The 144,179-nt window shown below is 38.5% G+C and overlaps 6 protein-coding genes, 1 long non-coding RNA gene and 2 pseudogenes across 13 annotated transcripts; 7 read left to right on the top strand and 2 right to left on the bottom strand.

Annotated features, from left to right (window-relative positions):
* The first annotated feature begins 7,411 nt into the window (after window positions 1–7,411).
* On the top strand, window positions 7,412–10,869 carry LOC143589952 (heavy metal-associated isoprenylated plant protein 16-like). Of its 3 annotated transcripts, none has more exons than XM_077070562.1 (3): window positions 7,412–7,500; window positions 7,580–7,658; window positions 7,751–8,087. In XM_077070562.1, exons 1-3 carry the CDS (start codon window positions 7,492–7,494, stop codon window positions 8,005–8,007), a joined length of 345 nt encoding a protein of 114 aa, XP_076926677.1. In that variant the 5' UTR covers window positions 7,412–7,491; the 3' UTR covers window positions 8,008–8,087. The 3 variants fall into 3 exon arrangements, with proteins under 3 accessions (XP_076926677.1, XP_076926678.1, XP_076926679.1); XM_077070563.1 differs by lacking the exons at window positions 7,580–7,658; window positions 7,751–8,087 and adding exons at window positions 10,353–10,431; window positions 10,523–10,869 and having other exon boundaries at window positions 7,414–7,500; XM_077070564.1 differs by lacking the exons at window positions 7,412–7,500; window positions 7,580–7,658; window positions 7,751–8,087 and adding exons at window positions 10,184–10,233; window positions 10,353–10,431; window positions 10,523–10,869.
* A 23,273-nt stretch (window positions 10,870–34,142) lies between these two features.
* Window positions 34,143–115,824, top strand: LOC143589953 (heavy metal-associated isoprenylated plant protein 16-like). 3 transcript variants are annotated; one of them, XM_077070568.1, is made up of 3 exons: window positions 34,143–34,243; window positions 34,394–34,472; window positions 34,575–34,948. In XM_077070568.1, exons 1-3 carry the CDS (start codon window positions 34,235–34,237, stop codon window positions 34,811–34,813), a joined length of 327 nt encoding a protein of 108 aa, XP_076926683.1. In that variant the 5' UTR covers window positions 34,143–34,234; the 3' UTR covers window positions 34,814–34,948. The 3 variants fall into 3 exon arrangements, with proteins under 3 accessions (XP_076926683.1, XP_076926680.1, XP_076926682.1); XM_077070565.1 differs by lacking the exons at window positions 34,394–34,472; window positions 34,575–34,948 and adding exons at window positions 115,251–115,329; window positions 115,422–115,824 and having other exon boundaries at window positions 34,169–34,243; XM_077070567.1 differs by lacking the exons at window positions 34,394–34,472; window positions 34,575–34,948 and adding exons at window positions 51,809–51,887; window positions 52,104–52,568 and having other exon boundaries at window positions 34,218–34,243.
* Window positions 46,731–47,417, top strand: LOC143589954 (heavy metal-associated isoprenylated plant protein 16-like). Its single transcript, XM_077070569.1, has 3 exons — window positions 46,731–46,739; window positions 46,845–46,914; window positions 47,093–47,417. Exons 1-3 carry the CDS (start codon window positions 46,731–46,733, stop codon window positions 47,341–47,343), a joined length of 330 nt encoding a protein of 109 aa, XP_076926684.1. The 3' UTR covers window positions 47,344–47,417.
* LOC143589959 (ras-related protein RABB1c) lies at window positions 55,067–57,832 on the top strand. Its single transcript, XM_077070571.1, has 6 exons — window positions 55,067–55,229; window positions 56,044–56,183; window positions 56,375–56,457; window positions 56,528–56,732; window positions 57,371–57,439; window positions 57,561–57,832. Exons 1-6 carry the CDS (start codon window positions 55,184–55,186, stop codon window positions 57,651–57,653), a joined length of 636 nt encoding a protein of 211 aa, XP_076926686.1. The 5' UTR covers window positions 55,067–55,183; the 3' UTR covers window positions 57,654–57,832.
* On the top strand, window positions 67,434–68,827 carry LOC143589958 (uncharacterized). Its single transcript, XR_013145383.1, has 3 exons — window positions 67,434–67,758; window positions 67,817–68,388; window positions 68,613–68,827. It is a non-coding gene; the product is annotated as an uncharacterized LOC143589958 (long non-coding RNA).
* Window positions 74,097–76,121, top strand: LOC143589955 (E3 ubiquitin-protein ligase CCNB1IP1 homolog; annotated as a pseudogene). The gene is made up of 5 exons (XR_013145381.1): window positions 74,097–74,991; window positions 75,059–75,101; window positions 75,222–75,267; window positions 75,736–75,766; window positions 75,856–76,121. The product of XR_013145381.1 is annotated as an E3 ubiquitin-protein ligase CCNB1IP1 homolog (transcript).
* LOC143589957 (trans-resveratrol di-O-methyltransferase-like) lies at window positions 76,166–77,744 on the bottom strand (annotated as a pseudogene). Its single transcript, XR_013145382.1, has 2 exons — window positions 76,961–77,744; window positions 76,166–76,586 (listed from the first exon to the last, which is right to left on the bottom strand). The product of XR_013145382.1 is annotated as a trans-resveratrol di-O-methyltransferase-like (transcript).
* A 6,296-nt stretch (window positions 115,825–122,120) lies between the features above and the next one.
* Window positions 122,121–125,637, bottom strand: LOC143589956 (receptor-like protein 7). Its single transcript, XM_077070570.1, has one exon. The coding sequence runs from the start codon at window positions 125,050–125,052 to the stop codon at window positions 122,155–122,157; it is 2,898 nt and encodes a 965-aa protein (XP_076926685.1). The 5' UTR covers window positions 125,053–125,637; the 3' UTR covers window positions 122,121–122,154.
* Window positions 125,638–141,785: 16,148 nt separating this feature from the next.
* LOC143589949 (F-box protein At5g07610-like) lies at window positions 141,786–142,454 on the top strand. The gene has a single exon (XM_077070560.1). It carries the CDS (start codon window positions 141,786–141,788, stop codon window positions 142,452–142,454), a length of 669 nt encoding a protein of 222 aa, XP_076926675.1.
* The last annotated feature ends 1,725 nt before the right edge of the window (window positions 142,455–144,179 follow it).

The raw sequence follows: 144,179 nt of genomic DNA, 5'->3' as shown, positions 1-144,179 counted from the left end.
CGAACTTAAGAAGAAAGCGAAGTTAAGAGTTTCAGCGAAGTTAAGAGTTTCACCTAATTGCTAATTGCCCTCTTAATCAGAGATTCAGAGGTATGAGGCCTCCGAAAACTGAGAATAAAACAAATAGTAATTACTATAATGGTAAGAATGTTAACTCTCCAAAATTCAGACATTGGACTAATCCAAGATTTCAAATAAATCGATCTCAGTTTTTCCCAGTAAACAACCGAACCAACAATTATAATTCAGTTAATTCACTAAGGTTTGGATGGCCTCATAGTCAATTCTCAAGAAGGTATCCTTATAGAACTTACAGAAATTATTCTCAAACTGACTATGAACAGCCAAAGTACGGGATGCCGTTTAACAGATTTAATCGACCCAAGACCTATAAGTCTTGGGTCCCAGATTTTAATCCTTTGCTTTAATCGTGCAGGAACAGTTGAACAGGACTGTAAACAATCAGTGGGTTGTGGATAGTGGCTGTTCCCGGCACATGAATGGTAACAAGAATTTGTTACATGAATGGAAACCTGTTCAAGGAGGAAGAGTAAGTTTCGCTGGAGAGAACGGTGGTTCAGTACATGTAATTGTGATCGGTGAATCACGTGTTAAGGTTGCAATACAACGTGTCTTTTGAGTATTGTAACGTGTGTTTGTGCTTGGTATTAACGTATATCGCGTCTAACACTCGTATCGTCTTACGTAGGGATTCCGTACCTACGTAATACGAGATATTTCCGTGTAGATCCGGCTGGGAACCTACAGTAATAATCAAACCGTCGTGATGAGGATCCTGAATGTTCATTTTGTCTTCCTCATCGAAGAAGATTCTCTTGTCTGTTGTTAAGGTGGTTGATGCTATTGGTCGATCTCCGCTATCCATCTTTATCTCTTTAGCGAGTCTTTTTGCTGCAGAGAAAGAAGTTTCACATATGTCAGAACCTCCGGAGATGAAATTGATCGTCTGCATATCCAGCTTGTCCTGATGAGGATCCTGGATCCTTGAATTGAAAAAGATTCTCTGATCAATCACTCGAGTAGTGGGGATGAGCTGTCTTCTCTCGACGTCCAGTTCGAATTCTACTACGGGATCTTCTCTTATGGCACAAGAATCTTGAAATAATTCGTAGTCTTTGGAGACAAAGTTGATCACATGAGCATCTGGTGGTGGTGTTGCTTTTTGTGGAAAGTCTTCAGGATCCTGGATCTTGGATTTCTTTCTTCCCAAGAGTTCTTTAAAGTGGCCCTTGCTCAGGAGGTAACCAATTTCCTTCCTTAAGCCGATGCACTCGTCTGTCGCATGGCCAAAGTCTTCGTGGAAGGCGCACCACTTAGATTTGTCCTTGAAACCGACAACCTTTTCATTCTTTCGTGACCACCTCGCTTTTTCTCCCAAATCCTTCATGGCACAGATCAAGCCATGAGTGTCCACAGAGAATCAATAATCGGAGATGCAAGGATAGTCTTCATCGTCATCTCCCTCTTCAACTGCCCGTACGTTCTGATTGTTGAATTTGGCATACGGCTTCGAACTGTTATTCCTGTTCCAGGATCTTTTATTCTTCTCGGGGGTTTCTTGTTTTGCTTGTCCCCCAAGACGATCCTGGATCCTTTTGTCTTCTTCCAACCGGATGTATCTTAATGCCATGTTTCTGACTTCGTCTAATGTCCTGCATGGAGTCATAACTAAATCATCATAAAAGGGGAGCTCTTCTGAATTCCCATCTTGAATGCTTCAACAGCAGTAGTCATGTCAAGATTTGGGATTTCTAGAGCTTCTTTGCCGAACCTGGTAACGAAATCCCTATGGGATTCATCACTAGGTGGGACAACACGATATAAATCACTGGTTAACCTCTCAAATTTCCGACTACAGGAAAATTGAGTGTTAAATAAGTTAACTAAGTGAGAGAAAGAAGTAATTGAAAAAGGAGGAAGACTTAGCAGCCATTTCAGCTCGGCTCCCGTTAGTGTGGATCCAAAGCCTTTGCATAGGCAAGCTTCTTTGAGTCTCCCCGGAATAGGATTGATCTCCATCCTTTCCCTATATTGTGTTACATGTTCTTCAGGATCAGTGGTCCCATCGTAATGTAAGGCCCCGTTACCGGTAGCCCTACTTTCGTGTTGGATTTACTCATAAACGCAGTTCTAAATATCAGAGTTAATTAAAACATTCGCGGAATATAAAAGCTTTCATAAAACATTTCATAACAAAACACCTCTTGTCTTAAAACAACATCTTGTCTTTCAAAATAAACAAAACATTAAACTTAAACGTCTTGCGTCTTCCGATGCCAGCCCCCTATTCAGTGCCACGTGTCTCCTCACACAAGCTGCCTCATCCTACTCACCTGCGTGCATACTAAAAGTCAGCTACGCTGAGTGAGTTCTAGTTAATCACATAATCATACAATACCGTCTTACATTTCATACTTAACCTCTTACTTTCTTACATAAACACGTAAGTGCATATACTTTCATTCTTACCTTCATACTTCCTTTACATACATAATCATACGTTCTAAAGAGCCTTTCGCCCTATAACCTCACAGATATTATAAGGGTCTGGTCCCTAACATCACAGATATTATAAGGGTATGGTCCCTAACCTCACAGATATTATAAGGGTCTGGTCCCTAACATCACAGATATTATAAGGGTCTGGTCCCTAACATCACAGATATTATAAGGGTCTGGTCCCTAACATCACAGATATTATAAGGGTCTGGTCCCTAACATCACAAATATTATAAGGGTCTGGTCCCTTTGTTTCGTGTAACCGCACCATACCTGTTCATACATGCTTTCCTTGACAATACGTGTAATCTCCGAAGAGCGTTCACGTACCATCATCATAACATACATACATTATGCATACATCATATATTCATACATACATCATATCTCTCATCATACTTATCAATCATGTCTTAACTACCACCTGACGATTCATGCAATATCCGAAGATCGTTCACGCACCGTCAAGCAATCATCATACGTAAATCATACAAGGCATACACTTATCACTTAAGATAAGTGTATTCACCATCACATCGAGTATGCACACAGCCCCGAAAACATAACAAGGAAGTGGGGCTAGAAACTCACCTCAAGGCGGTTGCGTTCACCGTTTACGGTTATCCCCTTCTTTAGTTGTGCGCGACTAACTGTATAATAATTATACGTATCAATAACTATCACTACACATATCGTCTTTCTAGTTTAATTATTACCCTCAACGAACGGGGGTCCGGGGGCAGCGCCCCTGGCAACGGGGTTCTAGGGACGGCAGCCCCTAGCGGGGTCCAAGAGGCAGAGCCCCTGGCTGGGGTTAAGCTGCCAGGTCAGCTAGGAAAAATTTTATTTTCATTAACTGTCTTAACACATTTTCCATTAGCATTTTGAATCATTTAATAATATGCTACTTAAAAGTTCAAGGGCTTATTTGTAATTAAATCATTCTTTTCTAAGTCCAGGGACCATTCTGTCATTCTGTTAAACTTCTAATTCGTCCCAGCCCTTTAGCGAATGGGGTTCATAACGAATGAACCCATTCGTTACCTTATAACGAATCAGGCCTTATTCGTTTGGTCTGTTTAGCGAATCGTACCCTAGGACGAATTGAACTCTTAACGAATCAGTCCACGTAACGAATTAGTCCATATAACGAATTAGACCTTCTAATTCCTTATTTCTTTAACGAACTAATCATAACGAATCAAGGGTAATTCGTTACCCTTTTCCTTTAACGAATCAGAGGCGAATCATAGGCGAACTAGAGCTAGTTCGCTGTGCCTCCTTATGCGAATCAACTAGCGAATCACCCTCAGTTCGTTAAGTCCCCATAGCGAACTAGGGTTAGGTCAGAGAATGTCAGAACATTCCCTGACATTCCTTATTCTCGTACTACTATTCCGGGGCCGCCTTTCCGGCGCCGCCTTTGCCGGAAAGCCGCCGGAAAACCGCGAACACGTCGGAAAAACGAGTTTTAGCTCGTTTTTTCACCGTTTTTTGTCCCGTTCGATCCGGATCTGAGCTAGGGTGACCCCTAAGCTCATCATAGGTTTGGTTTATACCCGATTCCACCCGGATCTCATGACTTAAACGATTTAACGGTGTCGGCTCGTCGTTTCATGATTATATCTAACGGATTTAAGCTCCTACAACAAAATACTATCATACCTTGGGTCAGGATCCGTTTCTTCTTCTATATTTCTGCTAGAGTGAGAGAGAAACTAGAGAGAGAATCTTAAGTGTGTGTTTTGGATGGTGTAAGGGATATGTGTAAATGAATTAAATGGAGGATTAAGGGTATATATATTTTTGATCATGGGCTTAAGCCCATGGTCTTTCCTTCATTCCTCCATAACCCAAGTCCATAACCCATATCCATTTACCCAACACAAGTCCATCTCGTATTCTATTCAACTAAACCGATAACGACCCGCTATAAAATAAACGAACTTTATTTTATTAATATAACCGAAAGTAGGATGTTACATTTTATAAAGGTATATATTTAAAGTTTAAGAAAATATTTTTTTTTAATATTTAAGAGCCCAACGGCTCTTTTTCTAAAACCAATGCAACTTTCTCTCTCTCTTCTCCCGCTAACCAGCTCACGCCTCTCTTTTTTTTCCCGCTAGCGCCCCGTTCGCGCCCCTGGTGGTGTGGTGTTAGCGCCTGGGGGCGCGAGCGGAGGGGCTCTAGCGCCCCCGTTGAAGCCCCACACCCCTCAGTCTAATACAAGGACAAGCTACGTAGTTCACTAGTTTGTTCTTAAATATTGTAGTACATGTCCCACATGAGTCACATGTCACATACTGTATATGTAAACATCAAACGACTTAAGTCCATGGATAGCAAGTTTAGAAGTGGGAGCCTCCTAGCGACGATTACAGCTAAAGGTGTTTATACGGTCAACTAGATCGGGTTTCGAGTTAGTCGGGTCGGGTTAGTCGGGTTTTGCTAAAAAAATATCTAACCCGCAACCCTACCCTATTAAGGTTCGGGTTAATCGGGTTCAGGTTATCCGGGTTTCGGGTTAATCGGGTTAACCATGTTTCTTTATAGTTTTAAATTATTTTTTGTGTTTGTAACTTGTAGTTTGCAAAATTTATCATTCCACTCAATTTTCAATTTCTTTTACAAGTAATTATTTTATAATTATATAATCGGACTGTAAACCAACCAAACATACATGAATAAAGGCATGTCCGTGTTCGTTCATTTAACTTTTAACGAACACAAACACTTAATCGAACAAATATTCATGTTCATGTTTGTTAGTTAAAAACTAAAAATGTTCGTGTTCAGTTATGTTCGTTCATTTAAAATCTAAACGAACAATTCACGAATATAATTGGACATAATTAAACAAAGATAAACGAACATGAAGGAACATATATGTACATGAATGAATGTAAACAAACTTAAATGAACGATCATAAACGAATGTTCACGAACATAGATGAATGAGTGAAACATGTGTTCATGTTCGTTTGTTTAGTTAAATAAACACGACATAAATAAATTTTCTGCCGAATAACTTCTTTATAAAGTTCTTTTTAGTTCTTATTTAACCTTTTCATCATTATATTTGAAGTTAAGTATCACCACTAATCGGGTTATTCGGGTTAACCCGAAACCCGACTTTTTTTCAAAAATGAACCCGAACCCGACCCTATTAATAATTCGACTTATTCGGGTTAACCCGAATAAGCCGCTTAATACTTTTTGACCCTATTTAACCAGACCCTAATTAGCTTATTTAGGTTCAGGTGGGGTAATCGGGTTCGGGTATTTTAGACACCCCTAATTATAGCATCAAATATGCAAGAGAAAAAAATCTCAAAATAGGCCAAAGTAGGAAAGAGAATCTCAAATTAATTCAATTTTTTAAAATTTTCTGATAATAGTTCAAGCAAAACTCACGGAGCCGATGCATTTGGTTTCTAGCTGATAGTTTTGGTTAGCCACTAATAAGCTAACACATGTAAAAAGTCTGACCCCACCCGCGAATTTTCTAACCAAATCCATCGGTCTCGTGAGATTTTGTAGCAAAATCATCTCCCATGTGATCTCCTCCATTAGTTTTCCAAAAATGTCAAAAATCATTTTTTTTAATTTATCTAACCAGACAATTTCATGTGAATTCCGTCTTTTAACATAAAACCCACAATATGATTTCATTTTCTTCATCATCCTCATATTCATCTTATTCATCTTCATCTTCTTCCCATAATCTACCAACAACCCCATACATCCTCCCTCCGCCGCCGCCGCCCATCTCCTTTCTTGACGAACTAAGACCTCACCATTTTTCAACGATCCACCATCACCGCGTGAAATTCAAGATATTTTCTTTGTGCAAAATTAAATAATATATAAAAAAAGGAACAATATAAATTATTTATTATTAAGATTGGTTAAGTATTAAAACATAAAACTTGTTATGGTTCTTTATTGTTTACATTATATTTAATTTAAGTTTACTTATCATCTTTTCAATTTATTAAATTATATGCATCCGTTCTTACTTTTGTACAAAAAATCCTTAAAGCGAATACTAAGCAGTCTAGCATAGATTTAACACCTTAAAATCAGTCTATTGGTTATATATCAACCAGAAAAATATATTTTATATATCCAAGTAGGAATTATATTTATATGACTCAACACGACTAGAACAACTGAACCGGGCCAAAGAGAATTATATATCAGTTTAACCTGATCGAACGGCCGATCCGAAAACATTTTTTTATATATAATTGAGAACTGACCTAAAAGAATTCCAACCCATGTGAGAATTTTATGAGCCCGCCACAAGGTTTAAGCCATAAAGAATATCATCAACCATCATCCCGTGTCATCAACTCCAGTTTCAAGGGTGTTTTTTTATTAATTTAAATTATTACATGTTTGATTCTTACCTCCATCATTTAGTTTCAGAGACATCATATGATGATAAAATAGTAGGCGAGTAGGTGTCATTTACAAGTTGATCATTCAACTGAACGCGTTTTATCATACCGCATTGTCATGCCTTCGAGCGAGTATTCACAGGCGTTGGTCTTAGGTGAAGGTTTCCCACGAATCAAAAGATGTGTATATCTCGATATACTAAATTTAGCCAAAAGCTCATTTGGAAAATTCGTAAAGTAGTATTTAAATATCATAGAGCGTTTAATATAACATATATTTTTCTTAAACATACGTGAAAAACAAATATTGTGTTTTATATTTAGGGTCCCTTATATTTATTAGGCAATAATATATGAAGCTTCCTTCGGACTACTTGACTTGGTCGTTTCTTCACAACTTCACAAGCAACACAACAGTACAACACCCATCCCCCCCAACTTCTTTCTATAAATACCTCTCAAACATTCTCACTCATCTCCTTTCAAGCTTCTCTTTCTTTTCTAAATAGAGAAAACCTCACATAAACACAAAAATCTTCAGATCATCATCATACAACTTATAGCAATGGAAAACGTACACATCTTTTTAATAATCCAAATCCTTATTATTGAATCAGTTTACTGAAATTTATGTAATTAAAATGTTTTTGCAGCAAAAGATTGTGGTGAAGGTGAGCATGAACAGCGACAAGAAAACCCGTAAAGCTCTTAAGATCGCCGTCAGTATCTCCGGTAAGATTACGTTCTAAGTATTTACCTAATGGTTTTCAATTTTGAATATTAACAAATAAACTAAATGATAATTTTATAAATTTGTCCAACAGGAGTCGAATCAGCGGGTTTTGTGGGATCAGATAAAGAGCAGATAGAGGTGAAGGGTTCGGGTATTGACTCGGTGGAACTCACAACCTTACTAAGAAAGAAGGTTGGATACACGGAGCTAATCAGCGTTGGTCCGGCTGATGCAAAGAAGCCCGAAACGAAGGAATCGAAGCCCACGGAGCCGGTAGTTCAAGTGGATCCTTATCAGTACTTCTACTATAATAACTATGTCGTGCCATACCATTATCCCGTGTATTAGTATTCACATTTCATAAGCTGAAAACAGAGTTGCAGAATAACGAAACAGAGGACCGAAATTTGGTTTCAGTTTCATGTAAATAGTATTTTTAAGTTTATACCGATTTCATCTTTTTGTTTTGTTGTGACACTAGATACTGAACTACTGACATCATGTACCAACAGACTCCCCCTAGCAGTAGCTTCATATCTCTAACTTCAATCACGTGTCGTGTAATCCCAAAACTCGAGTCACCCGTCTTCAAGCATGAACTCCCTGTCTTATACAGACAGAGACAACTCTCTGGTATTTCTTGGCTTCTTCTTTCCAAGCAGGAATATAGAATATCTTTTTCTCGTTCAGCACCTGCAAGTCAGCTTGAGACAAATTCACCAAATGCATTGGATCATACACTCTCAGCAACTCTTGTTCATCTTCATCCTCCATCACCGCTTCAGCTGTTTCACTATCGACATACCACCATTTCAGATTCTTTAAGACATCCTTGGGCATTTGTTTCATCGGCACTTCTTTTAAACACCGGATCGGCTTATACTTCATTACCATCCAAGGTTTGCCATCAGCTCTCATACCTATGTCTTTATCCTCAACAAGCTTCCCTCTCCGCGGCTTTAACAACTCGAACTTTTTCTCTTTTATGCTTTCTTTCCACACGATCTTCCCAATAATCCTAGCCATATTATCATCACTTCTGTTTATCAACCCCAACTTGGCCAAATCCTTCACCTCACACTCAGGCAAGGTATTCAACGATCTCAACAACCTCTTGAAATACTGAACTCCGTCAAAACGTTTGATCACAAACAGCCTCAACTGCTCATCATACAACCAGCATATAATCCCCTTTTTCGATTCAGCATACCCTTTGATGTTGTAACTCTTCTTAAACATAGTAGGAACCGCCGGTTTCTTTGTCTTTACGAACCATTGAGCGTAGCCTTCTTTCCATCTCGGCTGCTCTTCCCATTCAGTCTCATCGCTTCCCATATCATAACCCACGTTTGACTTATCAACTTCTGGAATTTCATGCTCAACATTATCCTCCACAATCTCTCCTTCTTCAATCTCACTATCAATTACAATGTCAGCTCCTATCTTCTCAATATCTTCAACCGGTAACACATCGTCGTCACCTACAATATCATCATCCAACACCTCCTCATCATCCACTACCACCACATCATCACCCCCTGATCCACCAGTTGTACCCCTTGACTCCCCCTGAGATGTGGAAGTCCTAAGACTTTGTTCAGTTCTTGGCAACTCACCACCTGCATCTTTCGATGCATTGGGATCATCGTCTCTATCATTATTCTTCTTCGTCCTCAACTCATCGCCCTTGCAGCTCGTCTCCTCCTGAGATGCTAAGAACTGTTTCAAGGCATCAAAAAGTTTACCGTGCTCAACCAGGAGGGACGACTGAATCTGATTCTCTGCAACAAGGTGCTGAATAGCGTGAGTCAATAAATATAAATATACCAATATTTTCTTATTATATTGTAAGATATATTATATGTAATACATATGTTAAATTTTAGGATCAAAATTTAATTACCTTTTAGGTTATTCACTATGAAGGGGTCCCATACACGTTATAATCACGTAAGAAAACAGGGCTTTGAAGCTTTTCTCCATGATATTCCGATGTAGTGTAAACTCCTTTATTGTCTCATTTTATATACACGCACACATACATAAAATATATGTATGTGTGTATGAGAAAGTGAGAGAGTGAAAAGTAAAGAGGGCCACAAATAAACCCCTTGAGGCTTGAGCGCCGGTCTTCGTGAGCCCCCCTCCCCCCTCTTCCTTGAACGCCAGGCACCCTCAGCGGTGTTCCTCCTTTAGCGCCCCACCGTACATAGCAATGGGTCTTAGTAAACTATAAAGTCAGTGGTTCTTTAATTCACATTAAACAGTAACTGATTTTTCATAAGTTGAATTTGTAATATCTAAACTATGAAGTAGTTTAATAGATTTTACATAATAAATATTGTGTGTATAATTTATTACGCAATAATATGTGAAGCTTCCTTGGTACTGCTTGACTTGGTCGTTTCTTCACAACTTCACTAAATTCTTTCTATAAATACCTCTCAAACATTCTCACTCTTCATTCATCTTCTTCTTACATTAATCCTTTTAAGCTTCTCTTTCTATAGACACAAAACACATCAACACAACATCTTCGATCAGACCATCATACAACTTGTAGCAATGGAGAAGGTACACATCTTTTTACTAATTCAAATCCACTAATCTTATTATTCTTCTTATTAGTGTTATTATTATTATTATTATTGAACCAGTTAACCTCAATTTATATATATGGAATGTTTTTGCAGCAAAAGATTGTGGTGAAGGTGAGCATGAACAGCGACAAGAAAACCCGTAAAGCTCTTAAGATCGCCGTCAGTATCTCCGGTAAGATTACGTTCTAAGTATTTACCTAATGGTTTTCAATTTTGAATATTAACAAAAACACTAAATGATAATTTTATAAATTTTCTAACAGGAGTCGAATCAGCTGGTTTTGTGGGATCAGATAAAGAGCAGATAGAGGTGAAGGGTTCGGGTATTGACTCGGTGGAACTCACAACCTTACTAAGAAAGAAGGTTGGATACACGGAGCTAATCAGCGTTGGTCCGGCTGATGCAAAGAAGCCCGAAACGAAGGAATCGAAGCCCACGGAGCCGGTAGTTCAAGTGGATCCTTATCAGTACTTCTACTATAATAACTATGGCGTGCCATACTATTATCCTGTGTATTAGTATTCACATCTCATAAGTTGAAAACAGAGTTGCAGAATAACGAAACGGAGGAACGAAATTTGGTTTCGGTTTCATACTTTCATGTAAATAGTGGTTTTATATCGATTTCGACTTTATCTGGTCAGTTTTGTTGTCACAAAATCCTATGTTTTGATGGGAGAAAATTTAATAAAAGTAATTCAAGTTTGTTGAAATCCCATGTGTTTGCAACGTACCATTTCTTTTTATAGTAATACTAATTTAACTTCATATGCTTTAAAGAAATTGTTCTAAAGAGGTGTTTGAGTGAGTTTCTTAAAATTGTTTATTTGTTTTTTAAAATGTAAAGACTTTTAGTTAAACAATAATTGATGTGTGTTGAAAAATTTCAAAATGAAGCTTTTCTAAACTGTTTTTGTTTTTCATAAAGTAAATAAACAATTTTCGAAAACTCATCAAAACACCCCTATAATGAAAAAATAGAAAGAAAATTTTAGAACATAATTTATGGCAACGAGTTTAGATTCAAAACTATGGTGAAATTGAAATCAAAGCACTACACAAGAAACTTGATGGGTTCAAATATACAATAGGGAGCGGAAGCTTATCCAAAAGTGGTTTGATTCGGTCACGAAACTCTTCTAATAAATCTTCTCATTCATATATAAACTCTTCTAATATACACCCACTGTTTTGCTTTGCTTTTGTTGATTTTCTATCCCCATAAGGTTTCAGAGCTCTATAAATTTATCAAGAAAATCATAAATTATGATTTAAGAATTTGAGGACTAGTTTATTAGGCTATATGTAGTGGAGGAGCTACAAAATGAGACATTTTGTGTCATGTGGTGCCAAATCACCAAATTGTGGGTTTTTGTTTTTGGGGTGTAATGGTGATATACAGTGGCGGATCTAGAAAAAAATCTCAAGGGTAAAAAAAATTTTGTTTTCAACCGAGGGGCGGTAGCGGATCCATAATTTTTTTCATAAGGATTAGATATTTACGCCATATGCATGTCTAATAAACTAATTGGTTTGGGTCGGGTTGAATCATATTTTCATTTGTATCATTGAGGGCCCACAAACCAACCGATCAAATTTTATTTTCGAACGGCTAGTTGAATCAATGACATAACGTGAGCTGATCAAATCATATTCATATCTCATATAATCATCTCTTCATTTAGCTTTTTATTTCATAGGAAGATCGATTTATGTATTATAAACATTATTTCTATACATAGTAAGCATTAAGAAAACATCATTAAATATTCATAAATAATCAACTAAAAACATCAACTAATAAACAATAATTAGTAAAGTAAAATAATAATAGATTTAACCCAAAAAGCAGCCAAATATGATTTATCAATCTATATCTAATTTGACTAGTCAATTATCTCTAGTCTATGTGATTACGTCGAGTCATTCAAATACTTTGATTTCTTACTATGGGTGGGTTTCCTTCTAAAAATAAAACGAAAATGATCTGGTGGATTAGTGATCCAAATTAGTTGTTGAAAGAAAAATATTTTAACTAATACTTAAAAAGAAAATGTTAAATAATAAAAAAAGTAGAAAGTTAACTATTGATAATATCTTACTGCTCTAATAAATAACTACTATCATTTGCCACTTGTCACACTCTCATCAATTCTCATACTTTTTAACTCATTTTCTAAAATATGAAGAATCGATTTATGTATTCTAAACATTATTTCTATACATAGTAAGCATTAGGAAAACATCATTAAATATTCATAAATAATCAACTAAAAACATCAACTAATAAACGATAATTAGTAAAGTAAAATAATAATAGATTTAACCCAAAAAGCAGCCAAATATGATTTATCAATCTGTATCTAATTTGACTAGTCAATTATCTCTAGTCTATGTGATTACGTCGAGTCATCCAAATACTTTGATTTCTTACTATGGGTGGGTTTCCTTCTAAAAATAAAACGAAAATGATCTGGTGGATTAGTAGTGACCCAAATTAGTTGTTGAAAGAAAAATATTTTAACTAATACTTAAAAAGAAAATGTTAAATAATAAAAAAAAGTAGAAAGTTAACTATTGATAATATCTTATTACTCTAATAAATAACTACTATCATTTGCCACTTGTCACACTCTCATCCATTCTCATACTTTTTAACTCATTTTCTAAAATATGAATCCTACATCGGTCATTACCCACCCACTTTATTGTTATTCCTACTATCTTTTATTCCAATCAAACCCTAGATCCCAAATTTTTCCCAACTCCATCACGAACTATCGGTCGTCTCCATGGTCTCCACTACTACCAGTGCCGGCTACGAAATAGCCCCTCTCCACGGCCGCCACCACCACCACCACCACCACATCCTCTAGATATCGATAAATGCTTTTGAGGTACTGATAATATGATGACGGGGGTTTAGGGTTTACAGTTTACTTTCAGTTATTCTAGAAGTTATTTTGATTTGATTGATGGCGAATCCACCGTGTTATTTGGATATTAGTATCGGCGAATCCACGGTGTTATTTGAAATCCGGTATTCATATTGTGAGATACCTTAATGTTGTTCTGTTGGTTTTATGGTTAGTTTTGTGATTCTTTTATTGTTTCTATCATCAGTGTATTTCTTCTCCTGTAAGTGTGTAAAACCATCAAGAAAAATTAAACATTGTTTTGAGCTCAGAATTATTGCAAATTATATCTATTGAGTGAAGCTAATGTACAATATAATAACCTAAAGCCATAATTTTGGATGATTGTTGAAAGCGATATAAAGCCGATTTTTCGGGTTGTCAACTGGCTAAGTCGGTCAGCTGACAGAAATATGTCGTTAATAACCGGTACTTTGTTCTCCATTAGCTCGTATCTGAATTGCTGGTGTTAGTGCTTTCAGTTTAGTCGTTTTGTCGGTCCGGTTTTCAAAATTATTGTATAAAACATCATGTTTAGTTTGATGATCCAAATATTGATTGATTAAAAATGTTAATTCATGCTTTTAACAAGTATTAATAACAGCTCAATTGCTAAAACGTAATCTCTACTTTACAATTTTCGTCATCACTCAGTATCAAAAGATTCATTTTCTTTTATTTCATTAACTATTCCAGTTATTGTTCTTATTATTAAAATTAGTATTATTATGGTGGTGGTTGTTGAAACAATATTTGCTTCAAATGCATGTAATTTTAATTATTGTTATTGTTGTTGTTATTATTATTATTATTATTAAATTGGGGTTGTTATTGTTGTTGCAGAAGAAAGGTTTAATGATATAGTTGGAAGTGCGTATTATGTTGCACCGAAAGTGCTGGATAGATACTCCTATAGTCCAACCCTACTTCTCTAGCAATAATTATGATTGTGTTTTCGTTAAAATGGTTAAATCTTCGTATATAGCTTTACACACCATTAATTTTATGGATCATTTGGTTTACTTTAAAGGTACAGAGAATACTTTATATGTATATTTATAAAAATTTGAATTATTTTTATATTTTTAATTTAATAACAATATACATATGGTAATTTAGACCTAAAACAAAATTTGCAACTGATCAACTGTAATTTGATATAATTAGAGTCCTATAGTCTCAATTAAATTCACTAGCATATTTTTGTTATATAATGTGGACAACTGATTGTTATATAATCTACGATTTGATATTTAAAGTAGAAGTCTCAATAGTTATTTAGGTATATTAAAATTTAAAACAAAAATATAATTTTTAATACGTTGGATTGAAAAAAGAAATAACTTTGAGTTAACTATTTTAGAACTCTTCAATACTAATTTTATAAAGCGTTCATATAACATTAATCATTACATTTTAAATTTAAATACTAACAGTTTAGAATAATATTAAAATGGCTAAACAAGCGCCTGAAATAATTTGATTAAGAATTCATGTGATTTTACAACAAAATAATTGTGAAATATCCTATTTTGTTAGACAATAAGTCAGTATTTTTTTTGTCATTTTCCATTAATATGAAATGAAAAAAAATAATTTTGTTATATTTTAATTTCCGATTTTATATGTTGTTTGATTATACAATTATTAATTGTAAAATATAAATCAAGTAAAAATCTGTCATACACATAATATTAATGACACCAAATTTATCATGAACAATCAGTTTCAAATTATAAAGTTTATAAGGATGACTATATCATCAAAGTTCAAGTAATCTGGTTTTTTTGGATATCATGTTTTTGGAATAAACATGAGTAGATGATCTCAAATGACATTATGTTAATTGATTAAAATGTATGATATTTTATGTGTATTAATATTTTTTTTTAGTTTCATGGATATTTTATCATTTATCTAGGGTTGTATGTACTTGAAGAATCTTATTTGTCACACTCACAACTATACGTGGCTATTGTAACATCTGCCCCGATCCGACCCGACCCAGGTACCCGTTTCTCTGACCCGATCTCTTTCTTTTATGATTTAATATTTATACTTATATTTTACTTTTAATAATAATATATATTTTCCTTCCCGCCTCTTTCTCTCTCTTTCTTTCCGCCGTCCTGTCCCTCTCCTCTCTTTCCGCCTTCTTTTCCCTCTTGTTGCCGTCCCGCCCTTACGCCTTGTTTCCCTCTTTTTCTTCTAACTCTTTGCTTGTCCTTTGTTCCTTCCCGCCTAAGGTTGTCTGCGCAGCTCCACGCGCCAGACCCCTTACAAGGAATCCTGCGTGAAGACCACCTGTTTCAGCGTTACGCGAGACGAACTCTTCTCGCAGCGCGCTAAGAATTGTAATTCTTCTCGCAGCGCGCTAAGAACGGTAGTTCTTCCCGCGACGCGCTAAGGATTTGTAGTTCTTCTCGCAGCGCGCTAAGAATCGTAGTTCATCCCTCGACGCGCGAAGAATTATAGTTCTTCCCGCGGCGCGCTAGGAATTTTAGTTCCTCCCGAGGCGCGCTAAGAAATGTGATTCTTCCCGCGGCGCGCTTAGAAATGTAGTTCTTTCCGCGACGCGTTAAGGTTGGTTCCGTCTGCCTTCGCGCTCGCGCTCTCTTGACCTTCTGTGTCTGCCTTCGCGCTCGAGCCTTCTCGCGCTGAACCCTTTGAGTTTTCTTCTGTTTAATCTAGCCGTTTGCTTTTGTGTTGTCTTATCTTTTGTGCTGTTGACCTAATCTGCTTTATGTCTGAAAAGTTACTTTCGGCGCAGCATGCGCACCAACCCCATTGGTTGACAGAAAAAGTGACTGACATTATCTTTTGAGATCTGCTTTTTCCATGCCTGACCAGTACCTTTATCTGACCGCCCATGCCTTTTTACTGTTCCCTGTCAGCTTTTTCTCTTTTGCCATATCTTTTGATATCTTTTGCTTTTGGAATCTTTTACTTTTTGAGATCTTTTCCCCTTTTTCTAGGGATTGTGTTCCCTAGGGTTTCTCTATAAATAATAGTATTATTTTTCCTAACACTACACACACAAAACACTTAATCTCTCCTGTTCTCCTTGCTCTCTCTGCCGCCTTCCTCTCTGCCTCCGTCTTCCTCCCTGTTCTGCCCTGCTTTTCCGGTAATATATATATTATATATATAATAATTTACTTATTAATTATGCTAACTTATAATCAAGACTTAAAACAGATCGTTAAAACAATAATCTTTAATTATAGGTTAACTTGTGCTTGTTTAAAGTTGGTTCTTGCTTTATCTTACACCGCATCGTTTATCAAGTGAGTAATCTCGTACCTAATCCCTTTTTGCTTTTAATGTTTTGGGATGTTCATGTGTTCATACAAACTTAGAGTCTTAAACTTATTTATGAACTTTAGTCGCGCAGTATCCCATGTGTTGAGGACGTTTACTTGGCTGTTTATTTGTATGTGTGTATCATTAACCGCTTTGTTCGGCCTATTCCGCAGTTTTCATGGATCCATTAGATGAACACGGGAGACCTATCGTTTACGGTTTTCTTTGTTTACACTTGCACAGATGTTTTCTCGTTTTTGTGCTCAATTGGGAGCACGGATTGAACTATGAACTATGAGCTATGATCTATCTAGGCTTGATCACAATCTGATTGCACCCTTGTTAAACACCAGACATACACGTGTTGCGCGCAGATTTATTGTTATCTATGTATTGTATTAAACTTGATTTCTCACCAACACGCAAGTGTTTGACGTTTATTTTAACACATGTTCAGGTTTGCAGTAGCTGTTTTGGAGCTTGTGGACACGTAGGAAGTTTTCTTTATTTTGGACCTAGATTAAAATGTATCAAGACAAGTTATTTGTTGTTCGAATATTTCGTCTTATAATATATTGATTTATGTTATCTTGTGTTTACCTTGCGCGTGCGCGAATGAATGTATTTATTAAATATTGACACCCAATAGTGTCACGAGTAATGAAACAATATGTGGCGCCCCGATGTATAATCCGCCTTTGGTCGGGGTGTTACAGCTATATCAAGAGTTATAATCATACCTATATGTTACCTTATCAAGAGTTACAAGTATGCATGAACTAAAGATTTTGATATGTGATAGACAATGTATATCAACCAATACAATCATAAATATAGTGTACAAAGGAGGTTTTACTTATTTGTAATATATTTGTGTAATCTTAGTTATATAAATTCTGTAATTTTAATGTAAATTGTAACTGTATAAAATATATGATCATATTGTTAACTATATTTCATTTAATAGTTAAAGTATAAAACTTTTAATAATTACCCGTGTAAGACACGGGCCTCAAACTAGTGGGCCTATATATGACTTTATTTTTACACCTACACTCACTAGACCTACCTTTTACGCATTTTCTATATTTAATTCACATTTATCTTTTTCAATATCTAGTCCTCCACTTTAAGCTCCTAGCATCTTTTAAATTACACCGAAAAATTTCAGAGCCCAAGTTCACTTTAGGTCTGCTTTGTCTCTAAGGGTATCGTAATACTTACTCAAGGGTAACCTATACATAAAACGGAGAAAAAAGGAAAAAAAATACATTAATTTTACACTTCACCGACAAAGTTGAGGGGTAACCCGGGCTACCCCTAAGCCTTATATAGATCCGCCCTGGTGTTATAGCCCAATATATATACATATATATATACCACAAACAATCAATTATAGTAATAATAAAATCAAAAGGGAAGCAGCCGAGAAATAGTTCCCCCCCCCCCTTTATCGCCCCACAAATCGCCGGGGGTGGTGTTTGTGCCCATCTTCGCCTGAAATCGCCCCTAATTGTTGCCCAGTACATATGGCCTTAGTCGATATAGTTCTAGAAGGAATTGTATATTTAATATAATCTATATATTTAGAAGATTGAGTTTGATTGTATTACGTATGTTACATAATCCCTATATATCGAGTTGGTTTAATTAACAAGAATTCATTCACTTTGTACAAACCTTGATACACCGTCATCATACATGCATAACATACTCAAAATTAAAATATATGTAGCAATTTATAATAAGCATACTATATTCTACACGCACATACATACATATACCACACTTATACACACATATTTAACATAAATGTATCATATGCTACATACACATCCATATATCATAATCTTAATTGAATTCAATATTTATTGTTTTAAAGTGTGATTTTTTTAATTTAAACTAGATGTTAAATCCTCTGTGTTGTGACGGACTTTCAAGTATTTTCACATTGTGAGAATTCGACCTGTAAGTAGCAATTCAGTTTGTTATGATATCGATATGATACCAACATAAGTTATTGTAATTGATAACGCAAATCCAAAAAGGTACATATTGCACATAGATCGTTTGGTTATGACGGTGACTCGACTTTGCACATTAAAGACAACTGAGTTACGTTGTAATTTAAAAAAAAATCGTGATTTAAACCATGCAGAGCGTTTATAACTAAATCATGTTTCCTTTTTAATCAGATAGTAAAAAATCATATATAAATAAAATAAAATCTCAGAATAAAAAAAGCCAAAAAGTTATGCTTTTAGAAAGTTATTTCTTATTCATCTTGTTAGTTATTATTGGTTAAAATAGAGTCTTCCTAACCACACCCTACACCGCCTTATATGCCAGGGTTAGGGCTAACCGTGGCGTATAAGGATAGTTTTCTAAAAAGACGTTTTTTGTCATTTTGTGTTAATTTTATATTACTTTTAGTTACTGTTTTTTTTGTATTTTGTTGTTTTAATAAAAATAGATTTTTTTTTATTTTCTTTATCAACAATTATAAAAATTATAACGAATTCTCGCTGTCGTGCCGTTTGGCGGGCGTGGGGTCGGGTTTTATCCGGTGAATCCCTCAACAGGTGGACCGCTAGGGGCTCCGTCCGTCTGGACTAGTGGCCAGCTCGGGCTACCTTTAGCCAATGGGGGTCGCGTACAGAGTAATAGTGGTGATTTTTGTGTTTTTTTATTGTACAACGTCGTCGTTGTCCTCACGACCAAGCCTAATGCTCGATGTGCTCACTTCACGGTCAGAACGTGGTGGTGGTTTTGTGTTTTCATCGTCATATAATCCTACGATTTAAGCATCGCCCGTTATCACGCTAGTGACGCTGCCATTTAGATAGATTTCTACATTTTGTTATTATTTGTACAAATTTGTTGTAATGGTTGTGTGTGTGTGTATATATATATATCATTTATTTACGTTGCTTCGTTATAATTGTTATAATTCTTGATAAAAAAATCAATAAAAAAATATTTTTAATAAGATAAAAAAATAAAAAACAATAATCAAAATAAATAAAATTAAATTAAAACTAAAATATACATTAAACATAAAAAGACAAAAAAACACGTTTTTTAAAAAACACCTACATGCCATGGTTAGAGCTATACGCGGCGGTTAGACAAAAGACAAAAAAACACTTCTTTTTAAAAAACATCTATATGCGACGGTTTGAGCTATACGCGGCGGTTTGTGCGGTTTTCTAACCACACCAGCCCTTAAAATATTTATTTTTCAAAAATTTTGGACTACGTAATCATTGTTTCCAAGAGTATCACGAATGATGTCATATAAATTGTCGTTTTCTACTTTATAGCAATTGATATGTTATTACCCTACATTTTCCTAGAAATTTTCAAAGTTTATATTTCAACCATGTAAACGCGTTAGGTGGTGAGGTGAGTTCTCAAAAAAAATAAAATCCATCTCTTCTTTGTTTCCTTTTGTCTATTCGATTCATTGTAAAGACTTCAATATACTTGCTTATAACTTTAAGTGACAAACTAAGTAGGATAACAAAATAACCTTTAAGAAATCTGAAATCTAGAGAACTTATGACTGATGATGGGAGAAAATTCGGGCAATCGGGCATGAAACCAATTGAGATCACCATTTTAAAAACATATTGTGTTCGGTGAATATAGAACTTAAAAAAAGTAAAAGATATATTTTGATGAATTACAAAATACTCTTTTAATATGAATTAATAAATATGGTTATACTTTCTGACTGATCCGAGAGAGGGAAGATCTATACTGCGTCCTGCGAATGTTCTTGTGTTTGGCTGGGCAGGGGTAAGCATGCGGATGTCGACCTCACTGGGGTGTCCCCATTGGTGGGGCTGAGAGATAGTGGCTTCGTTCTGAGACAGGCGGTTTTGAGTGCGGAATCTAGGAAGGTTGCTAAGCGTGAGGCAACATGTTTGGAGAATCAGCACGTGTTCATTCCATTTGCCTTCGACACATTTGGATCCCTAGCTCCCGAGGCGGTTCGCTTTTTGAAGCGGGTGCAGAAGGTGGTCCACAGTGACTCGCAGAGCCCGAGGAACCAATGATTGATATTTAGTAGAATAGGCTTTGCGATCCAAAAGGAGATAGCAGCGCAGCTTGTTGCTCGCTTACCCATTATCCAGATGTAGTTTAGTTTGTGTTAAATGAAAACGAGATTGTTTATAAAAAAAATACGGGTTTATATTTATTTTTAAATAGCAAAATTCAGTTTTTATCCACATGTGCAAGAAGTTGAACGCAACCTCACATTTATGATGACTGATTAGAAGTTGCATATTAACCTTCATATTATCATCTTCTATCTTTCCTTTTTTCCCACTTGTTTCTTCCTTTTTTTGGTTCTATTTATCTTTTGATCTATGCCTAATTCTAAAAAGTTAAAAAGAAAATTAAACTTTAAACTTTAAATGTTTAGTTTTTTTCTAATTAGACTAATGACTCAATACTTTATGCGGGAATCTTATCCTAAATCTTATTCTTAAATTAGCGATGAATTACTAACCAATCCTCCATCATCAAAGTGTTACTACAAAAACAATAAGATTCATGCTTACCCCTTCGGGATTCCATCAACAAAAAAATATATATTTTTGGGTTATAGTATTCGCCAGTAATCGCTCAGTAACAAACAACATACGTTTCTAGTGTTTTTTTTTTCTTCTTTTGGCTTTTGTTGGTTTCTGTCGACGATATATCTGAATTATCGTCACTATTCATATATTAGTAATTCACTGTCTAAAACATACTTACAAAGGTTTAGCTAGGCAAAAGGTATACACCACTTGTCTTATTTTCCCTCACTCGTCACGTATGCGTCACGTCAATTTTCCTCCATCATTAAACACCACTCTTAACACCCTTCAACATAGGAGTATACATCATTTCCCAATTCTCCATTTTCTATTTTTTTAGTACAAAAAAGGAGAGAGAGAGAGATTGCGTGACAAGAATGACCATGGTCACCATCCTCACGTCACGCGTGACCAACAAAGGGGAGGGGCGGTGTTCTAAAGGTGTCACGTGGGTGACCCTCTGTCACATTGGATGCCATATTTGACGTACGACTCCTTAGCCAACTTATCTCACGCGTGAGGAAAAAAGAGGTATACCCCCAACCTTAGCATGAGTTGTTTTTAAATCGGCAATATCAAAACTTTTAATATTAAAATTTCTTTTCTATGGCTACCTATGTTACCACATATCTGTGAACAAAGTTAAGAGTAAAAAACTGATTTTTATGACCGGAGTCCGAAGCCTTATAATGAAATATTAGTCTTAAAACATTCAGATGAAAGTTATTTCTTGTGGTAAAAAAATGTATCAAGTCAAATGATCGACAAACAATTTTGTTAAAATCCTGAGGTGCAAAAGTGAGGAACTTAAATAGTACTGGTACAAGTTACGTATATAATTTGTTCTTAAATATTATAATCCCACATGACACATAAATGCAATTATGCAAACATCAAACAACGACTTAACTAATATCCATAGATAATTAATTACATAGCCGTGTCTCCCAAGTTCGGGAGTGGGGCCTTCTAGACTTCTAGTGATCGACGTTGACAGCATTCTTAACTTAATTGATCGGCTTGTCATCAAACAACGACTTAAGTCCATAGATAGGGTGTTGGTTAAATCGATTATCGATTTTAAAGGATACTGTTTCGTTTTTTGTTAATTTGAATTGGTTAACCAAATTTTAAAGTAGTCAATTTTGTATTCTGTTTTTAATTTGATTTTTCCAACTTAAATAGTGACCAACTGACCTTGGTCATAAAGATTATAGTTAAGGCTATTTAGTTAATTATAATTAGTTAAAAGAAAATTATATTTATATTTATAGAAAAATATCACGGTAGTATGAGTACACCAAGTACTGTTGATTACTGATATAAAATACTTTTATTTTTCGAAAACCACTCTTAAAACACACATTAAAAAATAGGCTAATATAGCTGTTTAAAAAAAACAAACATTAATCTATCTTCTATCTATTCTAATAAATAACTACCCATTTTTGCCACTTTTATAGCCCTCTTCATCCTTTTTTCAACATTTCAACATATAATCCTTGTATTTTAAGTTATTTCAATATATAAATTCAAGTTTATTTTTATTAAATGTAAATCATATTAGATTCATTCATTAATATTAATGGTGAAAGGTAAGAAAACAATAAAATATCAAAGTTGAAGTTACAAATCTATTAGAATAAATTTTAGAATCATAGGTAATTAAAATCATAATAAACTATAACTTGCTTTTAACCTGGGATTGGAACAGTGCATAATTTTTTACATAAGATTAGTTTCAAATTTGAATTTAAAATTTTCTCATATGTATTGAACTCAAGAAAATGTTATTTTCTTAATTTCTCGAAACATTTTATATAAATATTGCAAACATGAAGAATACATATTATATATATCTTGATGTTTAGCATTAAATCATTGAAGTTGAATATTATAATTATAATTCATATGAGTTACGATTTACTATATGAACTATCTATCATTTATTTATATAACTTTTTTGTGTAGTATAAATGGTTAGCAACAAAAAGATCAATATTTAGTTTTCAAAATTTTTATTTCAGAACTCAGACAGAAATGTTCCAGAAACATATATTTTATGATTTGATTTATACTTTTATTATGCATTTAAATATATTTAATTTAATATGTCTAATAAGACGAATTACTTAATTAAAAGCGTTCAAATTTTTTAGCCAGAAAATATGTTTCAATCTTTTCTACTATTTTAGCTTTCCAAAATTCATTTAGGATATGGAAACCTAGAATATCGTTTTCATCAGTTATTTACATCAGTTTAATATTATATTAACTTAGTAATTTTATTTGTATACAAACACAACGATTTGATGTTATGTTAGTGTTACATGTTGGATAATACATAATTAAAGTGTCTATTAAAGTTTATATTCAAAATAATAAAGCTATAGACAATTTGTTTTTTTTTTTTTAAAGTTACTTTTAGTTGAACATGACTTTAAGGTTATTACTTCTTTGTCATTTTCCGCTCATACGAAAGGAAACAAATCATTTTGTTATATTTAAATTTTGAAATTGTTAATTTTAATATATAAAATAAAGTAAAATTTGTCATATGCAGTATATTAATAACAACAAATAATTTTTCATGATTAGTCAATTTCAAATTCTAAAGACTCTATGGATGATTATATCATCAAAGTTCAGGTAATTTGTTTTTTTGGAATAATCATGTTTTTTAGGATAAACATGACCGGATGATCTCAAATGACATTATATATATTAATTGATCAAAAGGTATGGCATTTTATGTGTATGGATATTTTTTTGCTAGTATCATGGATATATATTATCATTTATCTAGGGTCGCGTTATGTACCTGAATAACATTATTTGACACATAGATAACTATACATGGCTATATCAAGAGTTAAAAACAGACATATATGTTACCTTAACAAGAGTTACAAGCATACATGGACTAAATATTTTGATTTTTGATAAACAATGTATATCAACCAATACAATCATAAATGTAATGTACAAGAAAAGTTTTGCTTATTGTAACATATTTGTGTAATCTTATTTATGTAATTTCTGTAAATTTTAAATAAATTTATTAACAATAAATGATGATTTTGTTGACTGTAATTCACTTTATAATTAAAGTTTTAAATTCATCAATTACCCGTGTAATACACGGACCTCAAACTAGTATATTGATAAAGACAACGAAGGAAAGTGTCAAAACTATTTGATTAGTTACTGGCGATAAAAGGATTGGGTTCACACGGCATAATGTAGGAATCAGTAAAGGCTAAATAATACGGTGACTTGATATATTAAATGGATAATCAATCCACACATGACGAAGCATTCACGTCGCTTTCTTTCAAAGGAATTTAGAACGTAAAAAAAACTAAAATGGAACAAAAGAAATATATAATATTTATAATTGGATATCATTTTGGTGTAGTGGCCCCAGAAGTGGGTGGATGATATATTGCCATATAAGTATATAACAGTATATTGTATATACAAGGAAACCTAAGTTACAGTGATTTAAGTAGAGTTTTAATCACATGACAGCCATTAAGCTTTTATTTTATTACGTTGAAAGCTTTTTAGTGTTACTCATCTGAATGTAACAAATGTAACAAAATAGAAAGTTGTGGTGGTATTGCTATATGGTTCCAGCTAGAAGGTCTTGAGTTCGATCTTTGTTTAAGTGGTTTTTTTAAATAGAAATCGTTTTTGTATTTATAGATTTCATACTAAATCAGACGATGAGAAAGTAAGGTGGTATGGTCTTTTGTTTTTAAATACGTTAGTTTGATTAATTATTATTTGGGTTTAGTTTTGGTACCGTAAAGAACGTAACCGATAGCAACCGAATTTGTCCCAACTTACGGAAACAACGTCCGGGTGTTACTAACACAAAATAGCCCCGGCGGAACGCGCACGTTGACAACCTAGTTTTTTAAGGTTGAATCAATACGGAATGGTTTAAAATGAACATTATTTATAAATAATGTAAACCAATTTAGTTGATGATTTATTGGTAAAAACAAAACCTTTAAACATCTTACATTAACAGGGTTTGGGAAATTTTGGTTTAGGTCTCATAGACAATAAAAACAATAGAAATTCGATGTTAAAAAATTATAAATACCGTATCTTAATAAATATTATAGAAAACAATTAATGTGAAAAATAGCGTAAATAAATAAAAAATAAAATAAAATTGTGTCATATTGATTACAAAATAATGCGAAACTTCGTTGGCACTGCTTGACTTGGTCGTGGCCCCTCGCCTTGTTCATTACGGTTTCCAGTCTCCTATAAATACCCACTTGAAGAGGTAGGTCCCAGCAGAGCCCAGTTGGACCCGTAAGACTCACCTCAAAGAGAGACGTCTGCGCAGTTGGACCCGCAAGACTCACCTCAAAGAGGGACGTCTGCGCAAAGACCAAACTCGCAAGACTCACCTCAAAGAGAGACGTCTGCGCAGAAACCAACTGGATCGGCAAGACCCACCACGCTCAGAGACGTGACGTCCTTACGCGCAGTACGCTAGCTGTTCCCGCAGGAAACGCCTCCCAATGGTTTCCAAGTACTCCTCCTGTTCCCGCAGTTACGGATACCAGCCATCAGAGAAGGCTACCCGCGCAGCAAGGCTACACGCACAAGGCTTAACACTCATAATAATTCAGTTGTCACCTGAAGGAATGAGCAAAGCCGGGAACAATCCCGCACAAAGGCGGGAGGGGGAATACTCCCGCCCAAATAAGCCAGTCCGTACGATACGGGAAGATCTTTTGTACTGTACCTGACGAGGTATGGGCAAAAGATCTGACCAGAGATACGACAGCTCATTGACAACAGTATGGCGAGCAGCATGCTCTTGTACTGTATCACTATTAGCCGCTGCCTACTCACCAACTCCTGTCATACCACGTGCATAGCCGGCAGTTGGTGGAAAAGGAATAGTACACAGCAGGCCTGGTCACTGTCAGCCGCTGCCTACCCACCAACTACCAGCATGGCACGTGCGTAGGCCACAGTTGGTAGAACAGGAATACTATTCAGCCGGCTATACCTTCTTGGAAACCTACCTTCGGCTATAAATACCCCAAATGGTATGATCATCTCATCTTATCATATACTATCTTGTATCTTACATATTATACCTGATATCTGCTCTAGCAATCTCTTAATATACACTTATATTCAAGAGCAATCTAGTCTGATTCTCACGCCGGAGGGTGGTCACAAGGAGGAACCCCCCTCCCCTTCTCAGTGACGAGCTCACGGTGTCTGTTTTGCAGGTTATCAGAAGAACCATCTTTGCCGGATCCAACCTCTCGTGGGAAACATCTATTTAACCCCCAGATTATCCGTAATCTGCCCGGAGTCGATTAGTGTTTCTTCATTGGCGCCATCCGTGCATAAAAGCTAGAACTAATTTTTCTCCAGTTTTTTCAAAACTTCTGGAAAGATGGTTAACGTTACTCCGGTCCCAAGGCCAACGAGTTACCAGGAAGCCCCGGTAACCACAACCCCAGCTACTGGGGGGGAACACCGGCGAGCACACAAATTTTACGAACACTACCCCGGTTACCCAAGCCGAGGCAAGTGCAGTAAATTTTACGAACACTACCCCGGTTACCCAAGCCAGGGCAAGTGCAGTAAACAACCATCCCCTGGGATTCAGTAATACCCAAACGGAAGGACAACAGACGAGACTCCCCCGCCAAACACTTGAACAAGTTAAAGCGTGGGCGGAGGCACGTCAGAAGGAATTCCAAGCTGAGTTGGACGAACGCTTGCGTTCCGTCCAACAGGCTGACGAATTTGGAAGCACTCGACAACAGCTCAACATGAGTAGTGAGTTGGAGTCCTCGGACGATGATCGGGAGGAATCCGACACCGACGCAAACCCTCGCCTTAGGGCGAAAGGGAAGCATAAAGAAACGGACTTCCAAACGAGAAGGAATTTCGGAGAAACCTTCAAACAAAGGAACACGGGGGGAAACCCACGTGACTTCTCCAAAACCTTCAGACCAACTGCTGCAAACGCGGGAACATCCAAGTTTGCAAGGGACATTGCGGAAGCAATCGCCCCGAAAAGTGCCAAGCAGATGCCCAACATCGGCACTTATGATGGTATATCCGACCCAGATGATCACCTGAACAGATTCATTGCGGGGGCAACCGTCAGCAACTGGACAGAACCCACGTGGTGTTATATGTTCCAGATGACACTGGTTGGAGCGGCTAGAGCGTGGTTTGACCGTTTACCGGTCCACCACATCTATGATTGGGCGGACTTCCAACACAAGTTCAGCCAACACTTCAGTCAACAGAGGAAATATATTGAAGAACAGTGGACGATCCTCAACTGCGTTAGAGATAAGGATGAACCTTTACTAGACTTCATCACTCGCTTTAACTCGAAAAAGCTGAGTCTGGGCGTTATAAGCGAAGACCTTGTTCGCGCCGCTTTCATCCAAGGCGCCGAATACCCAGAGCTTATCCGCACGTTGACGGGTAAAGATGGCATGCCATCCACATGGGATGCCATCATGACGGCAGCCAAGCGCTTTGCCGAAACAGAGAAGCAACTAGGTGGGAATCTTCCCCAGATTACAAACTTCTACACGCAGAGGACTAGAGAAAACAACGTCCAGACCGCCCGGCAAAACAAAAGGAGGAAGCTAAGCATGTGGCAGTCAAGGGTAAACTTTGACACCTCATCCAGCTCTCGCTCCCTAGTAGGCGGAAGGGGTAATACACACCCATCAAACCGACGCCCCAGGTGGACGCCGCTCACCAAAAGCGTCATGGAGATATTTGCCACTGAGAAACTCCCATGGCCAAAAGCTCCAACGGTCCGGCAACGACCTGACGCGGATCAGAGCAAATACTGTGACTTCCACGGCACAAAGGGTCACACCACTGAGAAGTGTTCATCCTTGAGGGATATTATTGAAACATTCGTCAAGGAGGGCAAGCTTACACACCTGGTGGCATCAATCAGGAGTGGAGGGAAGAATGACAACCGATACAAAGGCAACGGACGAAAGCCCGTTGACATCAGCATTCACATGGTTCGTGGTAACATCAGAGGAAGAAAAAGACGGACGACAGAACCATGCGCATGGAAAGAAGCTGAGGTGCGCTTCCCGCGAGTGCCAGGAGGACCCAGCAAAGAAGGCCCTATCGTCATCAAAAGCCAGCTGGGGCACTACATCACTTCCCGCACTCTTGTTGACAACGGCGCCTCGTCAACGGTTATGTACAGGCAGTTCTTCGACAAGCTAGATGATGAAGACAAGGAACGCCAGGAAACGGTCTATGCCTCGATGGAAGGGTTCGACGGCAGCACAAACACCCCTCTGGGTATCCTATCTTTCCCCGTCACTCTCACAGACGGAAAACACTCCCGCACAGAAGATGTGGACTTTGTCGTAATGAGGAAGCCACACCACACGTACGACATTCTCTTCAGGAGAGACGGGATGGCAAGATTCAATGCCGTGGTATCTTCAGTCCACGGCATGATGGGATGGCCAACAGCTGAGGGCGTGGCGATGATCAACGGTATTCCCCAGGTATGCATCGCATCTGTCTCATCAACACCCAAACCAAAGATGGCTAAACCCACCATCACCGAACCAGAAAAATGGGCTTTCAATTGCAAATACCCCGACCAGGCGGTTACCATTGGCCCAACAATCACTGATCCTACGCGCACATTACTCAAACGCTTACTACAGAAAAACGCTGACATCTTCGCATGGAAACCAGCAGACATGACTGGTGTACCTCGAAGTAAAGCAAAGCATAAGCTCAAGTGTGACCCGGCTTTTACGCCGGTCATACAAAAGCGTAGAGTAATGGGGGCGGAACAAGTTAACGCGTGTAGAACCCAAGTCAAGGAACTCCTTGACGCGGGCATCGTACGCGTTAGCAGATATCAAACTTGGGTTGCAAATCCCGTTTTGGTACCGAAGTCTAACAAGCAATGGCGCATGTGCATAGATTTCAAAGACTTGAACAAAGCATGCCCCAAAGATTGTTACCCGTTACCCGAAATTGATCTTAAGGTAGATTCGTTAGCACCGTTTCGCCTTAAATGCTTCCTTGATGCGTATAAAGGGTACCATCAAATCCACATGGCCGTTGACGATCCGAACAAAACAGCATATCGGACGCCCGATGGCACATTCTGTTATCAAATGATGCCATTCGGACTTAAGAATGCCGGGTCCACATATCAACGCCTGATGGACAAAGAGTTTCATGCCCAAATTGGGAGGAACTTGGAAGTATACATGGATGACCTGGTCATCAAAAGCCTTGACCCAGAAGCGATGTTGAAAGACATCGAAGAAACATTCAACACACTCAGAAGGATAAACATGAAGCTCAACCCGAGCAAGTGTTCCTTTGGGATGGAAGAAGGGAAGTTCTTAGGAGTCATTGTTACAAAAGATGGCTTCAGAGCGAACCCTGAAAAGGTCGAAGCCATTATCAAAATGGAATCACCTACTACCATCAAGCAAGCTCAGACACTGAACGGACGCCTAGTTGCACTTAACCGCTTCTTGGCAAATCATGCGGATAGGTCGTTCCCATTCGTGTCGACGCTGAGAAACTGTCTAAAGAAAACGCACTTCCGCTGGACACCAGAAGCGGAAGCAGCTTTTCAGGAAATTCGGTCACGCTTGATCGAACTCCCAACGCTCACAGCACCAGAAGCGGGAGAGGAATTAATCCTATACCTCTCCGCCACAGATAGAGCAACCGGGGCCGTCCTGTTAGTCGAGCGAAAAGGCATCCAGATGCCAATCTACTATGTTAGACGTCTCCTAACAGACGTCGAAACTCGGTACTCTACCCTGGAAAAATTAGTCTTAGCACTTGTACAGGCTTCACGCAGGCTAAGACGATATTTCCAAGTTCACCCAATCACTATTCTCACCAACTTCAAACTTGCAAACGTTTTAGGCAAACCCGAACTTTCGGGACGCCTAGCCAAATGGGCAATAGAATTGGGAGAATACGCGATAAAGTACAAGCCAAGGCCAGCTATAAAAGGCCAGGTCTTGGCCGACTTTATTGCCAAAGTCCCCGCATCGCGGGAGAAAGAGTGCCAGGACGAGGCTCAACCCTCTCCAGCACAAGACATCGATGATGTCTGGCGACTTTACACTGATGGAGCGGCCAGCAGCGAGGGCTCAGGCGCAGGGTTAAAACTTACAAACCCAGCCGGCCAAGAATACACTTACGCTATTCGACTGGACTTTCCAAGTACGAATAACGAAGCTGAGTATGAAGCATTCTTGGCCGGGTTGAGGATTGCGCGTAAAATGGGAGTAAAGAACTTGGAAGCCCATGTGGATTCCATGTTAGTAGCCAATCAGATAAACGGGACGTACACGGCTGTGAACGACACAATGGCCTTGTACCTCGCTCAAGCAAAAACCCTCATGCGCGATTTTAATGATTGTAAAGTCATACACGTCAAGCGTAGCGAAAACAAATCTGCGGATGCGTTAAGCAAGCTTGCGTCATTAGCTTTCACCCACTTGGGAAAGGACATCCGCATTGAACTCCTTGGAGCACCATCAGTCCCATACAAGGAAGTCTGTGTCATCCAAACCGGCACAGAAACGTGGATGACACCAATAATAAATTACCTTGCGGCGGGTATACTACCAGAGTCAAAAACACAGGCAAGAAAACTACGCTGTAAAGCACTGAACTATCAACTCATCGATGACATCCTTTACAGACGTAACTTTCTTGGCCCCCTCATCAGATGCGTTGACGACCAAGATGCCAACTACCTCCTAAGGGAAGTACACGAAGGCATCTGTGGGATACATGCAGGTCCACGCGCAGTTGTAGCTAAGCTAAACAACGTGGGATACTTTTGGCCGGGGATGCATACGGATGCGCTTGCGTACATCAGAAAGTGCAGGTCTTGTCAGCTCTACGCACCCAACACGCATCGCCCGAAGAATGAACTTGTTCCAGTCACCTCTGCATGGCCATTTCAGAAGTGGGCCATCGACGTGACATGCCCATTTCCCACAGCAGCAGGGAACGTCCAGTTTCTAGTGGTCGCCATCGACTACTTCACCAAGTGGATAGAGGCAAAACCCTTAGCCCAAACGACCGCAAAACATATCAAAAAATTCATTTGGGAATTTATTATTTGTCGTTTCGGGCTTCCACAGAATTTGGTGAGCGATAACGGCACCAACTTTGCTGACAAGAAGCTACAACAGTGGCTTAAAGAATTTCAAATCACCCACACCTTTACCTCGGTGGCGCACCCGCAGGGTAATGGTGAGGTGGAAAGAGCAAATAGGACCATCGTCGACGGCATAAAGAGAAGACTATTGGAACACAGATCCGGCTGGGTGGACGAAGTTCCACACGTACTTTGGGCACACAGAACGATGAAAAAGGCAAGTACGGGAGAAACCCCGTTTAGCCTCACTTATGGCACTGAAGCCATGGTCCCGGTCGAAATTGGTTTACCCTCACCAAGGGTCATGATTCAACCATAGGACAATGATGCGGAAAGACGGTTAGACCTTATGCTAACCGAGGAACGCGGAGACTTAGCCGCAATGCGTGAAGAGAACTACAAACGACAAATGCAAAAGTACTACAACACGCGGGTAAAACTCTGCAACTTCAATGTAGGAGACTACATATTGCGTAACAACGAGGCTTCGAACCAAGAGCGCCCAGGAAAGCTGACCCCTGTCTGGGAAGGTCCGTACGTTATCAAACAAGTACTGGGAAAGGGCGCATACCGGCTCGAAAGGCTCGATGGCACTCCCGTCCCACGAACATGGAACGGAGCTCAATTACGCAAATGTTACATGTAGATCAATTCCAAATTTGTAAAGAAAAGGCCCAGAGCCACTTCTAATGGAAATGATTCTCCTTAGAACATCGACGCTGATGATTTTACATTTATACTTTTAACTTTCCACACGGATATGCCGGTCTTCACCGCATACATAAGTGTGAAAGAAAGCCGTTGCGTGGGGAAGGCGGTAAAACCCGCATAAACCCAAAAAACGGCAAACCTTCACGCAGGTCAGTCATAGGTAAACTTTGGTCATCCCACTAAATGAAAGTGCCGGTCCTAACCGCACAAATCATGAGAGGAAACCGAACCAATTGACAACCGCGCGTCGAACGGTTAACTTATCCAAAACACTGGGAAAATTGCTAAAATAAACTAAAATATGCATGCGCAAGTCATGTAACGTTTATAACGCAAGTCCCAAAGATTCAAAAGTAAGCGGGAAAATACCCCTTACCTTGGCAACCAAGTAACTATAAGACGGGTGCGAGTACAGTGTTAAGGCAAAACCCTTCACATACTTAGCACCTGCAGGGAATTGAAGCCAAAAATACCTCGGCAACCAAGTAACTATAAGACGGGTGCGGGTACAGTGTCAAGGCAAAACCCTTCACATACCTAGCACCTGCAGGGAATTGACTCCAGGAATACCTTGGAAGTAAAGTAACTATAAGACGAGTGCGGGTACAGTGTCAAGGCAAAACCCTTCACATACCTAGCACTCCGCAGGGAAATGAAACCAAGAAGGATCTTCTGGGCCATGCTTGCGGAAACGGGAATAACATCCCCGCATAGCAGGAACGTCGAGAACTAGATTGTTTGAAGTTTCAAGATGGAATTGGTGGTTTTAACATAATTGATCACTATGTTCAAAACTACCAAAACCTCATGGAGAATCCACACAACTAGGACTCAACGCTCCTGACTTACGAGGAGGTTACAGACCTACCCGCATCATACCCAAAGATCAAGCAGGAAAGTCGGGAATTTCTACAAGTGACATTAGGACTTCCGCGGGAAAAATCCCCATGGAAAACCTTAAAACTAAAACCTTTTCAAAAACCCTTTGCTTAAGTCCAAAAGTTCACCTCACTTTATTAAACATTCATGAGAAGAACATTGGACTGGGGGGACTTGAAGAGGTAGGTCCCAGCAGAGCCCAGTTGGACCCGTAAGACTCACCTCAAAGAGAGACGTCTGCGCAGTTGGACCCGCAAGACTCACCTCAAAGAGGGACGTCTGCGCAAAGACCAAACTCGCAAGACTCACCTCAAAGAGAGACGTCTGCGCAGAAACCAACTGGATCGGCAAGACCCACCACGCTCAGAGACGTGACGTCCTTACGCGCAGTACGCTAGCTGTTCCCGCAGGAAACGCCTCCCAATGGTTTCCAAGTACTCCTCCTGTTCCCGCATTTACGGATACCAGCCATCAGAGAAGGCTACCCGCGCAGCAAGGCTACACGCACAAGGCTTAACACTCATAATAATTCAGTTGTCACCTGAAGGAATGAGCAAAGCCGGGAACAATCCCGCACAAAGGCGGGAGGGGGAATACTCCCGCCCAAATAAGCCAGTCCGTACGATACGGGAAGATCTTTTGTACTGTACCTGACGAGGTATGGGCAAAAGATCTGACCAGAGATACGACAGCTCATTGACAACAGTATGGCGAGCAGCATGCTCTTGTACTGTATCACTATTAGCCGCTGCCTACTCACCAACTCCTGTCATACCACGTGCATAGCCGGCAGTTGGTGGAAAAGGAATAGTACACAGCAGGCCTGGTCACTGTCAGCCGCTGCCTACCCACCAACTACCAGCATGGCACGTGCGTAGGCCACAGTTGGTAGAACAGGAATACTATTCAGCCGGCTATACCTTCTTGGAAACCTACATTCGGCTATAAATACCCCAAATGGTATGATCATCTCATCTTATCATATACTATCTTGTATCTTACATATTATACCTGATATATGCTCTAGCAATCTCTTAATATACACTTATATTCAAGAGCAATCTAGTCTGATTCTCACGCCGGAGGGTGGTCATAAGGAGGAACCCCCCCCCCTTCTCAGTGACGAGCTCACGGTGTCTGTTTTGCAGGTTATCAGAAGAACCATCTTTGCCGGATCCAACCTCTCGTGGGAAACATCTATTTAACCCCCAGATTATCCGTAATCTGCCCGGGGTCGATTAGTGTTTCTTCACCACTCATGATACTCACTCTTCATTCATCTTCTTCCACTAATCATCTTAAGCTTCTCTTTCTACTCTTTAGAGAGAAAACACATAATTGAACTCAATATCCTCATACAACTTACACCAATGGAGAAGGTATATATGTTTTTAGTAGCTCATATCCGTTTATGATTATTATTATTATTATTACTATTATTTTTATTATTATTATTATTATTATTATTATTATTATGTTTATGTTTGAATCAGTTTACTGAAATTCATGTGATTAAAATGCCTTTGCAGCAAAAGATTGCGGTGAAGGTGACCATGAACAACGACAAGAAATCCCGTAAAGCCCTGCAGGTTGCAGTTGGCATCTTCGGTAAGTAATACAACAACAACCATACCCAGTAAAATCTCAAAGAACAAAATATTTTTCAAGTAATCATTTTAACTAAATCGTAAATTGAAATTTGACAAACAGGTGTTGAATCAGCGGCTTTTGTAGGGTCAGACCAAATAGCGGTTACGGGTGCGGGTATTGACTCGGTGGAACTAACAACTTCACTAAGGAAAAAGGTTGGATACACGGAGCTAGTGAGCGTTGGTCCGGTTGAAAAGAAACCCGAATCAAAGGAAGTAAAGCTTCCGGAGGTGACGTTTCAAGTAGATCCATACCAGTATAATTACTATAATAACTATGGCTACTATTATGTATATTAATTAATATATTGAGATTTCATAATTCCAAGCAGGGCATAGATAGTTGGTTTCAGTTTTATGTAAACAGTGTGTAATAAAAGTTTATGTCAATTAAATCTCACTGTTCTGTTGTGTGACAAAATCCTATGTTTTTCTCGGAGAAAACTAGTTTAAGTTTGTTGAATTCCGTATGTTATTGATTGGACTTGTAAGACTAACCGTACCACTCATATTGTTCTAAAATTCAAAACATAACACATGGTGAAGAAAATTAAAAACACAGTTTACTAGAGTGAGTTTAGATGTCAAACTAGAATGAAGAGTGAAATCAAAACATGAATCAAGAAACTTGATCACTTCAAATATAAAATTGTTGGTTTATAGTCTTTGAATTGGTAGCCTGGTAACAGTGTGACATTGAGAGTCTCTTAAACACCCAAATCATCATCATCATCATCATCATCATCATCATCATCATCGTACTCAGTATATCCCACCAATAGCAATGCTATGGTAGGGTCTGAGGAGGGTAAGATGTAGACAGTCTTACCTCTATCCCATAGGGATAGAGAGGCTGCTTCCGGTGAGACCCCCGGCTCGATAGTAGTTTTGCATCAAGCCTTGGACATAAGGCACATAGCACTCAATCATCAGGGACACCGGCTGATTGGTGCATCTGCCCTTGTCTTTCGGCTATCAACGCCACCACATGATGCCTGATTAACCTTCCGCCACTTTTAACGTTATTTTCACGAGATTAGTAAAATAACGTCAAAATTAGTGCACTTTTACTTTTGCCCACCCGAGGGTTCACACATATATACATTACATTAAACACCCAAAGTTCTTGATATATCAAAGATGGAAGTTAAAGAAAACTAAGGACGGATCTTTCATCAAAGATATATGACGTTTCTATATGTTATTTTGGTAGAATTAAACAAATGAAGGAATATATTGCCTAAATCTTGTGAAAGAGAAATAACATCTTTCAAACGATAAAAAAAACTGGTATACAACTATACATCAAAGTATTATTACCAACAAAATCTATAATATACGGAACCATATAAAGGAATATATGTTGCCAAAATCTTGTGAAAGATAAATATCATCTTTCAAATAATAAAATTTAGTATAAATCAAATTATTATTTCCAACAAAATCTATAATAACATACAAAAGCATGTTGGGTCATGGTGACGAACCTGTTAGGTGTTTGAAGAGGTAGGTCCCCGCAAAGCCCAGTTGGACCCGCAAGACACACCTTGAAGAGGTACGTCTGCGCAAAGACCAGCTGGTTCCGCAGGACCCACCATGCTCAGAGATGAAGACCTTACACACAGTAAGCCAGCTGTTCCCGCAGGAAAGCCTCCCTTGGTACAGTACCCTACCTGTTCCCGCAGCTGTGGGTACAAGCCAAGAAGGAAGGCTACCCGCACTAACAGTAAGGCTACACGCAAAAGGCACTGACTCATACTTCAGCAATGTCACCTGAGGAAAGAATGAGCAAGGCGGGAATATTCCCGCCCAAAAGAGCCAGTCCATACGCTTCTGGAAGATCTTTTGTACTATACCTGCCAAGGTATGGACAAAATAGACAAAATCTGACAAAAGCAGCCCATGAACCAATCACAGGGTGACAGCTCACCGACAATAGTACGAGGAGGAGCACGCTCCAGTACAAAATGTCACTATCAGCCGCTGCCTACCCACCAACTCCCATCGTGGCACGTACGTAGCCCGTAGTTGGTGGAAAAGGAATATTATATACAGCTGGCTGTACCTGCTTGGAAACCTACCTTCGGCTATAAATACTCCAACACCTTGGAACGGTATCATCATCTTATCTTCTCTCTAGCTCTTTCTCTCAATATACACTTATATTCAGAGCAATCTAGTCTGATTCTCACGCCGGAGGGTGGTCACAAGGAGGAACCCCCCCTTCTCAGTGACAAGCTCACGGTGTCTGTTTTGCAGGTCGAGAAGAATAACCATCTTTGCCGGACCTAACCCTCGTGGGAAACATCTACTTAACCCCAAGATTATCCGTAATCTGCCGGGGACATTTAGTGTTTCTTCATTGGCGCCATCCGTGCATTAAGCTAGAACTAATTCATTTTCTCAGTTTTTTCAAACTTCTGGAAAGATGGTTAAGGTTACTCCGATGCCAAGGCCACCGAGTGACCAAGAAACTTCGGTAACCACAATCCCAGCTACTGGGAGGAACACCGGTGAATACACGGTTTTTACGAACACTACCCCAGCTACCCAAGCCGGGGCAAGTACAGTAAACAATCCTCCCCTGGGATTCATTGATACCCAGGTGGAGAAGCAACAAACGAGGCTTCCCCGCCAAACACTAGATCAAGTTAAAGCTTGGGCGGAAGCACGTCAGAAAGAATTCCAAGCTGAGTTGGATGAACGTTTACGTTCACTCCAACAGGCCAACGACGAATTCGGAAGCACTCGACAACAGCTCAACATGAGCAATGATTGCGAGTATTCGGATGACGATTGGGAAGAATCTGACAGTGACGCAAACCCTCGTCATAAGGCGAAAGGGAAGCGTAAAGAAGCAGACTTCCGCTCGAAAAGAAGTTTTGGAGAAACTTTCAAGCCAAAGAGCACGGGGGGAAACCCACGTGACTTCTCCAAAACTTTCAGACCGACTGTTGCAAATGCGGGAACGTCCAAGTTTGCAAGAGACATTGCGGAAGCAATCGCTCCAAAGAGTGTCAAACAGATGTCCAACATAGGCACTTACGACGGCGTATCTGACCCGGACGATCACTTGAACAGATTTATAGCGGGGGCAACCGTCAGCATTTGGACGGAACCCACATGGTGCTACATGTTCCAGATGACGCTCGTCGGGGCAGCCAGAGCGTGGTTTGATCGTCTACCGGTCCACCACATCTATGATTAGGCAGACTTCCAGCACAAGTTCAGCCAGCACTTCAGTCAACAAAGAAAATATACTAAAGAGCAGTGGACGATCCTCAACTGCGTCAGAGAGGAAGATGAATCTTTGCTAGACTTCATCACTCGCTTCAACTCAAAGAAGCTAAGTCTGGACACCATCAGTGAAGATCTTGTTCGCGCCGCTTTCATCCAGGGCGCTGAGTACCCAGAGCTTATCCGCACGTTGACGGGTAAATATGGCATGCCATCCACATGGGATTCCATCATGACGGCAGCTAAACGCTTTGCCGAGACGGAGAAGCAACTGGGTAGAAATCATCCCCAGAGCACAAACCTCTACACGCAGAGGACAAGAGAAAATAACGTCCGTACCGCCCGACAAAATAAGAAGAGGAAGCTTGGTATTTGGCAGTCAAGGATAAACTTTGACACCTCATCCAGCTCTCGCCCTCTCTTAGGCGGAAGGGACAACACGCATTCATCAAACAGGAATCCCAGATGGACGCCACTCACCAAAAGCGTCACCGAGATATTTGCCATCGAGAAACTCCCATGGCCAAAGGCTCCAATAATCCGACAACGTCATAACGCTGATCAGAGAAAATCCTGTGACTTCCACGGGACCAAAGGCCACACCACGGAGGAATGTACATCTTTGAAGGATATTGTCGAAACATTTGTCAAAGATGGAAAACTTACACACCTCGTGGCGTCGATCAAGAACGGAGGGAGGAACGACAATCCGTACAAGGGCAACGGACGAAAGCCCGTCGACATCAGCATTCACATGGTTCATGGCAGCGTCAGAGGAAGAAAACGACGAACAACAGAGCCGAGTGCGTGGAAGGAAGCTGAAGTGCGCTTCCCGCGTGTGCCAGGGGGCCCAACAAAGAAGGCCCCATAGTCATTAAAAGCCAGCTGGGGCACTACATCACCTCCCGCACTCTTGCTGATAACGGCGCTTCGTCAACGGTTATGTATAGGCAGTTCTTCGACAAGCTAGACGACGAAGACAAAGAACGCCTAGAAACAGTTTACGCCTCGATGGAAGGGTTTGACGGCAGCACAAACACCCCCTTGGGTATCCTATCTTTCCCCGTCACTCTCACGGACGGGAAATACTCCCGCACAGAAGACGTGGACTTCGTCGTAATGAGGAAGCCACACCACACATACGACATTCTCTTCGGGAGAGATGGGATGGCAAGATTTAATGTCGTGGTGTCTTCGGTCCATGGCATGATGGGATGGCCAACAGCTAAGGGTGTCGCGATGATCACGGGTATTCCCCAGGTATGCATCGCATCTGTCTCATCTAAACCCAAACCAAAGATGGCTAAACCGACCATTACCGAGCCAGAAGAATGGGCCTTCAATGGCAAATACCCTGACCAGGCCGTCACCATTGGCCCAACAATCACTAATCCCACACGCACCTTACTCAAACGCTTATTGCAAAAAAATGCTAACATCTTCGCGTGGACACCAGCTGACATGACTGGTGTACCCCGAAGTAAGGCGGAGCATAAGCTCAAATGTGACCCGGCTTTTACGCCAGTCATACAAAAGCGTCGCGTAATGGGTGCGGAACAGGCTAACGCGTGTAGAACCCAAGTCAAGGAACTCCTTGACGCAGGCATCGTACGCGTTAGTAAATATCAAACATGGGTTGCAAATCCCGTCATGGTACCGAAATCCAACAAACAATGGCGCATGTGCATAGACTTCAAAGACCTAAACAAAGCAGGCCCCAAGGATTGTTACCCGTTACCCGAAATTGACCTTAAGGTAGATTCGTTAGCACCGTTTCGCCTTAAATGCTTCCTTGATGCATATAAGGGATACCATCAAATCCACATAGCCGTTGACGATCAGGACAAAACCGCATTTCGGACGCTCGATGACACATTTTGTTATCAAATGATGCCATTCGGACTTAAGAATGCCGGGTCCACATACCAACGCCTGATGGAGAAAGAGTTCCATGCCCAAATCGGGAGGAACTTGGAAGTTTACATGGATGACTTGGTCATCAAAAGCCTTGAGCCAGAAGCGATGTTGAAAGACATCGAAGAAACTTTCAACACGCTCAGACGGATAAACATGAAGCTCAACCCGAGCAAGTGTTCTTCTGGGATGGAAGAAGGGAAGTTCTTAGGAGTCATCGTCACCAAAGATGGCTTTAGAGCGAACCCTAAAAAGGTCGAAGCCATTATGAAAATGGAATCACCTACTACCATCAAACAGGCTCAGACACTGAATGGACGACTAGTCTCACTTAACTGCTTTTTGGCAAACCATGCGGATAGGTCGTTCCCATTCGTGTCAACATTGAGAAATTGCTTGAAGAAAACACACTTCCGCTGGACACCAGAAGTGGAAGCAGCTTTTCAAGAGATTCGGTCACGCTTGATCGAACTCCCAACACTCACAGCACCAGAAGTGGGGGAGGAATTAATTCTCTACCTCTACGCCACAAACAGAGCAACCGGGGCAGTCTTACTAGTAGAACGAAAAGGCATCCAGATGCCCATCTACTATGTTAGCCGCGTTTTAACAGACGTAGAAACCCGGTACTCTACCCTGGAAAAATTAGTCTTTGCGCTTGTACAGGCTTCACGCAGGCTAAGACGATATTTCCAAGGCCACCCAATCACCATTCTCACCAACTTCAAACTTGCAAACGTTCTAGGCAAACCCGAGTTGTCAGGGCGCCTAGCCAAATGGGCAATTGAATTAGGAGAATACGCGATAAAGTACAAGCCAAGACCAGCCATAAAAGGCCAGGTCTTGGCCGACTTTATCGCAGAAGACCCCGCTTCGCGGGAAAAAGAGTACCAGGAAGAGGCTCAACCCTCTCCAGCACAAAACATTGATGATGTCTGGCGACTCTATACTGATGGAGCAGCCAACAACGAGGGTTCAGGCGCAGGGTTGAAACTAACTAACCCAGCAGGCCAAGAGTACACTTACGCTATTTGGCTGGATTTCCCAAGTACGAATAACGAAGCGGAGTACGAAGCATTCTTGGCCGGATTAAGAATTGCGTGTAAGATGGGGGTGAAAAACTTGGAAGCCCACGTGGATTCCATGTTAGTAGCCAACCAAATAAACGGGACGTACACGGCCGTGAACGACACAATGGCCTTGTACCTCGCACAAGCAAAAATCCTTATGCGCGATTTCAACGATTGCAAAGTTATGCACATCAAGCGAAGCGAAAACAAATCTGCGGATGCGTTAAGCAAGCTTGCATCGTTAGCCTTCACCCACTTGGGAAAGGACATCCGCGTCGTATAAAAGCATTGAATTTCCCATTCATCAACCACCATATGAAGTTCGAGTATGTATACGAAATGTTGTCACTCTGAACACAACTTCACAGCCTTTTGTTTCATGTTCCCTCTACATCATTTCACGATCCCTCTACCTTTTGCATTGAGTTAGTTTGCTAACGGTAAAAAATATAATTACATTATTCAAAAAGATTGGTTACCTTTGGAGAACAAACATAAGATCTCATAGTGCGGAAGCATCAACATCACCGTTAAAAGCATAGTAGGGATTATAAGTGGTTCCAAAGGCGTATACGCTTCACATTCAGATGGGTTATGCATTTTTTTTCTCATGACGTTTGTATAAATAAGTTATGATGTACATGATTATGAATAAATTCTATGATCAAATTAAAGTTTCTAAAAGTTTTGAGAACACAGATTATGAAATGTTTCCAACAATTTTATGACGTATATTACAAATCGCTTTCTAGCAATTAATACATCAAATGCCTTACATTTTCATAGAAATTTCCTAAGTTGATAATTCAACATAACAAAGACTTGCAAGCGTGTTAGGTGGATTGAGTTTTTTTTTTTTTTTTTTTTCTGCTTTTTTGTTTTGTTTATCTATTTTTAAAGATTTTTCGTATACAAAATGAAACTTGAAATATTTAGGATTTGGTAACGGGAAGAATTTGAATATGAGACCAGATATGATATCATTTTAAATAGAAGTAGCAGGTAAGATATTTAGACATACACGTCCGATTACTCAAACCAGTTTATTTGCATCAAAACCAAATGTATTAATATATAATTAATACTTAACATTAAAATAAGAAATAATATATTAGACTATTTGAAATTATATAATTGTAAATAAATATTTTATATTATAAACCGGTTTTCAAGGTGAGTTTAAGATTGAACTTTAGGTAGTGATCAACCGTAAGGTTGAACCACATAAATACATAATTAAGAACATAAAACGGTTATATCGATACAAGTACACCCGTGAATAGTGGATAGCTGATAGGTATGAGACCGGTTGGTAACACCTTATATTAATAGCCATAATCAGAGGAGGCTCGGAGTGTGTGTGAGCTACACTATCGGCCGAGGCATAAACTTTTTCTATACATATTACATATATATGTTTTTTGGTGTTAAAAATAAGGTTATTTGCAATGGTTTATGAGACAATGAGATGCTCAGAATGGTTTACGCTTATAATAAATCGTTCGATAAAAGTTTTATTCATGCACGTTAGCGAAAAATTTTTTGTTAAGGGCTGCGGGCCTTTTTTTTGGGCTCGGTCGAGGTATTTAAATTCTCGGAGACGACCCTGAGCCATATGTATTCATAAGTGTATAAACATGAAGATTTAAAACCTGGTAATAAAAAATTCACATGATTTTTCTCAATCACATGCCTGATTATAGAAACTTGTTGATTAGGGATGACAATATGACGGGTAGAACGAGTTTAAGTAGTAATTTCAATTTCATGCCCGATTATAAAAGTTCGACCCATACTCGGCTCAAAAGTTGTCGGATATATATCGTGTAACTACCCATCAGGCATCAGATATACCCGTTAATATATTAAAAACGCTTACCGGGTAGGACTTGATACAAGAAACGTATCGATTATTGCCATCACTCGTCAGCCAACTAAGTCGGACCCTAATTAAGGGTACGTCTTCCATGTAATGAAGCCTTTATGAGCCAATTAATTCGAATAAACCTAAAGATAAAACTTGATAAATTATCAAAGGAAAGATTGCTGATAAAAATGAACAATATCTTAAAAAGACCAAAGTTGGGGTGATATAATAACAATTATAAAAGGGTTGCAACTGCATTGAAATTGTGTAAAAATGTTGATGAAAGTGCAATTTGATTGAATTTTAGTTATATAAAAGTAAGAATTAAATTTGCCGTATTATATTTAATAACAGAACTTGTATGAAAGATATTAGTTAATTTATTATGTTTAAGTTAACTCTGTGGTTAGTTTATAATACAATTAGAAATACCTTGGGTTTGATATTTGTTTTTATAAGTTTATAATATTTTCGTTTTTTTAATCAAAATAACTTGATTGCATTACTGAAAACAAAAACTTTTTAATTAGTAAAAAGTTGAAAGCGAACCAATCTCGATTGGTTTATAACAAAGAAGGTTTAATTTAATCAAATAAAAATATCAATTCATAAAAGAGTCTTATAAACTTTATTCGTTTCGTAACCAACAAGTATTCTATTCGTGTGTTGCAGCAGAGCGGATTAAATGAACGTATAGCTATCGCGCGTTACGTAAGTGACACAGCATGAATTTGGTTGGTATTGGTTCTGTTTATTACGGTAAAAGTTATGTGACAAAAATTGAAAGTTTTAATTGTTTTTTTTGCTAAATTTGAAAGTCCTAATATTTTATTGTAAAAGTGAAAACTCTTTTGCCAAAAATTGAAAGACTTAAAAGTTTTGTGACAAATGTTTATATTATCAAATTTGAGAGACCAACAGGTGTATACGTGTAACTTTTGGACAAAAGTTCAATTAATCCAAAGTTTAAGAATCAAACATATAAAATTGTGAAACTTTGGTGGCACAAACCCAAAAAATAACAACTTTATATTAACTTTGCTTTATATATAGAAGAAACTGTATTAGGTATAGGATGCATTGATAATTCCTGCATTACAGCCAACTATAAAATCGTTTGGAAATTTGAATTTGGTAGTTGAATCGGCGGAAATTTAAAATTGGTAGTGTAAGGCGTGTAAATTGTATGCAAAACCATCAAAACTACGTTATTTTAATTAAAACCAATTATAATTTAGTTTTTTTAGTTCTAAGAAACCTAACTCGGTGTGGTCAATTAAATGAAAACCAAATCTATATGCAAAAGGCAGTTTTCTTAAATTACGAGGTGCAAAAGTGATGAACTTTAATGCTCGAGGGACAAGTTAAGTATTATGTTCTTAACTATACTACCACATGACAAATGCAAGCATCAAATGTCAATAGCTGTGTGTTGCAAGCTCGGAGGTGCGTACAACGACCACATTAAAGCAACTAACAAAAAAGTATAGACAAAAGGTTTGTATGTTATACATTTCACATATGGCATTAATCGTACTTTAATATTTTATAATATCACAGCCATACCATATCTCGAGTTCAATACATTTTTGACAGCGTAAGTTATTTTCTTGAACAGAGGTAGAAAATCATAATACTTTGATTATTAGACGATACTATATCCAACCTCTCAAAGTTATAACAGAGACGCTCAATTTCAACTGTTGTTAGAATAAATTGGATAACTAAAATATATAAAGTTTTAGATATTTTTTAGGTTATGAAAAGAATGCATCTATAGATAGATATAATTACGTCCTCATGTAAGATAGAATGGTAAACAATTACATAACCATTTAATTTATCATAGTTAAAGCAATTAGTCTTTGATTAACTTGTATCAAACAAACCTTATCAAAAAAGTAATAACATATTTACCTTTACATAACAACTTTATTCTTTTCTAAACCTTTAAGATTCCAAAAAGGGTATAAAATGATATGAAAGTTTTGATATTTCAAACAAAGTCATTTATATAACAAAAACCTCTTAAAGTTTCATTAGTGTTCCGTACCGTTCAACTTTCTTTTATAAACATTAATTAATACTGCTTCTTTCTTATCTTTTTTTTTATCTTTTTTTTTTATATCAAGTGAGCAAATGGATTGTATATGAATCTTTGTTAATGTTTAGTGATTTTTTTTCTTCAAGTGTGTTTAAATTAAACAATTATGAAACTTCTTCACTATAAGTTACTTATTATATTTCATGTTAGATTTGAAAACTAATTAGTAACCAGTAGGCAGTAACAAAGATTTATACACATTTCACTCATATCACTTAATTTTTTAAAATTAGCATTTAAATAACTTGAGTGTTATTAATATTCAAGAGACTTGATCATTACATAAAAATTCCTATTTTTCAGAAACACACCCTTAAAACAAACATGAATATATTGATAAGAGATGACTAGATGAGGAAGGAAAACTTCAACTATATGATAGGTTATTCACTTATTTAAACACGAGGACTTTTGGACTTGGGATCTACGCGTCTCATATATAACTAACACATAAAAAAAGCTATATACTTATTATAATTGTATATTGTAAGATTATATACTATATTATAATGTATATTAAATTGGTAGGATGAAAATTTATTATTTTCAAACAAGCTATAAAGTCAATGACTATTCTTTAATTAACTTTAAAATTTAACTGATTTTTCACAAGATATATTTGTGTATCGAAATAATATGATCAAAAGAAAGGTTGGGTATTATTTCCTAAATTGGTTTAGAACAAAAGTAGACGTAAACTTGCAATATTCGACACTATCATAATTCATAAACACGACTAAAAGTCTAAAACGAATCCTAAAATAAGTTAACATGAATCATACAACCTTTTGCTATATTTTACTGATTGCAATTCGAATTGGTGAAATGGAGAATATGTACATGGAGGCTAGATAAAACTAAGCTTAATTAATTATTTAGCAACATGGTCAGAATATCCGACCCAAACTTAACAGGTTAGAAATGGTTCGACAAAGTAATAAGAAAGTGACATGTGAATTCCAGCCTCATGCGAATTTTGAGTGTGAAGTATACACATCGTTTTTCTTTTAAAAGAGGTTAGAAATGAAAAATCAACAAAAATAGGAAGAAAAAAAGTATTTGTACGGTTGTAAATATTTTTAGTGTTGAATAAATACGCCACGAAGTAAAACAAAAATTATTTATTTTATTGTATATGAATACTATAGAAAACAATAAATTTTTGACAATTAAATGAGAGGGATTATTGATAGAAAACATATTTTATTTTGAATTAGTAATGGCAAAAGTGAACCGAGTTTCTAGTTGGGAGGCTTTAAATAGAAGGAATACATAAGGAGTGAACAAAATTTGTCCTTTGTGTGAAGATGGGTTGGAAACTATAGAGCATCTCACGACCTGACGACAGGGTGTTTGGTGGCGGCGAAAGTGTGGGGTCATTTATGCCGTTGGTGTAGGGTTCCACCTATCTTTGTTTTTTTGGTTAGAGACGCCTTGGAGTTGTATAAGTCGGCGAGGTTAGGGAATAAAGAGAAGGACATGTTCCATGGTTAGTGATAATTGCTTGTTGAAGCGTTTGGAAAACGAGAAATCAAAAAATCTTTGAAAGGACATATATCAAGATTGATTCATAATAGGGGAGATTAACTCGCTGGCATTTTGTTGTATAATCATCGATCTAGAAAAGCTCCGATCGATTTGTCAAGTTGGTGTAAATTCATTTTCATATATATGAGTTGTTTTAGGGTTGCGGTTGCTCTCTGGCTCGTGGAGGGGGGGGGGGCTGTTTTGACTTTTTCGCTGATTGTTTATAAAAGTTTACGTTTGGATAAAGAAAAAAAGAGCAATTGTAATACATAAGATGAATAATGAATACAATCACTTAATCAGTAATATATGTCATCAACTCCATTCCTTGACTTGGTACTCGTCCTCCTAGTCCTAGGCTTCTTCATTAAGCAATCGACAAGAGTTCAATTGTCTATAAATACACTCATTCTTACAATCAACTTCTACCATTAATAATCTTAAACTTCTCTTTCTACTTTCAATATCCTCCCTCCCATCATAATATAACTTATAGAAATGGAGAAGGTACATATCTTGTTTAGCAATTCAAACCCATTATTCTTCATATTGTAATTATTATTATTTTTGAATCAGTTAACTAAAGTTCATGTAATTGAAATGTTTTTACAGCAAAAGATTGTGTTGAAGTTGAGCACGAAGAAAACTCAAAAGGCTATGCAGGTCGCCGTTAGTGTCCCCGGTAAGTTTAAATAATATGTAAGCAGTTTTCAGGTTTAAATATAAACAATAATAATAGGCATTGTCTATTCAAACACCCATTTTGCTATTCATACACCCTTTTTCTTTAAAACTATTACGGGTGTATGAATAGCAGCTCCCTAATAATACTAAATGGTGATTGGAAATTTGATAATCAGGAGTTGAATCAGCGGCATTTGTGGGGGCAGATAAAGAGCAGATAGAGGTGAAGGGTGCGGGTATTGACTCGGTCGAACTGACTACCTTGTTAAGGAAAAAGGTTGGATACGCGGAGCTAGTGAGCGTTGGTCCGGCCGACGAAAAGAAAGACAAGGAAACAAAGCTGGCGGAGGGGGTAATTCAAGTGGATCCTTACCAGTATTACTATTATAATTATGGCATGCCGTACTATTATGTATATAAGTATTGAGATTTCATAAGTTGAAACAGAGTGGACAAGTGAAAACAAAGCACCAAAATTTGATTTTCACTATATGTCTCTGAATTTCTTAATAAGTTTGAACGGTTGAGAAGCACATGTTATGATTTGACATCTTAACCTTTTAAATTTCAAAAATTCGTTTGACGAATCCTAATGTAAGATTAAGCTATAGATATAAATTCATGAAATAGTGATATGCATGCATCAAATAATATTATAAAACATGAAATACATGGTATTGAGGTATGAATATTTCAGTTCGGTTAACCGAGGGTAAAAAAATAACCGTTAACCGTTTTTTGGTTAATTCGGTTATTTTCAGTTTGATTTCGTCGGTTTCGGTTTCATTTGGTCAACAATTCATTTATTGCTCACCCGACGTACGAATGTGGGGCATCGCTGCCTTTGGGCCGCCGTTCTTGGCTACTTGGGCCTTCATTAGCTTTGTTTCAACCCTCTTTCTCTTTGATTTATTTATGATTTTAATGATTCTTCATGTAAATATTATTTATGTGCTTTGGGTTTTTACTTGTTGTGTTAGAAACTTGTATGTTTGATGGGAGAAAATGTAACAAAACTACAATATTATATGTATGTAATATTCAATTTTGTTAAATAAGAATAAGCTACATGCATGTATTTTTTGACTCTTGGTGACTAGAATACGAGAGATGTGAATAACCATGGATTTGAATGTTTGAATCAGTACTTATTCTACTATTTTATTGGTTGAAAATATACAATAAAATTCTATGTGATTACGTATTATTAATTATTAATTAAATTATAAATTATTTTACTATTTTATTGGTTGAAATTATACAATGAAAACCAATGTGATTAGGTATTATTAATTATTAATCAAATTATAAATTATTATATTATTTTATTGGTTGAAAATATACAATAAAAACCAATGTGATTAGGTATTATTAATTATTAATCAAATTACGAAGGAGACATAATATATCCTAGATATGAAAAAAGTAACTTTAAAAAACTAAATATAATTTGTCTAGTACGCTCACATAGTCGGAGATGTAGGAAATCACACGTTAGGCCGTAGAGGAAAACAATGTATATGTTGGTATAAAATAGCATAAAATCTTGACACAAGTAGAATCAAAGAACCAATAAAATCTTAAATAGTATAAAAGCACGACAACATGGACATAGCAACTTTGTCTGATTTCATCTTCTCTGCAGCTTGACCTGCAACAAACACATTGAACCTGAGCTCAACAAGAAATGGCAGTTATGTAAAGTCTACATAAACGTGTCTCTCCAGCCCACACAAACACAAATATAACAGTTTGTCGTATAATGGACTCCCTTTCAAGCGGACCAATAAGGAAGTTTATGCGGCCATATTTTAGCAGAAATTCCAACTTGTTTAAGAGAATCACATAGAACATCTCTAACCAAACTATGAATGTATCTAAAACCAGGTAACTCATTGTCGTAATCTACATGCTCTCTAAGAAAATCCAAACAGACTTTGAGGCAAACTAGACATGGCTCATTAGCCAGAAACTGAGAGATCATTACCCGGTATTTAAAAATAGCCCGGCAAGTCCTTGAGAAACCTTTAAAAATCAAGGGCTTGGGACAAGTATAAATAAATAGACCCTAAAATTATTAAAAAGAAGTCACTCCAAGGATATAAATTCAAACACTTTGATTTTACGTACAGACTCCTTTTCAGTTGCTCCATATAGTGATTTTACGTACCACCACTACTATCATAACTATGGCATACCCTACTATTATCCTGTATATTAGAATTCGGATTTCATAAGCTGAATACATAAATTTTGCTGGCAATTAGCTCCATTTCTTACCTGTTTTCGTTAATTTACTAGTGATTTTAAAGATTATTCATGTGAATACTGTTTGTGGGATGTATTATTCGATAGTATACTATTAAAAGGTTCTGTTGTAATGATTTTGGGTCTATGATAATTACATAATTACTCTACTTGTATATATAATTACTCTACTTGATTCTCACGTTTAGCACATTAAATTCATTTGTATTTGATCTAAACCCTAATTTTTTAAAATATTTATGGGTCTCGGAGAGAGCAACCCCTCGATAGGCACCCCACCTCGCCCCCTCCTCAGGGCTAACCTAGCTTGTAGACCAGCGCTCCAATGCCGACATATGTTGACCCAACCATTCAATGGTGATGATCGTCAAAAAACCATCGTTAATCACCTAGGGATTTTGATCGTTTGAAACATGTTATCGCTTATACTTATCTTTCTAGTAGTAAAATTATTTCTAGTTAATTAGTTATATATAGTTAGCATCTTTAAAAGTCATGATTAACTTGAGACATCTAACTACACTATTAAAACAGCACCATCTTTACACATGTCATTTAACCTCTACATAAGCTGCCAGGTGTATAAGTTTTCATTTTTTCAAGATAGAATTACAAATTTTGTCCTTTAAAAAATGCCAAATTACGGTTCGTGTCCTTTTTTTAGTTTCTTTGCAGGCGGTGTACTTTAAACATTTTTTTCTACACGTTATGTCCTTTACGCTAACTGGGTTAGAAAAACTCAGTTAAATACCCTCACGTGAGGCGCATGTGAGGGCATTTTTGTTTTTTCGTCTATACATAATAAAAAAATATAAAACTCTTTCTCTCTCTTCTATCAAACTCCACTCTCTCTCTACCTGCTTCTTTTTCTTTCTTAATCACCCACCACCACCACCAACCACCCCCACACCTGCCCCCGTCCAACCTCCGGCAACCACTACCGGCGAGCCGGAGATCATGATTTTCCGGCGAGCTCCAGATCTTGATTCCGGTAGTGGATCTGATTCTTGATGGATCTGGGGCAATCAAGCGAGCAGCTGCAGACCCTGATGCAAGCCGGTCAAATCTCCGACAGCTTGAGCTTTAACGGGTTGATTACCAAGGAAGATGAAGAGATGTCTAGGTCTGCTTTGTCTACTTTCAAGGCGAAAGAAGAAGAGATTGAGAAGAAGAAATTGGAGGTTAGGGAACGGGTTCAAGCTCAATTGGGTCGAATTGTAGAGGAAACAAGGCGATTGGCTACGATTTGTGAGGTTTGGTTTCTGGGTTTTACGTTAATTTGATTAATTTTTGTGGGTTTTTGAATTAGGGTTTTTTTTAGGTGGAATTTGGGGGTTTTTTGTGTGGGTGTGGGTCTTTTTTTCATTAAAAAATTGAAATTAAAAACACCCTTGAAGGATTCAGTGGTTACAGCCTTCAATTTTGACTTCTTGAAATTTGAATCTTTTTTAGGAAAAATGTAAATCTGGGTTTTTGTAGTTTTGGGTTTTTCTATTTTGGGATTTTTTAATCAATTATTGGTTTTAAGCTATAGATCTGATTCTTTAAGCTCGGAGATCTTGATTTTCCAGCGAGCTCGAGATCTTGATTTCGGTAGTGGTTGCCGGAGGTTGGATGGGGGCAGGTGTGGGGGTGGTTGGTGGTGGTGGTGGGTGATTAAGAAAGAAAAAGAAGCAGGGAGAGAGAGAGTAGAGTTTGATAGAAGAGAGAGAAAGAATTTTATATTTTTTTATTATGTATAGACGAAAAGACAAAAATGCCCTCACATGCGCCTCATGTGAGGGTATTTAACTGAGTTTTTCTAACCCAGTTAGCGTAAAGGACATAACGTGTAGAAAAAAATGTTTAAAGTACACAGCCTGCAAAGAAACTAAAAAAAGGACACGAACCGTAATTTGACTTTTTTTAAAGAACAAAATTTGTTATTCTGTCTTTTTTCAATTTTCACTTCATGAACGATAAAATGAAAATCATGTTGTTGATAGGAATTAAACTCATTACATTGTTTTTTAAAATATTTGTGGCTTATCAACTCGACTATGATTAATTGATGTTGACTTTCTCTTTTTCTTAATGAGTATAAATTCATAACCTTCCATTTTGATTTACTTTAAAATAAAAGGACAAATTATGCTGACTAATTTATGTACTTTATGAAATTTATATCTTATAAATTTATAAGGTATGTTAATAAGTATATTATTAAATTTAACTTTTTTATTGTATTTTTTTAATCACTTGTGTATTTCGCCGGCTCTATCATAGTATAATATCAACTTAGAGTAAAATATTAGTTAGATGGAATAGGAAGACAATTTTTATAAATCTTGCTGGGCAATAATAGAGGGAGTGGGGTTTCGTATTTGTTGTTAACTGCGATAGTCTCCATAATAAACATTAAACAACGACTTGACTTGAGGCTAAGTCGTCAAGTCTCCGAGTACGTACGGTTCAAGTGGGAACCTTCTAACCACATCTCATTTCCATATTTGTTGACCTCGTCCTCTTCATCTAACATTCTCCTATAAATACCATCTCTCACATTCTCATTTTTCAATCACCTGCCTCATAACCTTCTCTTCCTACTTTCAGACATTCGTAAACACACAAGCTCCAAAATGAAGCAAAAGATTGTGGTGAAGGTTACCATGACCAGCAGCAAGAAAACCCGTACAGCTTTGCAGATCGTCGTCAGTGTCTCCGGTAAGATTACTTTTCGTAAATTGTGATTGTTATAATTTTCTTTAATAATTGCTTTTACATCAGATAAAATTTTTTTATTTTACATCGAAATAGAAGGCACATGGACAAGTTGAGCCGATAGTACTAGTCCTTTTTGGATAACAAAGTCAATTCTTTTAAAAACTACATTCAGACAATTTAACCGAATTCATGATTTGATATTTGACAAATTAACAGGAGTGGAATCAGCGTCTTTGGTCTGGTCAGATAAAGACCAGATAACAGTGACTGGTGCGGGTATTGACTCCGCCAAACTAACGACCTTACTAAGAAAAAAAGTTGGATACACGGAGCTGCTTAGTGTTGGTCCGGTGGAGGAAAAGAAACCTGAACCCAAGCCCACAGAGGCGCCACTACAACTTGATCCTTACCACCACTACTATCATAACTATGGCATACCCTACTACTATCCTGTATATTAGAATTCGGATTTCATAAACTGAAAACAGAAATTTTGCTGGCAATTAGCTCCATTTCATCCCCGTTTTCGTTAATTTAGTAGTGATTTTAGAGATTATTCGTGTGAATAATGTTTGAGGGATGTATTATTAGATAGTATACGTACTATTAAAGGGTTCGATTGTAATCATTTCGGTATTCAGAATTTCAATAAACACTTTTTTTCATGATGATTACTTTTTTCTCTTCATATTATCGTTCTACTATGATAACCATGGCATGCCCCGCTAATATTATTATCAAGTATAACTGTTTACCCGAAAGTTGGTTGCGCATTTAGAGAAATGTGTGTTCGAATCTTTAATTTTTCAAAACAAAAGGTGAACTTTTAGAATCAAATAAGTCTAGCGAGAATAATTGTATCGAAAAGGTGGATTTTAACAAAGGTTATTTTGATATACTTTTCATCCAATCACTGTTTGTGTGATATATTTTGTGAGGATATCTATTTTCCACTGTCTAAGTTCATATCAATTCCATCTCTTAGTTTTTTGTTATGTTTGATGGGAGAGAGTCTAATAAATCTGTAACAAAGGTTACCGTGTAACCGATGGTCAATAGATTTTAGCACTTCTTCAAGTGTGTTAAATTCCATATATCTTAATGATCTGCACTATAATACAAGCCTTTCGGTGCTTGAGAGTAGGGTTGTTCATGAGCCGAGCCGAACCGAGCGAAGGCTTGCTTGTTGCTTGGCTCGTTTACAACCGAACCGAACGTCTGAAATTCGAACCGCGCAAAAACCGAAATGAGCCAAAATCGAATCAAGCATTTTTCGATTGACATCGAGCGATTTCGAGCATTATTTATTTCTTTTACACTTTAAAATTTTCAATAAGAAACAAGTTTAAATATTATAAATTATATATTTTATAAATAAATTAGTAGTTTTTAGACAAACGTGTCATAGATTGTAAATTTTTTATTAAAAGTAAGTTTGAAGTGAAATAAAATAATCATGTAAACAAAATTGCTAGTATTCTAAAAACTTGAAAGGAACAAATAAAACTATAAAATTGACGGGATAAGAAAAATTTTAAGGGGTTAAAAAAATTGTGAGCTTATATTTATGCGTTTTGTCTATATATTTATATATTTGTTCATATATAATTATCTATAAAGAAAATTAAAAATGTTCAAGTCGAACCGAACCGAGTGGCTCGTTTACAAATGAGCGAAAAGACAAGCGGGCATTTTCTGATCAATTTCCGAGCGAGTTTGAGCAACGAGCGGTTTAGACGGCCCTACTTGAGAGACAAGTTAAAATCCATATACTTGTTTTGTATGTTATATTTTCAAGTGTTCTAGGCAATTTAAAATACACCATGAACATGAAAGAATATGCAACCTTTAATCCTTTAATGTGGGATGTTTAGAGTGGTGGTGGTAAAATCAGGACCAAACGAAAAAAAATAAAAAAAACTGTTATCACTCAATAAGCCCGTTTTTAAGGTTTTCAAGTTTTCAAGACGAATACGAATAATAAATGGGCCTTATATATATATATATATATATATATATATATATATATATATATATATATATATTACTCAAAATTGATTGACAAATGTTAATATTGATTTACCTCGTAACTAGGCCCAAACCCAATAACATTTTATTAGATTGTTTAATGTTACTAAGCCTTATCACTTATTTTCAATTAATTTGTTAATAATGATTAAAAAATAATAAATAGAAAATTCATGCCCTTATCAAGACCATGCTCTAGACGGCGGCTGAGCCCTGCATGAGGTCTAAGACGACCCTGTTACTCAACAAGTTTTTTTATTTTACATAAAATCATGCTTATGAAGACCTAATCTAAACATATTAGGACACCTATTTATATATTTTTGAAACCGAAATTAAAGTAGTGAATAATATTAAACCCAAACTAGATATACACAACTTATTTAAATAAAATACTTATAATTATTTAGACCTAACAACTCTCTAATTTTTGGATTAAAATTACATTTATAGCAAATTATAAGATAAACTATTCAATCGGTCGAACATTTCGGTATAACCTGGATCAACCGGTTGTACCAATTTTCAGCCCAACGTGATACAAGTAAAAACCGGTTTTCAAAACATTGTATAAACCTTCTCCTTTGGATTAAAACAAGAAAACTTACGCTGTGTTCCCGAGTCTTATTTAAAGAGGGGAGGGGAAGGAAAGGAGAAGGAAAAGTGAAGGAATCATGTTTCAGAGATTTTTTAAGGATTAGGGAAGAGAGAGAAAAAACTAGAAAATTTAAGTGTATAATCATCTTTTCAAATTGGAGAGATTATGAGAGAAAATGTGTTTGTATCATTAATTGTCTATTAACTCCTACATTTTCTTTCCCTTTCCTTCCATTATCATTAAACTCGGGAACACGAAATAAAGTGACACATTTTTCTCCCCTCTCTTTCTTTTCTCTTTTAATTCTCTTCATTTTCTTTTCTCTCCTTAAATGAAACTCGAAAACAGATTGTTAATTGATAAGGTATTTATAAGGTTATTATTTTATCTAGTCTAGAGTTGAAACGAAGGAATTGGCATCACGTAAGGTTAGGCGTGACGGTGTAACGTGACAGCTAATCAATCACACGCCATTTGATCTGATCTGATCTGATCTAACCCCTTCCTTCATTCTCTCTCACACAACACACCCGATTACTTTGAAATCTCCGAATATATTTCCACACAAAATCCTCAAACTCGTTGAAAATTTGTTGATCTCTTCTTTCTTCGTTGAAATATTTGTTCACTCAATTAGTTGTTGTTTCTTACTATAATCAGCCAGCCACCCATGTCGTATGCTTATCTCTTCAAGTACATCATCATCGGCGACACCGGTATTTCATTTTGATATCTTTTAATTATTTTATTCTGGTAAATCGATAGCTGCTGCTGCATATTATATGTATCGAATTTTATGTTGATCGTATTGCTAGAGAGGCGGATCGTGTGTTTTAGGGTTCGTTGTTTAGTTTTGTATCATAATTGAGGTGTTTTTGTTGAATCAATTGCTGGATCAAACTAATACTTCAATTGTTAATTAATTTTACCTCTAAAACCTGCAAATTCGGTGCCCTAAAAGTTATTCGACTAGGAATTTGATGAATGCTTTGGAATTTGTTGTATTGGATTGATTTTGATTAGTTTTATTATTGATTTAGAGTAATATTAAGGTTTCTTTGTCTATTTACTGAGATTTAATTCTCTATATATTATAATAATTGTAGAAAAGAATATAGTTTGAGAGAGACTTCTTTTTACAGTATCAGATTTGATGCAATCAACCTTTTGATGGGATGAGTTAGGTTAACCTTTGGTGCCATATGATGCTCATTAGATACCGAATGGTTATATTCTACTTTGTTTCTAGAATCTATTGTTTTTGTGACTTCTTGTAATATCTGCATCAAAACAAAACCTGATGTTTATGCAATCTTCTATTAGCGTATAAGCAAGAAACTATAAAATATTAAAAGTATGCTAGTTAACAATTTCAGTCTTCTTTTTTTTTTCTCGTGCTGTTTACTTATGCTGTAGTGTCATTGGATATGATATTGAAATGAACAGATAATCTTGATTCTTGAAATCTATGACATGTGATTGATAATAGAAGAATGCAACTAATGTGGATGGTTTATTTTTTCTATTCAGGGGTTGGAAAATCATGCCTGCTTCTGCAGTTCACAGACAAACGATTTCAACCGGTTCATGATTTGACCATCGGTGTTGAATTTGGTGCAAGAATGATTACAATTGACAACAAGCCAATTAAACTTCAAATCTGGGACACGGTTTGTTCATACTTCTATTTCATTTTTCTCTTATATATTATGTTACATCTCTTGTTATATATGTGTATGTATGTAATTATATATAGGATTTGGATCTCCTTAGAACTCCAAAAAAGTTTTTAAGAATTTAAAAAACTCCTAACAACAAATCTTCTTATTCATTTGTAACTAATTAATTCCTTTTCTGTCAGGCTGGTCAAGAGTCATTCAGGTCTATAACACGCTCCTACTACAGAGGCGCTGCGGGTGCACTTCTGGTTTATGACATCACCAGGTAAGGTCCAGTGTGTTATTATATTATATGTTTCTACCATAAAAGGTGTTTTTAATTATTTTTAATGCAGGAGGGAAACCTTTAATCACCTTGCCAGCTGGCTGGAGGATGCAAGACAGCATGCGAATGCAAACATGACAATTATGCTAATTGGTAACAAGTGTGATCTGGCACACAGAAGAGCTGTTAGCACAGAAGAAGGAGAGCAATTTGCTAAAGAACATGGTTTGATATTTATGGAAGCTTCAGCAAAAACAGCTCAAAATGTTGAGGAGGTAGATAAATGTTTTTATATTATATTTACTAAATAATGTTCAGTATTAAGGGCGATGACACGAGATGAACCTAACACGAAAATCACAGATTTAGGTTTGTTTTAATGGGCTCGTATCAGTTTTGGTTGAACCCGTTAAAGATGGTTACCTAAACTTTTCGAGTCCGAGTTGACGAGGCGGGTTTGCTGGTTGACCCATTTAACCATTATATTATTATTATTATTATTGTTATTATTATTATTTTTAGTTTTAAATGTGTTTCTTTGTCATCATAAATTTGTTATGGATTTTATAGTTTAAGCATAATTGTTTTATATGTATTTTTTGAGCGGCGAATTGCTGTCACCTGGGAGACTTGAACCCAAGTCCTCCCAGTCACTTGGTGTTTTAAAGGCTTTGCCTTTGCCAATGGATCACCAACCCAATGATACATTTGTATTTTTTTGGTTGTAAATTTGCATATTCATATGCAAAAATGTAATTTGTTTTGGGTTAAACAGGCCGTGTTCACATGTCTGCCACGATTTTCAAGTTCGTGTTAAATTTTCGGGTTTTGACCCGCTAACCGGCACAATCACGACTCGCTTGACAGTATACCTTCTCTTATTTTCTCTGTTAATGTTAATAATCTTTTTCAGGCATTCATAAACACTGCTGGAACTATCTATAAGAAGATTCAAGATGGGGTTTTTGATGTATCAAACGAGGCAAGTGTTATTATTATTTTATTTCTTAATCGGGTTTACAATTAATAATTTATTATAATGTCATTAACTTTAAAATAATGTCAATTTACTAATATTATTTTATTGTGGGTATGGATGACAGTCTTTTGGAATTAAAGTTGGATATGGTGGCATTCCTGGTCCTACAGGCGGAAGAGACGGGTCCGCTTTTCAATCCGGAGGTTGTTGCAGTTAAACATTGTGGTTGTTGCTTCTGGAAACTCATTTTCGGTTTATGCATAAGTTTGTGTAAAAAATTATAGATATTGGTAAATATTCGTGGCTGGGTCTTTCTCTTTTGTGGTTCTTGCATTCTTTCTATATATGTGTACGTTAAATTATTGTTTGTTTTACATTTCGAGTTTTTTAACCTCATTGTTTCACGGGTTCTTTGCTCAACCTTCAATCAGTTTGTGTTGTTTTTGTTTGTTGCGGGTTGATGGTGCCATTTGAATCAAGTGTCACCCAATTTACTAGCCTGAGCATACCTCATGTCTAATAAGTCTAATAAGAGCATCCACATCCTACACCCGATGAGTATTCATCTAAAAAAATATGAAGAAAAACCTGTATTTTTACTTATCTAGCTTTCATGTCCCATTCTTCATTTAATTAAGTGACGTTAGAGATCCACTGCAAAACACATCTTAAGGAGATCCGTTGTCTGCTTTCCTCTTTTTAATGGCGTTGCCCTTCCCAACAATGGCCCAATTCGCATGCCCTGTGTTCGAGCCCTCTTATTGAATTGTTTACTCAATGAGCATTCTCAATATAATGTCTTGAAGAGGACTCGGAGCTCCATGCTCTTTAGCATGAGATTTTGATCGAGTAATGTTTGCCGGGAAGTGGTCTCTGAAAAATATGCAAAACTTATCAAGAAAGGTGTTTTCATGCAGTTTCATGTTTGAAGTTGAACCTACATAAAAACACGCTCTATGGTGTATGTGTAGAGATGTGGAAGTCACAAGGCTAGCTAGAACCTTACAGTGTGAGGCGGAGTCGTTCTCGTTCCTCTTCATTTTCTTGGTCTCCCCTTGGGAGTTGGTGGAAGATATAGATTTGGTAAAATCGGTTTTCGGAAGTCTTTCATTGTATTACTTCTTTATGTTTATGATTTTGCATCAAGCTGGAAACCGGGATTCGAGAGTCAAACCTATCGACTGAAGACAAATAGGATGTTGATGATCTTGATTATATAGCAAGTAATATCTGGTTCAAGGAAGCTAGAGACAGTTGGGGGTGGTTGGCAAATTACTAAGGTGAATACTCAGTAAATTCTTTTAGGAAAATGATTCAGGTAAAAAGACACAAATGTTACCCATAATGATAAGTTTGGAGGAATATTACCAAAATAGACATTATTGACCAAAACTTTTACCACACATGTTTTTTCAAACCGCAAGTTCCATAGACATCAACACCTTTTCAGCCAATTAAAGATGAGTATTTCGGAGATGCTGGCTATATATACAGACTAGTTTTCGTGTACACTACGGATGAAAGTTCTACATATCACAAAATCAGACTTGGTTAAATCAATTAATCAAGTTAATTTTTTTTCATGCATGTATGTACCTAATGGCATAAAAGTCTAAATTGAACAATAAATCATGACTCAATATGGACTCGGTCTAAGTTCATACACGTACATATAAATATATATATATATATATATATATATATATATATATATATATATATATATATATATGGAAAGGAACAAACTCAAACTACATCCATAGATATATACTCTAAATACTGCACTGTACATCGCGCCTTTTGTATTCGATTACCATGGCAAGGTTTATAAGCCTTGAGAGTGGTGAAGGATCAGGGGAAGGGATTCTTAAGTTTGAAGGCTCACATGTTGTGTTCATGTTGTGCATGATTGTTGTGTCCATGTCGGTTTTATCTATGGTCATATTTGCATGTGCTGACTCTGATAAGAAGTCTCGTAAGAAACGATGTCGTCAAAAAGATGATGGTGGGGATTGCGGAGGCTGTTCTTGCTTTCTAGGATTTAGTCTTGGAGGCCAAGATGGAGGAGGTGGTCATGCAGGAGGAGGCAACGACGGAGATGCAGGCGATACAGGCCACGATGGAGATGCAGGTGATCATACAGGCCACCACGGAGATCATGCAGGCCACCATGGAGATCATGCAGGTCATGCCGGCCACCACGGAGATCATGTAGGCCATACAGGCCACCATGGAGATCATGCAGGTCATATAGGCCACCATGGAGATCATGCAGGTCATATGGGCCATCATGGAGATCATGCAGGTCATATGGGCCACCACGGAGGAGTTGGTCATTGAGGCGATGTAGGAGGCGGTGGCTGGGGTGGAGGTGGAGGAGGTGGTTTTTAAGGATACAGAAGAAAATTAATAGTGGATTTATTATACAACATACTATAGCTTGTTTACATGTATTAAAAAGATTAGTTCATCCGTAATAAATTTGATTTGGGATTCTTGTTTTGATTTTTGTAACTTGATGTATCAGTATACATATGTAATCAACTTAATTTGCAATGTTCGTACAGAAGCATCAAATTAATTAGGAAACATATGGAATGAAAGTCTTTGGACAGAAGCATGCTTCATAGATACTTCGTTTGTTGTTCCATAAATTACACATCCAGGCATGAAGCATGATTTGTTAAACGTGCCCAACACTAACTTAGATTGAAGACTCCTAGTATCTCTGAGAAAATTTAATATAATAATTAGTTTATTATATAAGTTTAGTCTTATATTTAATCCTAACTATATTTGGGTCTCAAATTATGTGTTTCAAACAGGTTAGAGTTAGGGTCCGTGGGTTTATATATACCCTAGGTTCAATGTATTAGTTATATTAAGTTTTTTTCGTTAGTCGTTTTCTTAATAAAACTTTGTGTTTTGATTCACTTACCTAAATTTTTACAAGTGGTATAGACTCACGGTTTTGAGAGTCGTTTTTCAAGAATAGGGAGCAGCCCCTAGCAGGGCTGCAACGGTTGTGTATGATTGAAGACGAAGAAAAAGAATTAAAAAAAATTATTTTTTGTTAGTTGTGTGTCAATCAAGTTTTGTTCGTCCAAAGATGTTTCTTTGATCCAATGAGAGAAAGAAAATTAACAAGGAAGCTAAGGGAGTTACATGATTAATTCTTAAAGCCGCCATAGTTGGTTCAAATTAAAGAAAGTAGCAAGCACTTAGGCACTCAATTTGAGGAGCGTCAGATTTGTTGGTAACCAGAGAAACATGTATTAAATAAACAAATAAGAGAAAGAACAAAAGTGTAGGACAAGTTCATGATGTTATTACTTGAACTAGAAACTAAATACAAAAGTAAACTAGCAGAGAGGAAAATCAAATGAAAAGAAATCTAGACTTGGAATCTACCATGCTATTTATTGAAAAAAAAAACAAGTAATGTAAAGCAAAACGTCTTCACATTAATTTATTGATCTTCCTGTTTTTTAACATTACCATTTATTTAATCGTCCCCGTCAGCAGTAAGTCACACTCTCCCCCTTAATGTTGACCTCGGTCTCCAAGAACCTCAAGGCCCATTGCTCTCATCTTCACGAACTTGACTCGAGGCAACACCTTTGTTAACGTATCAGCCTTTTGAAGTTCACCACTAACATGTTGCACTTCAATTTGCCCCCATTCGATAAACTCTAGAATAATATGATACTTTGTATATAGATGTTTGCTACGACCGTGGAAAACGAGGTTTTTCATTGCGACAAAGCCTAACAAATGTTGTGGTTCTTCTCCTAACAAATCACTTAACAAACTTCTCAACCACAACGCCTGACAAGCGGTTGATATCCATGAACTCCACTTCACATGAGCTCAATGCGACAGTCCTTTGTTTTTGCGAGGTCCATGTAACCAAACTGCTTGAATAATAAAACACCATACCTAAAGTTCCTCTCCGGTCTTCCACATCCAAAGTATGACTGCTATCACTCTACCCCAACAGTTTACCATCACCTCCTCTTTTGTACTTTAAACCAAAACCAATCGTACCCTTCAAATACCTTGAAACCTGCTTTAGTGCTTGGAGATGACAAACATTTGGCTTTTGCATAAACATGCTCAAAACACCAGTCGAGTATCCTAATTAGGCCTTGTATGGAAAGTAACGAAGGCTACTGATGAGAAGACGATACATAGTTGTGTCCACACATTCACCATTCTCATCTTTAGTTAATCGTGGCTTCGGATCCGTTGGCCACCTTGAGGGATTACAATTCCCCAACACGACTAACTTTAGAATTTTCCGAGCGTGCGGTTCAGAGTTATTCCACCTGGTGAACTTCAATACCAAGGTAGTAAGATAACATGCCCATATCACTAATATCGAATAATTTCATCATCTTTTCTTTAAACCTTTTAACCTCCCATTCATTTTACCTAGTCACAATGTGGTCGTCGACATAGACCCTTACAATAAGAAGTGACTTTGAGCACTTAGTTTTGTACACAACTTGTTCTGAGCGCATTGAGTAAAATCAAGGTTTTTAAGTGATTTGTCGAGACGAGCATTCCAAGCCCTCAGAGCTTGTCTCAACCCATAGAGTACTTTCTTGAGCCTATATACCTTATTTTTGCTTCCCTTCTTGATAGAACCTTCAGGTAGCGAGACGTATACGTCTTCTAGTAAATCTCCATTAAGAAATGCGGATTTGACATCAGGATGATGCACAATCCACCGACAATATGAGCAGGATTGTTTCTAATCTGGCCACAGGAGCAAAAACCTCTTCGAAATCAATTCCTTTACTTTGGACATACCCTTTCACGACTGAAGAAACACTAAGTGAACCCTGGACAGATTATAGATAATCTGGGGGTTAAGTAATGTTTCCCACGAGGATGAGGTCTAGCAGAGAGTTGTTCTTCAATGGACCTGCAAAACAGACACCGTAAGCTCGTCACTGAGAAGGGGGGGGGGGTTCCTCCTTGTGACCACCCTCCGGCGTGAGAATCAGACTAGATTGCTCTGAATATAAGTGTATATTAAGAGATTGCTAGATAAGATTGAGATATCAGATGATGTCCTTACCATTCCAAGGTGTTGGAGTATTTATAGCCGAAGGTAGGTTTCCAAGCAGGTACAGCCGGCTGAATAGTATTCCTGTTCTACCAACAGTAGACTACGCACAGGCCATGCTGGTTGGTGGATAGGTTACGGCCAACAGTAATGAGGTCGGCTGTATACTGTTCCTTTACTGCCGGCTACGCACTGTTCCACCAACTGTAGGCTGCGCACGTCCCATCGTAAGGGTTGGTGAGTAGGCAGCGGCTAATAGTGACAAACAGTACTAGAGGGTGCTCCTCCTCGTATTGTTGTCGGTGAGCTGTCACCCTGTGATTAGTTCATGGGCTGCTCTGGTCAAATTGTCTGTTCCGCCCATACCTTAGTAGGTATAGTACGAAAGACCTTCCAGAAGCATACGGACTGGCTCATTTAGGCGGGAGTATTCCCGCCTTGCTCATTCCTTCATGTGACTACTGAACGAATGCCTTGTGCGTGTAGCCTTGCTGTTAGTGCGGGTAGCCTTCCCTGATGGCTTGTATCCGCAGCTGCGGGAACAGGCGGGGTACTTCACCATTGGGAGGCTTTCCCTGCGGGTACAGCTGGCGTACTGCGCGTAAGGTTCTTTGAGCATGGTGGGTCCTGCTGGAGCAGTTGGTCATTGCGCAGACGTCCCTGTTCAAGGTGAGTCTTGCGGGTCCAACTGGGCTCTGCTGGGACCTACCTCTTCAACGACTAATCGCGCCTTGCACTTTTTTATCTAACCATCTGCATCCTTTATAGGTAACAAGTTTGGCAAGATTTAATATATGCTCCAACTTGAGTAGAATTGTTAGTTGTAGTTATTAGTAGTTTGATTGGTTTTGTTGTATATAGCTAGGCCAAAGTTACCTTCTCTGCTATAGATTGAGAGTTCACCTCCATTATATTCATTCAAATGTTTCCCATTGCCTTTAGAAAAACCCTACCATCTTTCACTACATCTAATATTCTCACTACATAATTTCGTCTTCATAAATTAGGCCATAAACCATAAATTTATTCTTAAGTTATATAGGGTTGTGATATTTCATATCACAAAGTTATAATAGTCACAGCTTGTCAAATGCGTTACTTTGTTTCGGAATAACAAGCTAATTCAAGTATATTTATATATATTTTAACGGCATTTTGACTCCACGGTAAATCATTTGGTCTACAAACCATCAATACCTGAGTAAGAGCTCTGAGACAGAATTTAAACCGTTCATTATTAGTTTGACGCTCCAGAAATTTGAATACAGAACCACCACAAGATGAAACCCTTAAGGGAAACAGCACAATTCAAGTATTAACTAGTTTGTTATGAGAGAAGTAAATAATATCAAGAGGTGAACAATAATCAAGTCTGGACATGAATATGAATTACTTTCCAAGAAACTACGTACATAGTATGCGTATGCATCAAGATTCAAGGATAGATAAAATATCACAAAGTCAAACTTACGTGTAGCACTTAATTAATCAGCAAGTTTCCATCCCTTTTTCCTAATGGCATACAAGTCAAAATTGATTATTTTCACCACATTAATATTGACTGGTTCAAAGTTCTTATACGTATAAATAAATTAATATATCACCCATTTTGTATTCGATTATCAGGCCAGTGTTAAAGCCATGGCTAGGTTGGTAAGCCTTGAGAGCGGTGAAGGAGGAGGGATATTTATGTTTGAAGGCTCACATGTTGTGCATGATTGTTGTGTCCATGTCTGTTATGTCTATGGTAATCTTTGCATGTGCTGACTCTAATGATAAGAAGTCTCGTAAGAAACGTCATCAAGATGCTGGTGGTGGTGATGTTGATTGTGGAGACTGTGATTGCTTTGGAGGAGGCGATGGAGGAGGTGGTCACGATGGAGGTGGTCATGGCCACAACGGAGATGGCCATGGAGGTGGTGGTTGTGGGGGAGGTGGAGGTGGCGGCGGCTGTGGGGGAGGAGGTGGAGGTGGTGGTTGTTAAGTATATAGAAGATATTAATGAATAATGGTTTTGTTATACAGCATATTAGTTTGTTTATTAATTGTGAAAAAAGATGAGTGTATCTGTAATAAATTTAATTTGAAATTTTTATTTGTTTTTTATTAATTAATTTGATATACATATAAACAACTTAAACTGCAATGTATTCCTTGTAATTGTTTTTTTTCTGTGAACATACAATTAAAGGAAACACATGGAATGGAAGTCTTTGGACAGAAGTTAGAAGCATGCTTCACAGATATTTTGTGTTCCATAGATTACTCGTCTATGCATGATACTCCCTCCGTCTTCCTTTAAGTGTCATGGTTTGGAAAACACAAAGTTCAAGGTAGATTGAATTATAACATTTTTTGTTTACCAAATGACAATAATACACTTGTAAATTAGGTCCATTAATATTGTTTATTAATATTAGTTGTGTGTTTTAAGGGTAAACTTGGAAACTGGCTAATAAATTTTGAAAGTGGACATTTGTAATGGGACAAACAGAAAAGGAAATATAGACACTTTTAATGGGACGTAGTGAGTATTTTTTAAAAAGATAATCATGTAGTTTCCGTGTCAACCTGGAAATATCTGTGTCGTCTCAATCAGTATTATTTGTGTCATGTTCAATTGATTAGTTGTCTGACACGATTCCTGGTTCGTGTGTCCTATTGGGGTTCAACCAGCCAACCTACATGACCTGTTTAACTGCCCTAAATCAATATAGCTTCTTTTAGATTCTCATCATCGTACATGGGTCTCTCTTTGACCATGTAGTTCAATATCATCAATACGAGAGTAAGATAAGGAGGTCCATTGTCTTTTCCCCTCTTTAATATTGCCATGGAAGGGCTTAATTAACATAATGATGCATGGGGTGTTGGATAAAGGCATCTATAATGGTGTTGCCGTTGCCCTTCCTAACAATGGACCGATAATTTCGCATCTCATGTATGCTTATGGTGACCAAGATTTCGTGATTTTCTGTCGAACATATTCCAAGAGAGCTCGGATTGAACAGTTATTGTTATTAGAGCTTTCATATGAGTTGCTCACTCAACGAGCACGAGATTTTGAGTAATGTTTGCTGAGGAATGGTCTCTAGCAAACATGCAGTTTCAAGTTTGAAGGTGAACCTACATATATAAAAGCAATCTCTATGCATGGTGTATGCATTGAAGAGGCCGGTGGAAGTCACAAGGCTAGCTAAAACCTTAAATCCGATCATCATGTCTTTGTATTGTGCTCAATAGCGTAAAATTCTTGAAACGGTTATAGGCTTGGTGTGGTTTCAGCTTGGCAGAGAAGAGCTCAGTTAACCTACATATCCTGTGAACTTGCATCTGAAATCACATATCCATCGCTTCAAAATAACAATTTGATAATTAATCAAAAGTGTATCATTAGCTCATATAAACAAATCAAAGTATATCTACATATGATAAGTAATTAATATGTAATCAGTCTGAAACTCATAATTTTTAATACTTTTTCACACACACGCTCCGCTCCATCTATTCGATATATTCATATCAAGACGTATTTCCGACTTGCAAATATCTTCACCAAACCACTTCGAAAAGCACATATAATATTTTATATGTATGTAGCAAGTTTAGTCTGATTAACATATATGTTCCAACTTAAGTAGAAATGACCTAACCAGGACTGGGAGTTCACCACCGTTATATTCATTAAGATGTTTCTCGTCACCTTGTAGGAAAATCCTACCATTTTCACTAAATCTAATGTTCTCACTGCATAACTTATTCTTTGTCATAATGACCATAAACCGTAAATTTATTTTAAACTTATATTGGGTTGTGATATTTCAAATCACAAAATTATTATAGTACGTCACATGATGATGTTAAATAATTTAACACAATTTGTCAAATATGACACTTGCTTTGGAATAACAAGCTAATGAAATTATAAACTTGTTGCCCGACGTTTTTATTAGTTTATTTGGGTTTCAAGTACTTTGCATTCTATAGGTGTAATATAGGGCGTTTTCTATTATTTCGAGAGTTATATTTCTAACTTTAGTTTTTATATGATGACGAATAATTAATGAACATATATACCGGAGGGTATCGAGAATTTGAGTCATTCTTCTATCCCCTAGCTTTCTTCTCTAAGACGGTTCAAACCCTATTAAAACTCTTTTGTTCTAAGATAAGTTAATGATCAAAAGATGAGCAATGATCAAGTCAGAACATTAATTCGTAGTTACATTCCAAGAAACTATACGTAGTATACACCAAGGATGAAAGTTCTATCACAAAATCAAACTTACGTACGTGTATCACTTAATTGATCAAGATTCCATGCCTGCTCCTAATGACATGCAAGTTTAAATTGATCATTTTCATCACAGTAAATGACTCAGATTTGACTGGTTCAAAATTCTTATAGGTACATAAATATATGGAAAGGAACAAACTCAAATTAAATGTTGCATAAGCTTGTAAATGTTGAATTTAAGTTTTAAAAAAAGAATTGTGCATATGACATAGGTTGAGTGATATTGGAAAAGTTGATGATGTGATGAATGGTGAAAAATGGATAAAGAGGAGTTAGTAATTAAACATTTGGTTTTAAAGTAATATATTAATTATATATTATATTGTTCCCGGTGCTTCAATGTACAAATCTGGACCATTCAAAGTCCATTAAAACCTTGTAGAAGCAGCGGTTGTGGTTACCCTATTTCGCTTGAAGTTGAATTCCATCATCGCTCTCCTGCCTCAACCATTTTCTCTCATGGCTACAGGTAATGCCAATTATTAATTCGAAATTTGGAGTCTATTAGGTTTATGTATGTTTTTACTTTTGATTTCCAATTTGTATCTTCTCCCCCCCTAAACAGAGTTTGTGATCACAATTCTCGGTTAGCCATCGTCGACACCAAGTTTTCCTGGTGAATTTTGTTGATCATATCTCCAATGGGATTAGTGATTGGATGAGTTTGTTTTGATTTCATCCGCATGTGTTTCCGTAATCAGATAACAAGTGTTTTGGTGTGTAATTCCTAAATGCCTATTTTATGCCCACCATGTGTTCGATAAAAGCTCCTATGGGTTATTTAGTTCAAGGCTTGTTGTTTTTGAAAATTATAACTGACATGTGATGACTTGTTACGGGGAAAGAAAAAGCTAGGATATTGAGGCATGTATGTAAATCACATTTGGTTCATGCTACTAATAAAACCCCGTAGTCCGTGGAGATTTTACCATTATACCCTGATTTTGAACTGTAAGGACTTGTGATTATTGTTGAATATACTATTGACCCTTCCTAATTTATAAACAAGTGGAGTAATCAGCTTGCTATTGCAACCTTTGATGTTGTTCCAACTGCTAATTTTGAAATTATAATAAGATGAACAAGCAGGTTTGTGATGCCCATGAGTGGTATAATCTTGTATATTTTTTAAAGATTTAGAAGTTCGATTATCATGTATTGTTTAAAATTCAACCTTTTTTATTAATTTGCAGGTGATAATGTAATGTTTTGTGGCAAGAACCTTGGCTTCACGTAAACCGGACAAATGTTTAGCTTATATGGTTCCTTCGTTAGTGAGGTAAATATATTTTTCTGTTAACTTTATTCCAATTATTTTGTTTTGTTTTTCTTTTTAAATCGTAGTAAATATGATAATTGCAGTTTTCAAGGATGTTTATGATGAAAACAAAGATGTTCTTCATTATAATGTCCATGTATCTTTCTTACATATGAACCTCTTAAAGGCTCAATTTGATGGAAACGTGATACATCCTCTCTTGAGTATCATTTGCAAATTGATGGAAACATGACTACATCCTCTCTTGAGTATCATTTGCAAATTCTTTTGTTGTGCTCCTACCAACCATACAAGATTGCAAGGTATCACATTTGAATTATTTTGTTTTCATTCCATGTATTTATGTCAAACAAAATGGGGTTGGGCGAGTCAGACCAGGTAATGGTTCTCAACAGGCCGATTCAAAAGGGGTAATTTTGGTTTAGGTAAGGATAGCTTTTGGTCAAACAGTTGGTTTTAAATATGTTTTCTGATAATTAATCTTTATTTCAGTTTTACTTTCGAGTTCTAACTTACTGGTTTTCAGCAGCGTTTCACTCCCCGCGCCGGTTCACACGCCCAATGCCGAGTGGGCGCCCGACGCTGATTATGCGTCTGACTCCAGGTTGTGACATTGAATATGTTTAGAAGTTCTTATCCTTTATCTCAATTTATTCATTGATTATGCCCGAATGGAATACACCATTTTCACCAGTTTGAAAAAATAATAACCACCTACTATGACCCATTTGAAAAATAACACCAACCCATTGTTACCCGTTGCATTCTGACTTTCTGATATTAATGCATTTTAAGTTTGTTTATTACATCTGTAATTATGTTTTGTAATTATGTTTTGGTAAGTATATTATGTATTATGTTGTGAATTTCAAGTGAAAGGAGCTTTAGTAATTGATATGTTCCTTGGATCTGATCTCGTATTTCATGATAGGCGGATTCCAATTCTTGTAAGTATTCTTAAATTAAATTCATATCTTGTGTATTAATTGTTGATTAATATAAAAAATAACAAAATATTCTAATCATTTCTTATTTTAATGGTGTTTGCCTCTTGATCTGCAGGCCTTATATATGTGGAGTTGTTCGAAGGCTGAGTTTCTCTGCACCAAGTCTTGTCAATGAACTTAATCTAAAGGTGACTAAAGATGGTTTTTGACAATTGTTTTATATATTCAAAATCTGTAAACTATTGTAACCGGCAATTATAAATTCTAATTCAATTTATTTTTATGTTATTTACAATAAAAAAGATGGTTCATTTTATTGTCGTTTTTTTCATTTGACGGGGATTCAAGAAAATAAAAGCTACCATTCTCTGAATTAAGAACATAGTTTAATATAGATTAAATAAAAAAACTAAAGTTTTATGACTTAAAAATAAAAAACAAGAAATGTTTCAACATTCGTTGATATAAAGGTAAATTTTTTCATTATGACAGTTTATAGTTTGAATTTATTTTAATTCAAAGGGGGTTTAGATTGAAAAGACTCACCTTTTCTTTTTTTGGGTTGAAACAGAGCAATCGCGTTGACTTGGAAATGCTTATTCCAAGGCCGGCCCATAGGGGTGGCATGGTGGTCGACGGCCACAGGCCCGACACCCCGTTAGGCCCGAAACTTTTTTTTTAAAAAAAATATATATTTATTTTTATTAAAAGCAATATGTATATTTAATGTTTAAATCTAATTACATGATCACTAACTTGGTTTAGTGGCAAAGAGGTATTACTCTCAATCTAAAGGTCATGGGTTTAAGACTCATTTGAGACATGTCTAATCCTATTTTTATATAAAAATTCTTTGCATAACCCAAATTATAACCAAACAAACCTATATATAAATTTAATTGTTTAAACCAACAAAATACTCCTTTTTAATTAAGGCCCAAAAAATATTTCGCATTCGGCCCAAAAAAATTTTCGGTTTCTCGGAGCCGGGCCTGGCTTATTCTTTACTAAACAACCCCTCCACCAGACGGGTATAAAACTAGTTTTTATTGGTTGCGTTGGAAAATATATGAAACTAGAATAAAACAATGCCAGTTTTCATATTAATCTAGTGTATTCATTGGTTTTTCTTAATGATAACTTAGTATAATCTCCACGTTAACATGTTTACTACCTTTAAAATTAAAATCAAAATTACGTAGAATTCAAAGTCAACCCTGGTGAAGTCTCCATGCCTTTTCCTAGTGGCGTGCATACAAGTCAAATTTGATTACTTTCAACACAAGTAACTGACTCCATGGTTTGGTCAAACTTCCTACACATATAAATTACAATATGCCAAGAACAAACTCAAACTCGAGCGATAGTTGCACTAACCATCGTGTTCCTTTTGCATTCGACTAAGAGTTATCATCGCCATGGCTCGGTTAATTAGTTTTGATAGCGGTGGAGGAGGAGGGGTTTTTAAGTTTGAAGGTTCACATGTTGTGTTCATGTTATGCATGATTGTTGTGTCTCTGTCTGTTTTCTCTATGATCATATTTGCATGTGCCGACTCTAATGATCATAATTCTCATAAGAAACGTCGTCACCATGGTCGTTCTTCAGGTGGTTTCTTTGTTGGTGGCGGTGGTGGAGGTGGTTGTGGGGGAGGCAGTGGGGGAGGAGGAGGTTGTGGTGGAGGTGGAGGCGGAGGTGGTGGCTGTTAATTAAAGAGAAGAAAATGAATACGAAAATTTAGAACCAAATTACATTAAAAAAAACTATGTACGAGAAACGTATGATTACGATTCACTTGTTTCAAATACGCAAATACTACGTGCAAATGCTTATAGTTTTTACCTTTTGTGATGCTCCATGTAAAGTTATTTTGGTATTTTATGTGTTTCATGTGTTATAATACTTATAAATATTATTTGAAAGTTATTATTATGCACTAAGGTTGTTTACCATGGAAAGTGCCACGTCATCGTCAAGTGGCCATTGGGGGCTTTAAAGTCCCTCCACTATGGGGCCCCACCAAAACCACCCCCTTACCGCCGTTCTTCACATCGCCCACCATTTACCTCCCCTAGCTAGGCATTGTTCCCCCAACACCGCCCCTAAGCAGTTCCCCTTTACCGCCCATAACGAGGAGTCTAAGCAAACCCTTAGGAAAGGCTATGTCGCCATGTTGGACTGTCGGGCCCATGGGCCAATAGCGAATAATACATATATGTATACGATTAACGCTCTTCCTTAAATTGGAGCATATATGATAATTATGTCCAAGTTGAAACATATAAAATGTCTTTTCGCTTATCATTGTGTCTTTTTTCGTCATTGTGTCTTTTCGCACACAATTGTGTCTTTTCGTTTATCATTATGTCTTTTATCGCCATTGTGTCTTTCCGCATACCATTGTGTCTTTTCGTTTAACATTGTGTCTTTTTTCGTCATTGTGTTTTTTCGCACACTATTGTGTCTTTTCGCTCATCATTGTGACTTTTTTCGTCATTGTGTTTTTCCGCACACCATTGTGTCTTTTCGCTTATCATTGTCTTTTTTCGTCATTGTGTCTTTTCGCTTATCATTGTGTCTTTTTTCGCCATTGTGTCTTTTCGCTTATCATTGTGTCTTTTTTCGTCATTGTGTCTTTTCGCACACCGTTGTGTCTTTTCACACACCATTGTGTCTTTTTGCTTATCATTGTGTCTTTTTTCACCATTGTGTCTTTTTTCGTCATTGCGTCTTTTCGCACACCATTGTGTCTTTTCGCTTATCATTATGTCTTTTTTTTTGTCACTGTGTCTTTTCGCACACCATTGTGTCTTTAACTTGAAACGTAAAACACAATGGTGAATACGTATAACACAATGACCTAAAACGTAAAAAACAATGATGAATATGTATAACACAATGACCTAAAACGTAAGACACAATGGTGAATACGTATACCACAATGGCCTAAAACGTAAGACACAATGGTGAATATAATGACTTGAAATGTAAATACAATGGAAACAACATATTACACAATGACACAATTAACAAAAAAAAACACAATTAAAAAACCCATTAATTTTTTTTAGTTTTATATAACAATATGATACTCATATTAAAGAATAAAAAACGCTTATTATTATGGTGAATTTTTTTTTAAAAATAATGTCGTATGAAAAAGTTATGGACATTTTAAAATGATTGATGAATTGACATGTGCCTTGCATGTGGAGAGAGAAAGTCAACAAATGTGTGTTATTACCTTTATGCCATTTCCATCAATTTTTATTTATTAAATTAATCTCAGCCATTTAAATCTAAGATACACGGACATGATTCCTTCTCACCATTCTCATTTTTGTTGTCCTTTGTATTTTAACTTTACCCACATAAATACAATACATATAAAATCTGTGACAACTTTCATTCTTAAATTATTTTCAGTTACGTACTATGTAAAATTATCTAATATATATAAATGGAAAGTTTGGTGTCGCTAAGCAGTCGTTGGGCCACTTTGCGGCACCTTACTTGCCCATATCATTTTGTTTTTTTTCTTGTTTGGTACCGTATCGAGCATAACAGAAGCTAATCAAATGACAATTTTGTTTCTTGTTTTGTTTGTTTTAATTTCGATATCATAACAAACGTGATGAAAACCAGTCAAATTCGCATAGACTTAACGTCTCAACACCCGGGACCGACAATGTTCAATTTTACCAATGTCCGAGTTTACCGACCGACATCATGACCCCATTGCTCCACTCAATTTTTATATTTGTTCATTTTTTTAGCTCCGGCACCGTAACAAACATAGCCGAAACCGACCGAATTTGTGTTCAGTTACCGCCTCAGTGTCCGGGAACGACACTTATCACCGTCCGAGTTTACCAACCAAACAAACGTCGTTTTTAATAATTTATTTTTTCATATGTTAATTTGACGAATATATTTTTTTGGACGCTAAGGTTTTACCGATGATGCTTATAACATAAAGAACGTAAACGCTACTAACTGAATTCGCTTCAACCCACTGACGCAACGCTCAGGCTTTACAAACTCTCGAGTTTTTACCAACACCCACGTTTCAATGTTAAGTTTTTACCAATTGCCCCGACGCAACGCGCCGGATGAAAATCTAGTTTGATATAAAAAAGTCCATGTTTATATCTACCCGTTGACCTATAACCCGACCCGTGAACCCAGACCCATCCATTATTTGTATAAAATATCTTACTACACGACCGTTACCTTTCACCGCCATTTTTCAATTCCGCATAAATCAAGCAAGCAAACCACACGCGGAGCAATCAGTGCTTGAATCTTCATCTGGTAGGTGAGATTTTTATAATTATCATTGTTTATATCTAACGAACTTCACTGTTATGTAAAAAAAATCGGATTCAAAACCTAAATTGCAGTATCGATCGATCGTCAGGTTGTTTAAACCCTAAATTTCGAATCGTGTTACTGTAGTTTATCACTTTATCGTATAGTATCATTTAGGTTTGTTTAAGGCTACACTGTGATTATTTTGCAGGTTTTTGTGATTGATTGCGATAGTATAGTTTTACACGCAGCGTCGGACTTGTTTCGTGAGCTGTTCTAGTCATTTTGAGGTGAATTTCGTCTTCGATTCAGATTTGCTATCCTTTTCTGTTTCGTTTTAGTTTTAGTCGTCTGTAGACTGTTTAATTCAACGTATTGACTATCACGTATTGCTTGAAGGAAGAGTGAGAAATAGATTGAGTATTGCTAAATTTTCGATAGGAAACTTGAATTTGTTTTGCTAATGCTCAATGACATGTAGTTTAGGCCTTAGCTTAGCTGAAGCAGAAGATGATTGATTACATTGTGTATAAATAGCTTCAGTATGTATTATGTAATTTTACTATTTGTTAAGTTTATGACGTTATGTGTCTATAAAACTTCTATTTCTGCTGCTAATTTCCAGCTAAGCATGTGAAAATTAAAAAAAAAATAGTGTAAAGTTTTAGGTTAGCTGAATCAGAAGATGATTATATTTTTGTATTAATTGCTTCAGTATGTATTATGCAATTTTACTATTGCTAAAGTTTATGCAATTTTACTATTGCTAAAGTTTATGCAATTATGTGCCTATAAAACTTCTATATCTGCTGCTAAGTGCTAATTTCCAGTTAAGCATGTGAAAAATAAAATTCATGTTGATTTCTTTTCATTCATTTATCAGAAGCAGGATGTCCTTCATTTTCATATTCCACAAATGGCAGTGCAGGGCATAAAATGACAACAAAAGCTTTGTTTTATATGTTGCATCTTTTTATAGAAATGTTTTAGATATACCGAGGCTTATTAGACTAAATAGTTTCATAGCACTTATAGAGATTTCCATAATATAGTAACTTAGAGCTTCCTAAGGCTGTTTAGATGCTTGAAAATGTTTCACTGTTGATACCTATCATCATGATGTTCACAGGTTAGGATCATGGACCATTTTTTTCTTAAAAGCCCTCTAATTTTGTTCTTAAATGCTACCACACAATGAAAGTATCCTTAAACAGTTCGTTCTTTTTCTGAATCATTTTTCTCGCTGTCACAAGGCAACTTTTTGATTAATAATACTAATGCAGACATTGTCTTGATGCTTATGTACTAAAAAGGTTGAACTATAATGCATTGTGTGCATATTGCTTTTAAGTAGCTAGCTGTTAGTATCAATCACAACTGTTCAATGTGTGTTATCTGTAGCTATAGTTACAGTCTTTATTTTACTTATTCAGTGGATTTTCCAGTTTGGCAGCAGAATTGTTGTGATCGGGTCTTACAATGAGTGCTAAGGTGTATAAAACTATTTGTAGATAATTGCAAACACTGCAATGAGATGCAACGCGTGCTGGCGGGAGCTGGAAGGAAGAGCTATATCCACCACTTGTGGCCATATCTTATGTATCCTTAATTTATAACCTTCTTTAAACTGCATTCGCTTACTAAATTATACTTCTTTGTCACTAGCAAATGACAATTATTTTTTCTTTTTTGGGCATTATAAGGCAACGAAGACGTGATGGAGCTTGCCCTATCTATGATCAAGTTCTTTCTAAAAGGTACATGTTTTACTATTTGAGTCTATTAACCCTGAAGGCTGAAAACATATATCTTTAACCATTTAGATGCATCATTTGTACCCTGGTTGTTATTGACTTAATGCGTGCTTTTGCTTTCAGTCTCATGAGACCTGTGGATATTAACCCAAATGATGAATGGATAAATGTAAGAACACACATCTGGAATAGTTTATTGTAAATATACTTTTTTTCAGTATTTTGTCACTAGGGATGTGAATATATTACACAACACGTTCTAGCATGAATTTCGTGAGTTTGGTTTTAGTCTAAATGTGTTCGGGTCAAACCTGTGAGCATGGTGTCTTGTAAGTTTAAACGTAATTGTTTTACATACAATTGTATTTTTGGCTGTAATTTATAACTTATGAGTATTAATATGCAGAACTTAAATAAAACATGTGGTAAACAAGTCATGTTCGTGTCAACCCACAAAATAAACTCGTGTTCACATTCACTTGTTTGACCTGTGAACAAGACCCATTTGACAGTTAACATCCATAACTGTCACAAATCACAATATCCACGTTGCTTTTCCTTAACTAAATATTAATTTTAGCATTCATATCTTTGTAGCACGTGTTCTTCTTAAATTTTTTCACACTTTTTACTGCAGATGGCTATGACTGGCATATCTCCACATATTTGTATCCTATTAACTTTAATTATTAAAAGTTACATTAATTATGCATCTATTTCTCCATTATAACATATCTTTCCTTTAACACACATCAAGTAATGAAGAGTTCACTCAAAAGCATCATGTTCTACATTGGACAAAAAGAACTTGAAATGCAATACAAAATGAACCGAATAGTAGCCCAATGCAGACAAAAATGTGAAACAATGCAAGAAAAATTCACAGAAAAAATGGAGCAAGTGCATACAGCATATCAGAAAATGGCCAAACGGTGCCAGCTGGCAGAACAAGAAAACGAGAATCTATCTAAATATAAGCAAGAGCTCCAAGAAAAATTCTCTGAAAAATCCAGGTTGTACTAAATATAAGCACACATCCACACGAACACACAGACATGCACTAACATTAAGATTAAACATGACAGAATGAAAAGATGGATACATAAAAAACCACAAACAAGAAAGTAGTACTTAGTTTCTTATTTAAGTAACTTTGTGAGGAAATAAGGTTGTATAGAAAGCAATGTATCTTAACTAGCTACGGAACTTCAATGAGAGATCTTGAACCCAAAACCGGAGTTATTCTATAATCATTAAAGCCATCGTCAAGGAAGAGCTTTGCCCAATCTTTTTTCGCTTCTCTCACGTCCGGTTATATTAGCCATCATAAGCATATCAAAGTATAGCTCAGAGTCAAGTAATTCATTCACACCTTCGTCAACCTTCACGACCATATCGATGATTACTAGTTTTCCTCCATTTTCCTTGCTTGGAATCGCCACTTTGCAGTTCTTCAATATCCTCATCATTCCAATCATGCAAAATCCACTTATAAATAAAAAATTTGATGTCAAAATTTCTTGTACACACATTGCCAATGTAAATTACAACGTAAGTCATCAACATTTCACAAATTAGTCACAACATTTGCTACTGTTATTTTTAGACCACCATTTTGGTCACAAATCGATCATAAAAAGCAATTTGCAACCGAAAAGACGATACACTGCAATCAGTTATGATCTATCACAAACTAAATAAAAAACGTAAAATAGAAAAAGAAAACATGTATTACTTGAATTTGATAAAGGTCAAACAACATTAGTAGACCGGTTGCTTGACCATCCAATGCTTAGTTAAGGTAACTTGTAACTTGACTTAGGTTGTTTTCAGTTAATAAAATAAAATATTCAAAAGTATACCTTAAGCAAAATTGCGTTAGCATTGGGAAGGACTTCAAACATGTCTCCACCAACATAACTCAAGTTGTTACTTCCAACCAAACCATTAACCACATGAGGAACATCAAAACTGATACAATTAATATCAGGAAAAGCTTTCGCGATAGCTTTAGCAACTGTCCCCGTACCACCCCCAACATCAACAATCGAATATAACCCTTCGAAAACACTACCACAACGTTCAAGAACAACGCCTATAACAAGCCTCGCGTCACTAGCCATTGCTTCATTAATAACTAACCAAGCCTCGGCTCTTGGCCTAACACATCCCAAAAAAACATCATGAGATGTGTAAAAGGGGGGTCACTTCATCATTTTGGAAGCACTTGGTCATATGTTGCCGTGGATCCAACAATAATGGATCCAAAATGGCTAGCACCAACTGCCTATGGCTTAAGGGGTCATCCTTTAGATGCAATCGACAAGCAAGAGCTAGCACATAGCCTTCACCTTCCTCCTCATCACGTCCTCCAGTTGTCGATACACGTTGTTTCACGAAGAAACCAGAGTGAACAAGGATGTGCATAAGGCGATACACAAATTGAGTTCTCTCCGGTTTTATTGGGAGGGCTTCAACAAACTCGGAGAGTAACATTGGTGAACCGTGGGCATCGATGATATCTGGTATTTGTAGCTGAATTGCGCATTTGAGTGACATGGACTTTATAAAACTGAAGATGTGATTCCATATGTGTGTTTGAGAACAAAGTAAGTTTTTAGATAACTCATCATTTTGCAATGCCATCTCTTTGGTCTTATGATCTAGTTTGAGAGACAATTTGACATGTTGAAACGTTACATACCTTCTCAATTTATAGAAACAAATTTGAAGATATACGCTTTGAAGTTGAACATTTTTATTTTTTATTCATATGTTATATATCATCCACCATTATTTGAAAATATAACCCTGTAATAAACTACAAGACATTATTGACGTCAAACTATTTCCATCATTTATGGACCATCCGAATCATATTAGATTTGAGTTTATGACTTCTACAACTCTACACTATTGTCCATATACTTTTCTTTGTTTGCTTTCCATGTCACGAAATCAAGTAATGTGGATTGCCACCCACAATTTTGATTGTAAAATCGATCAATATTGAAAAGCTACGTGCAGAAATGATAGGAAAGATTTGATTGAGAGTATATAAAAGTTATTTACATGTGGAAATCTATACTTTTAGGGCACGGAAATTTGACACCGTGGATACGTTATCCTGACATATGTTCTTGGATCAGTTATCCTTAGACAGATCATGTCACGATCAGTGGTCCTCAGTAATTGGTATTATCAACAATTATTTCTTGTGTGTAGGTTGTTATTTAATAAGTATCACGGCGCCAAGACTTATTCCACCGGATATCTCGCTATTGAACTTGTCAAACACGTGCTCAAAGTCGTGGATGAAGATAGTGAGAACGTGACGCATTTATAGGACTTCTTGTTGTGTCACAAATAACTGAGTACTGAGGATATGTTATTCTTGAAGACGTGTCTGGGTCAATTATCCTTCTGAAGAGTTCCAGAGCTATGTCAGGATCATGGATCCTCGGTATTTGGTGATGTTAACGGTTGTTTCTCATATGAATGTTGATATTTATCAACATTAACGGCTCCTAGACTTATTCTTCCACTTATTTCGCTACTGGACTTCTATGGCACGTGATCAAAGTGATGGGAGTGGCTAGTGGAGGACTTACGGATTTTTAGGAGTTATTGTTAGTTAGTTATTTTATTTTTTCTTTATAAATATTTGAGTTGTGATCAACCCTAGGACACACACGGTTCACTAGTTTACCACTACAGATTATAGCTCACAAATTCTCTGTAATCTCACACACACTTAGCTCGATTGTAATCGTTGATCAACAACCCCAACACTTGTAACCACCTTTTTACCATTAATAAACTTGACGGTGATAGTTTTCACCGTCCGGGGTTTTTTGTGCCGGAGATCACGATAATCACATACTCATCGACCAAAGGTTACCTTGTTGATCCTTGACCGAAAGGACTTAATCAACGATTACTTAGTTAATCCTTGATTGAAGAGATTCGACCAAAGATTACCTTGATAAGTTTTGACCGAAGTAAGACTATCTTGGTTAAGGGCTTTTTCCCTCGTGATCAAACCTTTGTGTTCACCAATATTACGATTGCACACTTGTCATTATCGAGTTAGCACCTTACCTCACTTAACAGATTTGGATACTTGATCCTTAGTAGATTTTTGTCCAAAACAATTTGGCGCCCACCGTGGGGCAATTGGTGCTATAATCCATATTATTCCTATCATTCTCAACTTTTTCATACCCATATCACTATCAATGGCCTCTCAATCAACCTCTGCTTCATCAACCATGCCGGCTACGGTTACTCTCTCATCAAGGACTTTGCCACCGATGCCTCCGCCAATTACGAGAACGCAACGGTCTGCTGCTGCTGGGAGCAAGACGCAACTACCAGTCTTCCAGAGCTCAAAAACCGATGTTGCTGCCCCGGTGGTTAATACTAACAGTGATGTTTCATCTATGTTTTCGCAGGTTAAAACATACATGGAGCAACAGAACAAGACCAACCAGAGGATCCTCCATGAGATAGAAGATCTCAAGAAGAACAAGAGGCCAACAGAGGATCTCACCCCCTGATGCCAAGGATGCTAGATTTCACCAGTCCATAATCCATGGCTCAATTCTCACCAGGATCATCTATCCTTCAACAAGGGTCCATGGGTCAACGGGCCCAAGGATCCTCGCTATTTCAGCAAGGATCATCTATCCTTCCGCAGAGGTCCACGGGTCAACAGGCTCAAGGATTCTCGTTAGATCCGCCAAGGTCGACTAATCTCCAACAAGGATCCATGGCTCAGCAGAATCAAGGATCCTCGTATTATTGGCAAGGATCAACCACCCTTCCACAAGGATCCTATGGTGCCCAACCTCAAGGATCCTTCATTTCGAATCAAGGATCCTTCTTTCCGGATCAAGGATCCTCAGGAGTCCAACATCAACGATCCTCCGAAGTCCATGAAAGAGACATAATCCCCATGCAAACCATAGCCTCTGGAGGACCAACTCTTATGTGACAATCGTCAATTCCAGGTTAACTCCGTTAACTCAACTCCGTCAATTCAAACTTAAGATCACTGAATCTATAACGCACATCTCATTACATTTAAACTAGGGTTTAAATGACGCTTAACACTTACTACATGTGTAGTCTTTCGGGAGTTGCACCGAAACGCAAACGAGTTGACGCAAACGATTGATGAATAAACGAAAAACGTCAAAACAGTAATTATGTGATAATTATATGTTAGACTTATGTGTTATGTGATGACATGGTTATAAACGTTAACTCAAGATGTAAACAAGTTAGTTAAGCTAGGAAAAAAAATACTTAGAAGTGGAGGGGCTAAAGTGTAACATAGTATTCTATAAATACTATGTTATAATAAACCCTAACTCTTATTTTCTTTCTTCAATAATCCCGATCGGAACCCCAAACCCCTCTCCCCTTGGCTGCCGTCCACTTATACACACATATACACCAAGAATTCAAGTGTTTGATTGAAGAATTAGGTGCTAGGAAGGTATAATCGATTATCCTATACATCCTTATTACTTGATTTTGATGTTTAATGGGTTAATTGAAAACCCTAGCTGCCGATTTCATGTGTACATATAACCAATATGATTGTTGTTGATTTGTTAATGATTTGATAACTAGATTGAATATTGCTACACGTTAATTGTTGTGTCTTTGATTTGAGTTCAAACAAAAACCCTAATCATGTATGTAATGTGTAATTGATGTGCATGGATGGTGTTTATGGAGTCTAGAGTGTTATATGAATGCATGATAGTTCATAGATTGTTAATATGTTGAGTTTGGATGCAAACAGTTTCTGGACAGAATGTGTTATTGATGCTTAAGTGACTGTAACGAAGTGTAAATGTGAAAATTGGTTGAGATTATTGGTACTACAGTAAACTAGGTTGAGTCTAGTTTCTATAGAGTATAAATTTGTAATTTTTGGACAAGTAAAGGCTAACTTTTATGATTTTACAAAAACGTTGTGCAAAGCTGAGCTGTTAGACCTGCTGTTAGGTTGTTTTGTAAATGTTATATCTCATGAACTACGAGACCAATTGGGTTGGTTCCACTTCTGGAAGTTGACTCATTGAGTTAGGAACCTAAACCAAGTGGTCTTGCATTTATTGTATTTTTCCTTTAACGGGAATTGCAAATAACATTCTGTTGCGCATGAATTTGACTGTTATGAGTTTGCTGTAATGATTTGATGATTGTGAGAAAACTATGTGGAATAAAAATATAATAAAATATGTTCTGGAAACCTAAGACATATATGCTTCTGTGATGATTTTTGGTAAATTAATTGAGATGCTATGATCGGTGGAATAGTACAATCTTTCAAGTAGAATTTCTGTCTCGGTGAAACTAGCTGCTGAGTTTTGTGAAAATGCATGAAACATGATACTTGCTAATTTATTATCGTGTTTTGACCAAATTGCCCTTGCGGGGAATAATTGCTAATTGATTGTCATAATTTGACCAAATTGCCCTTATGGGGAATAATGGCTAGTTAATTGTCATGATTTGACCAAAATGCCCTACGGGGAGTAATTGCTAGTGATGTACTATATGAATACATGACACGTATATGATTGCTTGCACATATAATGTATCACAAATACACTTGTTAAAGTCACACACGATTCACAAACGAAACACGAAACATGTTATGTGCATAGGTATTATGTGCCGAGTCTAGAGACTCGATAATATTCCGACACTTAGAAAAATCTCTTTGTTGTTTTAGAACGCTAGAGAGAGTTTTTCTGTGACGCGCATCTTGGTGATTTAATTTGGGAATTTCTTCGCAAACAGTGAGTTACACTTTCCCCTTTTAAACTTTTTAAACGCTTTTCACTTGGGGGAGATAACATACTCCGAAACGCATTTAAGATTTTGTTAATATAGATTATATATCACTTGTAAAGACTAAGTGGCAAACGCGTTAACTAAAGTCCTTCATTCACATCGAACTGGTTAATATTTGGATAATAGCGAGTCACTTTTGAGTAGTACTACTGGGTTTGACAAACCCCACCCAACGCTAAACTCGACTGGATGTCGAGCAGGTGTAATCTTGGCTAAACACATACCATGGTCTGGATGACCTGGTGGCAAGGCAAATTGATAAACAGTCAGCTTCGGTGTCGAACACTTAGTAATACTTGCTTTATAGGCTAGCTACCTATAGATATATAATTGACATAACACTATCTGGTAACGCAAAACGCTGTAACGCACAACGCTTAACGCAAAACGCTTAACGCAAAACGCTGAACGCAAACGCTAAACATTTATTTTTATATAACTTGTGAACTCACCAACCTTGTGTTGACACTTTTAGTATGTTATTCTCAGGTAGCTGAGGCGGGCGCGCGGTTTAGGATCATGCATTGCTTGAAACACTTTTAATTATGCAAACTTATTTTAAACTGTTATCATTGGGTTTTTAAGTCGTCCTGCGTGACGCAACATCGGTTTCTATGGTTTTACGCTTCCGCACTTATTTTCATTTAAACGTTTTTATGGTTTGATTATAACTAATGATTCCGATCCTGTTAGTTCACACCCTCTGACGGTAAAACTCCGTTAGTGGATTTTGAGGGTGTGACAGATTGGTATCAGAGCCATTGGTTATAGCGAACTAGAAGCTGCATGCATACTAGACTATAACCGCGACGACCCATTAGTTATAATGATACGCACTGCATAGATTAGTGTAGTCTTGTAATCTTATCTCTTTACCTCTTTCACTCATACGCGCGCATACACGGCTTACCTGTAGGAATGTCGACGCCGCCACCCTCATCATCATCCGATTCGATGACGCATGCTCACGGGAAGGAATCGCAGTTACCTACCGCATCGCCACCCCGAGTAGTCCCGGAACACGAAGCTCCCGCACCGAAGAGGTACCGCCTATCCGGAGGCATATACGAAAACGACGTTAGCTGGGATTGGTACCCTAACATGATTAGACGTATGGTCTATCGCGAGCAAGTTCCCCCGTTACCTCACCCGAACCACCCTACTTATCCCAACACCTACCACCCATAACCGAACCTGTAGAGCGAGTTCTCGCAGCTGTCGTTTCTTGTTTGGAGCGTGATGTGGGTTACAAGCGCTATACGAGAGCGAACGTTTCCGGACTGTTAAAAGACGGAACCGAGACTAAGGAGGAGATTGCCCGCATGGCAGCGGCAATGAAGGAAATGCAAGAGGCTAGTGATCAACAGATGAAGATTATGAGGAAGATGCAAGCCGAGATGATAGACTTGCAAGAGCAACTCCAGGTAGCAAGGACCCGAACAGAGATAACTTTAGAGCGTTGCGATGTCTTACAAATGCAAATTGCTCAAAACGCAGCGGAACCTGAGGCAGAGCCTGAGGCCGAGCCTGAGGCAGAGCCTGAAGAGGAACCTGAAGAAGATCCCGAAGAGGAGCCCGAGGAGGAACCTGAAGAAGAACCGGAGGAAGAACCGGCTGAGGAGGAGGCACACTCATAGGTGTCCTCAGATGATGACATCTAAGGATGATAACACCTAGATGGAAGAAACGCTGGACACGGACGTGGTAACATCAACCTGACTGCAGCAGAACTCCAAACTCTGCTGAATGACCACTCGGCGGCCGCTCTAGCCGCACACGTTCAGAATCAAGCTGGAGGTCCAAGTGGAACGTGTACCTTCAAGAATTACGTTGACTGCAAGCCCAGCTCGTTTAAGGGCACTGAGGGAGCTATAGGCTTCCTGCGTTGGGCTGAGAAGGCCGAGTCGGCCTTTGAGATGTGTAATTGTCCCCCTGCCAGTAGGGTCAAATTCGCTGCTGGAACACTTGAGGATTCTGCCCTCACTTGGTGGAATTCGAACGTACAGATCCTTGGATTGGAACTGGCTAACGCGATGAACTGGGAGGAGTTCAAAAACATGATGCGAGAGGAGTACTGTCCGAGAGTAGAGATTTCAAAGTTAGAGTCAGAATTTTGGTCACCGAAGATGGTGGGCTCAGAAATTGAAGCCTACACTACCCGTTCTCACGAGTTGGCTGTGATGTGTCCGCGGATGGTGGATCCGCCGAGTAAGAGGATTGAGATGTATATTGATGGGTTAGCACCGCATATTCAGGGCATGGTGACGTCTTCCAGACCAGCCACGATTCAACAAGCGATCCGTTTAGCTCACAAACTGACGGATCAAGCAGTGACCCAAGGTGCGCTACCACCTAGGGGTTCAACCGCTAATGCCCGTGACAACCCGAGTAATGACAACAACAGCAACAGCAACCCGAGCAGCGGAAAGAGAAAGTTTGACAACACCAGATCCTCATCCTCGAACCTCCCACAGCAACAGCACTACCGTAAGCCCGAATTCACTCGGAGCTTTAACAATCAGAGTCACAACAACAATAACAACGGTAGCGGGCAGGGTTCGAGCGGATATGCTGGGAAATATCCGAAGTGCAATAGGTGCAACTATCATCATGTTGGCCCGTGTGACCGTGTCAAGTGTCAGAGATGCGGAAAGATGGGTCACCAGGCGAAGGAATGTAGAGGAGACCTTGCGGCAAAGGGTGCTCCTAAACCACCTATGACGACGAAGGGATGTTTCGAATGTGGGCAGGAAGGTCATTTCAGGAAAGATTGTCCCAAGCTGAAACAGAACGACAACAATGGAGGTAATGGAAATGGCAGTAATGGTGGAAGCAATGGCAAAGGAAGAGCTTTTGTAATTGGGTCGGGTCAAGCCCGCAATGATCCGTACGTGGTGACTGGTAAGTTCCCTGTGAACGATTGTTTTGCTTCTGTATTGTTTGACACTGGAGCTGATAGGAGTTTTGTGTCGAAAGCCTTTAGCCAACTCTTAGACTTAACTCCAACTCCGTTAGAAGCTAAGTTTCCTGTTGAATTAGCTGACGGTAAGACTATAGTAACGACTCATGTACTTACGGGATGTAAGTTAAAACTGTCAGGTCATGTCTTTGATATCGACCTTATTCCTTTTACGCTTAGTAGTTTCGATGTCGTGGTCGGCATGGACTTGTTATCCGAGAACCGAGCGGAGATTATATGTCACGATAAAATAGTTCACATTACTACCCCTTCCGGCGAGATCATTTCGGTCCGAGGTGAGAGAAGCGGCATGACCACCAGCGTCATTACCCTCATGAAGGCGCAGAAGTACCTGCGAAAGGGTCATCCGGCAATTTTGGCGCAGATTGTTGAGAAACCCGCGGAGGAGAAGCGAATTGAAGATATACCAGTTGTGCGAGATTTTCCGGAAGTTTTCCCGGAGGATTTGCCCGGACTCCCTCCTGTACGACAAGTCGAATTCCAAATCGAGTTGACCCCCGGTGCAGCACCCATAGCACGAGCCCCGTATCGGCTCGCACCGGCGGAGCTTCAGGAACTGTCCACTCAGTTTCAAGATTTGTTGGATAAGGGTTTTATCCGACCTAGCTCATCGCCATGGGGAGCCCCCGTCTTGTTTGTCCGAAAGAAGGACGGGACTTTCCGCATGTGCATCGACTACCGGGAGTTGAACAAGGTGACGAGAATATCTCATGAATCGAGTATGCAAGGCGTACCTCGACAAGTTTGTGATTGTTTTCATTGATGATATTCTCGTCTACTCCAAGAACAAGGCTGACCATGAAGAACACTTTTGGGTAATTCTGGAGTTATTGAAGAAGGAACAACAGTATGCTAAACTCTCGAAATGTGAGTTTTGGATTCGTGAGGTTCACTTTTTAGAACATGTGATCAACGAGAATGGTATCCATGTCGATCCCGGTAAGGTAGAGGCCATCAAAAACTGGGAAGCACCTAAGACTCCAACTGAGGTGCGGCAATTCCTAGGACTGGCCGGCTACTACCGGCGTTTCATCGAGGGATTTTCAAAGATTGCTCAACCCCTCACCGCTTTGACTCACAAAGGCACTAAGTACAATTGGGGTGACGCGCAAGAATCCGCTTTTCAACTGTTGAAAACCAAACTCTGTAGCGCCCCTATTCTAGCCCTCCCCGAGAGAACGGAAAATTTTGAGGTACACTGTGACGCATCTATACAAGGTCTCGGTTGTGTGCTGATGCAACTCGAGAAGGTTATAGCTTATGCCTCTCGACAACTACGGGTTCACGAGAAGAACTACACGACCCATGATTTGGAACTTGGAGCTGTGGTGTTTGCTCTTAAGATATGGAGGCATTACTTGTACGGTACCAAGTTTACCATTTACACCGACCACAAGAGTCTCCAACATATCTACGATCAGAAGGAGCTGAACATGCGACAGCGTCGTTGGGTCGAGCTGCTTAAAGATTACGATTGTGCCATCAAGTACCACCCTGGCAAGGCCAATGTAGTGGCCGACGCCCTCAGCAGAAAAGAAACAGATAAACCCAGACGAGTGCGAGCATTGCAACTCACGATTCATGCAAACTTACCCGACCAGATTCGCGATGCGCAACTCGAAGCTTTGAAAGATAATAATCTTCCATCGGAACTCATGCGGGGCATGAACAAGCAACTTGAAACCAGATCGGACGGGGTCCGATATTTTGAGAACCGGATTTGGGTTCCACGGTTCGGAGAGTTGAGAACTCTGGTGATGGACGAAGCCCACAAGTCCCAATATTCTATCCACCCTGGCGCAGATAAAATGTACCATGACTTAAAGGCACTTTACTGGTGGCCGAACATGAAAGCCGACATTGCCACCTACGTTAGCAAATGCTTGACTTGCGCCCGAGTCAAAATATAATACCAGAAACCATCTGGCCTACTACAGCAACCGGAACTCCCAATGTGGAAATGGGAACACATCTCAATGGATTTTATCACGGGTTTACCTAAGACACCGACGGGATGTGATACCATCTGGGTGATCGTTGACCAGTTGACTAAGTCTGCACACTTCTTAGCGATTAAGGAATCGGACAAAATGGAAAGACTGACTCGTGTCTACATGAAAGAAGTGGTGTCTAGACACGGAGTGCCTGTCTCAATCATTTCTGATCGAGATTCTCGTTTCACTTCGCACTTTTGGAAGTCGCTGCAAAGCGCACTAGGCACCCGTCTTGATATGAGCACAGCATACCATCCTCAGACGGATGGGCAAAGTGAACGAACTATTCAGACCCTGGAGGATATGTTGCGTGCATGCGTATTGGATTTCGGAAAAAGTTGGGAACCTCACTTACCTTTGGTAGAGTTTTCGTATAATAACAGCTACCACGCAAGTATTAAAGCAGCGCCGTTTGAAGCGCTGTACGGACGGAAGTGTCGATCACCACTCTGCTGGGCAGAGGTGGGTGACAGCCAAATCACTGGTCCAGAACTGGTACTCGAAACTTCGGAAAAGATTGTTCAAATCCGAAATCGCATGGCAGCAGCACGAGATCGCCAAAAGAGTTACGCCGACAAGCGCCGAAAGCCTCTCGAATTTCAAGTGAATGACCAAGTGTTACTTAAAGTCTCACCTTGGAAAGGTGTGGTTCGCTTTGGTAAGCGAAACAAACTCAACCCACGATATGTTGGTCCTTACCGGATAACTGAGCGCATTGGTCCGGTGGCGTACCGACTGGACCTACCAACGGAACTCAGTGGCATACACAATGTATTCCGCATATCCAATTTGAAGAAATGCTTATCCGATGAAACCCAAGTAGTCCCTTTGGAAGAACTGCAAGTTGATGAACAGTTACGTTTCATTGAAGAACCAGTCGAGGTTTTGGATTGGGAAACCAAAACGCTCAAGCACAGCAAAATTCCAATCGTTAAGGTTCGTTGGAACTCGAGACGTGGACCGGAGTTCACGTGGGAACGCGAGGATCAAATGATGAAGAAGTATCCTCACCTTTTTGAAGGGTTAACCAAACACAGAAAACCGCGAAACCTAGCAAACCGTCAGACATCACCGGAGGTATGAATTAAATTTCGGAACGAAATTTCTTTCTACTAGGGGATGATATGACAAACTGAAAATTTTTCTTACTTTTTCAGACACTCATCACGACTTGACTCAAATTTTCGGGACGAAAATTCTTTAACATGGGAATGATGTGACAATCGTCAATTCCAGGTTAACTCCGTTAACTCAACTCCGTCAATTCAAACTTAAGGTCACTGAATCTATAACGCACATCTCATTACATTTAAACTAGGGTTTAAATGACGCTTAACACTTACTACATGTGTAGTCTTTCGGGAGTTGCACCGAAACGCAAATGAGTTGACGCAAACGATTGATGAATAAACGAAAAACGTCAAAATAGTAATTATGTGATAATTATATGTTAGACTTATGTGTTATGTGATGACATGGTTATAAACGTTAACTCAAGATGTAAACAAGTTAGTTAAGCTAGGAAAAAAAATACTTAGAAGTGGAGGGGCTAAAGTGTAACATAGTATTCTATAAATACTATGTTATAATAAACCCTAACTCTTATTTTCTTTCTTCAATAATCCCGATCGGAACCCCAAACCCCTCTCCCCTTGGCTGCCGTCCACTTATACACACATATACACCAAGAATTCAAGTGTTTGATTGAAGAATTAGGTGCTAGGAAGGTATAATCGATTATCCTATACATCCTTATTACTTGATTTAGATGTTTAATGGGTTAATTGAAAACCCTAGCTGCCGATTTCATGTGTACATATAACCAATATGATTGTTGTTGATTTGTTAATGATTTGATAACTAGATTGAATATTGCTACACGTTAATTGTTGTGTCTTTGATTTGAGTTCAAACAAAAACCCTAATCATGTATGTAATGTGTAATTGATGTGCATGGATGGTGTTTATGGAGTCTAGAGTGTTATATGAATGCATGATAGTTCATAGATTGTTAATATGTTGAGTTTGGATGCAAACAGTTTCTGGACAGAATGTGTTATTGATGCTTAAGTGACTGTAACGAAGTGTAAATGTGAAAATTGGTTGAGATTATTGGTACTACAGTAAACTAGGTTGAGTCTAGTTTCTATAGAGTATAAATTTGTAATTTTTGGACAAGTAAAGGCTAACTTTTATGATTTTACAAAAACGTTGTGCAAAGCTGAGCTGTTAGACCTGCTGTTAGGTTGTTTTGTAAATGTTATATCTCATGAACTACGAGACCAATTGGGTTGGTTCTACTTCTGGAAGTTGACTCATTGAGTTAGGAACCTAAACCAAGTGGTCTTGCATTTATTGTATTTTTCGTTTAACGGGAATTGCAAATAACATTCTGTTGCGCATGAATTTGACTGTTATGAGTTTGCTGTAATGATTTGATGATTGTGAGAAAACTATGTGGAATAAAAATATAATAAAATATGTTCTGGAAACCTAAGACATATATGCTTCTGTGATGATTTTTGGTAAATTAATTGAGATGCTATGATCGGTGGAATAGTACAATCTTTCAAGTAGAATTTCTGTCTCGGTGAAACTAGCTGCTGAGTTTTGTGAAAATGCATGAAACATGATACTTGCTAATTTATTATCGTGTTTTGACCAAATTGCCCTTGCGGGGAATAATTGCTAATTGATTGTCATAATTTGACCAAATTGCCCTTATGGTGAATAATGGCTAGTTAATTGTCATGATTTGACCAAAATGCCCTACGGGGAGTAATTGCTAGTGATGTACTATATGAATACATGACACGTATATGATTGCTTGCACATATAATGTATCACAAATACACTTGTTAAAGTCACACACGATTCACAAACGAAACACGAAACATGTTATGTGCATAGGTATTATGTGCCGAGTCTAGAGACTCGATAATATTCCGACACTTAGAAAAATCTCTTTGTTGTTTTAGAACGCTAGAGAGAGTTTTTCTGTGACGCGCATCTTGGTGATTTAATTTGGGAATTTCTTCGCAAACAGTGAGTTACACTTTCCCCTTTTAAACTTTTTAAACGCTTTTCACTTGGGGGAGATAACATACTCCGAAACGCATTTAAGATTTTGTTAATATAGATTATATATCACTTGTAAAGACTAAGTGGCAAACGCGTTAACTAAAGTCCTTCATTCACATCGAACCGAATAATATTTGGATAATAGCGAGTCACTTTTGAGTAGTACTACTGGGTTTGACAAACCCCACCCAACGCTAAACTCGACTGGATGTCGAGCAGGTGTAATCTTGGCTAAACACATACCATGGTCTGGATGACCTGGTGGCAAGGCAAATTGATAAACAGTCAGCTTCGGTGTCGAACACTTAGTAATACTTGCTTTATAGGCTAGCTACCTATAGATATATAATTGACATAACACTATCTGGTAACGCAAAACGCGGTAACGCAAAACGCTGTAACGCACAACGCTTAACGCTTAACGCAAAAGGCTGAACGCAAACGCTAAACATTTATTTTTATATAACTTGTGAACTCACCAACCTTGTGTTGACACTTTTAGTATGTTATTCTCAGGTAGCCGAGGCGGGTGCGTGGTTTAGGATCATGCATTGCTTGAAACACTTTTAATTATGCAAACTTATTTTAAACTGTTATCATTGGGTTTTTAAGTCGTCCTGCGTGACGCAACATCGGTTTCTATGGTTTTACGCTTCCGCACTTATTTTCATTTAAACGTTTTTATGGTTTGATTATAACTAATGATTCCGATCCTGTTAGTTCACACCCTCTGACGGTAAAACTCCGTTAGTGGATTTTGAGGGTGTGACATCTTATCGTAGACTCCTCTTACCCCATCTACTCATCCGAGATGCCAACCTTCACTCAGCAAAGAGGTAACTTGTACGATCATTTACCCTTAGATGCTAACCGTGGTTTCGTGCAGGATGCAGGTATCAACCAAGCTATGGCCAAGGAGCTGCAGAAGCTCAAGGATATGATATCCAGTGTTCCCAGAGTCATAAGACCAATCCCCGAGATACCTGAGGGAAGCCACAAAGTATCCAGATTTGCTCCACCTATCTGTGATGCTGAAATCCCGAAGCGGTTCCAGACTCCGAATATGAAGACTTACGTGTAACATCCTACTTTCGGTTATATTAATAAAATAAAGTTCGTTTATTTTATAGCGGGTCGTTATCGGTTTAGTTGAATAGAATACGAGATGGACTTGTGTTAGGTAAATGGATATGAGTTATGGACTTGGGTTATGGAGGAATGAAGGAAAGACCATGGGCTTAAGCCCATGATCAAAAATATATATATACCCTTAATCCTCCATTTAATTCATTTACACATATCCCTTACAAGTATTGGGATGATCATCAGCATCTAGCAGAGTTCTCCTATAACAACAGCTACCATTCAAGTATTGGTATGCCACCGTTTGAGATGCTTTACGGTAGACGGTGTAGGACCCCGGTGTGTTGGGGAGAGATTGGTCAGAAGGAGATGGGAAGCCTAGAAGTTGTGCAAGAAACCTCTTCGAAGTTCGATCAGATCAAGGCAAGAATGAAAGCTGCTCAAGACAGACAGAAGTCTTATGCTGATAAGCGGCGACGACCGATTGAGTTTAACATTGGTGACAATGTGATGCTTAAGGTCTTGCCTTGGAAAGGAATCATTCGTTTCAGGAAGAGGGGAATGTTGAGTCCAAGGTACATTGGACCGTTTAAGATTATAGATCGTGTAGGTGAAGTGGCTTATAAGCTGGATTTGCCAGAAGAGTTAGAAGGAATTCATTCAACCTTCCATGTTTCTCATCTGAGAAAATGTCTAGCTGATGACACGTCCCACGTGCCATTAATGGACATTGAAGTTGATGAACAGTTGAACTACATTGAGCAACCGATCGAGATAGTTGACCGCAAGGAGAAGCAGCTTCGTCACAAGGTTATACCTTTAGTGAAGGTGATATGGAAGCATCGCAAGGGATCGGACGCTACATGGGAAGCTGAGGATGAGATGCGCAAGTTTTATCCGAATCTATTTATGTAATAGTAGGTTTCGGGGACGAAACCTCTTTAAGGAGGGAAGACTTGTAACATCCTACTTTCGGTTATATTAATAAAATAAAGTTCGTTTATTTTATAGCGGGTCGTTATCGGTTTAGTTGAATAGAATACGAGATGGACCTCTGTTGGGTAAATGGATATGGGTTATGGACTTGGGTTATGGAGGAATGAAGGAAAGACCATGGGCTTAAGCCCATGATCAAAAATATATATACCCTTAATCCTCCATTTAATTCATTTACACATATCCCTTACACCATCCAAAACACACACTTATGATTCTCTCTCTAGTTTCTCTCTCACTCTAGCCGAAATATAGAAGAAGAAACGGATCCCGACCCAAGGTATGATAGTATTTTGTTGTAGGAGCTTAAATCCGTTAGATATAATCATGAAACGACAAGCCGACACCGTTAAACCGTTTAAGTCACGAGATCCGGGTGGAATCGGGTATAAACCGAACCTATGATGAGCTTAGGGGTCACCCTAGCTCAGATCCGGATCGAACGGGACGAAAAACAGTGAAAAAACGAGCTAAAACTAGTTTTTCCGACGTGTTCGCGGTTTTCCGGCGGCTTTCCGGCAAAGGCGGCGCCGGAATAGTAGTACGAGAATAAGGAATGTCAGGGAATGTTCTGACATTCCCTGACCTAACCCTAGTTCGCTATGGGGACTTAACGAACTGAGGGTGATTCGCTAGTTGATTCGCATAAGGAGGCACAGCGAACTAGCTCTAGTTCGCCTATGATTCGCCTCTGATTCGTTAAGGGGAAAGGGTAACGAATTACCCTTGATTCGTTATGATTAGTTCATTAAAGAAATAACGAATTAGAAGGTCTAATTCGTTATATGGACTAATTCGTTACGTGGACTGATTCGTTAAGAGTTAAATTCGTCCTAGGGTACGATTCGCTAAACAGACCAAACGAATAAGGCCTGATTCGTTATAAGGTAACGAATGGGTTCATTCGTTATGAACCCCATTCGCTAAAGGGCTGGGACGAATTAGAAGTTTAACAGAATGACAGAATGGTCCCTGGACTTAGAAAAGAATGATTTAATTACAAATAAGCCCTTGAACTTTTAAGTAGCATATTATTAAATGATTCAAAATGCTAATGGAAAATGTGTTAAGACAGTTAATGAAAATAAAATTTTTCCAAGCTGACCTGGCAGCTTAACCCCAGCCAGGGGCTCTGCCGCCCCTAGAACCCCACTGCCAGGGGCGCTGCCCCCGGACCCCCGTTCGTTGAGAATAATAATTAAACTAGAAAGACGATATGTTAGTGATAGTTATTGATACGTATAATTATTATACAGTTAGTCGCGCACAGCTAAAAAAGGGGATAACCGTAAACGGTGAACGCAACCGCCTTGAGGCGAGTTTCTAGCCCCACTTCCTTGTCATGTTTTCGGGGCTGTGTGCATACTCGATGTGATAGTGAATACATTTATCTTAAGTGATAAGTGTATGCCTTGTATGATTTACGTATGATGATTGCTTGACGGTGCGTGAACGATCTTCGGATATTGCATGAACCGTCAGGTGGTAGTTAAGACATGATTGGTAAGTATGATGAGAGATATGATGTATGTATGAATATATGATGTATGCATAATGTATGTATGTTATGATGATGGTACGTGAACGCTCTTCGGAGATTACACGTATTGTCAAGGAAAGCTTGTATGAACAGGTATGGTGCGGTTACACGAAACAAAGGGACCAGACCCTTATAATATCTGTGATGTTAGGGACCAGACCCTTATAATATCTGTGATGTTAGGGACCAGACCCTTATAATATATGTGAGGTTATAGGGCGAAAGGCTCTTTAAAACGTATGATTATGTATGTATAGAAAGTATGAAAGTAAGAATGAAAGTATATGCACTTATGTGTGTATGAAAGAAAGTTAAGAGGTTAAGTATGAAATGTAAGAAGGTATTGTATGATTATGTGATTAACTAGAACTCACTCAGCGTAGCTGACTTTTAGTATGCACGCAGGTGAGTAGAATGAGGCAAGTAGCTTGAGGAGGACACATGGCAGAGTTGAACGAAGCTGGCATATGAAGATTTTGCTATGATGTTTTATTTTAAAAGACTATGTTTTGTTTTTAAATGACTATGAATGCTCGATAAGACCAGAATTATGGTTATGGAATGTAATGGTTTGAATGTTTTTAATGTTTCACGAATGTTTTAATTAACTCTGATATTTAGAACTGCGTTTATGAGTAAATCCAACATGAAAGTAGGGCTACCGGTAACGGGGCCTTACATAAAATATACTCCATTTTACAATTATACACCTTTCCTCCTAAAATCCTCTCAAAATTAACACAAAAAAAATGTCGTGGTACTCGTCTGATTCCGACTCCTCCGAAGAGGATGATTTGCTTCTTCATGTAGGGGGAGTTTTGACCGCAACCGTGGTGGATATTTTGCAAAATCAAGCCCATCAACCTCGAGTCCCGAGAGTTAGAGCACCACCTCGTGATCGTGATCGATCGGGTGCTAACGATACTTTGATTAGGCATTATTTTAGCCCTCAACCGGTATACGAGGAGTCGGATTTTCGAACTCGTTTCCGAATGAGCAGACAATTGTTCATGCGTATAGCAAGTGATTTAGAGGCACGGTATCCCTTTTTTCAACAAAGGGAGGATGCTAGGGGTCTCCCCGGTTTTACCTCTCTTCAAAAATGCACGGCTGCTATCCGTCAATTAGCGTACGACATTTCGTCGGACGCTTTGGATGAGTATTTACAGATGTCGAAAAGGGTTGCACGTGAATCCCTTCATTTTTTCTGCCAAGGTAAAAAACATTAATTTTAGTTTTTATTAAATATTTATACATTTTTAATATATATTATATGTTTATAGATTATTTTAATGTCTATAACTATAGATATATTTATACTTATATCGTATTTATATACGTAGGAGTCATATCGATTTACTCTCGGAGATATCTGCGTAAACCTACAATGTATGACATCCAACGCATATATGAGGTGTACGCAGAAAAACATGGTTTTCCTGGGATGCTAGGTAGCCTCGATTGTACGCATGTTGGATGGGCTATGTGTCCAACGGCCTGGCGAGGTCAGTTCCACCGTGGTGATCATGAAGGGCCGACCCTTATACTTGAGGAGGCGGTGTCACAGGATATTTGGTTTTGGCATGCTTTTTTTGGTGTTGCTAGGTCAAATAACGACCTTAATGTTATCAATCAGCCACATTTGATCAACGACCTTATCGACGGGGTTGAACCACCTCAATCTTTTGTTGCAAATGGAGAACTCTTCAAGTACGGGTACTATCTGGTCGATGGTATTTACAACGAATGGGCTTTGTTAGTTCAAGCTTTTACAGATCCAATCGCCGATAAACGGAAGTATTTTACGAAAAAGCAAGAGTCTGCTAGAAAAGATAATGAAAGAGCTTTTGGAGTTCTGAAAAAACAATATTATGTGCTGGCGAACCCGATACGTTGTTGGACTCGGGAGAGGATAATGGACGTCGTCTACACGTGTCTGATCCTACACAACATGACGTTAGAAGACGAGGGCAAAGCTATCTGCCAAAACTACCAAGGTGACATTCCGCCACAACCGTCCACAATCAGTGATCAACAAAGACTTCATAACATAGCAAATATCAAGAGTCGTGAGATACACGGGAATCTTGACATGAGTTGGTTGAACATTTGTGGGCGAGGCGACCCGATGATCTTGTATTAGATTAGTGTTATTATTAAGTATTATTGTTTGTTTAATTTTTAGTATGTTTTTTTTTTGTAATTTGAATTTTAGATATTAATGTGTTTTTTTATTAATGTGTGTTTTTTTAATAATTTATGAGTTTTTTTAGTAATACGTTGTTTGAATATATTTATAAAAAATAAAAAAAAAATTCGCTGGAGCCCCTGCTGAAGCCTCTCCACCAGGGGCCAGGGCTCCAACACCCCCCTTATCCAGTTTCTCTCTCTGCCACACGTCATAATATTATTGGTTGGAGCCCCCACTAAAGCCCCCACACCCCTTAGTCTTATCTAAGTTCCTTACTCTTGCACGTTGCACCTCAGAATTTAACAAAATTGTCTATCTCGTGTAAATATGATTTTCTTTCAATTAACCATTTTATTTGACCCTTTCTCTGAGTCTCTAGCATAGTTTAAGTCAATTTTATCATATTTTTTTTTTATTTTACTTATAACATATATATATTTATAGGCTTTAGACTTTACAAGTAATCTTATTACATAAATAATAAAAATATAATTCCCCTTTAATAACTCGTATATCATTTAATAGGCTTTAGACTTTAATCATAAAAATCACTCTTTACAATTAATTTGGTTACTTTTGCTCAAAAAATTTCTTTTCTACAACTAGACCATTGAGGTTTCCTAATACTTGTCAATTACATGCAAGTCATTAACTCTGTTGGTTTTTATCGTTAAATAAGAGGTAAAACCGCCTTTCAGTTTATTTATTATTTTATTAAATTTAACCACTATACCCCATCCCGAATCATCCATCGTCTTCATCATGAACCCCACCCTACCCTAACCGGCAACAAGACCACCACAACTCCGGCCACCAAAAAAATCAGGTCACGCCCACCATCTAAGGTTTAACAATATACACCCCTCAACACCATTCTTTTCACTCGTCACGCTTGTCCCATGTCAGTTTTATTCTCATCATTCAACGTCATCCTTTATCTAAGAAAATACACAATTTTCTATCATTCTCCACATTTCCATTATTGAATAATAAAATAATTGAAACAGAAACAAAAAAGAAAAAAAACAAAAACAATTTTTTTATTAGCTCCTCTCTGTTGAGAGGAGTTTAGGATGGTTAGTGGGCTTAAATCATGCATGACCAAAAATGGAGGGAGGTGGTGTTCAAGGGGTGTCCTGCGTGTGACCCCTTCGCCACCTCTGCTTTCACGCAAGACCCCTCACACCGGTGAGGGTTGTATACCCTTTGCCTTAAAGTTTATTGTGGCAATTACTATAAATTCAATCTTAAACTCTTCTTGAAATCGGATTTGAAATATCCAATAGTTTTAATAACTTCAAACGACTTTAGTATATTATCTTTTTCAAAATTAAAAAAAATACCCTATCCGTTCCATTATAAGTGTCATAGTTTGAAAAACACAAAGTTCAAGGTAGATTGAATGATTATCTTTTTTACTTACCAAATGACAATAGTACCCTTGAAAATTTGGTCTATAAATATTGCTTATTAATGTTGTGGACATTTGTAATGAGACAAACAAAAAGGAAATATGGACACTTTTAATGGGATGGATAGAGTAATATATTACTATATTCGAATTTAATGCGTGTAAGTGGGTTTGGTCGTTTGGATAATCGAGCGCGTATCATCTAATGCAACACCTGCGAACCTTTTTGTAAACAATATCATGTGTGGTTTCATATCTTATGGATTTGGATCAAATACAAATTAAATTAATGTGCTAACTATGAGAATCAAATAAATATATAGTGTAATATATATATTATTGCATAGTGTAATTACACTATTTAATTCTCACAGTTAGCGCGTTAACTTTTCCACATATCTGGATACTCGACATCACCGTCCTAAATGCTTTATGTTTTCATGTTGGGTTTACGTTTCTCTGTCATCCTACTTATTTTTCACTTAAATTTATAAGTTGGTATATAATCGTCTTCGAAATAAATAGATAACAAAACAAGATTGATTTTATCAGTGTTTTAAAAACCGATTCAAACCGGCCGGTTGAACTGGTTAAACCGTATTTCACACAGTGGGCCGTATTTTGAGTCCGGTATTTTTAACCGGTTTGCTATAACATTGTACCAACGGTTTTTGTCTAAAATACCGGTTTTTACCGGCAAACCCGTTTTAACCCTGAGAGATTTTTGATATTTGCAGCTCATATTTTTTTAAAATTACTTTTAACTCAACAATTAGCATTCAAACGTGTAAACTTTATGACTATTTTTTTAAAATCGAGTGATTTTGCATTATCTTTTGAACTTGGATTAACTTTTGGATTACTTTTTGTTATAGGAATCATTTAGTTTTGGATAATGTTTGGATTGAATTTACATCTATAGGATATTATAAGGTTAACTATTCAACCGGTTGATCCTCCCGGTATAACCCGGTTCAACCGGTTATACCGTTTTTTAGCCAAATCCAGTACAAGTTTAATACCGGTTTTTAAAACATTGGATTTTATTGAGAGCTAACCCACATAACGCGCTTACAAGTCGCTATTATGGGAAAGTTCTAGGAAAACGTAAGGTATGCATTAATTGCTAGCGACTATTTTATACTTGTTTTGTCAAAATATTTAGAAGCGATAATTTGTCACTACATAAGCAATTAAAAATTTATGTTTTAACAAATAGTAACAACTTAATTCATATTTTTTACTAGCAACAAAAACCACACACAGTTTCTTTATTGTTTTGAATTTCTTTCTATAAACATTATTTTTTTTAACCAATATAAAAGCATAATTACTATCAGTATTTTTTTTCACGTTTAGACGATTGTATCAAAAAACGATTTGTACCGTAAGTGAGTGTTAACACCTTGTATCCTCGAGCATGTAATTGAAATAACTTAACCCATGCTGAATATTCAACTTTAACCATAACCTCGAGCATGTAATTCAAAAGAAACGGCACGTTGCAATGTGCAAACATATGAGTACCACGCCCATTAACAAATTTGAATTACTTTTATTAGATTTTCTCCCTTAAAAAGCATAGGATTTTGTCAATTGTCACACAACAGCGAGATAAAAATAATTTACATCAACTTAACATTATTCACATGAAACTGAAACCAAATTTCGGTCCTCTGTTTCGTTTATGCAACACTGTTTTCAGCTTATGAGATGTGAATACTAATACACAGGATAATAGTATGGGACGACATAGTTATTATAGTAGAAGTACTGATAAGGATCCACTTGAACTACCGGCTCCGCGGGCTTCGATTCCTTCGTTTCGGGCTTCTTTGCATCAGCCGGACCAATGCTGATTAGCTCCGTGTATCCAACCTTCTTTCTTAATAAGGTTGTGAGTTCCACCGAGTCAATACCCGCACCCTTCACTTCTATCTGCTCTTTATCTGATCCCACAAAACCAGCTGATTCGACTCCTGTTAGAAAATTTATAAAATTATCATTTAGTGTTTTTGTTAATATTCAAAATTGAAAACCATTACGTAATTGCTGAGAACATAATCTTACCGGAGATACTGACGGCTGAAGAAGCGTGTATCGACTTACTTGTATACGATCAACGTTCCTCGGGTACGAGTGTGCTATATCACCGATGGTTTTCCGAGATACGAGTTCTTCCACATACAAAACGAACAGCACCGTGAGCTTACCCCTCAGAAAGGGACAGAGGGGTCCTCTTTGGGGTAACCCTCCGGTGTGAGAATCAGGTATTGTTGGAGAAGATAATCAGGATGTAAAAATGAGTAAAGGACTTAGAATATATTTTCTTGCCTCCTTTTGCACTGTTGAGGTGGTGTGGTATTTATAGTATTAGGGTTTCCAATGATTGGGCTCAGACCCAATTAGGGCATTTTTGGCCTCCTCCTATTGCTTCGCGCCACGTGTACTTAGGACACCTGGTGCTTTTTCATTGATTATTCTCTGACCAAGGTATTTCACCTGACCCATGTGCCATCACGTGGTGGCACATGGGCTTTGCTGAGTTGTCCACCCTTCATTGGCAGCTATCAACATCAGCACATTCTTTATTCCTTAAAAGATACCTTCTGGAAGGTTGCCCGATGAGTACATACATGGTTGTCCTTATCCTGATTTGGATTAGACTATTGTCTCATTTGTTGTGTGTCGCTTACGCGCGGCCTTTATGCGCCTATCCCGGGGATGCGCAAGGTCTTCTCTTTATTCTCACAGATGTTTCATGCGCTTGCGCGTATGTGATATGCGCCACGCGCAGATGTTTCATGCGCTTGCGCATAGGTTTTGGCTTTGTGTCTTCATGACATCCTGATTTCAAGCCTCTTGTCTATATCTTGTGGGTTGACCCGCCCCGCTCGATGTTAAGGCGGGTGCATACCCCTTCAAGCCCCCCCAGTCTAATGTGTGTCTTGTTTCGCGCGAGCGAGGTAAGATAGATACTAGACTTAATAGTTTGCTTTTTCAATAGGGCTTGTTTTTTCTTTTTCTTTTCTTGTACGCGCGTTGCGCGAAATTCCATCCCTTTGGTTAAAACGAACCGTCAATGCACGTGGTTGGTTGGTGTTGACATGCATCAGAGATAGAGACGTTATGTGTCAGACCTTTCGTGTGCTCGAGGTGCTACAGTGGCCTTTCACGTCTCCTCATGCAGTGTCAGGAACACGTGTCGCGCTTATGTTGGCCTACGCCTGCGAGTGGGGGCGCGTGAGCGTAGATCTGATTATTACTTGTTTCTCTTTCTCTCCCCTGGGCCTATAAAACCAAACCTTTTGAACGGTTTTTTCTTCATCTCCACTGTCATTTTCAGAGCTTTTGCCTATCATTTACATTCCGATTAAGAGCTTTCGTCTTCGTCCCTGAATTCCGTGCTTAAAGTAACCATATTATTCGATTCGCAATTGTATGTCTGATAACCCAGACAACACAATTTCCCCTAGTAAAGGCCGTGTAAAATCAGTGGTTATGTCTACTTTGAAGAAAACCGGCAAGGGTATTCGGGTTGCCGAGGCTTCGTCGGAGGAGGGGGGAAAGAATAAAACGGCGAAAAGATGGGACGAGATCCCCTGCAAGTTGAAACAGCCTGAGCTTGATAGTCTCATTGCTTCTCAGGGTTTTCTCCTTGAGTATGGTTGTCTGCTCCCGGCAGCCTGGCAGACGGCGGCGGATCCTCCCGCCGGCTATATCTCTTTATATTCTCACTTTTTCACCCGCTGTAATCTTCGTCTTCCGCTGTAATTTTACGGGATTCATATATCTCAAGTCCATCCTTGTGGATTAGTGCGCATGACTCATTTTGAGTTCATGTGCAAAGCTCAGCGCGAGGAGCCCACCCCTCGGCGCTTTCAATTTTTTTATAAGCCGAAAATCCAAGATTCTTGGTTCTCATTAACACCGCGCAGTCAGAAGGTTAAGTGCTGCACTGCTACCTTCAAAAGCCTTCATGACTGGGCTGAAAAATTCTTTTATATCAAGGCTGGTGTTATTCCCATTCGTATGACCATGCGCGCGATTACTTCCGCGCCCGCGGATGATGACGTTCTTAAGAATCCATCTGACGCGTGGGTTAAAAAATTAACTGCTGAACCATCCCCCGCCAAGAATATTTGCGAGGAAGCGTTGGTGGGGGTTGGTATGAGCAAGAGGTGGACTGGCAGCGAGACTGAGCCTGTCATCCATGTTGATGGCTCAGGTGGGTTGTTTGTTCATTGCATTAATTTTGCGCGAGTATAATTCGTTTTGCTGATATCACTTGTCTTGTTTTATGTAGAAAGCAGGGAATACATCCACGCCGCCTATGACGAGCATACAGAAGGTGGCTCTGTCGCCCTGAACGCTGGGGAAGTTGCTTTCCCTAATCGCTTCGATGATATGTTCATCCCTGTCGACTTAGAATTTTGCTTTGACAGCGATGCGCCTGGTAAGCCCTTGTATTTGTGTTTAGGCCCTTAGAATACCAAATTTGGTTTTAACATTTCTGTTGCGCGTATTGTAGATGTGCTCGCTAATTATGGGTTGGAGCCTGTGGAAGAGGAAGGGGAGGAGGAAGAAGCTGAAGCGCAAAAACTCAAGCGCAAGGCTAAAGGCAAAACTGGCGCAGGGGCCAGTAAAAAACAGAAAAAAGATGATGCCTCTGTTGCCCAGAATCTTCCTCCTACTCAAGTGAAGGGACTTGAGAAAACCAAGGGTTTTACTTCCAAGTTTTCCTCGTCTTCTTTGCCTCAAGGTGTGGGCAATCCTCCAGTCCACACGAGGTATGGTGCTGCCACCTCATCTCTGCGCGCGGCAGACAAGGGAAGCGGTGCTGCGCCTGCTGTTTCATCTTCTCCAACAGGTATACTTTGTTTATATTTTGTGGTTTTATGAGCGTGATTCCGATAGAGTTATTAATGAAGCTTTGTTCACTCAAATGTTTGTAGAGCCGGCAACGTTGGTGGCTCAACCTCAGGCGCATCAAGGTGCCAAGGCTATGCCGAAAATTGTTTTGAAGTCCTCTGTTTTGCCCTCAAAAAGGGGGAAAATGGACTTTATGGCGTTGCTTAATTCGCGGACTGCGGTGCGCCAAAGTATTTATTGCGCTTTGATTGTCTGATTTTTTCCTTTAGTTCAAGTCATTAATCATTTCTCCTTGTTGGTTTTTTCATAGGAATTATAGCTGGCACACAAGCTGCTGGTGGCACTGCTAGCGCTGGCGCCGTTAGTTCTGCTCCTGCTCCAACAAGTACTGAATCTCCCCTCATTGGGATCACTAAGGAGCAGGAGACTATTTTTCGCGCTGCTCTAACAGCGTCAAGACCTCCCTCACCTCCTCCTGCGCGCAGCCCTCCTCGCGAGACTATTTTTGATTCTTCCAAGTCGCAGGAGAAGAGACCTGTTATAGAGGATGACGAGGAGGTTAATTTTGAAAATTCTGATGGTGGCTCCGTAAGCCCTATAGCGCCACGAGATTTCGTGGCGCAGCCTTTTTCTCATGGGGCAGGTAGGAGCTCATCAGCTGGCGCTAATCTTTCTGCCGGTTCTCCTCAGGTATAAGTTTATTTTGCTCCGCTGTGCAGACTTCCAAATTAGTGTTTAGATAACTAAAACGTTTCTTTGTGTTGCTTTGTGTTTCTAGAGAGCCGATCACATATAACGCCTGAGCTGGAGTATCACTGAAGAGAGCTCATTCCAATCCTTGGGCGTATGTGAAGACTTTTGGGCTCACTCTGTTCCTCCAGCTGAAAGGAGGTTTCAAGAGGACCGCGCTCGCGTGGATTTGCTTAATGACCACCTTTTTGCTGGGTCTGCGTTTTTTGCTGTCTCCCAAGAGCTTCGCAATGATTATATAAAGGTACGTGATGCCCTTGTGGAGGCCAAGCAAGAGGCTAAGGTTTCTGCTTGGAATCTTTCTGATGCCCGAGAGAAAGCTGAGAAACTACAAGCAGAACTTAGCGAGAACCGGGCAAGTTCCAACGCTGCTTTTGTGAAGCGCGGGCTTGAGCTGCAAGCTGCGCGAGAGAAACTGCAAGTGGCAGAGGCAGATGCGGCAAAGCACGCGCGTCAAGCGCGTGACCTGGAGTTGGCAGTGGAGGCGCGTGACCGAACTATTGCGCAGGTTAATACTGAAAAATCTTTGTTGGAAAGTGAGGTTGCGCGCCTGAAAGAAGAGCTTGTTGCTGCGCAAGCAGAGAAGAAAGGGGCCTTGGCGGCGGCGGCGTCCGAAAAGGAAGAGCTGAAGCAAGCCAAAGAAACTGTTGAGTTGTTAAACTCTCAGATTCCTGCTTTTGAGACGTCTGTCTCTTCTCTTGCGCATGATCGTCATTGGCTGATTTCACAGGGTGTGACTCGTTGCGCTTATGCCATGAAATATTCAGACAAGTTCCAGACCCTTGTGACGGACTGTAATGAGGCGTCGCGCTTGGTGGGTCGGGCTGAGGGGTTTAAGGATGGTTATGAATATGGCATGCTAAAGAAGAATCCATCCGACTACCCTTATCAGCTTGACGCTGTCTGCGCTGACATAGCTGAGGTGGGGGAGAAGTACTTGAATACTCCAATTCCCATCCTTGAGCATGTATTTTTTTCTTAATGAGTTTACTTGACTTATTTTCATAATCTTTTGTACTTATACTGTTCCTTGTGACTTGCAGATAGCCGCGCTTGCTGACCAGCCCGATCTTGGCGCTTTAAAGAAATTACTTGATGAATGTGAAGGGATTGGTGGCAATGATGATGGCGCGGGCAACGCTACCTCTGCCAGCGGCTCTGGCGTGGCCAAAGGACCTACTCCTGACGCTATCATGACAGAAGACGACTATATTCAAGACGAACAGCTTGATTATGGTAAGTTTGGAGATGACGAGGAGCGGGCTGCGCCAGATACTGAGGGAGGAAATAATGATGAGGAAAATGAAGAGGCTGATATTAACATATTGACTTGAAAAGCCCTTCTTGTTTTTTTTTTTTTTTTTTTTTTTGTGTTTGTAGTTTTTACCTCATCATTTGTAAATTTGTAAACTTCTATGTTTCGGAATGAAAGTTTGTTTTTCCCTTCTTCGCATCTTGCGCATTCCCAATTCATCTCTTTATATTGCATGTGTGTGCTTGTTGAATATAAGGTATGCTTACACATTGAAACTTGAACAAGGTTGTAAGGAAATTATTTTTACTTAATCCTTAACAGTTGTCATATTTCAAGTTTTTTTTTTTTTTTTGCGATATTCTGAATATGCTGACACGTGCCTTGGCATTTCATTATTCCTCTTTTGCGCGACGTTATCGTGTATTTATTATAGGGAATTATGAATGAGTTTTTTAGCCTTTACGTGTCAGTATGTGTTACTCTGCTTATATCCATTATAATCCCATGCGCGGCCCTGACCTGAGACCTTAACAACTATGCTTTGGCATGTGCTTTGCCTTAGTTGTGCTTAGGTATTTTTATGGTCCAGCTGCGCAATACGTAGGATGGATGCTATGAGTAATTTGAGCTAAGGCTCATATTATTGGGCTAAGGCCCTGACGTTTTAGAGTTAAAACTCGTTAACGCGTCTGAGCTTGAAGCTCTCGCATGTATGTTTTACTTCGTTTTATTTTTAGTTTGATGTCAATACAATGTTGTCATATTGCTCAAAATTAATAAAGGGAAGTGTGAAACATGTATGCAAAAGGTAATAGAACGCATATAGAGCGTATCATTATTCATAATGGCTTAAAAAGCCTTGATTACAAACTTGACAACTTTTACATGAAACATTTTCTAAGTTGTGCTGCGTTCCATGTGCGCGGGATCTTCTTTCCATTTAAATCTTTTAAAGCGTATGCGCCTTTTCCCAATTCTTCCGAGACTTGATAAGGTCCCTCCCAGTTGGGAGACATCTTTCCCGGGGGTATTGCGCGACTAGCTTCATTGTTCCGAAGGACAAAATCATTCTTCTTGAAGTGGCATTCTTTCACGCGCTGATTGTAGTATTTTTCTAGCTTTTTCTTGTATTTGGCTTCACTGATGATAGCCGCCTTTCTGCGTCCCTCAAGCAAATTGAGATCCAACCTCCTTTCTTGCTCGTTATCCGTCTTACTCATCATGAGCACTCTATAGGATGGGCATCCAATCTCTGCTGGAATCATAGCCTCCGTTCCATAGGTTAGGCTGAACGGCGACTCGCCATTGCTGGTTTTGCTTAATGTCCTGTGCGCCCACAGGACATTAGGTAACTCCTCGACCCATGCATGGGACTCTCCCTCCAACCTTTTCTTCAGCCCATTCAGCAAGCTTTGGTTCGCGCGTTCCACTTGACCATTCCCTTGAGGGTGGTATACTGAAGTGAAGACCTGATTGATGTGCAATTCCTTGAACCAACTGGATATCTTCCTGTCAGTGAATTGTTTGCCATTGTCGCTCACGATTTCCATGGGCAGGCCAAAACGGCATACGATGTGGCTCCAAATAAATTGCTTCATTGCCTCGGCTGTAATTTTTGCCAGTGGCTTGGCTTCAACCCATTTTGTGAAATAGTCTACTGCCACTACCAAAAACTTTACTCGCCTGGCGCTTGTGGTAGGGGACCCACAATATCGATTGCCCACTTGTGGAAAGGCCATGCAGAGGTCACCGGAATCAAGTTGTTCTTTGGCTGCATGGTATTTGGTGCATAGCTCTGACACGCTTTGCATTTTTGGATCTCTTTTAACGCGTCCAAGTACATGCCTGGACAATAGTAACCTGCGTTCATTGCCTTGGCGATCACCATGCGCGGGCCAGCATGTATTCCACAGATTCCTTCGTGTATCTCTCTGATCACATAGCTTGCTTCCTCAGCGTCTAGGCATTTCATGAGTGGTCCAAGATAAGAGCGTCGATATAACGTACCATCGAGCATTTCGTAGTTCTGCGACTTGTGTCTTATCTTCCTCGCCTGTGCGCGATCGTCTGGTAACTTTCCCTCCTTCAAGAATTCCATTATTGGAGTTATCCATGATGAAGGTGTTGTATGAATTACAAGAACAGACTTCGCTCCCACCGACGGGTTGCTCATTACTTCCACCCTGACATCTTTTCCAAAATGATCGAAGCTGGTTGATGCCATCTTTCTTAGCGCGTCGGCAGACTTATTTTCACTGCGCGGAATGTGTATGATTCTGAAAAAGTTAAATTGTTCGGTGAGTTTCTTCGCCTGCTCTAGATACATAGGCATGGTGTTATCCTTGGCATCATAAAGGCCATTGACTTGTGCTGCTACCAGGTATGAATCTACATGAGCCTCTAGCTTTTTAACTCCGAACTTGTGCGCGATGCGCAAACCAGCCAGCAAGGCTTCATACTCAGCTTCATTGTTGGTGCTCTTGAAATCCAACCTGATTGCGTAAGTATACTCATGATTTTCTGGATCCACCAGTTTGAGGCCTGCGCCAGACCCTTCGTTGTTTGAAGCTCCATCAGTGAATAATCTCCAAACGTTTTCTTCATTATTGGCTTGCGGAGGGTCTACTTCGCGCTGAGCCTCTTCGACTTTTCCTTCAGGGATTTCTGCGATGAAATCAGCTAAGACTTGTCCCTTGATTGCTGGACGAGGCTTATAGGTGATCGTGTGCTCCCCTAATTCCAGCGCCCATTTTGTCAGCCTTCCTGAGAGCGCGGGACGTCGCAAGACTTGCTGGATGTTGTAATCAGTCAGGACTTCAATAGAATGACCATTGAAATATCTGTGAAGCTTGCGCGACGCATGCGTTAGTGATAAAACTAACTTTTCCATGATGGTGTAGCGCGTCTCAGGATCTTTCAGCACCCGACTTACATAATAAATTGGTGTTTGGATTCCCTTGCGATCCACCAATAATACTGCGCCAATGGCGCGCTCTCCTGCTGACAGGTACAACGTTAAAGTTTCACCAGGTAGTGGAGCTGTGAGCGCAGGAAGATTTATCAGACATTCTTTTATCTCACTGAAAGTTTGCTCGGCCTCAGGCGTCCACTTGAATTGGCTTTTCTTTAAGCAATTTCTCAGTGTGTTAATGAATGGGGTAGATTTGCTTGCATGGTTTGCTAGGAACCTGTTAATTGATACCAATCTACCATTCAACTTTTGAACTTCCTTCATGGTGGATGGTGAGGGCATGCCGAGGATAGCCTCCACCTTCTCAGGGTTCACCTTGAAACCATCCTTGGTGACCATTACGCCGAGAAATTTCCCTTCTTCAACACCGAATGTGCATTTGCTCGGGTTGAGCTTCATGTTTACTTCCTTTAGGCGCCGAAGGGTTTCTTCGATGTCTTTGAGCATTTGTTTTTCCTCCCTGCTTTTAATCACCAAATCATCCACGTAGACTTCTAAGTTTTTTCCAATCTGCTCGTTGAAAATTGCATCCATGAGTCTTTGGTAAGTGGCTCCTGCATTCTTCAAACCAAAGGGCATTTTTGTGTAACAGAAAACACCCTTGTCAGTTCTGAAAGCAGTCTTGTCTTCATCCTGTGGTGCCATTTGAATTTGGTGATAGTCCTTATAGGCATCCAGGAAACATTTGAGCTTAAATGGCACCACAGAGTCCACCTTCATGTCAATGTTTGGGAGGGGGTAACAATCTTTTGGACACGCCTTGTTGAGGTCCTTGAAATCAATGCACATTCTCTATGACCCATTGCTCTTCTTTACCATCACAGGATTGGCTACCCATGTTTGATATCGTATTAGGCGAATAATATTCGCGCGCAGTAGATCTTCTACTTGCTTATTCATGGCCTTTGTCTTCTCGTCTCCCATGACTCTTTTCTTTTGAGCAATTGGCTCCACGGACTTGAATGTGTTGAGAGAGTGCTGCGCCAGGTCTCGCGGAACCCCAGTCATATCAGAATGTTGCCACGCGAAGACTGACATATACGTTGTGAGAAATCTTTTCATTCTCACTCTTGTGTTATCTGATATCGTAGCTCCGATTGTGATTGTTTGTTCTGGGAATTTTGGGTTGAGAATCCATTCCTCTGGCGCGTTGTTTGCCACTGGAAGCTTCATTCTCCCCTCTCGAGGTATACTTATTACTGCGCATAAGTGATCTCGGTACACAAATGTTACTCCTGTTGGTGTTGGGAACCCCAACGCGCCATGCGCTGGTGACGGTATGGCGTTGAATTGGGCAATCGGTCCTCTGCCCAAGATCATACTATGGCATGAAGTGGTGGGCAAGACCAGGAAGTTGACAATTTCAGCTCGCTTGTGCTTCTCATCCCCCATAGTTAGTTCGAATTGTATCTGACCTAGGGGGTGAATAATTTCGTTTGAGACACCCGAGATTGGTGCACTCACAACTTCAAGCCTTGCTTGGTCTGCTGGATCCAACTTCCTGAAACATTGCTCATACATGATGTCTGACTCACTACCGGTGTCCACCAGGACTCTTGACACCTCATAATGAGCGATATGTGCAGTGATGACTAGAGGGCTGCTGATAGACGGGCCTCCTCTGATTCTTGGAAAGATTACTTATTGCTCGCGCCAATCCCCTTGGATTTGCGCGCTTCTCTTCCTCGATCTTTGCCCTTGTCTTCTTCCTTCAGCTACACAGATTCTTTTGAATTTTTAACTGGCTGAGGCTCCGTCTGGTTGTTCGTTTTCTGGTCTTGGATTTTTTACCAGGTGAGCCAACTTGCCTGATTTCACATCTTTTTTGATCGCATCCTTCAAATGATGGCATGCATCAGTGTTGTGCCCTGTGGATTTGTGAAACTCACAATATTTGCCACTGTTCGGTGGTCCCTTATGGAGTAATGGCCTGGGGTTTTTAAACTGAACATTCTCTGTGCTTAACACTTGCGAAGTCATTTTGGTGATGGGAGTCCATATTCATGGTAGAGGTCTGTTAGGCTCTCTGCCGCCTTCCTTCTTGTCACCTTCTCCGTGATTAAGAATGTCTTTTTGGGGTTGGGGTGAACTTTGTTGCGCTTGCTTTTCTGTAGGAGAATAATTGGTTTGTTGCAACCTGGACCATACGGAGTTTTGTTTGCGCCTCTTTTCATTGTTGCGTGGTGCTTCTGTTTGATGCCCTTTATCTCTTGCTCTGTCTTGGGCAATTTGTTTTTCATTTCGCGCGAAGACTCGCGATGCTTCCATAAGCTTAGCCCAAGTGGTTGGCATGCCTTCTCTGCTCACGAGAGCTCTGCGGAGTTGATCACTGCGCGCACCTTGTATAAAGGCCACGCGCAAGAGTTGTTCAGTGATGCCTCCAATTGCAAGAGATTCCTGATTGAAACGAGTTATGTAGTCTTCAATGGTTTCATCATTCCTGCGTACGCAGTGCATGATGTCATCGGAGTCGCGCGTGTGTCTGCGCTGCTGTACCAAGTGAGCCTGGAACTTTTCCAATAGCTCTTCGAACCCATCGATTTGTCCTGTCGGCAAGCTTTCGAACCAGACACGCGCTGCGCCCGTGAGGCAGCGAGCAAACATGTGACACCATGTTGGCATCGTCCAGCTTTCTAAGTTTCCAGTGTTATAAAAACCTTGTAAAAAATCATCTGGATCTGTTGTACCATCGTACTTGCCTAAACCACTTGGCATCTTGGTTTTGTGTTGAATGGGAGCCTTCGCGATGCGCTCAGCGAATTTTGAATTTTTTACCAAGATGGCTGGCCTATATGGTGTGGTTACGTCCACTTGCTCTTTCGCTTGTGGGTTGTATGGTGTGTATAAATCCATATCAGCTTTGGCTCCAGGTGCTATGTGCATGTGTGCGCGAAGCTGTGAACCTCCTGCATGAGTATCTCGCGTCTTCTTCATGCTGTGCACCTCTTCCTCATCACTAATATCAGCTTGTTTGGTGTGAACAGAATGACCGTCTTCCAGCGCGCGCGTCTTTTTTGTTGTTCCCTGAATGGTTTGTTTATCAAATGCGAGCCTTTGTGTTAAATCGGCTAACTTTTTGTGGTTTACCAACTCATTGTATTTGTCCATTAAACGCCATTGTTCGTTTATGAGCCATTCTTTAGGGTCATTGGTTTCAACTTCCGGGCCCATTGGTCCTTTTTGTTTTGCACCAGTCAGATTTTGGAACGTGAGATCATTTGGGGGAGTTTCAGTTTGACTATGAGGTGTTGTGTTGAAGGGATGGTTACTGGTGGTGCGCGCAGTGTCACGCGGCGCCCTCAGAACCTGATGTCCCTCATTAACATCCTCAAGCTCATTATCCTCCAGAACTTGATCATTGTTTCGAACACCGGAAACCATGGTGAAGAGAAAATTGATGAAATAGTAGTTTTGTTGCCGTTGTAACAGGTGATGGCGCCAATGAAGAAGCGTGTATCGACTTACTTGTATACGATCAACGTTCCTCGGGTACGAGTGTGCTATATCACCGATGGTTTTCCGAGATACGAGTTCTTCCACCTACAAAACGAACAGCACCGTGAGCTTACCCCTCAGAAAGGGACAGAGGGGTCCTCTTTGGGGTAACTCTCCGGTGTGAGAATCAGGTATTGTTGGAGAAGATAATCAGGATGTAAAAATGAGTAAAGGACTTAGAATATATTTTCTTGCCTCCTTTTGCACTGTTGAGGTGGTGTGGTATTTATAGTATTAGGGTTTCCAATGATTGGGCTCAGACCCAATTAGGGCCTTTTTGGCCTCCTCCTATTGCTTCGCGCCACGTGTACTTAGGACACCTGGTGCTTTTTCATTGATTATTCTCTGACCAAGGTATTTCACCTGACCCATGTGCCATCACGTGGTGGCACATGGGCTTTACTGAGTTGTCCACCCTTCATTGGCAGCTATCAACATCAGCACATTCTTTATTCCTTAAAAGATACCTTCTGGAAGGTTGCCCGATGAGTACATACATGGTTGTCCTTATCCTGATTTGGATTAGACTATTGTCTCATTTGTTGTGTGTCGCTTACGCGCGGCCTTTATGCGCCTATCCCGGGGATGCGCAGGGTCTTCTCTTTATTCTCACAGATGTTTCATGCGCTTGCGCGTATGTGATATGCGCCACGCGCAGATGTTTCATGCGCTTGCGCATAGGTTTTGGCTTTGTGTCTTCATGACATCCTGATTTCAAGCCTCTTGTCTATATCTTGTTGGTTGACCCGCCCCGCTCGATGTTAAGGCGGGTGCATACCCCTTCAACGGCGATCTTAAGAGCTTTACGGGTTTTCTTGTCGCTGTTCATGCTCACCTTCACCACAATCTTTTGCTGGAAAAACATTCCATATATATAAGTTGAGGTTAACTGGTTCAATAATAATAATAATAATAATAACACTAATAAGAAGAATAATAAGATTAGCGGATTTGAATTAGTAAAAAGATGTGTACCTTCTCCATTGCTACAAGTTGTATGATGGTCTGATCGAAGATGTTGTGTTGATGTGTTTTGTGTCTATAGAAAGCAGCTAGAAAGAGAAGCTTAAAAGGATTAATGGAAGAAAAAGATGAACGAAGAGTGAGTATGTTTGAGAGGTATTTATAGAAAGAATTTAGGGGTGGGTGTTGCTTAGTGAAGCTGTGAAGAAGGCGAGGACAACGACGAAGTCAAGTAGTACGAATACGAAGGAAGCTTCACATATTATGGCACGATAAATATGGCACGATATTTATTTTTACTGTATAAGAAAAATGCATATTAATTTAAAAAGAAAATTCTCAAAATGATCCAAAAGAGGAGAGAGAGAGAAAAATGATCTAAAAAGAAACCAGATTTTCAAAATAACCCATCAAATTTGTACTGAGCAGACACTTTGGTATTATAACCGACGAGATTTTACAACAATTAAACTTGGCACTTGGAAAGTTTCTGACATTTCCGACGACATTTTTAAAAATCTTGGGGTTTTCGTCTATATTTCTAGCTTAAATCAATTTGTAAAAGCAGTCTCTCCAGACGGTTTTTTTATGTTTCTTATCTGTTCCGTTCAAATTATTATTAATCCTAACTTCATCTTCTTCATCCTCATCTTTAATAGTTTTTTTAGAAGTATTAATTTTTTTTTAAAAGATGATGAAGATGAATATACCTCCATTCAACCAAAGAACCAATGGCTTTGAAACTGGATCAACTTCAGCTTCCACAAAATAGTAAAAAAATGCTCTTTTTTTCTTGGCATCTACGGTCACATAACCATAATATTGTTGAAATCCCACTTGTGTTTGACCAGGCAGCTTCAAAATCTTGTCAGGTTCAGCCAATGAAGCCTCATTCACCATCGTGAAAGCACATAGTACAAGCAGCAGAAGCATTGCAGCCATGATTTCAAGAATCAAACCAAAGATTTCACTACCCTTTATGAAAATGAAAAACCAACAATATATACTAGTGTAGGTGGTGGTTTATGGTCATTAAGAAGATGAAGATGAAGATGAATGTGAATGTGAATGTGAATGTGAATGTGAATGTGAATGTGAATATGAAGATGAAGATGAAGATGAAGATGAAGATGAAGTTGAAGACGTAGAAGAAGTTAGGTATAATCACAATTTGAACGGACCAGATAAGAAACATAATAAAACCGGCTGGAGACTGTTTTTTATAAAATGATTTAAATATCAGATTTGGACGAAAACCCCAAGATTTTCAAAAGTATGGCCGATTTTGTCAGACTCATGCCAAGTGTCAAATTTTAATTGGTTTTTGAATCCCGTCGGTTATATTACCAAAGCGTCGCCTCAGTACAAATTCGTTGGGCTATTTTGGGAATCTGGTGACTTTTTGGATTTTTTTTTAATCTCTCTTCATTTGGGTCTTTTGGGAATTATCCCTAATTTAAATCTCTATGATGATATTTATGAACTCTCTTTTTTAACTACCAACAAAAATAAAATGTCTTGTGGGGTGACTCAATGGTAAAAAGTCACCGCCAACTGGCCCAACCTAGCCGTTCAGAGACTTTAAGCGCCTCTAAGTTTTCTCTAGTTCCGGGAAAACCGGCCACCCGCCGGAAGGTACGCCGATGGTAAAACCCGGTTGTCCACATGATCGAATTGGAGATCCCAAAGATCCCAATAGGGGTGTTCTTCGGGATATTTATTTGGGTTTTGGGTATGGGTTTGAGCAAAAAGAAAATTGACCCAAGTACCGACCCAAATAAAATCAAGTTGTTTGGATTTCAGGTTAAATAGGACGGGTAAATTCGGGTCGGTTTCGGGTTTAACAAGTTTAAATAATATTCTTATTTATCTATTTGTTGAACTCCATTCATGGAATTATAAAGTGGTTTTCATTATTTAAATTGATTTCATTATCTAAACTCTAAAGCATTCTTATTTATCAAACTGGTTTGAGTTATTATTCGTATCAAATATTAATTATTATGTTCCGAGTTATTCATCTGCTCCATGTCAAACCCAAAAGGGGCAACCTTCTCGATCCATGTATTATCTATTACTTGAATGTGTTTGCTTTATATGCCATTGGCTTGTATTAGGGATTAACATTTTGTCCTAAATACTCGTATCAGTATATGTACTGATTTAGCCTATTCGTTCGGGTGTTAGTACTTATTTTTGTTGAACATTAGTACAAGTACAATCGGGTATATACGAGTACATTTGGTATATTGTACATGTTAGGAATATATCAAATAAATTATATAAATGTATTTAATATATCAAATAAATTATCTAACCATGTTATTATTGAACAAGTACCAAACGTTTCTTTAATATTAAAGAATATAACATCCAAGACTCGAACCAACAAACAAATCACCTAAAGTCGGCGTTCGAATTAGGGTTTCTCAACACTGTATTATCATTAAATCGGCGACCAATTTGGTACACGTACTAATTTGGTACCCGTCACGTACCTGTGCAAGTACCGACATCCGGACTAATTCAGGTTGTTTGTTACTCGCATTGGTACTGGTTTCAAGATTGTTGAAGATTTGAAAATAAAGAATCAAATTGGTACAAAAACATGTATCGTACCGAAATACACGTACCATACTAAAAAATTTGGTACAAGTATTGGTAAATGTTTTTATTGATTTGTAATACCGATATAAGTATTGTCCCAAGCTCATCCCTAGCTTGTATAGTTGTATGATGGTTCTTTTGAGGTCAAACTTTATAGTAAACCAGTCTTGCATCACAATACACAAATTCTACTTTCTTGATGGATATATCAAGCATAATCACATCCTTGATTGATTCATTCTTTTACTATATGGGAGTTTTAAGTATAGTTTAATATAACAATACATTTTTCTTATACATACGTAAAAACAAATATTGTTTATATTTAGGGCCCCTTATATTTATTACGCAATAGTATGTGAAGCTTCCTTCGTATTCGTACTACTTGACCTCGTCGTTGTCCTCTCCTTCTTCACAACTTCACTAAATTCTTTCTATAAATACCTCTCAAACATTCTCACTCTTCATTCATCTTCTTCTTACATTAATCCTTTTAAGCTTCTCTTTCTATAGATCATTCAACTGAACGCGTTTTATCACACCGCATTGTCGTGCCTTCGAGCGAGTATTCACAGGCGTTGGTCTTCGGTGAAGGTTTCCCACGAATCAAAAGATGTGTATATCTCGATATACTAAATTTAGCCAAAAGCTCATTTGGAAAATTCGTAAAGTAGTATTTAAATATCATAGAGCGTTTAATATAACATATATTTTTCTTAAACATACGTGAAAAACAAATATTGTGTTTTATATTTAGGGTCCCTTATATTTATTAGGCAATAATATATGAAGCTTCCTTCGGACTACTTGACTTGGTCGTTTCTTCACAACTTCACAAGCAACACAACAGTACAACACCCATCCCCCCCAACTTCTTTCTATAAATACCTCTCAAACATTCTCACTCATCTCCTTTCAAGCTTCTCTTTCTTTTCTAAATAGAGAAAACCTCACATAAACACAAAAATCTTCAGATCATCATCATACAACTTATAGCAATGGAAAACGTACACATCTTTTTAATAATCCAAATCCATTATTATTGAATCAGTTTACTGAAATTTATGTAATTAAAATGTTTTTGCAGCAAAAGATTGTGGTGAAGGTGAGCATGAACAGCGACAAGAAAACCCGTAAAGCTCTTAAGATCGCCGTCAGTATCTCCGGTAAGATTACGTTCTAAGTATTTACCTAATGGTTTTCAATTTTGAATATTAACAAATAAACTAAATGATAATTTTATAAATTTGTCCAACAGGAGTCGAATCAGCGGGTTTTGTGGGATCAGATAAAGAGCAGATAGAGGTGAAGGGTTCGGGTATTGACTTGGTGGAACTCACAACCTTACTAAGAAAGAAGGTTGGATACACGGAGCTAATTAGCGTTGGTCCGGCCAATGCAAAGAAGCCCGAAACGAAGGAATCGAAGCCCACGGAGCCGGTAGTTCAAGTGGATCCTTATCAGCACTACTACTATAATAACTATGTCGTGCCATACCATTATCCCGTGTATTAGTATTCACATTTCATAAGCTGAAAACAGAGTTGCAGAATAACGAAACAGAGGACCGAAATTTGGTTTCAGTTTCATGTAAATAGTATTTTTAAGTTTATACCGATTTCATCTTTTGTTTTGTTGTGACCCGATCATATGTTTTGATGGGAGAAAATCTAATAATACTAATTCAAGTTGGTTGAAATTCTGTGTGTTTGCAAACGTACCATTTCTTTTTATAGTAGTACTTATTTAATTTCATATACTTTTAACGAATTGTTCTAAATTAAAAATATAACACATGATGAAAACATAGTTTTGAAATTGATTAAAATATGTATTTTAAAAAAAATCGCTGTAATTAAATCATGTTTCCTTTTTAGTCAGATAGAAAAAAATCATATATAAATTAAAATAAAATCCCAGGGAAAAAAACCAAAAAAATTGAAACACATAAAGTAACACTTAAAACGAGTAAAGTTAAAATACAAAGGGAGACAAAAATAAGAAGTGTGAAAAAGATTTTTGAACACACAAAAAAACTCTTAAAAAAAGTTCAAAATAAAAGAAGAAAATCATAAAAATCTCATTAATCCCTTAAAACCTTTTGGACTACACCTTATTTCCTCTCATAAGTATATACTTTTCTCTTTAAATTATTCAAGTTAAAAAAAAAGAAGAAGAAGAAAAAGAAATGTTACAATGGCATACAACAACTTTATAGGACGATAAAACACCAAAAGTATATCCGGATTTAAATCTTATATAACTTGTTTGCAATAGTGACATATAGACTTTTTACTTAGACCGATAAGTTGTTTCATGAATATATTAAAAGTTATGACTGTCTATCTATATGATACACAAAACCTTTTTTGATACAATTTTAGTGTTGAATTTAATTATGAAATTGTTACTGTGTCAAATTTGATTATTGGAATAATAGTTTGTTAATAATCGATGTTGATTCCTAAACCTTGTATGAAAAAAGTTGCTTGTAATCCATATAAATAATTTCCGACTTCAACATTTCCAATAGTAAGCAATAAACCAAAATAAATGTTTCAAATTCTTTTGTGACCAAAATTTTATGGTCCGACTATACGTAAGTAATTGACTAGTAATGTTTATTGGTTGCGATTGTTGATACTTGATAGTGTAGCTTTACTGATTATCTAACTTTTATTCTATTTAAATGTATTATTTTTTTGAAATGCCGCCATATAATAAAGTAATAAACATGTGAGTTTCAAATTACATGAAATTGTACCCCAAACTTCCTGTTTTGTAAATCTAGCAAACTACTTCGAATCTTCGATACGACAAATTCAACTTATGGGAAATCAGTTATTTGTTTTAACTTTAAAAAGAATTAAAGTACTATTGACTTTATAGCTTACTAAAGAGTAATGAAATTTTGATCCTATCAAATTCATTATTAATATATATTATTAATATTATATATCTCAGTATCGTACAATATTATACGATAATAATAATTTATTTTATTTTATTGACTTCCCATCTTAGGTGAAAGAGCTACGATCTCGCAAGGCACTACTGTAGAGCTCTTTGGGCCTGCCGCTGTCTCAATCGATAAACTTTGAAGATTAGCCTACTGAACGATTCTATCTTTTATTTAATGAAATGAAAAATGAAAATTTCCTGCTGAACGAGATTATTATTATTTAATTTCAAGATTGATTTTCGTTGAAGAGTTCTCTCTGTCCCTCCGTCCCCAAATTAGCTAGTTGTCCTGTCCGTCGTCCAATCCCTCACTTCGTTTCAAGTCTTCATATAAATATATACTAGACGCGTAGATCCCAAGTCAAAAAGTCCACCCCGTGTGAACTCGGACGTTTTGTCGCCAACAACTTATTAAATAGTTTGTAAATTCTTTCCTATTATCTTTTATCAAAATAATAACTTAATAACTTGATTAACTTCAACAAATATTTGTTGTCTTTAGGTATTAGTATTAAATAACTTCATAAAATAAAGTGTGTTGTGAATTTGTACGTTAAAGTATTTATATTTATACTAAAGAGCTGCATACTCATGTTATATAAATTATAATAAATATTTAAATAAATATATATGCAATAATTCAATAAAGAACTAACCTGGAAATTTTCATTATGACATCTCAATTGAAGAAGAGTGTCGAAAAGATGACGCTGAATAGTTTCTTTATTGCCAATAATAATCCGTTGAGCCCGACCAGATTAATAGTATGGTCTACTATATACATTATGAAGCCTTAGGGAAGCAATCTTTTTTGTACTTTGGTATAGAAATAGCTACTATATGAGACCAAATTGGGTTTAATTTATAAAGCAACAAATAGCAAAGGGGTGCAATTGCAATGAAATTCTGTTGAAAGGTAGATGCAATGGAAAAATGGTTGTAGTTTATTAATAAAATTGATTTGCCACGGTACCTACCTTGTACAGCGTAACACTTGTATAGTCTACGATACTAAAAATTGCTTTATTTCATATGTAAGTCAGGTTTAATAAATATATATTGAAACATTGTAAAAAAGTTATTAAAAAAAAAGAGAACTATTATTTTCGTTCATGTGGTTTGTTAAAATTTGCTATTTAGCCGAAAAGTTTAAAGTTTGTTGTTTCAACTCAAGAGTTTCATTTTCGTTGCAATTTCCGTCCCTATGGTTTGTTAGTAACAGCTATTTCAGTCCAAATATGTTAATGTGAAGGACGACAAATGCAACGAAAATGAACCTTTGGACGAAAATAGCAAATGTTAAATTTTTGGACTGAGATAACAAAGTCCTACTGACCCGGTTCCTAGATTTTATTGACCAAACCCGAAACCGGTTCATACCCGGTTTTGGTTCCTGAAAAAACATTGTTTACCCAAGGCATATGATTCTGATTAGGCTTACATGAGCCCAACACGTCTTTTAACTCCTTTTCCTTGCAGTGGACCTTTTAGCCTTTTAGGTGGGCTGCATAACCAATAAATTAGAATGAACTAATCCATTTGATCATACTACTCGACCAATAACTCAATAAGTATTGATTAACTAATTCATAGTCCTTTGTAATTCATAAGTCATACTACTTCACAGATTAGTTTAATCCATTAAATTATTTGCTCTACTAATTAATATTCATCACGTAAAGTATCTTGTTATTTTCACTAAATTAATGACTTTCTTTTTTTACTTAAATTAATACAGGTTATTGAATATGATGTAAACTGTAAAGTCTTACCAATATTTAGATCGTTTTAGCTCATTTTCTTTCTAACCTATCAAATATAAAAAATTACTTAGTATTATCCATTTAAAATATCGTCTCTAATAAAAGAATCCATAATTGAACAGGTGTCCCCTCCTCAATCACCAAAAAATTTAGTTTTCCCGCCCATATTTATTTAGGGTTCATTAATTAATTAATATCTACGGGTGATTCATATTACTTAATTCGTTATATCCAGCACTCCCTTCTCACAATTACGTGATTCATATTTGATTCCTAATAGCAAGCCCCTGATTCTTAATAGCTGGATTCTCAATAATAAACGGGACATCATATAACGAATTGAATCTGGATATATAACTCGCCAATTTCCAGTTTCAGCCTCAAATCAATTTCTAATTCTTCGTTATGATTTCAATTTCAATCTCAATTCAGTCTTCGATTCTTCCGCATCCCCATTATTGATTGCTCATTTTTTAAGGTTAGTAATTTTTATTTTGAATTCTTCGATTTCATGTTAAGGTGTGATCTATACTTAGCTTAGGGTTTCTTGATACTAAGGCGTTATCGTAATTTTTCGATTTAGCACCTATAAGGCCTGTGTAAGTATTTTTAATTATGCCTAATAAGAACCCTTATTAACGGGTTTTAATATCAAACTTTACAAAAGCTTTGGACGTTTTTAGAATCTAAATACAAACAGATATGTTATCCAGTTCAATTATATATATATATTTTTTTGTATGTTACAACCGACTTTAGTTAGTGAATTGAGGTTGTGAGTCTTTAGTTGTGTTAAGTCTTCAGTTCTTTTGTTGAATTGTTTCTAAATCATAATGTTAAATTCTTACCTTGTTCATTAAAAAATTGGCAAATGTGTATCTTTGGGTTTGATTTGTGCACTTATATATGAACAACTGCATTTGTGAACACAAAATACCTCATTAAATGTGTTTATCTATTATCTGGTTATGGTTTGTTTGTGTTGCTGTAAATGTCTTTATTTGTGGTCAATTGAAGCAACAAGTACTAATTTGCGTTGCAATCTGCACTACTGTACAAAATGCTTTATCCTTTTCGCACATTGCTGGTGAAGAAGCATCTAGCATCGGTTTTGCAGCTACATGTTCTCTTGGTTAATTTATACTAATTACGTTAACTATGAAGTCAGTTATTACAGGTGGAAATTTCGACTTAATTGATTACAAAGTTATATTTTCTGGCCCGTTACCAGCCTGTTTGACTGAACCCCCCTATTTTAGCTACTAAATTATGGACAAAGAGCCTCATGTCAACTCAACTTGGTCCGTTCCTACCAATTTCTAGCAGTTGAAATTTGCGTTTGAATTTGAAGTGAGTTAATTTCTTATTTCCTTTCAAATATTCATTCATAAAGGACTGTGGTTAATTAAGGAATGATTTGTTTAGATTTTAGCGCGTCAGGGGTGTTCTTAGGGTATTTTTCAGGTTTCACCTTGGGACATAATGGAATACCGATCCCTTTATAAGTGGGTTCGAGTTTCAGGTGAAATGAGTCTGGTTAATACAGGTTGGGTTTCAAGTCAGTAGGTCACATTCAACAAAGTTAAAAAATGAAATTCAAACACTGGTATGGACTCAAACTGACATAAAATAGATATACAACTTGGAATTTAATTCATATACACAATTCATACACTTTTATGTTTGTTAATGGAAAAAGATGAACATATGGACCAACACTATTAGTAAAATATGGACCAACATATAATACATTATTAGTAAAATACGGACCAACAAAAAATGAATATATGAAATATAGTCTATTACTATGTAATATAGCAAAAACTATTTTAATAACTGAACATAAGAAATGGAGCTATGATCGAGTGATATAAATTAATGTTACTTGATTATTAAGTATAAAAATAGTATCTTGAATCAAACAACCATGGAACTTGGAATCAAATTCAATTGAAAGATTGATCGTAAAACTGTAGGTCTATTCTGAATGGGCTGCTCCGCTACTGAAATATATATTAAATAACTGCATGATAATGCCGGTTAATAGCAAATTATAAACGTAACTTACCTATATTGTTTCAGGATTTCTAAAGCAATTGTTCTCGGGTTATTCCGGTGAACCATCAAAGTTCAGAAATCAACCCAATGACCAAACCAATGCCTTAACACGGGTTTGGGTTAGAGGCTTCTTCGGGTTGGGTTTTTTTGGTTATAAATTAATTTTGTGCATATGTATGGACAGAATATCCAAAAGAGCATTGCTTTGCAGGAAATATGTAAAATTAGCAACTGTGGGCAGCATTATGCCATGCTGTTAATTATAAAGAGAGCATATCTTTATTTGTAAGCCTCTAATATTAATAACGTTAGTGTTATCGGGAAGATGATGAAAACATAAAAGCATTGCTAATTTTGGTTCCATTTGTGTTGTGGGTCAGTTACTTATCACATACAACAGGTGCTAAAACTTAAATGAAGTTACAATGCCATATTTGAAATTGGAATTTCAGGTTCATCAAGGTGCGCTTTCTGTGCAACAGTTTATTTTTAACCGAATGACTCGAATGAAAACAGTACGAATGTGATCACTAATCAGTGAATTATAATTAATGATTTACATTTACTTTTCCTTTGTTCGTATTTTCGTTGTGTAACATTATATGATTGCAAATAAGACTACTAATTTATTTATTTTTTTAATTACATTTTTTGTCATGTATAAAATTTGATTTTATAATACCTCCTTATATTCATTCATAATAAACAAAATACAGTATTATTTTACCAACCCGTGTATTACACGGGTTACTAACCTAGTAACTAATAATATGTAAATACAAGTACCTAAATGGACCGATCATATTTCATTTACAAAGCCAATGGCCATTAATACAAATTACAAGTACAACTAATTTCCTACAATTAAAATACTAAATCAACCTAATTAATACAAATAATATACAATATATTTTACATCTAATATAACTGAGCAACAATTTCAGTATCCTATGTGTAAGCATATATTATCATAAAAATTGCACACAATCAATAAAATCGAAAACTTTGATTATGTGAATGTGTTACACATATTTAATAGTAAATAACTGATACAAAACCACATAAATTTCATGTAATGTTGACTAACTGATTCCTACTTGTGTAGTTGTGTTACATAGTAAACTTAGGATCTTAACTACCTTGATTCCTACTCCAGTTAATTAATGGCATTATCCAAGTATCCTTCCTTAACCTCAGTCGGTCAGAGAACTAATCACTATACCTAGCATATAAAAGGTTTCCACCAATAAATCCTGTTATCAACCCACTTCCAACACCTAAGAATATGATTATCCAATCAATTTTGTCACTTGGCAGGAGAGACTCAGACAAACTGCTTGTTTGTGCAAGCGTTGACGTCTTTGAACTTCGGCAATCCTTGGATAATGGCGGTCCACACAGTCTAGGATTACCCTTGTAGGAGCTGTTATCAAATGTACTAAATTGCTTTCCTTGAGGTATATGCCCTTCAAGATGGTTGAAAGAAACATTAAAAATTTCAAGGAAGCCAAGTTGCGACAATTCTTGAGGAATTGTACCTGATAACTCATTTCTCGAGAGATCCAAAGACTCGAGGTTCTTTAAGTTTCCTAGAGATGGCGACACAAGACCAATAAAATGATTGTTTGAAAGGTTAAGAGACTCAAGCCCACCGAGATCTTGAAGTGATTGTGGGATATGGCCTTCAAAGTTGTTACAAGAGAAGTCTATTGATGTGAAGATATTTAGAACTTTTTGGTACTCTCTCTTGACACCCTTGTTTGTTAACGTCATCGAGTATGGATAATCAAATGGCACAAGTTGATCGAAGGGGGTATCAAAACCCATAGGAGATGATTTGTCAACATAAACGGATTTCATTTCGTTCCATGTTTGGAATAACTTGTCAGGCAATTGACCACTAAAACTGTTGTTGGAAAGGTCTATGATCCGCAACTTATGGAATTGTGACCTACTCATTACGGGACCTTGAATTCGACCGTAAAGTTTATTGGACCTCAAAATAAGCACTTTCAACTTGGGAAGATTTCCCAACCAAAAAGGAAAATTATCTTCAAGAGAGTTATCTCCAAGATTGAGAAACTCTAAATTGGTACAGTTCGCCAATGATTTGAACACCCGACCCATTAACTGATTTTCGCTCAAATCAATCCTCTTCAGCAGACTTCCATGGCTGATTGTATACATGACTGGACCATGAAAATTATTTCGTCTCAAATTCAAAACAAATAACGTGTTGCTTAAGTTGCCTAAGCATGGAGGTAGGGTTCCCGTAAGGTAGTTAGAAGACAAATCTAACACTCGTAGTGACTTAACCTCACACATTAATAACGGTATTTTGCCACTTAGATTATTGTTTGAGACATCATAAACAATTGTGTTGTGTCGTGGAACTGGCAGTTGTCCTCGTAGCTGATTGTACGAGATTTCGAATGATTGCAAACGAAGCCATGGGAGAAACTGAGGAAGTCCATGAAAGCCGGTGATGAAATTATTTGAAGGGCCAATAAGGTGTAATGTTCCTAGGCTATTATTCCAAATCCACTCGGGTACGAGGCCTTCAATTTGATTTTGGTACAAGAATAAGCCTATCATTTTGTTTTGGAAACGCAAAAACGACGGAAACTCCTTTAGGTTGCATGATGACAGTCCAAGATTTTTCAGTTGTGGCAGGGTGCCATCAGTGTAGTTATTTGTGGCGAAAAATGATATCTTGTTGTAGCTTAAATACAAAGTTTCAAGTTTGTTGAGTTCGACAAATGTGTCTAGCTTTACTCTGCCACTAAAGTTGTTATGATCTAGACCAAGATATTGAACACTTTTGAAATTGGAAAAGGAGCTTGATATTTGTCCTTGCAATTGGTTTCTTCCTAAATCTATCACACTTAGTTGGGTAAGGTTCATAAACGAAGATGGGATACGACCAAAAATATAATTATCCGTGACTGAGATGATTCTAAGTGTTGTTAGATTTGAAAGAGATGATGGGATTTCATCGTATATGTTCATACGATCAAAATGCAACTCGTTGAGCTTACTCAGTTTGCTAAGCCAATGGGGCAGTCTTCCGTTCTCGAAATGGTTATCACTAAGTTCCAAAACATTTAGTTTTGAAAGACTTTCTAATGAAGGAACAAAACCTGTAAGCCTATTTAGACCAACATCCAAGTGACTTAGTTGTGTCATGTTAGAGAGTGAACCTGGAATGGGGCCGGAGAAAAAACACTTATGGAGGGATAAGTATACCAAACGCTTTAGTTTTGTAATCGATTCTGGTATAATCCCAGCGAAACCTGTTGAACCCAAATCAAGATGCTCAAGTAAGGTGCTATTATGAAATGCATGCAAAGAACCAGTGAGGCTAGGATTCTTTGCTACGCTTAGAAACTTCAATTGCGGTAAGTGAGATATAGCTACTGGGAGTTCATCCCTAAGCTGACAATCTTCGAGATAAACTGACCGCAAAGAAGAATAGTTGGCCAAGAAACTAGGTACGGAAGAGCTAATGTTAGTCCCCGAGAGATGGAGCTCTTCGAGTCTAGTCAAGTTTTGCACTAGATTCTCAAGGCTAGGACTTTGAAGCTTTAACCGATTCCATGACAGATGCAATGAAGACAAATGCACCAAGTGCGATATTTCTGTTGGAATTTGGCCGCTAAAGCTAGAACTAGAAAGATCGAGGCTTCTTAATTTGTTAAGACGAGCTATCCCAGACGGGATTTGAGATTTAGCAAAATAGTTCATGGAGAGGTTGAGTATTTGAAGATGAACAAGGTTAAAGAGGGTACTGTTTGAGTTAATTGGTCCATGGAGATAGCTTTGGCTTAAGTCAAGCCCGATCACGTGGCCGTCATTGCTACATAACACACCACCCCAGAAACAACAATCAGAACCACCATTATCTGATGTATTGCTAGTGATCTTACTCCAAGAGTCTAACTTTGGAGCTAAACCGATATGAAAAGATGTATTATCGTGATAAAGAAAGCTTTTATGAAATTCAAACAAAGCTAAACATTCTTCATCATGGCTTAATAACGATCCACTACACGTGGGAAATAATAGTAAGTATATAAAAGCGATCGTATGCTTGAAGGTGAAGGCCATGATCAACAGGAGTAAAGTAAGATATTGTAGTGTCTATAGATGTGCAATGTAAGGTGTTTATATATAACATGACAGTCAATGCTAGTTGGGATGTATTTAATGGTGAAAAGGAAGTTTGTGGCCATGGTTATTGCCTTTGCACCCAGGTTAAAAATGCACTTAACAAGGGCTGCTACACTAAAATAATGACTTCGTTTCTTACTGGTTTGATACACATGCGGTGATTGATTGGACCTTCTTAATCAGTCTAATAAGAAAGAAAATGTTAATATTTAGGTACTTAAGTAATATCTTTATAAGGTTAAGTACCCCGTTAACCATACACGACCTGTTTAGCCATTTTTCGTAATATGTTTAAAACAAGATTAGAACCTGCCAACTTGTTGTCAACCTACTCGTTTTGACTCCTATGCGATGTGTGTTACGCGATGTATGTTAAAAAGACGGTTGATATCTTTGACAAGTATAATAAAGTTTGAAACGATTAAAAAATGAAGTCAATGAATTTGAATAATGCTGCTTACATTTAATTGTATTAATTTAGAAATTGATGGGTAGGAAGTTAGTTGGCAAGGAGCTTTAATTTCAGACTAACCACAAATCTTACTAAAATTATTGAATGAGGTTGTGCTAAGATTATATTTAGTAATATATATTTCTTCTTGACGATTTTGATGTATAGCAAGGCAAGTAGATGGATGCGACAATTGCTGGTCGATATAGCAATGATGACCGAGCAGGTATAGCTACACTTTCTATTCGTTCCGGGTTACTATATATTGATTATTTATATAGCTAATACATGTGCTATGAGTTGCATGTTAATTTGTTGATCAGCGTACTAGACCATCCATGTCACAATGAAATTGTCTTAAAAATGTTTGAAAGTAACAATATAGTCGTTAGAGCATTCTCATTCAACCCCTCATATTATGTGAGGGAGTGTTTTTTTATAAATTAGAGAGCGATTTAGAATGTTATGAGTGAGGAATTTTTATATTTTGAAAATCGTACTGATTGATCTGTGTATTTGAAAAATTATTGTTCACCGTCTATAATGTTTTAATATATTTTAAAAGTGGTTGTGAGTGAAAGAAAGAGAAATGGTAATGATAAAAGTATAAAAAGTACTATTTAATTGAAAAGAAGAGAGAAAATGTAGTGTGTTTTAGTGTAATTATAAATTTAAAAATAGTAAATTGAATGAGAATGTTTTTAGTTGTTATAAACTATATGTTTGTGCTTGCATGACCTGAAGTGTGATTTTTTTGTCTCTCTTTGTCTAATTGTGATAAATGACCCACATAAATCATATGCTTTACATGTTTTATTACGAACTGAAATCATTGCAATGTATGAGACTTGTCTCACATTGATTGTATGGACAACTGATGTGGGGTTTTTAAGCCAAATGGGTTCCCTCACCTATCAGACTAGTCTTTTGGATTGAATTCTTCTGTTTAGCTTGTAACATGTATAGTGACAACCATTACAAACCCTAGCTAACGTTAATGCACTAATATCAATTGCTAACAATTAGTGGTCTTAATGTTAACACCTAAATCAAAATCAAAAAATTGTGTCTAAGAGATGTGGGGTACATTTATTGGTAAAGATCAAATAAAGTTTGAGATGGAATAAATAAAGCTTCAAAAGAATTTGACATATAAACGAAAAAGAAAGTGGGTAATTTCGTCGCGTTAACTATCAATCGTTTTCAACAATAGATATGGATGAAGCCGAAGTCGTATCGTGGCATTACGCCATTACCTCATGTTTGTTTTTTGATAATACACTTCATCCACCTTTCATCATTAACGAGATTTTAATGTAAGTCTACTTATGTCTTATAGTCCCCAATCCATCACCCTTTGAGATCCGATTTCTAAAATGAGGGTCCAATAATTCAATATAATTATAACCCGAGGATTGTGTTGATTTGCGTTTAAAACAATTGAATCTATAAATAAAACATATAAAAATGTATTCTAATTTTTTAAAGTCCCATAGTATATATGATTATATTGAAGTGTTTTAGATCTTGATGAATTTGTACTTATTTAAAACCTTCTACAAATCTTAGAGCAGTCACTTTTTTTAGTTAATTTTAATGATTCGAATTCCGGCTATTTAATCTTTTAAATTTAGGATTATTGGATTTAAATAATGCCATCTTTAATGGGTTTATGTATGTGTGTTTTTCTGTTTTATTGAGTTATATCAATTCGTTCTTAAACAACCACTTATCAGGATTTAAGAACAAATTGAAATTGTTGATTCATATTATCATATACTAAATTTCGTATAATAATCTCACCTCAGTTATTTCCCTCTGGCAGTCCCACATTTTCAAGGTTTTTTGTTTTATGATCCCCCATTAAAAATAATTAACGGGGTTAAGTTTTTACTAATGTGGCTAGTGACGTGGCATTTTCATTATCCTACATGGCTTTTACCTCCCTGAAGAGGTAGGTCCCAGCAGGGCTCAGTTGGTCCCGCATGACTCACCTTGAACAGGGATGTCTGCGCAAAGACCATCTACTCCCGCAGGACCCACCATGCTCAGAGAAGCCTACGCGCAGTATGCAAGCTGCATACGCAGGGAAAAGCCTCCCAATGGTAAAGTAACCCGCCTGTTCCCGCAGTTGCGGATACAAGCCATCAGGGAAGGCTACCCGCACAGCATAGCTACACGCATAAGGCTTAACACTTACAAATATTCAGTGTCACCTGAAAGAATGAGCAAAGGCGGGAGGGGGAAAACTCCCGCCAAAATGGGCCAGTCCGTATGATGGAGGATCTTTTGCGTGATACCTGACGAGGTAAAGACAAAAGATCTGACCAAGAATGCGACAGCTCACTGACAGCAGCGTGGCAGACAGCACGCCACAGCACTGTGACCAATAGCCGCCGCCTGCCCACCAACTCCTGCCAGACCACGTGCCTAGCCTGCAGTTGGTAGAAGACGAAGAGTGCACGGCACGCCTGCTCTGTGTCAGCCGCTACCTATCCACCACTCACAGGTAGGGCACGTGCATAGGTTACAGTTGGTAGCGTGTTGGGCCGGCTAAACCCCTTGGAAACCCACCTTCGGCTATAAAAGACAGCAAATGGTATTATCATTTCATCATCTACTATCTCGTATAACTTACTTGATAACTGCTCTAATAGTATTCATATACTTTTATATTCAAAGAGCAATATAGACTGATTCTCACGCCGGAGGGTGGTCACAAGGAGGAACCCCCCCCCCCCTTCCCAGTGACGAGCTTACGGTGTCTGTTTTGCAGGTTCCCTGAAGTACAACTTACTCTGCTGGACCTAACCTTCGTGGGAAACATTACTTAGCCCCCAGATTACCTATAATCTGCCCGGGGTCACTTAGTGTTTCTTCACTCCCCTAATTACTTACGTGGAATCCTACCCTTTATCATTATTATTATTATTATTATCAGCAACATCAATGTTCCAAGATTCAACTCCAAATACTTCTTCGATCATGCTACCAGTGGGCAATAACTCAGCTTTACTTCTTGGAAATGAAAAATACCCGACATCACAAACCTTGGAATCCTCAAACATAAACCTCATATCATCATTATAATCAAAAACTAGATTTTTAACACTAAACACGTATTCTTGAATCTCATTCAGACATGAATCATCATCTTCTTCAGACGGGTCACTTACCTGCAACTCATCGTCATCACTGTCAGCGTTCATCAGATCAAATGTGTTCTGTTCGGCCCGTCTTTGCAGCACGAACACGTTGAAGTAATAGCTAACGATTTCTTGATTCGTTCGTGAAGGAAACGTTTCTGCAAGTTTTTGCCATAAGTTTTTCCCTAAAGATACCGGATTCGAGCACACAACTTCATGAAATAACTGTTCATCTTCCTCGGTCCATTTGCAGGTGTCGAAACACGAGATGAATCTGACCTGATCCACGACGATGTTTCCACGGATTTCGAGATGAACGAACCACGTCTTGATCTTCTTCTCCGGTTGGTTGGGATCTGCAATGACTTTTTGGGGGTGTGAAGGTGACCGCTAAGAAATCTCCAGGATCTCTTATTCACAGTCACAAAAATATGGTGGTGGCTCTTATTGAGAATAACCAACCCCTAATAAGGCGGTGGAGACCTCCTTATATAGGGAGCCTCATGGCCACCATCATGGTACCCTAATGGGCCTAGCCCAGTTAGGGTTACCTCCACAAAACCCCCTCAGCCCAATAACATTGTATTAGTCCATATAATAAAATAAGTCAAACATAATAAATTTAGGGTTGTAAAACCGGGTTTAGTACCATACCCCTACAGCAGGCAACAATATCTCCCATAGAATCAAATCCAAGGGCTGAGAATCTTTCACGACCGATGTTTGTCGTGGGTGAGGATTCAATCGATAATTAGGGCTCAATACAAAATTTTGGGGGTTAAATAGGGAGGATTCCACGTAAGTAATCAGAGAGGGGAAGGTAAAAGCCATGTAGGATAATGAAAATGTCACGTCACTAACCACATCAGCAAAAACTTAACCCGTTAATTATTTTTAATGGGGGGTCATAAAACAAAAAACCTTAAAAAGGTGGGACTGCCAAAGGGAAATAACTGAGGTGCGATTATTATCGGCCAACTCATTAAAGATGAGATTATTCAAATCCAATAATCCTTAAATTTACAATCAAATTCAGGGTAGTATTTTTTATTTCAGTTAAAATATATTAATAAAGCAAACACATGTTCCTCATGGATTAAACGCTCATTTTGCGTGTATTAAAGAGTTAATTTTTACTTTTTGCCAACAAAACTCAGCCACCCGGTACACTCATTGGTAAAAGCCCACTCATGTATGCGATCACAAATAGCGCTAATAACCCGTCACGTCACCAATTCTAAGAGAAATTCAGTACGCAAAGGCCCATTTTGGTAAACCACTTATGTAACCCAATTTTTCACTAACAAGACCGAACCGGTGACCTTCACCGAACAAAGTTACCGAGGTACCGCTAGATAACTTTATAACTATAATGTAAAAACAATTTTTAATATTCAATAAACAAAAATGTGTCCAAACTTTTGAACATGGATTAAGGGTTACCCTTTTGGGCTTGGTCTGAAGTCCATTTATGAGTAGTGGGTGAGACCCATCATGAAACCAGACGGGTTTTTGAGTGAAGGTTTATCCTTTGGAATACACTCATCAATCATCATCATGCCTATTTTGACTTTAAGGTCAACATTTTTTCCATGTTTTCATCAAAAATACAAAATCGTCAACAGAGGTCAACTTAACCAAACTGAAGAGGTATGTACCCGCCTCAACACCAAGCAAGGCGGGTCAACCCACAAGATAAAGACATTATGAAGGCACAAAGCCAAAACCCAGGCGCATGGCGCATACAAAACATGCTCAGGCATCATATGCTCGCGCATCACATATGCGCGCGACGCATATCGCATGCTCTTGCACATCACATATGCTCGCGCGTCACATATGCGCGTGGCGCACCAGCGCGCGGCGCATATCACACGCTCGTGCATATCACACCTGCGCATGAAATATCTGCGCGTGAGAATAAAAAGAAGACTTCGCGCATCCTCAGGATGGGCGCATATCACACGTGCACATAATCAACCTCGTCCTTATCCAAATCAGGGTTAGGGCAACCTTGATTGTGCACGTCAGACAATCTTCTAGAAGGCATCTTTTTAAGGAGTAAGAATATGCTGATGTTGACAGCTGCCAAATGAAAGGTCGACAACTCAGCATGACACATGTGCTACCACATGATTACAACCAACGAGAAAGCGCCAGGTGTCCCAGAGGACACATGGCGCAGTGCGGTTGGAGGAGGCCAACGAGGCTGAGCCCAACCAGTGGAAACCCTAGCACTATAAATACAGCATCAACTCCACTTTGATGACACATTCATTCACACTCAATCATTGACAGTTACAAGCAGTGATATCACATTCAATCATATTGAATTATATTCACTCACAGTCAGTTACAGAAAAACACACAGTCACATCATCAAGGGTATTCAGCGATTCAGCAATACTCTTGAGATTGACTTACCTACAAACATTATTATCTTCTCCAAAAGATACTGATTCTCACGCCGGAGGGTTACCCCAAAGAGGACCCCTCTGTCCCTTTCTGAGGGGTAAGTAACGGCGCTGTTCATTTTGTAGGTGGAAAAACTCGGATCCAGAAGAACCATCGGTGAAATAGTTTAATCACACCCGAGGAAAGTAGATCTGCTACCAGTGAGTAGATCCACGTTTCTTCATTGGCGCCATCCGTGGGTATCTGCAAATCATTAGAAAAGTAATGAGTACAAAACACTTAGAAAAGTTAGTAAAGTAAAACTCATTAAGATCAAGGTACCTGCATAAGGATGGGGATGGGAGTATTCATATACTTTTCCCCCACCGCGGCCATGTCCGCGCAGGCCGCATCGAACTTGTAAGGGTACTCGGATGGGTTCTTCCTCAACATGCCATACTCATACCCATCCGTAAACCCTTCAGCTCGGCCCACCAAACGCGCGGCGGCATTGCAGTCCATCACAAGGGCTTGAAACTCGGCGGAATATTTCATCGCCAAAGCGCAGCGAGCCATGCCCTGTGACACCAGCCATTGGCGATCCTGCGCGAGGCCAGCAACAGACGTCTCGAGGGCAGGAACCTGAGAGTTTAATAACTCAATAGTTTCCTTAGCCTTTTTTAGTTCCTCCTTGCCAGACGCTGCTGCCGCCAAAATTTTTTCTTTCTCCGCCTGCGCAGCACCAAGTGCTTCCTGGCTGGACGCCGCCGTGGCCAAGGCCTCATCTCTATCGGCCTGCGCGGCCGCCAAATCCCTTTTCAGGCGCGCAACCTCGCTCTCCAACGATGATTTCTCAGTAATACTCTTGATGATAGCTTGGTCACGCGCCTCGGCCTGCTGTTCCAAGACACGCACTCTGCGCGCGTACTTGGCAACTTCGGCCTCCGCCAACTGCTGCTTCTCCCGCGCAGCCTGGAGCTCATGCCCGCGCTTGATGTATGCGGTGTTGGCACTTGCTCGGTTTTCACTGAGCTCCGCCTGGAGTTTCTCAGCTCGCGCGCGAGCATCAGACAGGTTCCAGGCGGCCACCTTAGCCTCTCGCTGGGCTTCCACAAGAGCGTCGCGTACTTTAATATAATCACGACGAAGCTCTTGGGAAGCAGCGAAAAAAGCCGACCCAGCGAAAACATGGTCGTTCAGCAAGTCCGCGCGAGTGCGCTCCTCTTGATACCTCCTTTCAGTAGGAGGCACGGCATGAGCCCAGAAGTCCTCGCATACGCCCATGGATTGAAAGGAACTTTCTTCATTAATATTCCATCTCGGGCGGTAAACGTGGTCACCTTCCTGCAAAAATGTAAGAAAAGTTCTAAGTCATAAAACATACTTATAGGGAGATACGCGCAGCGGACCAACAAATCAATACATACCTGCGGGGATGAAGCAGGAAAGTCAGCGCCAGCCCCACCAGAGGTCTGCGCTGCGAACACTTGCGGCATCGCAGGGCTGGCGCGATCTCCTAAGGAGTCTTCACCTTGAACCCCCTCGTCCTCCTCGTCTCCTTCAACAGGCCTCTTCTGCTGCGACCTGGAAGGCTCCAAACCAGCCTCGCGGGGAGGGCTACGTGCAGGAGGAGGCGAAGGAGGTCTCGACGCCGCCAGTTCGGCGCGCAACACCGTCTCCTGCTCCTTGGTAATCCCAATAAGGGGAGACTCAGCACTAGCAGGAGCAGGACCAGAACCAGCGGCGCCAGAAGCGGCGCCAGGAGTATCACCAGCAACTGTTGCGCCAGCTACAACTCCTATGAACAAATAAACAAGGAAAAATTGTTTATGACTGACTTCAAAGAGAAAAATTCATAAGACATATGTGCAAAAACTTACCTTGGCGCAATTCTGTTCGCGCATCGAACATCGCCATAAAATCCATTCTACCCTTCTCAGAGGGTAGAACAGGGGACTTCGATGGAGTCCCCGGCGCAGCCGTGGCACCTTGGGGCGCCGGCGGCTGATCTGTTACCGTCGCTGCCTCTGCAAACATTTAAAGGAGCAAAGGTTTAATAACAATTCAGCCAGATGAAGATAAATAAAGTATACCTGTTGCAGGCGCGGCACTGCTTCTCTCGTCAGCCGCGCGAAAGGAGGAGGCGACGCCACCATACCTCAAGTGGACAGGAGGTCTGCCCACTCTCACAGGCAGAGAACTTAAAGAAACCTTTGTGGTTTCCTTAGGTCTCTTCGTTTGAGCATGGGGATGAGCGACAGGGGTGTCCTCTTTCTTCTGTTTCTTACTGGCCCCTGCGCCAGATTTCCCCTTAGCTTTGCGCTTTAGTAGAGGCGCCTCCTCTTCCTCCTCCTCCTCCTCTTCCGAGCTCTAGCTCGTAGTTTTCAAGCGCATCTACAAAAACAAGCGACAGAACTGTTAATAAGCTTGGGTCTTCTAAAGGAATGAGCAAGAGTGCGAAGGCTTACCAGGCGCGTCACCGTCAAAGTCAAAATCCAGATCCACTGGGATGAACATGTCATCGAAGCGATCCGGGAAACCAACCTCCCCAACGCCAAGTTCGACGGAGCCGCCCTCCACATGTTCATCATAAGCGGCAAGGATGTAATCCTTGGTGACTGCGCAAAGACAAGTTAAATGATATCAGCAAAAGAAGGATGTTAGCGCAATAAAAAAAAAAAAAAAAAAAAAAAAAAAAAAAAAAAAAAACTTACACAACCCGTCGACTTGGATAACGGGCTCAAGCGCGCTGTCGGCCCAGAGCCTGCTCATGCCGACCCCAACCAGCGCCTCCTCGCAAATTTTCTTCGCGGGGGATGGTTCGGCGGTCAGTTTCTTAACCCATGCGCCAGTTGGGTTCTTGAGGACACCCTCATCCGCAGGCGCAGAAGTGATAGAGCGCATAGTCATACGGATGGGGATCACACCGGCCTTAATGTAAAAAAACCTCTCTGACCAGTCATGAAGGCTCTTGAATGAAACAGTGGAGCACTTCACCTTCTGACTGCGAGGAATAAAAGAGATCCAATTGTCTTGGATCTTGGCCTTATAAAAATATTGAAAGCGCCGAGGAGTGGGTTCCTCGCGCTGGGATTTGCACATGAACTCAAAGTGAGTCACGCGCACGAGTCCAAACGGATGGACTTGGGATATGTGAATCCCATAGAACTTCAACAGTGCACCCACAAACCTTGTCATCGGGAGACGAAGGTTGCAGTGGGTGAAAAAGTGGCTATATAGGGATATATAGCCGGCAGGCGGGTCCGCCGCCGTTTGCCCGGACCTAGGCAACATGCAGCCAAACAGGGTGGGAAAGCCCTGAGAGGCGATGAGGTTGTCGAGATCGGCCTGCTTCAATTTGCAGGGGATTTCATTCCACCTTTTGGTGGCCTTGGTCCTCCCTACTTCCTCCGATGTGGTTTCAACAACCTTCTTCCCCTTTCCTTTTTGCTTCAATGTCGACATCACCACAGATTTCACACGGCGTCTTCGAGAGGCAACGGAGGTGATTGAAGGGCTAGACGAGTATGAACTATCAGACATACAACTGTAATAGCCGATAATCGAGGATTCCAATCGATGTAAACACTCAAATCAGAATTTGAAAGCACAAATTTGAATTTTAGAAACAATGAAGATGAAGATAAAAATTTCCTAAGGGCCTGCTTTTATAGGACCAGGAGAGAGAAAAGTGGCAGCTGATCGGATTCCACGCGCCCCCACTCGCAGGGGCAACCCAACGAAGGCGCGACACGTGTCCCTAACAGCTGTGTGAGGGGACAAAAAGATGTAACCGACCTGCCACGGAACAGACACGCGCCCTCACTCGCAGGTACAAACCAATGCGAGTGCGACACGTGTTCAAGACAGCTGTGAGGGGACGTGAAAGGCAACTGTAGCACCTCGAGCACACGAAACGTCTGACACGTTTACGGCGCACGTCATCACCAACCAACCACGTGTTTGGACCTTTCGTTTTCAACCAAATGGATAGAACTTCTCGCGACGATGGAAACAACCAAGAAAACGACAAAACCCCCTACAAAAGGACAATTCAGTGAGTCTAATATCTATCTTACCGCGCTCGCGCGAGATAAGACACACATTAGACTGGGGGGGCTTGAAGAGGTATGTACCCGCCTCAACACCAAGCAAGGCGGGTCAACCCACAAGATAAAGACATTATGAAGGCACAAAGCCAAAACCCAGGCGCATGGCGCATACAAAACATGCTCAGGCATCATATGCTCGCGCATCACATATGCGCGCGACGCATATCGCATGCTCTTGCACATCACATATGCTCGCGCGTCACATATGCGCGTGGCGCACCAGCGCGCGGCGCATATCACACGCTCGTGCATATCACACCTGCGCATGAAATATCTGCGCGTGAGAATAAAAAGAAGACTTCGCGCATCCTCAGGATGGGCGCATATCACACGTGCACATAATCAACCTCGTCCTTATCCAAATCAGGGTTAGGGCAACCTTGACTGTGCACGTCAGACAATCTTCTAGAAGGCATCTTTTTAAGGAGTAAGAATATGCTGATGTTGACAGCTGCCAAATGAAAGGTCGACAACTCAGCATGACACATGTGCTACCACATGATTACAACCAACGAGAAAGCGCCAGGTGTCCCAGAGGACACATGGCGCAGTGCGGTTGGAGGAGGCCAACGAGGCTGAGCCCAACCAGTGGAAACCCTAGCACTATAAATACAGCATCAACTCCACTTTGATGACACATTCATTCACACTCAATCATTGACAGTTACAAGCAGTGATATCACATTCAATCATATTGAATTATATTCACTCACAGTCAGTTACAGAAAAACACACAGTCACATCATCAAGGGTATTCAGCGATTCAGCAATACTCTTGAGATTGACTTACCTACAAACATTATTATCTTCTCCAAAAGATACTGATTCTCACGCCGGAGGGTTACCCCAAAGAGGACCCCTCTGTCCCTTTCTGAGGGGTAAGTAACGGCGCTGTTCATTTTGTAGGTGGAAGAACTCGGATCCAGAAGAACCATCGGTGAAATAGTTTAATCACACCCGAGGAAAGTAGATCTGCTACCAGTGAGTAGATCCACGTTTCTTCACAAACCAAACGACCCACATTCATAGCACAGTTATTAAACATAACCCTAGGAACACTCATGCTAACGATATTTTAAATAATAAAATATCTAGATTATTTGAAAAACACGAAACAATTTATACCTTAGAAATAGAAGTTAAGCACTTTTAAAAACGGCGGATGAGTTTTTTTTTTTTTTTCTGTTTAACTAGATTAAAGGTTATATTGGTGTTTTAAAAATAGAGCTTCTTCAACACTAAATGGTGTTTGTGTGAAGAGAGTCTTGGGCAAGAAGAACAACTTGGCTCAATGTTGAGAAAGAAATTAACTTGTATCTATAGGATTATAGCGGGTCTTCTAAATCCAAATCGGGAAAAGTTTCTTGTGACATGATATATTTTTTTTGTATTTGTGAAGAGTATGATAGATTTGGAGAGAAAAATAAGAGTGGTTTGTACAAAATACGAATAGGTTTGTGTATATATTTAATTTAATTTTGTTGTTAATATAACTCCAACGAATTCTTAAAATGGTCGGCACCAGTGGCGAAGATTGAACTAAGGCATCGAGGGGAAGGACTCAAAATGTAAACAAAACTTCACAAACGATGGGGGGGGTGCTCAAATTTTCGGCCGAAAACGCCTAAATTCACACTACGAATAAAAATTTTCGGACGAAAATTGATAAATTTACACTACTGTGCAAAAAAAAAAAAACAGGGGGCCAAGGCCACCCCAGGCCCTAACTAACCTCTGCCCCGGCACCATTGCAATGGCGTGAAGAAGAGGTAGGGTGGGGGAGGGGGGTGCCCTTGAATAATTGGCGCCCTTGTATCCAACGTGGATGGGGTGGTGCTCCTATGCCAACCATAACACATTGTCTAACAACACATATAATTCAAAAACCTTTACTTTGTTAGTACCTGAATCAAGAACCTTCAGACGTTTAAAAGACTTTATTTTTGTCCCTGGTCCACCAACCTGAGAACCTTTATTATTATTATCTAAGTATTTTAAAGTTATAATTACAGAATGTAAAAAAAAGGTATCACACATATACCAGGTTAAAACAAGCTCATATTATTATTAACATTAAAACATACCGGCATTTGACAAGGGGAGAAGTGGCTCAAAGCCCAACATGCAATAGTGTAGTATTTCATGTAGAGGTGGTAATGGGAGTGGGTTGGGTTGGGTTGGATTTGGGTGATGGGTCAGGATGAGTATGGGTCAGGATGGATATGGGTTAAGATGGATAAAACTAACCCATCTTGACCCAAGTGAAGGTTGACATACAAAGTGTTTTAAAAACCCCTCAAAAAAATATTCAAAAAAACTATTAAAAAAATAATAACTCAAAATATAGATAAAAAACGCAAAATGTAAAATAACTAAAATGTTTCCCCCATCCTCCTTGTTCAGTTTTTTTGTTTCGTTTTGGTAAGCTTTCTGATTGCATTTCGCTTTTTTTGTTTCGGTTTGGTCAGTTTTTCGGTTTCATATCGGTTTTTTGTATCGTTTTGGTCGTTTTTCTATTTCGGTTTAGTTTCGTTTGTCAGTTCGGTGTTTTTGATTCGTTTTGGTCCGGTTTTTAAATTGAATTTAGTTTTTTTACGTTTCCTTTTCAATTCGGTTTTTTTGTTTCGTTTCGGTCGTTTTTCTATTTCGGTTTAGTTTCTTTTCGGTTTGTTTGTTTCGCTTTGGTCGGTTCAGTGTTTTTGTTTTGTTTTGGTCAGATTTCAGTTGCATTTCGCTTTTTTTTGTTTTGTTTTTGTCGATTCGGTGTTTTTGTTTCGTTTTGGTCGGTTCGGTGTTTTTGTTTTGTTTTGGTCCGCTTTTCAGTTGCATTTCGCTTTTTTTTTTGTTTCGTTTTGGTCAACTTTTCGGTTTCATATCGGTTTTTTTGTTTCGTTTTGGTCGGTTCGGTGTTTTTGTTTTGTTTTTGTCCGCTTTTCAGTTGCATTTCGCTTTTTTTTGTTTCGTTTTGGTCAACTTTTCGGTTTCATATCGGTTTTTTTATTTCGTTTTGGTTGGTTTTTTATTTCGATTCAGTTTTGTTTCGGTTTGGTCGATTCGATGTTTTTGTTTAGTTTTGGTTAGCTTTTCGGTTGCATTTCGCTTTTTTGTTTCGATTTTGTCAGTTTTTCGGTTTCATTTCGTTTTTTTTCCTGAAGAAACACCAGTCGAACCCCGACAGATTACGAGTAACCTGAGGGTTAGATAGACGTTTCCCACGAGGGGTTAATTCCGGCAAGATGGTTCTTCCGATAACCTGCAAAACAGACACCGTGAGCTCGTCACTAAGAAAGAGGGGGGGTTCCTCCTTGTGACCACCCTCCGGCGTGAGAATCAGTCTATATTACTCTTTGAATATAAAAGTATATTAAGAATACTAGACCAGTTATCAGGTAAATTATACAAGATATTAGATGATGAAATGACAATACCATTTGGTGTCTTTTATAGCCGAAGGTGGGTTTCCAATGAGGTTTAGCCGGCCTATTACTCTGCCAACTGTGGCCTACACGCGTGCTCTGCTGGTAATTGGTGGATAGGTAGCGGCTGATAGTGACCAGGCGTGCTGTTCACTTTTCCTTTTCCACCAACTACAGGCTAGGCACGTGGTATGGCAGGAGTTGGTGAGCAGGCGGCGGCTATTGGTCACAGTGCTGTGGCGTGCTGTCTGCCATGCTGCTGTCAGTGAGCTGTCGTATCCTTGGTCAGATCTTTTGTCCATACCTCGTCAGATATCACACAAAAGATCTTCCATTATTATACGGACTGGCTCATTTAGGCGGGAGTTTTCCCCCTCCCGCCTTTATGCGGGAATGTTCCCGACTTTGCTCATTCCTTCTTCAGGTGACTACTGAATTATTATGAGTGTTAAGCCCTATGCGTGTAGCCATGCTGCGCGGGTGGCCAGTCCCTGATGGCGGGTCTCCGCACCTGCGGGAACAGGCGGGTACTTGGAAACCATAGGGAGGCATTTCCTGCGGGACCAGCTTGCGTACCTCATGTGAGGTTGTCACAACTCTGAGCGTGGTGGGTCCTGCGGGTTTGGTAGGTCGCGGCGCAGACGTCCTTATGGTGAAGTCTGCGGGTTCAACTGCACAGACATCCGTTTAAGGAGTCTTGCGTGTTCAACTGCGCAGACGTCTCCTTTTAAGGTGAGTCTTGCGGGTCCTAACCACCTCTGCTGGGACCTACCTCTTCAAGTCCCCCCAGTCCAATGTTCTTCTCATGAATGTTTAATAAAGTGAGGTGAACTTTTGGACTTAAGCAAGGGGTTTTTGAAAAGGGTTTAGTTTTATGGGTTTTCCGCGGGAAGTCTTACCCACGGGTTTCCCAATGTCACGCAGAATTTCCCAATGTTCTGCTTGATCTTTGGGATGATGCGGATAGGTCTGTAACCTCCCCGCAAGTCAGGAGCGTTTAGAACCCTTTGTGTAGATTCTTCATGAGGTCTTGGTGGTTTTGAACATAGTGATCAATCATGTTATAACCACCAACTCCATCCTGAAGTTTCAAACAATCTAGTTCTTGATGTTCCCGCTATGCGGGGATGTTAATCCCGTTTCTGCAAGCATGGCCCATAAGATCCTTCTTGGTTTCAATTCCTGTGGAGTGCTCGGTATGCGAAGGGTTTTACCTTGACGCTGTACCCGCACTTCGTCTTAATAGTTACTTTACTCCCAAGGTATCCCTGGCGTCAAATCCCTGCAGGTGCTAGGTACGTGAAGGGTTTTGCCTTGACACTGTATCCGCGCCTGTCTTATGGTTGCCGAGGTGTTCCTGGCTTTTAATCCCCTGCGGACGCTAGGTATGTGAAGGGTTTTGCCTTAACACTGTACCCGCGCCCGACTTACAATTGGGTGCCGAGGTATGACTTTTTACGGGGGTTAGGTATGTGAAGGGTTTTGCCTTAACACTGTACATGTGCCCGTTTGGGTGGATTGCCAAGATATTCTCGGCTTCACTTCCCTGTGGGTGTTAGGTATGTGAAGGGTTTTGCCTTAACACTGTACCCGCACCCAACCTTATAGTCGGGTTTTTTCGGTTTCCGTTCCCTGCGGGTGCTAGGTATGTGAAGGGTTTTGCCTTTACACTATACCCGCACCCGGCTTCATAGTTGGGTTTTCTTGGCTTCTGTTCCCTGCGGGTGCTAGGTATGTGAAGGGTTTTGCCTTAACACTTTACCCGCAGCCGACTTACGGTCAACTGGATAGCCGGGGTAAGGGGTTTTTCCCGCTTACTTTTCGAATCTTTTTGAATTTTTGAAATTTGAAGAGTTGGTGAAAGGATAAGAACAGTTGTCGTGCTACGGTTTCTTCTGACTGTGTCAGGACGTGCTGGAAGTTATGGCGACGTGTTTCGTTTTTGTTTCTTCATTTCCGTTTTGGTCGTTTTTCTATTTCGGTTCAGTTTCGTTTTTGTTTCGTTTTAGTTAGTTCGGGGTTTTTGTTTCGTTTTGATCGTTTTTTGGGTTTCGGATGAGTTTTGTTTCACACATGATAGTTTGGGTATTTTGAAATAAATAAATTTTGGATAACTTGGATATTTTGTTTTGACCCATTTTAACCTATAAATAAAACTCACTTGTATATTTCTAACCCATCCTGACCCACTTGTAGAATTTTATGATCCATCCTAACCCATTTATTTTTAAAGTTTATCTATCTTGACCCAAAACAACCCATTTGGGTTGGGTTTGCCACCCTTAATTTCATGACAACTACCAAAGCCCAACTCACAATCTCCTTTCTCCATAAAATAAAATAAAAATAAAAATCCAGTCACAAAGTACTTTACTTAGATCTGGATGAAAACTAAAGCACATACGTACGGGTGAATGAAAACGGTAGCTAGATTCTCGTTTCCTACAAAACTAATACTAAATGATGAGGTGAATCTCCCATGATATGATATCACCCACAACAGATCGAGGTATGTTATTCATCTTTGGTTAAACCATTGATTATTTCGTATAACAATTTCAAGTACTAAAAATATATATAAATCTGATAAAGGGAATTTAATACAAAAAAATTGTAGGCATATTAATATTACAAATGGTCATGAACATTAAAGCCAAAATCAAGGAAGCCCTAAACATGATAAAAACCTGCTTTGTGGTTGTGGATACACTCAGTCCGGAGCTTTGGTTGCTTCCAACGATGATCTTTTAACTGAAATCCTTGTCCGGCTCCCCGTTACCTCCATTCTTCGTTTCAAATCCGTGTCTAAACACTGGCGATGGCTTTTGAGTGATAGGCATTTCACCCTCTTGTATGACGGCCTTTCGAAATCTCATGGTCTATTTGTTCACGATATGTATAGCCCATTTGATGTTCAAACCCCTACCCCTCCTCCTTTCCGTAGTCTCGATTTCTGCTTTGATCCTTGTGGTATTGAAATTTGCAATCTTGTAATGGATTGCTGCTTTGCGGTAGCAAACCATGCGGAAATGACCTGTTAAGTTATCAAGATCATGCGCGTGTGTTTTACGTGTTCAATCCCAACACCAAGCAATTTGCAATCATCCCACCGGTCCTGGAAGGCGACAATGCTCAGAGTATATGTCATTTCATGGCTCTGGCGTTTAATCCAAAAGATTGTGCTCACTACAACGTTGTTTGTTTTCGCGTTGTAGGTATTGATATGCATATGTTTCATATTCAAATCTACTCATCTGATACAGGGAAATGGAAGATTCTTACCGAACCTTTCTTTGCACATTGTCCGCTTTTCATCAACGTATTTGTTTACTGGAACGGAGCTATTTATTGGCATCCTGTATATCGCAATCACTATTGCTTTGAAATTGAGGCCGAACAGTTGAAATCGTTGCCCTTGCCGGCAGAGATGGATCCTTCCACACAATTCACAACATACTTTGGGGAATCTAGAGGTCATCTGCATTTAACGGTGATTGATTATTGCCTCGATGCCACTATACTCCTGACCGTGTATGAAATGTTGAGCGATCATTCTGGATGGTTTGCCAAGTATCAAGTACGTCATGATGAACTTTCTGGTGCTCTCCGGAATGGTACATCATGTCGTTATTTTGATGTCGTTGATATTGTTAGAGGTGAAAAAGAAGAAGATTCATTCATGGTGTTGAAAATTCAAAACAGCTTGATAAAGTACAATCTTCATCACAAGAGTTTTGAGCACATATTCTGTTTCCGCAACGACTTGTATTTTGCATGGTATGAAGCTCATCGTCATATCACAACATTGTCTTATTTCTAGATATTCTCGTTATTAATAAATTAGTTGATAACGATTAATTAAATTCGGATAATTAATTAGTTGTAATAAAAAACCTTTTAATAAGTAGTTATTTGGAGAGTTTCTTTATTTTTGAGCTATGTCAGTTTAAAAGCAACAACACAAAATCAATACTGGTAAGTTTCTTATGTTCTTTCTACGGTTCATTTGGTTAATTTGTTTGGCCTTCTTTGCGTTTGAACCTTGACATGATCGCTCTGTATTTCCAGCCATTTGTAACAGGCTCCTTGATGTTTGAATGTTTCTCTCTGGTTCATCATTTAGGTATAGAAACAAAATTGTAACAAAGGATGTCATTTATATAATGTGAAGCTGCATTAAATGGATCTTGATTCTTGAAGATTAAGCAAGTTTGAAAAAAAAAACGATTTAAAGATTAATCAAGTTTAGAAAAAAAAAAGATTTAAGATTTAAAGATTAATCAAGTTTGGAATAAAAAAGTAACGAAATCCAATAAAATGTTGTGAAAAAATCAGCTGAAGCTGTGTAAAAAGTTGTTTTTTCTCCGAGCTAGAATCATATCAGTTAACTATATAATTAAATAATATTATGCCCCCATGTCCCAAAAAATTACAAGAATTTGGTATGTGAAACATTAGGCAAAGCAAATTTCTTTTCTTTGATTCACACTCATGAACAAAATCATTGATTCACAAGAGTTTAGTCCGTGACATCGCTTTTCTGCGCGCTTTAGTATTAAGTCATTAAAATAACAAATTTTCCATTTATTCTATGTGATGACGAACTTATTTGCCCGTACTAGTGCAAGTGATTAAGAGATAATAATTAACTTGTTTTTTTTTATTAGACCACAACATCTACATCAATTGGGAAGTTGATGTAGAGGTAAAAAAACTAAAAAATACAAGGATTTCGCAATTTCTACTAAAATTTATAGATACACACAAATGGAGATTAATCTTGATGTAAGTGATAGCGATTGTAGTAGAGGTTCTTGAGTTATACTTCCTTTTATTAATATTGGGTGGGGTTGGTCATGGTCTGGTTTTGACGGTTTTTAGGTCAAACCGAGAACCAACCCGTTAATAACGGTTTTTTATTATTGAAACACGAATTCAAACCGTTCAAATTTAAAACCGAACAGTTACTAATGGTTTGGTTTCACGGTTTGGTTCAAAAGCAATTTAAATGGGTTTGAAGTTTCACGTAACATGAAAATGCTACAAAATTACATTTACCATTGGGTGACCGGAAGAATAATCATGATGAAAATGAATTAAAACTAAGAACACCATCATTGTAACTTTTTGAATATGTTTACTTGTTTAGCACTTTAATATGTTTTGGGTTAAATTCTCTTTAACTACTAGTTCTATAAGATCAGAAAAGATGAACATGTTGGAAGAAACTATATCAAGGAACGATTAGGAACATACATCAAATTTGCCAAGTGATAACAACTAGTATAACTCTACTAAACAAACCAAGTCAAATATAAATGTAGATAACAGCAAATATTCAATATAAAATATCTAAAATATAAAATATAGTGTTAACGGTTCGGTCCGATTTTATACAACCGGTTTTTAGCTTAAACCGTAAACCAAACCATTCGCTACGGTTAACCGGCCGACCTAAAGTTGAGATAAAAAAACTGACCGTAAAACCAAACCAATGACCGGTTTTAAACCCAATCACGAACACCCCTAATATTGGGAGTTATCC

This window comes from Bidens hawaiensis, unplaced genomic scaffold (genome assembly GCF_021521415.1).
Source record: "Bidens hawaiensis isolate Kalapana, Puna unplaced genomic scaffold, B.hawaiensis_p1.1 tig00038061_1, whole genome shotgun sequence".
Lineage (NCBI taxonomy): Eukaryota > Viridiplantae > Streptophyta > Magnoliopsida > Asterales > Asteraceae > Bidens > Bidens hawaiensis.
Note: the sequence above shows the minus strand (reverse complement) of the source record. Positions and strands in the feature narration are given on the sequence as shown.

Bases quoted from the DNA above. Each gene is read 5' to 3' on its own strand.
- LOC143589952 (XM_077070563.1), top strand. The intron at 10,432-10,522 runs GTAAGATTACGT...ATTTTCTAACAG, and splicing joins GATCGCCGTCAGTATCTCCG to GAGTCGAATCAGCTGGTTTT.
- LOC143589956 (XM_077070570.1), bottom strand. From the start codon at position 125,052: ATGGCCTTCACCTTCAAGCATACGATCGCTTTTATATACTTACTATTA.
- LOC143589949 (XM_077070560.1), top strand. From the start codon at position 141,786: ATGGCTCTGGCGTTTAATCCAAAAGATTGTGCTCACTACAACGTTGTT.
- LOC143589954 (XM_077070569.1), top strand. The intron at 46,915-47,092 runs GTAAGTTTAAAT...TTTGATAATCAG, and splicing joins GGTCGCCGTTAGTGTCCCCG to GAGTTGAATCAGCGGCATTT.
- LOC143589959 (XM_077070571.1), top strand. From the start codon at position 55,184: ATGTCGTATGCTTATCTCTTCAAGTACATCATCATCGGCGACACCG. The intron at 56,184-56,374 runs GTTTGTTCATAC...CTTTTCTGTCAG, and splicing joins AACTTCAAATCTGGGACACG to GCTGGTCAAGAGTCATTCAG. The intron at 56,733-57,370 runs GTAGATAAATGT...AATCTTTTTCAG, and splicing joins CAGCTCAAAATGTTGAGGAG to GCATTCATAAACACTGCTGG.
- LOC143589953 (XM_077070565.1), top strand. The intron at 115,330-115,421 runs GTAAGATTACGT...TTTGTCCAACAG, and splicing joins GATCGCCGTCAGTATCTCCG to GAGTCGAATCAGCGGGTTTT.